Consider the following 144,179-nt stretch of genomic DNA (forward strand, 5'->3'; position numbering starts at 1 on the left):
ATCTGTAGTGTAACCTGACTGCTCTATGCCGATGGCAGAGAGGTCTCCCATCGACATAATTAATCCACCCCCATGAGTGACGGTAGCTATGTTGGCAGGAGAAGATCTTCCACTGACATAGTGCTGTCCACACTGGTGCTTATGTCAGTGTAACTTATGTCACTTGGGGGGGTGATTTATTCACACCCCTGAGCAATATAAGTTATGCCAGCAGACAGCCCCCCAACCTGAAGCAAATACTCACCAGCAACCACATACCACACAACAGAACCACTAACCCAGGAACCTATCCTTGCAACAAAGCCCATTGCCAACTGTGTCCACATATCTATTCAGGGGACACCATCATAGGACCTAATCACATCAGCCACACTATCAGAGGCTCGTTCACCTGCGCATCTACCAGTGTGATATATGCCATCATGTGCCAGCAATGCCCCTCTGCCATGTACATTGGCCAAACTGGACAGTCTCTACGTAAAAGAATAAATGGACACAAATCAGACGTCAAGAATTATAACATTCAAAAATCAGTCGGAGAACACTTCAATCTCTTTGGTCACTCGATTACAGACCTAAAAGTGGCAATTCTTCAACAAAAAAACTTCAAAAACAGACTCCAAGGAGAGACTGCTGAATTGGAATTAATTTGCAAACTGGATACAATGAACTTAGGCTTGAATAAAGACTGGGAGTGGGTACACAAAGTAAAATTATTTCCCCATGTTTATTTTTCCTCCCTACTGTTCCTCACATGTTTTTGTCAACTGTTGGAAATGGCCCACCTTGATTATCACTACAAAAGGTTTTTTTCTCTCCTGCTGGTAATAGCTCACCTTACCTGATCACTCGCCTTTCAGTGTGTATGGTAACACCCATTGTTTCATGTTCTCTGTGTATATAAAATCTCCCTACTGTATTTTCCACTGAATGCATCCGATAAAGTGAGCTGTAGCTCACGAAAGCTTATGCTCAAATAAATTTGTTAGTCTCTAAGGTGACACAAGTACTCCTGTTCTTTTTGTGGACACAGACTAACATGGTTGCTACTCTGAAATAAATGGTAGTGTAGACATAGCTTAAGTGTTCTGTCAAGGCCTCCCTCAGCTGTATAGCTCCACAGTGAGTCCTAACAGCCCTTGTGTCTGGCTGTTCAAACTCAGCAGACAGCCGCTCCACCTTTGCCCTTCACTCCTGTGGCAACTTTTCCCCCTTTCCCTCACAAATATCATGCAGGACACAGCAGGCAGGTATAACCTTTGGGATGTTTTTCTCACTGAGATCCAATCTTATGAGTAAACAACGCCATTCTATCTATCAAAACCACATTCAACTGTCATTCTGCACTTGCTGAGCTTGTGGTTGAGTCTTTCCTTGCTGCTGTTGAAATGGCTGGTATATGGCTTCATGAGCAAAGAGAGTAAGGGGTAGGCCAGGTCTACAAGGATCACTACTGACATTTCAACATCACCAATGGTAATTCATGGTTGTGAAAGAAAGTCCCTGCTTGCAGCTTTTTGAACGGTCCTGTGTTCTTAAAGATGCAAGCATCATGAACCTTCCCTAACCAGCCAACAGTGATTTGGTGAAGCATGCCTGGTGATCCACCAAGGCTTGCATAACCATAGTAAAGTAATCCTTTCTATTGATATTCTCTGGAGCACGATGGGCTGGTGGCAAAACAGGGATACCTATTGGTGCCATCTATCACCCCACTGCACTTCAGGAACCCTACTGGTGCAAATCCATCACGATATCCTGCACATTGCTGAATGTGACAGTCCATGAGTAATGGCCCTGAACACTTGCATGACAATGGCCCCCATGGTGGATTTTCCAATTCCCCTATGATTTCCCACTGACTTGCAACAACCCAGTGTTGCAAGGTTCCATAGTGTGATTGCCAGTTGCTTCTCCCCGTCAGTGCAGCTCTCATTCTGTTGTTCCTGCACAGGAGGGAGGGGGTGGCCTTTAGCATCCAAAAGTTCTGCAGCCACTGCTCATCATCCCAAACCTGGATTACAATGCCATCCCACCAATCCATGCTCATTTCTTGGGCCCAGAAGAGGTGCTCCACCATCTGCAGCTGCTCCATGAACACTACCAACAACCTTGAATTGGTTTTTCACTATGTCCCACACAAATCCGTCCTCCATGATGATGTGGTTCTTTTTGCATCTCTGCAAAAACTGGAGAAGCTGTGCTTGCAATGCCCATTACAACAATGCAGAGCTGTGCAGGTTCCATACTTCTATCAGAGATGGTGGACAGTGAGGAGGGCTGTGTGGTTTTATGGGATTTTTTAAAAAGGTGCTAAAATGATAGGATATGGTGATATTAGGGGATGGAGAAAGTTGCATGCTGGAACTTGACCCCTTGCTCCCAGTCACTCCTGTGTGACTTGTTTCTGCCCAGTCATGCATTACCAACCCCTCCAACCCCACTTTTCCCCAAAAAAGACAGTATGCTGAGCAGTGGAGAGTTGCACACTGCGATGCCTACCCATGGTGCACTATACTGTACATCGACACAAGCATTTTTGATAAGTACACGCAGCACTGATGCAAGGAGCCAAGTATTCATGTGCACAAGTGATATACTAACTGCAGCAGCTTTATGCCAATGTAACTTGTGGCAGCCAAAATGTAGATATGGCCTGAGTGGGGAAAAGATATGAAAAGTAGATTTACTATCAGAATTCAGGAGGCAGCAAGTTCATTTACATGACATTTTATCCCTCCAGGCAACTCCATAACCTACTGCTGCAGAGCTGGGGGTTTTGTGTTTTGCCATCTGCAGCAAAGCATCTTTTCTGCGGAATAGCGGGATCATCTAGCTTCCCTGGTCTGTGCATCTCAGAAGACTCTCGATGGATTTTGGCTCGAATGGGCCCTAAAAGACTAGAAAAGCTACTTCCGTAGTAAAGAAAAAAACCAATCAGATCTAATCTCAGTTCCACAGTGCTCACTACCTCCAACTAAAACCACCTCAGACATTTCACCTTCAACAAAGTGTGTATCTCAAAGAGCTGCTTTGCAGAGGGTTTTTTTTTTTTCTCTACTCAAAAAAAAAATGAAGTGCACTGAAATAGCATCTCTACTTTACATAGCTATTAGGGCTGATTCTCTGCTCAAGGATAAAGTGCTCTGGGGAGATTTCATAGGAGTGACCTAAGGAAGGGAGGGGAGAATTAAAAGGAGACAAAATGCATGCAAAATACTTGGGACTAAAACCTAAAGTTCCTCTTTTTATTTCTGCCTGTTGAGCAAAAAAGGTATGAGCCACATCACCCCGACACATTGAGGTGCCTTCAGAAGAACGACAGGGGACCAGGAATATTTGTGAGCCTGAATTTGATAAGTTCAAAGGGGAAGCACGAGAAGCCCCCGACAGCACGACTCAGCCATGCCTCTGCCTGTGCTACTACAGCTACACTGCTATTTGTACTCGTGCTAGCTCTAATTGAGTTACCACAAATACGTGCACACGAGCAAGGGAATCGCACCCCCCTAGACATGGCCAAAGAGGAATCAGGTCCGACCTATCTGCTCAGAGCAAAAACAGCTGAAGGCCAATAATATGAGCTAATTCTTGATTAAAGAGACAAGGTGGGTGAGAATATCTTTTACTGGAGCAACGTCAACAATAAAAGATATCACCTACTTTGTCTCTCTAATGTCCTGGGACTGACAACTACAACTACGCTTAATTCCTGCTGACAGAATTGGAATATCACAATTTACCTGGACAATTGAACAGTGGGTGCAGTTTAAAATGTCAAAATTTTGTGAGCAGTAAGATATTACCAGTACTAGTGGTATTCCTGTTCCACACAAAGGGAATACCTGCTCAAACTAGGCAGGAAAGGGTTATTCTGTTACACATTGTTGCCTAAATATTTTAGCTCTGCACTGTGATGTAATCCTATCAATACAAAGGCCAGCACTGTTCAGTCAGTGCTGAAGTCAGCACTGTGCCTGAGTGGGTGATGAAGCCTAGCTTCTTTCCTAAAGGGATTTTTTAGTGTCTACATCAGGAACAAAGCAGCTGGGTGCAGTCTCCTAGCCAGAGCAGCATATGGGGGAACATGAGAGAGAGAAAACAGAAATAAATAGAGATACAAAATCCCACTCTCCACTCCTCAGGCTTCATATCCCTGTCTCCTTGCCTAGCCAGTCTTAGTCTCTCCCTCCAGCTCACTGTCCAAGTCCCACTTTTCCCCCTCCCAGTCTTTGACTCTCCCCAGACTCACTCACAGGTCAGTCTTTGCTCAGCCAGTCCCAGGTCCCCACTCCCAGCTCCCCATCACATCTCTCTTTCCCCTCCCTGAGCACTGGATCCCAGTTCTAGTGTCCTCCCGGCATTCATTATCCAATCTCAGGCTCTCTCCAATGCTGGCTCTTTGCTCCACTGTCCTTTCTCCCTTTTTCCTTGTACCAGGCTCTTTGGCCAGCCAGTGCCGGTTCTCCCTCAGCACTCCAGCTCTTTGTCAGAGTTGTTGTTCCCTCCCCACAGCCCCTGACTACTTCCTAGTCCCAATCTCCTTTTCCCAGTTCCTCAGACTCTCCCCTTTTCCCAGTTCCTCAGCTGATCTCAGTGTTCCCCACCTCAGCTAACTTGCTCCCAATCTCCACCCCATTTCCCTCACCAACTCTCAGTCCCAGCCTCCTTGCCCAACCAATCCCAGCCTCCCCTTACCATGTTGGCCCCTATTGCCAGTATCCTTGCCCAATAAATCCAGCCTCCACACCACCAACCACCGGCTTCCAGTTCCTGCCGCTACTCCCTTCCAGTCTCAGTCTCCTTTCCCAGCCAGTGACAGTCACAGTTTCTCCCTCTCCAGTCCTAATCTCACCAGATTCCTTGTCACACTCTACTCCTTTCCCTCCCTCTAGTTCAGCCTTTGTCCACTCTGAATTTGAATAGGACAACTTCCTCTTGTATGCTGCATAGGTGCCAGCAAGGGGGTCATTGAGAGCACAAAAAAGACAGGCTCCCTTCTCTCAGCTCTGGTACCTGGCCCCATCCCAGGCCAGAGCAGCTGGAGGAACCATTACATGGAAAGTGCTCCTGAGCACCCATAGCCCTGGGCTGGAGCATGCTCAGTCACTGTGTGGGGATGACACATATGCAGTGCTTGAAGCTGTGAGAGGCTGTAGTGTGCTCAGTGAGAATGAAATCTTTGGAGAATTTAGTTGCTAAAATTAAAGGTGTTGAAAATGTGTGACCTGCTATTTTTCAAACACTTGACCAAATTTGGGCAGATTCATGTGGATGGTAATTGGTAAAAGCCATTTCCTTGACACAAAGGCCATCCTCCTGCCAAATTTCAACTCTTTGCTCCAGAGCAAGGGTGAAGCAGAGCTGTTCAAAGAAAAGATCACCAGAATTGTTTACCATGGGCAAAAAAACAATATATTTTTCCCTAGCCTTATTTGTGGTAATGGCTGAGTGGTTTTTGGATGAAATTTTCCAAATAAATTCAGGCTGAGGCAGACCATGGAAAACTTCAGCCAAAATGGTTAATGTGGCAAAGTTACAAGCAACTGAAAATGGGGTCTTGTAACAGGAAGTGTAAGGCAAACTTAATAAATAGTGCTACCAGCTCCACCTATCATAGGATAAAAGATGGGTAATGAATGAGTGCATTGTGCTAGGAATGAGTATAATTCACAAACCTGAGATTACCATCTTCTCTTTTTCTCCCAGAGTAGCCCCCAAGGTTATTTCTTCCTTTTTCCAGCTGCATCCTTCCGGTATTGCTTAGTCTTACTCAGGAGGGAAGTGGATGGAGCCACGGATATGCTGAGCCAGATGACTTGTCTTCTATCTGCCAGACAATGTACTGAAGGAGTGGAGGAGAAGCTACAACAGTTATAATGACCTGCCAATGAAAGAAGTCGGTTTTCTGCCTACCCAGAGCCCAAGAGTCTTAGGTGATAGATACCACAGTGACAGGTACCGTTAGAAATACACCAAAACAACCCCCCAAAACAGATAGTAGCTGGAAGCATAGCCCCTATGGCTTGGCAGGGGGCATGCATTTAAAACAAACCTCTCTCTCTGACTTGACATGCTGCATAGCCTTAAGGCATGAAATTTATCAGGGAGGGTGGACCGCTTTAGAAATTGCAGAAGCTTGAAGACCAAATCCTGACCTTTCCCATTAGGCAGCAGTAAAAGCTGCTTTAGCACTTCTATTTCATTTATGCTGTCTGCTTGGACCAGACCAATCCTGAGGACATTCAGGTTGTGTGGGAAAGTGGGGGTGAATTTACTCACTTTCACCTGGAGGTGCAGTAATTTCTGCAGAGAAGATATAGAGCAAGGAGAGAAGAGGGGACCAAAATGTATCTCTACATTTTACACACACACACACACACACACACACACACACACACACACATTTATACCTTGGTAAGAGTGCAGCTGGCTTTGAAGAATCATGGGGGATTATGCCCTTCTCCATCTTCCAATCTCCAAGGTGCAGTGATTCTTCTCTATAATGCACACCAACATGCTCCTGATGACATCTCATTCTGGAACTTTTGAGTGGGCCTGGCTTCTTCTGTCAAAAAACCCCTTCTGTTTTCAAAATCGGCTTAGATTTATCCAGAATCCCCCACTGATTCTTTGAAGGAAGGAACATGCTGCACTGTGGAGCTAAAGAAGCACTGAGCACTAATAGGACCGCCATGACAACATCCTCAAGTGTTCAGGGAGCACAGCATTATCGACTCCATCCCAGGGCACAGATCAAAGGGTGCCAACCATTGAGCAGCTTTGTGGCTGAACCTCAGGGGGTATTTCTCTCATGATATACTCATGCTTCTCTGGCCACATGGCTCTACTAGACTATTTAGCTCCATCTGGGCTCTGGATGCTCCTGGACCAGGATTTGTTCCTGAGTCTCGAAGTGAAAGTTGCTTAGACTCAATGGTGAGAATGACTATGTGAACACCTGGGAACAGCACACATGCCCCAGGCACAATTTTCAAACATTCATAATTTATTTCCATATTGAATTTCTTTACATGAGGTTAAGCAGGAATTCCTCATGCAAAACTGCATGTGTGCCATGATCCAAGTCTTAAAATAAAGCCACTTTGAGGTGCCCAAAACGGAACTAATTAAAACTGGAAGCTGTGTACATACACAGAGTTAAGAATACATCCATCATAAGAAATTGGAGTAATAAATTTGATCCCTAATTACCTTTATTTAACGTTCAGTATAAATGTGAATTACTAAACCTCAAGTGATCTGTCTGGCAGAGAATTTTTTAAAAGTTTATGCTTTCTTGGATTATATCATCACGGGAGTTACGTGGGAAACAGTAATTGCCACACTGGATTTGACCCATGATCCATCTAGTCCAGTATTCTATCTCCAACAGTTAAGAGTAAGACAGAACTTTAATTTTAACCCCCTGTTGTCAATTGCCTGTATCATTCTCAGAAAATTACCTTTGGGGCTGAAATTTCTCATGCTTTGTCTCAGGCCAGGAAGTGATCTATAAAAATCTGTTCTGCCACTTTTGTGTTATTCATGCACAACTAAAACTAATGTTAGTATTCAGGTGGGTTACATGTGCATGTCCAGGAGGGAATTTGTTAGTACAATATATCTGCTATACTCTATGTATTTCACTGACTTTATTTTTATGTCATAAGAAATCAGGTAAAGTCAATGATTCACTGACTCTAAATGACAAAAAAACCAACAACAATTAAATGATCCCATTTATCTTGGAAAAAAAAAGTCAAAAGCACAGAAAGAATTTTGGTCAAATCTGATGTTATAAAACATGTTGTAATTTATTTAATATCATGTTCTCCTACTCTGTAGTTATATATTTCTGAAAAAATAATATGCAAACAGATTATTGCATAACACATCTTTTCCAAATTAGCCCCAAAATATTTACTAAATTAATATTTTAACACAATAAGAAAGGTGTTTTCATATTTAATGTTAATTTTCCAGAGAGTTTTATCACATAAGATATTCTGTGGAAAGCAGCACCTATTTTACTTCTTTGTAAGCCATTATGAAGATCATACACAAGCCTCTCAGACAAAACAACACGAGTGACAGAAACGCAAGCTGAATAAAGAACCTCACTGGGTGTGTTCTAGCAAAGTGAATATTTCACCTGGCCATGTATGTGGGATATTTTGCATAATGATCTACAGACCCTCTAGGATTCATCTATTACAGCATAGATATATACTGCTGAGATACAGAGAAGTGGTATTTAGCATTATGTCTATGCTTGGTTAGGGCTCACTGTCTATGTGAAATGAGAATAAAATAATATTAAAATGAAAATAATTATTAAACAGAAAATATTGCATTATGCAAACAATGAAAATACTGTATTTTAGTTTTGAGACAGTTCAAGCACATACAGCATATACATAATAAAGCATAGTTTTTTTTTTAATTCCCCCCATCACTTAAAGAAGCAGTCATGAAAAGGTTGTATACTGGTTTAAAACTCAACAACCAACTAGTGCATTCTTCCTGCTCTTTTAAAGACACACATAATAGGAAATGGATACATTACACTGCTGTAGTTTACAATATATATTTCAAATTTACAAAAATACAGAAAAACAAGATTTCTTGCACTCAGATACTGAGCATTAACCCTTTGAGTACTAATTCCCACCTGCAACACTGCAGAACACATTTGTCTGACTTATGCACTTTTATAACATTGCAACAATTATAATTGTCACCTATATGTACACTGTTAGGAAATGTTTTCCTATATAATTTAAAAAAAAAGAGTAGGGACTAATAAACTGCAGCTAACAGACAAATGATGGGTTGAGGCATGTTAGTATTTCTGCAAAATATACATTGTAAATTGATGCTCCATCAAGGGGCTGTTATTATTTGTTCTGTGCTCTATAGCAATGTATCAGTTACCCAAGCCTGTGTTAGGATATGACAGACTTGTTCATATGGCCATACAACATTGTGCTTTGTCTTTTTATTTATGAAACCACTTCTCTCCTTTCATTGCAGACATTTTTCTTCCAGCTATATGTTTCTATTCACATTATATAACTCATTCTTACTTTGCAGCCTTCTTATTTTAAAAAGGAGTTTCATTTCACATAAGGATAATTATAATTCAGATCTGTCCTGTGAGTTGACGCTTTGTGTACAGACGTTCATGGACAAAGAATTTCTTGCCAAAAGCCTTGTTAACAGAGAATGTTACTGACCCTAAAATGCCCTATGGTTGAGCGGAATTAATGAACACAAGTAACTGCTTTTGAAGGTCAAATTTGCATTAAAGGATAAAGACAATCTGAAATTTGCTGGGAGGGAAAGTGGCTTTCACATAAGATGTGAAATTAATAAATTAGTATCTGGAAAGTTATGTTTCTGGAAAATGATTAAATGTTCACTTTCCTGACAACTCTGGACTACATTGTTCATATGATTAAATAGACAATATAGTATATACAGTCTCTCTGAAGTAGAGTAAGCTATTTTTAAGAAAATGACAGTAGTCCTCAAAGAGTTAATGATAAAACTGCTCTACCTAAACAGATTTTGAAAGGTTACTGTGAAACAGCTTACAGATTTGTTCAAAAGGCATACTTTACAAAGAAGTGTAAAACTTGTTGAGACAATTGCTATTACACTGCACAGCGTCACATACAATGAGTAGTGCATGCTCTGTAAAGACATTAGAGTGGACCCTTATCAAAGCTATCATATAACCTTATACAAAGGATTGTGCCACTTAAACTAGTGCTTTAGTGATTTTTTGTAGATTCATAATGCTCTAGATTAAATACCAACAGGGTTTCCACAGCCTTTTACAATACTTGTTTTTACATATGTAACACTAGAACACAGCAAATGGTATATCCTGACATATGTCATGCAAAACACAACCAATACAGCACCATAGATGTAACAGACATTACCTAGTACTTCTCTCCAACAAGAAAAGAGGCATAACAGAGACTGTACATTACATGATTTTACAGGCCATATGCTACAGAAGATCTTTAGAGGCAGTATCACTTTGTAGGGCTAAAAAGCTGTATCAATAATTTATTAAAATCCTGCTCCTCATTTCTATTATTGTAACTTCTGATTAAAATCCATGGCACAGTAATAATATTTTGCTACAAAAATAAATAGGTAAAAGATGTGGATATGTATATAAAAGAGTCTGAAGTTACCTTAGAATTAAAAAAAAAACCCAAAATAATGAATTAAAAGTGATGTATTTCTAAAGAAATACAGTTCTTTGTTACAAAAGGATATTGCCTCTTATATTCAGTTTTCTAGACTTCAGTTTCAAATTCTCTCCCAGAACAATTTTCTAACATTCTTTTAAAAATAACTTCACTTTTAAAACACTGCCACTACTTCTCTCTTTTAGTCGCTCATTCAGAAAACAGAAATAAAGGTGTAAAACCTGTACAATTTGCTGATGTGCTACACAAATGTAATCTTATTCAGTTTAGAATAAAAACAAAACTGAAGATGATCTGAGTTGAAAAAAGACAATATAGTGGCCCATGAACTACACAGTAGTTTCATTCTTCCAAGGACCAGTTTTGATATTTCCTGTACTATCTGAACTGTATATCATGGCTTCATGCACATTTCCCTTGAGAATTCCATTGTGATTAGTTGTATTAAATGGCAATGATTGTGTCCGTGGATGCATCTCAAAATGAGCTGTATGGTGCACAGTGTCACTTTCTGGGATTTTAGCACAACTGTATATTACAGTACTCGCATCGCTACTTTCAGGCTGGTTGATAGTAGGATATGCATCACTTTTCGCACAGCAAGCCCGTCTGTGCCCTGACTGACTATCATGCGTGCTGTGTGGACTGTCTGTATGTGAACTGTGGATGCTACCATCAATGCTCGAAGGAATGTGATAGGCATATTCTCTTTCTCCTGCAGATCTATGTCGACTGAAGTAACGTGGTTTAGTTCTGCTTTTCAGACATCTGTGAATGTGCATGTTGGGCCTGAAAGTTCCCTCGTTATGCACATGTATATGAGCTTCATCATCCAAAAGTTGATCACAGTGCATTTTTGCACAACATGGTGTAACTGGTGAAAGGCAGTTAACATGGTTTTGAACAGCTTGTAGATTAGTAAGCTTGCAGTGATTAGCAGGTGGATGATTAAAAACAGCTGATTTGTTAGGACATGGTGACTCTTGAAGACAAGGTGCATGAACCTGCGTGTCCCCATTGACATTAACCTTTGGGCGGACATTAACTTGTACAGAATATGTGCTTCTTCTAGATGGGCAACAGGACCACCAGCAATGCCATACATCATCTCGCTTTGCACAGTGATGGATGAGGATGAAAAGCCCTAAGGTCACACAAAATGCTCCATAGAGGCAGCTAAATATCATATCCAAGAAATGTCCTTGAGATACAGCAAGCGCTCCAAAGGTCCAAGTGGCAGTAAACAAGAACAAAGTGAATGCCGCAGCTCGAAGCTGAGCCTTAAACGAGTGCTCATTTTCCAACAAAGAAGAAGAAATCATGGAGCATGTTGTCTGGGAAACTGACCCAGTGTCCGTAATATGACTACGACCCACTTCAGTACTTGCCAACCTCTGCTGATCTTCTGTCCTTTCTCTTAATTCATACTTGCGTTCTGGATGACGCTTCAATTGCACGTATGTGCAGAGAAAGTAAACACAGGTGACTAGCACAATGAATGCTACTGGCCCATAAAATGCACCAAGGCTAGGTTCCCAAGCCATCCAACAACTGCAAACAAACAAACAAAAAAGTGAAAGTCAAATTAATTTTTAAACCCAAATTTGACATAATGGACAATAACTTCTCATATGTACAATACATTGGTTTTCCCTTAACAGCATGATATCCCCTTGATGTGTATGGAGAGCTCCCATTAATGTCAAGGAAACTATTAAATGTTAGCAATGGGAGGGAGAGAATATGATAATTAAGGTTCATTATTCTGAGTCATCACCCTCAGTCCCATTAAACACATATTTAGACTGAGATACTTTGGACTGAGGCTGTAGAGCAGACTCATTAATTGCTCTCTAAGCGGTCTCGGTGCCACTGCAGGGGACAGAACATCACACCCAGGAGGTGCGTGTGTTACACTAAGACTCTCGGCCTCACCTTGCTTTCTGACCTCCAGTCTCCAAAAGCAGTCTGACTGACCCTGACTCTGTCCTCCTGATTCCCACCTGCTAACTGCCTCTGATATCCAGTCTCTGACTCCAGCCTGCCTCTGACTCTTACGTATTGATCCCAGCTCTAGCAATTATTCTGATTCCTGCTCACTGACTACCACTTTGTGGCTGTCCTTGACTTGCGGACACCAGCTCAGTTGTGACCAAAAGGCCAGACCACTTATGCCCCCGGTCCTTTACACTGGGGTCATGAGGCAGCAGGAGTTACTTCAACCCTAGTGCTGTAGTCATTCAAGTAGTGTGGAGAAAAGATAACAAGACGGTGTTCCTTTTCTATTTATTTCAAACAAAACAGCAACACATGCTAGCTGCGGGGTGTTGGGGAAAGGAAGAAGTCCCTTTCTGTTCCCCAATATGATTGCTATTTGGGATAACCTTCTCTCCCAGATGACACTCTTCTATTTCTCTTTGACTGAGTCCCATTTCTGAAACAAGAAATCTCTTAAACCTGCACCAACTCTTTTACAGTCTCTCCTGAGGCCCATTGACATTTAAACCAGGGAGGAGCCCACCATGAGCAAATGATCACTTCCACAGAAACGCAGATGTTGAGATGGATGAGTGGTATAAGCAAGAAAGACCATATGTGGAATATGTTTGTTAGAGACAAGCTCAAAGTAACAGTCTAATGAAAAAATGAGGGCATGCAGGCTTAGAGGGTTTGGTCATGTAAACCACAGTCCTGACAACTACATAGGTAAGAGAGTCCAGCAGATCAAGATTGAAGGAAAAAGCCAGAGAGGCTGACCCAAGAAAAAGTGGTGGGATGTTATAAAAGAAGACATTATTATGTGGTATGATAGGGGATACGGCATTAAACAGAGCACTTTGGAAGGAGAGGATTCAGAGTGGACCCAATTTGATGCAAGGAAGAAGAACAAGAAGGGCCCACTCTCCTGCTGGGAGGTAGACAAGGTTCATTGCCTTCCCAAAGTCATTCTCCAGAGTTCACTATCTACATATGGCATTCAGAGTGATAGGTAACTTAGGCCACGTCTACACTACCCGCCAGATCGGCGGGTAACGATCAATCTATCGGGGATCGATTTATCGCGTCTAGTGAAGATGCGATAAATCGATACCCGATTGCTCTGCCGTTGACTCCGGAACTCTACCACAGCGAGAGGTGGAAGCAGAGTCAATGGGAGAGCGGCAGCCGTCGATCCTGCACCGCAAGGACGCAAAGTAAGTGATTCTAAGTCGATCTAAGATACGTCGACTTCAGCTACGCTATTCTCGTAGCTGAAGTTGCGTACCTTAGATCAATCCCCCCCCCCCACAGCGTAGGCCAGGCCTTAGACTATTTGACGTGGGCTCCATAACACAGAAAATGTTATGCATGTCAACAATGAGCCCTTAGGGAAAAGAAAGTGGCATGGAAGAGGCATGATACTTTATTTACAGTACTTATTCACAGTCCACTAATATAAAATAGGGTTAGTCATTTATAACCAGAGGTGTATATGATTCTTTACAAGGAGAACAGAAGTCCCCAATTTTGGATGTGGTCCATCTAATACAATGGTTCTGAAACTTTTCCATGCCAGGACTCCCTCTCACCACACTCTCATGTAGCCAGAATCCCCTCGACCATTTAGTAATATGAGTGGTCATACTCTCTGGGTTCAGAACCCCCGCATCTAACAAAATTCAGCCCTGGTGTGTTTTGGTCAGCTTTAGTAGCATTTACATTTGATTATTACATTTACATTTTTGATTCTGGACTCTGATCTTTAAGAAATGCACACAAGTTATTTTTTATTTCATAAGCACAAGAGGGTTTAAGTATTATGCCCTTCTGGCAAAAGACCAAGGTGATTTTACTCCCAGGGTCATAAGAAAACAGGTTAACTCCTACTTTTCATTTGATAAGTGTGAAGCACTGATATATGTGCATACATTAAATAAACTCCAATGTTGCACATTTGATGCAAAGTGAAAACCAGAATATTCCCCAGTAGAACATTGTCTCAGGATGTTGTTGGTTCACGTGGAATCTCATCAGGATCACTTCAAAAATCAGTTCCTCAGTTCCATAAAAAACATGTTGAAGTTACTGCATCTACATTTTGATGTGTTAATATTATTAAAAATGAATCAGGCATATAACCCACTGTGCTGCTGTTCAATTTGTTTCAGAGTAACAGCCGTGTTAGTCTGTATTCGCAAAAAGAAAAGGAGTACTTGTGGCACCTTAGAGACTAACCAATTTATTTGAGCATGAGCTTTCGTGAGCTACAGCTCACTTCATCGGATGCATACCTTTCCTAGACAATTTTATAACCATCCTTCACCTGCTTTCCGTTTTCTGTACAGATTGTGATATCTGGTATTGATTGTCTATGATTAAAGTGATTAAAGTAGTACAACCTCTCTAATTGTGCCGAAATAAAAAATGTCTCACAGATTTATGAAGATAAATAATCAAGTCTTTAATATATTGTTGATTATAAATTATTGTCTAATTGTACATGTTTAAATAAATATGTTTTGAATATATGACAGGCATGGTCTGAGTAGGTACCAGTCTAAGCAGATAAAGTTGCCTAGTTTAGTAGTTGTCTACTAATTTACTGTCAGGTTTTACAATTTCATTCTCTCTGAAAATGATTTTGAAAGGTCAAATATTTAATTATTATACCTTTCACTTTGTTTCCAGACAACTCTATTTCTACTCATTCCATGGCTGCTTTGAGATGTGTCAAGATGCATTTTCAAAGCACCGTAGCATTAATTGAAACTGAATCCCTTCCAAGAATCCGTATACCTGTATTGACAGAATGGACTGAAAGTTCCATTAAAGCACTGATCACTGGCATGATGAATCATCTCCGTGCAATCAGTGTCAATTGTTATTCTAAACCACTTCCTGTTCAGCTCTTCTGGAAAAAGCCTGTTGGTGGCCTCCTTTGGCACTCCCCACCCCCAGGCAACAAGAGCAAATAATGTAGCTAAGGTGCCTGAAGCACCAACACGTAACAGCTGTACAGCCACCTTGGTCAGACTGGGTACTAGAAGGTTGGGTCATAACTGCAAGACAATATTGCTGGGATGTTTCTGGGTTGCTGAAAACCCAAGAATGTTTTTTTAAGGGAAAAAATATAATTTTTTAAAAAAATAATTTTGTTGAAATTACATTAACAATTTCTTCACTTACGAAGAATAGTCTTTCTCTCCTTTTAAGGTTGGGGGCTAAAAGTGTCAATAGCGCCCCTTAAAAAATACTATGCATTAGGTATTTTGTAGCAGTCATAATGAAACTAAGCAAAATGTGGAGGGACAACATCTGGGCACCAAATACGTGCATGCAAGTGGGGGTTTCTGGTCAGCTCAGTGAAGTGTGGTACTTATTCCTCTTATACCAGCTGGTGTACATGGGGGTGTCCCTTCATCATTGCCCCCTTTTGGGTTTCTCTGATGAGAGTCAGACAGTGAGCATTGTGACTGTTCATTGCACAAGTGGGCAAGAAGTAGGGAAGGTCATGTTGAGCTGTCTCTCCCCACCCTGTGCAAACCCAAGCAGAGCCCGTTATAGTCTGGTTGCACTGGTTTGAATAGGAGAATACATGGTAAATCAAACAGTAGTTAGAGGCATAATCAAGATTTTGTTGTTTCTGATTGGCTAGTGTGGTCCTTTTTATACAATACATGCAACAATACATGATTATAGTGAATGTAGAAACAACAGGTCTGATTCTCTTCTCATTTACGCTGGTGTAAATCAAATGTAACTCCATTGATATCAGTGAAATCAAACTGGTATAAAACCGTTGGTAAGTGAGCCAAGCATCAGACCGCAAAGTAAGACAATGATTTTTCACAGCCATTATTCCATGCAGGCAAATATGGAATTTTATCTTAAAGTTTTATGTTTCTGTCCCTTATGAAGGCAGTAACATTTATCAGCATCTGACAGAGACATATTACTTATTTCTGAGAGTATTTTATTACAATGCTATATACTTACTATGGGGCATTGCCTTCAATTCCATAATTATTGATGTTGGTCGCTGCTGTAATCCCACATATAATAAAAGGAACACCTCCACTAATTAGATAAAATCTGTCAAGAGATAACAATTGATATTTTAATTTTCTTGGTTTGCAATTGCTAGAATTTTTTTAAACAGTTTTTCTTTCTTGATGTTTTGTAAAAAGATAACAATGCACAATATAGCCTGAAACATTAAATATCAGAGACATAAGATCAGAAAATCAAGAAAATAAAATAGTTTTGAAAACCCTGAAAGCCCAGTATGAAGCAATAGCAGAGGGCTAATGTTTGCATTGATCCATTTCAGAATTTCCTCACAATCTCTTGACTTGTAGTTTCAATATGTATAATTACACTCCAAAAAGAACCTCAGTAATGAGAGAAAACAATGAGGAGTCCTTGTGGCACCTTAGAGACTAACAAATTCATTAGGGCATAAGCTTTTGTGGGTTAAAACCCACTTAAAACAGGGATGCCTTGCTAACTGTGATGAGGGCCCTTCCCGCTAAGGTCTGGAAATCAAGATGATAAAACCTCTTTCTGCCTACTGCTCCTCACCAGTGAAGGGTGGTGGGACAGCACTCTAACAATTTAATGCCCTAATCCTGCATCTGTATCCATGTGGGCAAACCTCTGAACCCTTGATCCCGACCTCACAAAAATCTAACAAAATATACATTTTAATAACTTTCTATTGTAACTTGTATGCAAAGAACGGAACACATAATTTCACAGCCATTTAACTGGTTAAACACCACTTTACTTGGATCCAAATTAATTCCAATAAGAGGAATACATACTAATACTATCCTAGTTAAGCCACAGTCATTACCATTCACTATAATTAGGCTAAATCAGATTCCTAGGAGATGTCTTTGAAGCAGCCATCCTGTTTTATGATGTTCAAATTCAGCAGAGTGTACTGTAATATTATTTTACATTTGCATAGCACCTTCCCTCCAAAGCAAACAGCAAATTATGCATATAATGCAGCACTGAACTGCTGTGACCTCTGAGACAGAGAGCAGCAGCCAACTGGTGCACAGGAGACTGCAGAATAGTTATGGTGGAAAGGAATTTTGTTCAGTGGCCCAAGGAGAAAACTCAAATTTTACTAAAAGAAAAGGAGCACTTGTGGCACCTCAGAGACTAACAAATTTATTTGAGCATAAGCTTTCGTGAGCTACAGCTCGCTTCATCGGATGCATCTGATGAAGTGAGCTGTAGCTCACGAAAGCTTATGCTCAAATAAATTTGTTAGTCTCTAAGGAGCCACAAGTAGTCCTTTTCTTTTTATGAATACAGACTAACATGGCTGCTACTCTGAAACCTGTCAAATTTTACAGACAGTGTTAGGCTCTTTAATATCCACGCAGAGAACTTTAGTTTGTAGAGTGTTGTTTGAAAAATCCATGCAGTAAGCTCTAGTGAACTCACTTTATCTACCTTTAGGATGAAGGGCTGAGATAACCCTGCTGAGCTTTGAACCTGTGGCTGCACGGACACTACACATTTCAAACCAGAGAACCAAGCCCCTCCTGCAGACCCTGTAAGCTCTGTTGTCGCTCTCTGTGTACATCCTCTCTCATCTCCTATTTAAACCAGCTTTTCTCTCCGCTGAAACAATTCCTTTCTCTTCTATCACCTCTCAACTATGGAAGGCGGTAGAGTTAAATTATAGGAAAGGATATTTTTTCTTCCCCACCCAGTACTTTCTGCTCCTCCAAACAAAAGGGGAACCTCTTACTTATACAACACATTATTGTGTGAGGTTCTGATCTGAGATTAGAATTTGGTCCCTATATTTTCCAAAGCCCTGTTCAAACATTACATAATCTCACAGTTATTGTAAGATAGAGCTTGGGCAGATCGGCGAAACAGAGGTAGAGTGAGTGGAAGTGACTGCCCCAAGATCACTCAGAAGGCTAATCAGAATCAGGGTTTTAATCCAGATTCTTTTGGTTCCCAGACCCAAAGTTAGAGGTCACTTTATAAACAGAAAGATCACACAGCAAAGCTTATAGCACACTTTTTCCTAGGGTTCCAAGCTATAAAAAAAAAGCAAAGAAACCTACCAGAAAATTACCTCACATATGCCTGAAAAATCTTTCAGCTTTTATACCTTAAGCACATTTCCTTCAAACTTGGTTTAACTAGATCTCAATGAGTGCTACAGAATAAGCAAAGTCCAGACAAAATCCATTCAGCCATTGCTACTTTATGATTATGCAATCATTTTGTGATCTGGGCAGATAGGACAAACATAATGTAATTAATTTATCTTTTTTACATACACAATTCAAAACTGGATGAATGAAGTTCTCAGAAATGTTTTAAAAAATTGCTCTGGGTAGAGACAAAGCATGAAAAATTTCAGACCAATTTGTCTGAGAAAATTATAAGAAACACAAAAATAAGAATGTACAGATCTATATAGGAAATCACATTTCAATCTTAAGTATAGTAGTCACAAAAATTTCACAATATTACATTCTATAATCTCGCTTTCTATCTAGATACACATTTCTTCTACATTGAATATATACTCACACACATTGTATATCCTTTAACCTTATAAACACTTCTATTGTACATCTTTGAACACTATAAAATATTAATCTATTTTAGGTTTTCAAAAGAAATATATCATGTCAATATCACACAGGGCACTGTGCTGTGTGCTGGTAATTTTCAGATGCCCTGGAAGCAGTTACCTATACAATGAAATGAGGCAATGTCCAGCAGAAATGTCTATCCTGTCGCATTGCTAAAAGTAGGAAAATACATTCTAGAAGTGACATAGGGTGAAGTCAAATGCTTTCAATGCATCCAACGTGCACTGTACTGATATCCATCACAGCACAGTGCCTGCCCTGTCTCATTGCTAATTTTTTTTAAAAAAATCACAGGCTAGAAATGATACTATGTACAAATGATTCTTCAACTATAGTATCAGGCCTCCTCAGGAATAGGAAATAACTCCCCAGAAAATATACGGCTGAGAAATGGAACTGGGTAGCAGATGGATGGCACAAAGCAAAATGAAGACAAAATATGGAGAAATGGGAGTTAAAGTATAAGAACTAGGTTATACGCACTTTGGAGCAGGATTCTTGTTTATCTGTATAGAGACCATAACACTTGGGTGCTGTAAATATTATATTAATGAACAAACAGTAAGTATCTGAAGATTGAAAAAAGAGGAAGAGGCATTGTTCAGGATGGTCCAGAGGAATATAACTAGTAGTTTAGGAAATTTAGACCATTTTTAATGTGGTCTATGAAATATTAGGAGAGTCTGCCAAGAGAAGAAATGGATGAAGGGTCATTATTTGAGTAATTTAAAATGACTGGACAAAGCACTGGAGGAAATAGTGCTGGGGACAATTTGTTAGGAGACTGGACTGTGTGACATAATAGTTTTTTTTCAATCACTAGTAATTATGCAATATTTTATTATTAAAGGGAGAAAAATTATAAATGCAAGTAATTTCTAAGAAGCAGCCAAGAACAGAATTCACAATGCAAAAGAAAGAAAAACCACAATAATGAATAAAAAAGTGAGGAAAAGGTTGATAACAATTAGTAACACTTAGTACTTATAGAGCACCTTTCATCTCAGGAAATTAAAGTGCTTTATAATATTAATTGATTTAACCTTACAAACCCCCGTGTGGTCGATAAGTATTATTAACCTTGTCATACCGATGAGAAAACTAGCAAAGAGAGATAATGTGGTTTGTCCAAGGTCACACAGAAAGTCTCTCTCAGAACCAGACCTCTTGATTCCCAGTCCTGTGATTTAAACACAAGACTATCTTTCCACCCTGTTAGAGTAAAATGAAGGGAATGGGTCACAATATGCCACCCAGGAAAGAGTTTCCACATCAAGGAGTTTACAAGAAATGGGATTTGCCTCCCCTTGGAGTGAACAAGGGCATCACCCTTCATTAAACTCAGACATCTCCTGGATCTTAAAAGCAGGACTGAGGATTCACAAGGAGGGCTGGGTGGCTCTGTGCTACTCCTGGGGCTTGTTGATGCCCGGGTGTCCCTGCTCATATCTGGCAATTACTCTCTAAAAGCGTTTGACAGCAGGTAGATGGAACCTGTGTGAGTTAAGCCTGACAGTGTTAATCCTAGCTTCCACTTATATTTTCTTCTTGGATTGCCAGGGAATGTCACAAGCATCAGCTTTTCCCCACCCAAATCAGTGGAGCCCAAATATTCAGAATTTTGTCCGGGGCGGTGGAGGGGGTGGGAGTGTGTTCCTCTGAGATCAAAGCATGGAGAGTACTGATCAGGTTCAGCTCCTCTCCCTGCAGCATATTTTCTGCTATTTCAACAGATTTTTAATTACTTTCATCTATACAGCAGGAAAAATCAGGGGCAATATTCTTGCCCAATGACACACACACACACAATCCAGTACAGCACCCAGTTTTGTGGTGTGAACTGCAATTATTCCCCATAAACAAACACACGTCTCTCCATCTCATTCTCGTCTCTTGTTTACTTTCCTATTTTTTTATACCATCAATCTTTTTTCATTCTCTTCTTTACAGTTTCCCTTAGCATTTGTATACTCCCCTAAACTTACCTTATCTCCCTCTAGGTACATATGGGTTTCAGAGCTTGGCTCTGTGTCCTTTGGCTTTTCAGTTTCTAATGACCATCTCCATCTTTGCATACAAGTCACTCAATTTTTTACGGTCCAGTTCTATTTGTGCTTCACTCTCTTTAACTAAGCCTGGCCTAAGCCAGTTTGCACAAAAGGTTTACAGCCAAACCAGTGCCTCCACTTTGAATTTTTATTTCTCCTTTGTTTTACTAACTCTACTTTTTATTTACTGTGTAAACACTGACTCATCACCAGATCTATCTGAAGTGTCTGATCTATGGAATAGATGATGCCATAACAGCTTAGCATTATTTAAAAATGGACAGAGACATGGGCTAACTGTTAAGAGATGGATACATGACATCGGCTTGCCTACACCTCAAACAACAGGTGAAGGTGCTTGCCGTTCAGATCGTGACCTTGTTGGATGCATACAAACTCAGCAGTTGTATCAGCTGCAGGAATGCAGACTGCTAGCTAGAAATAATGCTTCTCATGATTGGGCACTCATTTAACATCTGCATACATTTATTTACTTGAATCATACACCCCTTCCATTTGAAGGAGCACCTATCCTTTGCTCCAGGGGAGACACACACACAAGTTATAAAAATAGACAAATCCTCTAACACCTTTTGTCCAATAATGCATATATATAATAACCCATCAGCTGAAAACATATGTGAGGTCTTTTCAATCTCCCATCAGACTTCCCAGTCCTTTGCAGACAGGGAAAATAAATGACCCTTGCAACGTATCCTGCAGTTTGATAAAGGCCAATTGCAGATCTATATGAACCCATGAAAGTCCTGGTTCCATATCTGTGGCCTGGTGAAGATGGAGTTGTGCAGCTGATTAGGAGTTATTTTTCTTATCTTTCCCATTCCCATTCATAAGCGCTCTCTCTGCCTCCACAGGAAAACATCCAGTAATATCAGAGATCAGAGCTAGTTTCACCAACTAGCGTGGCTATTTCGTAACTCATGCAAGTTAAAGCTGATAACGTATGCTATCAGCAGTGAAACACACTCGAAGGTAGTAAGATAGAAAAGCCATGCTAGTGGGTGAAACCAGCTCTGATATCCAGGGCCGGCTCTAGGTTTGTTACCGCCCCAAGCAAAAAATTTGCCGCCCCATGCTCAGGTGGGGCTGGGGCTCGCAGGCGGTGCTGGAAGCGGAGGGAGTGATGTCTCCTTCTCCCAGCGCCTGCAGGGGCTTTACCCCCTCCCCCGCCCAGCCACGCAGAGAAGCCCCGATATAAGGGGTGGCATAAGGCCGCGCAGCAGCCAGTGCGCAGATGAGGCAGCACAACCCCAGCTCCCCGGCAGGACTCGTCCTCTCCTCGTAGCAGCTGGGCCCTGGCAGCTCAGCATCCCGGGGCTGGGGCTTCCCCTTCCCGCTATGGCTGGGGGCGTGGCGCCCTCGCCCTGTCTAAGTGGCGCAGCTCCGAGACCACAACTGCCCCCCAAAAAGGGTGGCCAGAATGCCGCCCCAAGCACATGCTTGCTTTGCTGGTGCCTAGAGCCGGTCCTGCTGATATCATTGTGGTGTAGGCTAATGTGTGGGGTTTGGAGTGGGAATGATGCATGTGCACATGCACACAGGAAATGGCTTCACACACACACACAGAGACAGGAAATGGCTTGAGACTCAAAGAAAACTACAGAGAAGAAATAAGGGTTTTACAGCTAACAACTGATTTTGACACACTGTTTATTTATGTAATATTTTAGAATTGTTTTACAGGGAATTTAATCCAGGGGCAATTCCACACACAAAGGCAATTGCCAAGCAATGTCTTCAGCAGTCCCTGAGGAATGCTTTTTAGTATTTGCACATTGTTGTTAGCACTGGGCCACGTCCTTGCCATCAGTCTGAGTCAGGGCCTGAAAAAACACCAGGCACAGAAACGATAAAAACGCCCACACTCCTGTTTCGGAATACACACACTGCACATATTTTGAAGTCATTTTTATATGCACTTAGAGCTATAGATAGGCACATTTTAGGAATATAAAAACAACAGTGAAACACTGATGTCTTCCTTCCTTTCACTCTCTCCACCCTCCAAAAATGTGTATCTTTGTGAAGAGTGACAGGATGGGTGAGGTCATACCTTTTATCGGAACAACTTCAGAGAAAAAAATGTTGAAAACACCTGTTCTAAGGGACCATTCAAGGTAGAGTGGCACTTAACACATCTGCAGCCATAGGCCAAAAAAGAGGGGGTTAGTGGGTTACAGATTGTTGTAATAAGCCAGAAATTAGTGTCTCTGTTCAGTCTATGATTTTTAGTGTCCAGCAGAATTATGAATTTAAGTTCCCAGACGTGTCTTTTGAAAGGGTAGTGCAAGTTTCCTTCCCCTGTTTTTTCAATCCTTGTCCCCTGTAATCATTTTCCATCTGCACTTTGTGGTTCATCACTCCTGGTTAAGGTGGTGGGCCTTTAGTTCTGAGCAACCGTATGGCTGCCTGTCCCAGTATCTGCAATAGATATATACCTTCTGATTTCTACATCAAATGAGGCAGGTCTCCTACAAACAACCTCCTCCTTCAGTACAAATCCCTCACCCCTATTCCTGAATCACCTATTAACTTGAATGGTTAAAGTCTAGCAAAGTTATAAGCAACTGAAAATAGTTATAAGCAACAGGAAGGATGAGGCAACATTAACTACAGATTAGCTCTGCCTATCATACCTATCTTTATGGCAGGAAAGGGGTTAACTCAGGGCCCATTACAGTACAGATAGAAACCTAAGGCATATAAAAGCTAAGGGAAAGGTTATACAAGGATAAGAAGTTGTCTCTCCTCCAAAATTGAGGCAAGAAGAAAGTGGAAAACTGAAAACTGATATTGAGAGTCATCAGATTTTGGTGTGTGACAAAGCCACACACTTTTGCTTCACTGTCATTGAGAATCATCCAAACTACACTCAGTTATAAAGGAACAAGTGCTAGGTGAATATTTTAGCTTAATATATACAGATTCTTTAGGTATTCATTTCACTTCAAAAATACATTTTTCTTTCCAGTACTGATAAGCCAGAGTTGCGTCAGCTTGCTGGAAAAATTTTAGTATTCATTTGAATGAGGCTCCTAAATGACAGAAGTTATACTGCTGTTAGGTAATAAAATGCTGTAAAATAATTGATTAGAATGTTCCGAGGTTTCAAAATCCTTGAGGGAAAAAAAAGAAGCTAATACCCCTAAGCTTGTCCGAGTTTTCTGAGTAAACCTACCACCTATATTCTGTTCTATCAAGCTAGCAAGATTTCTGTGCTGACAAGTTCTTTTTTATATTTTCAAACAGAATAAACAACATTTTACCGCCACAACATTTTTAATGACAATAGTATTTCACAACTGCAGACCAAAGATATGGAGAACAGAATGAATCTAAACTGCAGAGCATTAGGTTCACTCTTGCCAGTGCAGGGAGGCATAATTTCAAATGCATCTCCCTACACTAGTTTGGGGAATTCACTTTAGGGAGTGCACCTTTAGCTTCTGCCATTGGCCCTCCCAGTGTAAGTGGCCTGATGTGGTGAATCCACACATACCCAGCCTCCCTGTTTAAGCTCCGTGCCGCATAGAGGGTCTGCTATGGCTTTTTGCAGGTGGAAAGGAATTTATAGGCACCTAATATAGCAGTAAACTGCCGTTGTCTCAATAGCTTTTCTATTGTCAGTGCTCCACAGCAGAGTTTGAGCCAGCAGAGGGAATCAGGCCCAGAAAATTTGTTCACAAGAATAGCATTAAATGAATAACTCCAAACATCTTAAAGAAAATAAAAATCGGGAGGAAAAGATATAGAAGAAGTTGCACTTGCACATAAGGGACTCAATTACTTCTTGGAGACAGTGAAACTGCACTGCCCCAGAAGGGTGCCAGGAGGTTCCTTTCCTGGAGCTTCCAGGAATGCAGAGGCTTTCTTGCTACTAGGGCCCTTTGTGGGGGTAAGACTTACATGCTACAATCCCATAGTGAAAGTCAGCTTTGTTGGCCCGTGCACAGGGAGGGCAAAGTCATAGCCCTGCCTCTTCCCCAGCCCCTTACGGGCTCTATGAGTCCCCACACTGCCCAAAACACAAAGGCTAAAGCAGATCCTAAGAATGAGGACTGCAACCTATTTGGTCCTTATAGGGACCATGTAAGTGGGGAAAGCTCTCCTCATGTAAGGGTCAGGCAGAATCTGGCCCAGAATGAGGGTAGCAACTGTAGAGATTTCCACTCACGCTTAATGAATAATAACTAAGTAGCAAAAATGAGTAAAGAACTAGTCATGCTGAAATAATCAAATAAAATATTTCTACAGCCTATTTGTGATCTGTAAAATAAAAGGAAAGTAAATGCACAAAAATCATATCTTTTTAAGCAAAGGAAAAAAATAAAGGAATGCAAAATGAGGATTCAAATTACAGAGAAAAAATGATTGTGTTAATCCTTTGAGAAGAATTATATAATGTAAATAAATACCTTTTTCTCCCAAAATATTCACATTTGATCCTTACCCCACCCTATCCACATGCATTTTCACTGTCATTTTCTCCTGAGGAATCATAAAAAGCTTGTCAATACCGTTTAAAATGTTAATTTCTAGTAGTAAAATGGCTGATACTCTTGTCGTAAGCAATTCATTGCTTCCTCCTTCTTCCGGGCATTTGACTACATCAGTGTAGAGCTGTTATCTAAAATTCTATTGCAGCTCCAGCCTGCTGAATCAAATACAACTGCATTACCAAGCATCACAGAATACACCTTTCGAAAGTCAATTACCATCAAGATGTCCTTCTGCCTTTCAGTGAGGAGAAAAGAATCATTAACCTATCAACCCTCATCTAGGCAACAAATTCTGATAAGTGCCTATTTATGACAATGCCATTTTATATCATACAAAGCTGAATGGAAAATAAAGCATACACAGATAATAATAATAAGTTCTATGACCTTATATTCTGCTATATTTAATACATGGTTCACATTATATTAGTATCCATGTTTTATAGCTGTCAGTAGAATCAGCTTGCATTTTAAATAGACAATATAGATTTATTTGGTTCTGCTCAATGTAAATTGCATTAAGTCTGCCAAAGGAACCAAATCAAACTATCACCAAAGGGAAATGCATTGTACTTTTGATCAAGTATGCAAGCCCTTGTCAGTGGTTCCCAGTTTGTGTTCCCCTACAACTGAAATATGAAATAGTAGTTTTTAAAAGTAATTTTCTGTAATCCTTTATGTCACCGGGGGACCTTCAGTGTAGTTCCCTGATTAGTACTAAAGTTTATCTCCCATGCTTCAGAGCTATTGGTTTATTTTGGCCATTAAATAACATTTAGTTTATTTGGCAGAATTCTCTCTCCTGTAGGAATTCTCTTATTTAAAATGGAATAGTCAGGCTAATGATTTGTAATCTATGCACACATCTTAAAACATCTTTCCCCACTTGTATAAGAAGCAGCATTTTTACAACTCTCTCTGCAGTATTTTATTCACTGTTGGAGATTTTTCCTTACAATATGAAAGATGGCACCATAGATTTAACCTATTGTATTAAAAATAAATATCCTGACAATAATTACACCATGAGTTATACCACAAACTTAAGACTCCATTATTTGAATCATGGATTTCAAAGAAAATGTGTGGAACTGTTCATTTTCCATGACAAAAATGTAAAGTCTCTGAGAAACAAACAAAATGTAACTTTCTGCCACTTTTCTCTTACTACACATGCATAGAGGGAAGCTGGAGAGACCTGGAAGTGACTGAGCAAGCAATCTAATTGAGTTACAGACTTTACTGATGGAGCCAGATGGTCTATTCTTAGGCTCCCTCAGTGGAGCCTATAAATTAGAACTCTGAAAATGGCAGAGGAAGAATGGAAGACAACACACAGGATGCTCAGGAGATAGGAGACCCGCTTCTATGCTATTCCCTTCTCCGAAGTTCATGAGTCTTCTTTTCCCTCCTCTCTTACTGCAATCAATAGTCTACCCTGAAGGGCAGGCTCCTTGTTCCAGCAGCCAGAGAGAATTAAATCACTGATGAGAAGTGGGAGAGTGGAAAATATCTCAAATAATTCAGAAAAAGGAGACCTGACTTTCCATCCTCACCTGCTATCAGTGTTCCAACTCTCAAAATTTGATTGCAAGTCTTGCGACATTTAATGTTTTTCTTAACCCCAGTTCTTGAAGTCAGATGATTATGTGAGAATCTCAGTGTTCATTAAAAAATTAAAAGTTTTCAACACTCCTGGTTGTGGAGAAAAGCTGGAAAATGGGAACCCTAGTGGCTCAAAAACTAGAAGACAAATCAAAGGAACCTCAAATTTAGTATTTTTAAATCTCATGATTTTGGGGCAAAGTCATGATTCCGAGTAGCAATACTGCCTATCGGAAAAATACTATTAGGCAAGTACCAGCTCCAACAAGCTGAGAAGCACCTTGGAAATTATTTTTATCTTTTTCAGGTACCAAAACATTTTTAGCACCTTATGAAGCCTTGTTTGATTGATACTGGCCAATAAAACAATGTAAATTAGGAAATTTAATGTTGCCCAAAGAAACTTGCCATTTTCTCCATAAAAAATGGGCCATTTAAAATGAAAACAAAAAACTACAATCCTACACATACTGTATGTAAAATCAGCTGAAATGCATCAGCTGGCTTCCTTTGAATAATGGTCAACAAATGGTAAATATTATGGAGATTAAGCTGTCACAACTATTTTAAAATGATCTGCTCTCTGACCATAATGTAAAATATTTTTGAGCTATCCGGCACTATATATTCCTATTTTCCAACCAAGCTGTATATTATGAAGTCAAATTTAAAATGAAATGGTATATTTTGTCACTTTTACTGGATTTGTTGTGCATATCATAAGCATATCTATGAATGAAGGCTTTTTTATACACCAGACAAAATAGATGATTATATTATATGTGCATGTATATGGAGATACTTCCAGAAGGTTAAAACATACCTACTATTTCTGTGGGCATAATTCACAAAATACTAAGAAACAAATCTTTAAAATATTCCTAAAGCATAGTTGCTACATCATCAAAATGAAACACAGTTAGTATGTCATGCTACTGCATCTTTTTTCTACAATTATGTTCTAATCACAATTTACTCTTTCCTCCCATCTATTTAGGTATTCAGATGTATTTTCAACTTCATGAATCTAAAAATCTAATCATTCACAGCTACAGCAAGATGTATCCTCAGGCCAAGTGAGAGAACAGCACTGTTTAAGACAGGAAGTAAACCAAACAAATAAAAATATCATCATTGTATTGAGTCTAGTTGGTCTAATTGAGAAATTCAGTCACAAACCCAGAAGGCAATTCAAAATTGAAGAGCCTTTATAGAAATGCTCCATGGATATCATCAAAACCCCAGCTGTTGAAGCTTACTAGCTGTCAGCTTCTGTCATGGACAAAGTCAGCCTGCACTTTACAGAACAGATGAAACATTCTCCTGAAAAGAGTGGCTGAATATGTGAAAGAAATAAGAGATGATAAATTCTTCTAAAGTCCACCATACAGAAAGCTATCTCGACGCCTATCACTTTAGGTTGCCTATCACTTCCCATTCTAAATATATTTCCAGTCTGTTGGAAGGGCTCTAATGCTTCTATGGTTAGCAGTAGGAACTTGAAATTTGGCAGGGGGTAGTCTTGGGGATGCGAGGATCAAAAAAGTGCCCACTTGAAACACCGAGGACATGATTTTCAGAGGTGCTGAGCACTAAAAACTCCAGATGAAGTCAGTAAGAAGCACCTCTGAAAAATAAGGTCCCAGCTGCCTCAACTTGGCCACCTAATCATTGAGGCACTCAAAATTAGTGAAAAATTTGGTCTAAATAACTTGCCGAAGGCCACATGATGCCATAGAAAATAATTACTCTTGTCAAGGTATCTTTAGACTCAAATGTGGAAATGTGCCATATTTCATCAGTTTTATTTCCCCCTTCTCGTTTCTACTCTCCATTTTAATCTGTCCACTAATATTGGCTGAGCAAACATCTGAAGCTCAGGACTGAAATAAGAGAACAGAGTATCTTGTTTGAGGAATTTCCTTACAGTATATGAAGGCTGGAAGTTCAAAAATCTTTGATGGAACAATTCTCTGTAAGAAAATGCAATTTCCTCTAACCATTTCATGAGGACATGTTAATTTAAACAAAATTTTTGATGGGAAAGTCAAAATGCTTTCTTTAGACTTTCTTGTTTCATTTCAATAATGTTTAAATATTTCATTCAAATAATGTTAAAACCATTCATTTTGTATCAACTTCTATATAACATTGATTTTATTATATTATACACACCTTGCATTTAATATACAGTACATATTTTTTTCTAATATAGTGTTTTGATATTATTGGAACAAAATGTTTAGAGTTTCTGAATTGAAATTTTTCAAAATTTCTGTACCACAGGACATTTTGAAATTCCAACCTTTTGGTTTGATTTGGAAAAAACAAACTTTGAAATGTCAAAGTCTTCTGTGGAACAGAAATTCCATTTTCTAACCAGCCCTAATTGGAAGATACGGAGATATCTGAAGTGGGAGGTCCAGATATGAAATGCTACTTGTGACTAGATATATAAAGCTTTCAGAGTAGCAGCTGTGTTAATCTGTATCCGCAAAAAGAAAAGGAGGACTTGTGGCACCTTAGAGACTAACAAATTTATTTGAGCATAAGCTTTTGTGAGCTACAGCTCACTTCATCAGAGGCATTCAGTGGAAAATACAGTGGGGAGATTTATATACACAGAGAACATGAAACAATGGGTGTTACCATACACACTGTAACAAGAGTGATCAGGCAAGGTAAGCTATTACCAGCAGGAGAGCGGGGAGGGCGGGGGGACCTTTTGTAGTGATAATCAAGGTGAGCCATTTCCAGCAGTTGACAAGAACATCTGAGGAACTGTGGGGGTTGTGGGAGGGGGAATAAATATGGGGAAATAGTTTTACTTTGTGTAATGACCCTTCCACTCCCAGTCTTTATTCAAGTCTAAGTTAATTGTATCCGGTTTGCAAATTAATTCCAATTCAGCAGTGTCTCCTTGGAGTCTGTTTTTGAAGAGTTTTTGTTGAAGAATTGCCACTTTTAGGTCTGTAATTGAAGAGATTGAAGTGTTCTCCGACTGATTTTTGAATGTTATAATTCTTGACGTCTGATTTGTGTCCATTTATTCTTTTATGTAGAGACTGTCCAGTTTGGCCAATGTACATGGAAGAGGGGCATTGCTGGCACATGATGGCATATATCACATTGGTAGATGCACAGGTGAACGAGCCTCTGATAGTGTGGCTGATGTGATTAGGCCCTATGATGGTGTCCCTGAATGGATATGTGGGCACAGTTGGCAACAGGCTTTGTTGAAAGGATAGGTTCCTGGGTTAGTGGTTCTGTTGTGTGGTGTGTGGTTGTTGGTGAGTATTTGCTTCAGGTTGGGGGGCTGTCTGTAGGCAAGGACTGGCCTGTCTCCCAAGATCTGTGAGAGTGATGGGTCGTCATTCAGGATAGGTTGTAGATCCTTGATGATGAGTTGGAGAGGTTTTAGTTGGGGGCTGAAGGTGATGGCTAGTGGTGTTCTGTTATTTTCTTTTTTGGGCCTGTCCTGTAGTAGGTAACTTCTGGGTACTCTTCTGGCTCTGTCAATCTGTTTCTTCACTTCAGCAGGTGGGTACTGTAGTTGTAAGAACGCTTGATAGAGATCTTGTAGGTGTTTGTCTCTGTCTCAGGGGTTGGAGCAAATGTGGTTGTATCGTAGAGCTTGGCTGTAGACGATGCATCGTGTGGTGTGGTCTGGATGAAAGCTGGAGGCATGTAGGTAGGCCTAGCGGTCAGTAGGCTTCTGGTATAGGGTGGTGTTTATGTGACCATCGCTTATTAGCACTGTAGTGTCAGGAAGTGGATCTCTTGTGTGGACTGGTCCAGGCTGAGGTTGATGGTGGGATGGAAATTGTTGAAATCATGGTGGAATTCTTTTCCATGGGTTCAGATGATGAAGATGTCATCAGTGTAGCGCAAGTAGAGTAGGGGCATTAGGGGACAAGCGCTGAGGAAGTGTTGTTCTAAGTCAGCCATAAAAATGTTGGCATACTGTGGGGCCATGTGGGTACCCATAGCAGTGCCGCTGATTTGAAGGTATACATTATCCCCAAATGTGAAGTAGTTATGGGTGAGGACAAAGTCACAAAGTTCAGCCACCAGGTTTGCTGTGACATTATCGGGGATACTGTTCCTGATGGCTTGTAGTCCATCTTTGTGTGGAATGTTAGTGTAGAGGGCTTCTACATCCATAGTGGCCAGGAAGATCACCGATGGATTGTAGTTTCCTCAGGAAGTCAGTGGTGTCTCGAAGATAGCTGGGAGTGCTGGTAGAGTAGGGCTTGAGGAGGAAGATCAGCGGCACTGGTATGGGTACCCGCATGGCCTCACAGTATGCCAACATTTTTATGGCTGACTTAGAACAACGCTTCCTCAGCTCTCGTCCCCTAACGCCCCTACTCTACTTGCGCTATATTGACAACATCTTCATCATCTGGACCCATGGAAAAGAAGCCCTTGAGGAATTCCACCATGATTTCAACAATTTTCATCCCACCATCAACCTCAGCCTGGTCCAGTCCACACAAGAGATCCACTTCCTGGACACTACAGTGCTAATAAACAATGGTCACATGAACACCACCCTATACCGGAAACTTACTGAGGGCTATTCCTACCTACATGCCTCCAGCTTTCACCCTGACCACACCACACGATCCATCGTCTACAGCCAAGCTCTGCGATACAACCACATTTGCTCCAACCCCTCAGACAGAGACAAACACCTACAAGATCTCTATCAAGCATTCTTACAACTACAATACCCACCTGCGGAAGTGAAGAAACAGATTGATAGAGCCAGAAGAGTTCCCAGAAGTCACCTACTACAGGACAGGCCCAACAAAGAAAATAACAGAACGCCACTAGCTGTCATCTTCAGCCCCCAACTAAAACCCCTCCAATGCATTATTAAGGATCTACAACCTATTCTGAAGGATGACCCATCACTCTCACAAATCTTGGGAGACAGGCCAGTCCTTGCCTACAGACAGCCCCCCAACCTGAAGCAAATACTCACCAGCAACTACATACCACACAACAGAACCACTAACCCAGGAACCTATCCTTGCAACAAAGCCCGCTGCCAACTGTGCCCACATATCTATTCAGGGGACACCATCACAGGGCCTAATAACATCAGCCACACTATCAGATGCTCATTCATCTGCACATCCACCAATGTGATATATGCCATCATGTGCCAGGAATGCCCCTCTGCCATGTACATTGGTCAAACTGGACAGTCTCTACGTAAAAGAATAAATGGACACAAATCAGATGTCAAGAATTATAACATTCATAAACCAGTCGGAGAACACTTCAATCTCTCTGGTCACGCGATTACAGACATGAAAGTTGCAATTCTTCAACAAAAAAACTTCAAATCCAGACTCCAGCGAGAAACTGTTGAATTGGAATTCATTTGCAAATTGGATACAATTAACTTAGGCTTGAATAGAGACTGGGAGTGGCTAAGTCATTATGCAAGGTAACCTATTTCCCCTTGTTTTTTCCTAACCCCACCCCTCCTCAGACGTTCTTGTTAAACCCTGGATTTGTGCTGGAAATGGCCCACCTTGATTATCATACACATTGTAAGGAGAGTGGTCACTTTAGATAAGCTATTACCAGCAGGAGAGTGGGTTTGTGTGTGTGGGGGGGGAGGGAGGGTGAGAAAACCTGGATTTGTGCTGGAAATGGCCCAACTTGATTATCATACACATTATAAGGAGAGTGATCACATTAGATAAGCTATTGCCAGCAGGAGAGTGGGGTGGGGGGAGGTATTTTTTCATGCTTTGTGTGTATAAAAGATCTTCTACACTTTCCACAGTATGCATCCGATGAAGTGAGCTGTAGCTCACTAAAGCTTATGCTCAAATAAATTGGTTAGTCTCTAAGGTGCCACAAGTACTCCTTTTCTTTTTGCGAATACAGACTAACACGGCTGTTACTCTGAAATCTGGTGGCTACAGACTCACAGTGCAATCCCACAGTAGGTTCAGTACAATGTATCACCTTACCAGCCTAGTTCTCTTTAGTTTTATTGCAAAATGATTTATTTCCTTCGCGGTGGGTACATATGCACATATTGTGTTAATTGTACTCTATTACACTGCTTCACAATGACAATAACTGATAGCATTGGGAGATAACTTGCATTTTGTTGACAGGTTTCACAGCCATGTTAGTCTGTATTCGCAAAAAGAAAAGGAGTACTTGTGGCACCTTAGAGACTAACCAATTTATTTGAGCATAAGCTTTCGTGAGCATCCGATGAAGTGAGCTGTAGCTCACGAAAGCTTATGCTCATATAAATTGGTTAGTCTCTAAGGTGCCACAAGTACTCCTTTTCATTTTGTTGACAGTCAGTGGCTTTGTTTCAAACTGAACAGGCAACATCGTGTATTATAGCAAGCAGCTATATACTCTCTGATATCTAAATTTATGTGGTCACCATCAAAAAGTGGTGTTTTCCAATGATTACCTCACTAAAATTACCAAAGTCTTCCTCTACTCTTACAATAAGAGATATCTACATGGTAACATTTGGCAAAAGGTGACTTTTTAAATGGTGACCACTGTAATGCACTTCCCATATTATTATATACCAAGTGATAATTTAAACAGAACCACAAGGGCTACAGACTTAAATCATTTGGTGCTATAAACTTTATTATATGATTTTATTAGTTGTTAGGTGATGACAGAGGCATTGGTGCTGCTGTATTAGACACAAAGTTAAAGATTGCCCCTGCTTACAGGCTAAAAGACAAACCAGCTAGGCTGAGTTCACTCAGAAATCCAGAAAGTGTGTTGCTTAACTTTTCTTTATTCCTTTTATTTATGAACTCATAATTTATAGGTATGTAGGAGAAGTGAGTTTTATATCTTTCTTCCATATTCTGGCTTAGGTTTTTTTCATATCTTTCTTGTTTGATTCTTGTTATCCTTTAAATCATGCCAGTTATCCCTCCTTATCACCTGTTCTCTGTTCAATGCAGAGAGAAAGTCTCTTTAGTACTATTCTTATTGTACTTTTATATGACAATGTAAATTGGAACTACATACTATTCAGGGCACTGATGTATTTGACATAACAAGTTCAGATAAATATACAGTGGTGTCTCATGTAGAAGCTATATATTAATCTATCACTGTACAAAACTGAAAGAGATCTTATATTACACCAGGTGGATCACAGACCTATAAAACATATCTGGCCAGATTCTTTTCCACACTCCTACCCATTGCAATGATCTGATAGTACAAGGGGTATGGAAAGCCACTGAATCCCCCCGGGAAGGGATTCTCTGAGTATGGGGGAATCTGTACCGGGCATACATCTGGAAGCAGATCTATAACACCTGACATGAAACTATGAGCATAGAGGTCAGGTCAGGGCTACGGGGGGCTGGCAAAACTCTAGTTCTTCTATGGTGTAATGGCCCCCAGGGACTATAGCCAGACAGGGCACTTTGAGGAGCCCCCAGCGTTCATTAAAGTATTCCTGGGCTGGTGTTGAATTGTTCTCAGATGTGAGAAACCACAACCAACTTCTTTGAGACTCATCCCTTCATCCCAGAAGATAATGCACGCAGCTGAGTATGTCGCCCACAGCCTGTATGCTTCTTGCACTAAAGGAAATGTTTAATCTAAAGCCTATTTTTATCTGTGCTGTCTACAGAACCTCTCTGTTATAATACAGACATGAATGTAGAACTGTTACTCATGCTGATGAATACATACTGTGACTCATGCAAGTAGTCCCACTGACTTCAATCAAGCCCTATATAAGTGTAGTCTAGACTCACACAATTCAGTACTACAGACATGCATTGTTCATCACTGGGAACTCATTCATACTGTGAAGAACATTCGCGAGGTTTCATCTGTTCAATTTTCATGAAGAAAAACTAACTCTTCTAAGTTTGTTTTCATGGATAAAGTCTCTCTTATTATTGGCCGTCCAATTTCACATCTTACAATTTATCACCCTAAAAAGATAACTATAGATAACCAGCGACTCAAACCCTTACCCAGCTGCTAACTATTGAATACAATAAAATAGTACATCTGAAGCATGAAAACATGATGGAAACCACGCTCCCTGGTGACTTCTGACTTTTGGCTCCTTCTTAGAGATCTCTCTCTTTCATTTCTGCTTTCTCTAGCAGGCACAGTTCAATCTGCTAATAAAGAGACAGCATCAAAGCATGCTCTTTTAAAGTTATACACAAAGGATACATATTAGGGATTATAATGCTATTAAGTCACAGAGAAACTGTAATCAAGTAATGATTTGAATCCTCAAAACCAAGGAGATTTAGAGTTAATGGCAAAAATTCAGGTTGACATTTCATCCTTAGCTCACCCTACTGAAAAGTAAAAAAGCAAAGGTACAATGGCAGGAGTGTCAGCCCAAATTTTTAGCTTTAATGTTGAATTCTTTTGCTATTGTCAGTTTAAGGTGGATACCTAAATGGAGCTACGTGAAAACTTTCACATATACAATTAAATTCATGCATTCCTGCTCTCTGTTGTTTTTAAAAAACTGACACACACGAACGCACAAATCTATTTTTGGTGGCTCCTGTCCCAGATTTTTAACCAGAAGCTAAAACAAAACTTTTCCATCATCTATAAAAAGTCAAAGGGTAAATTACAGAAAGTCACAAGCTTTTGAAGGACGAATCTTATTTTCCCCACCCCCAGCATTCAGACCAACAATGATGAAAGACTTCAGAAAGAAAAAAGAGAGGAGGGAAAGAATACGGCTATTTTGATGTGTTGTGGTTTTGTTGTTGGTTTTCTTTTTGTTTTTGTTTTTTTTGGAGACACACACATCAGGTTAGAAAGAAAAATTGGCTAAATTGCCTAAAAATGTTGAGCTAAACATCCAGACCATAGGAAATTTGCGAGGAGAGGAATGAACAACTAGCATTGCGATCATCAACAAAGCTGCCAGTCTCAAAGTGCACATTTCTGCTCAGTTTCCTGTTCATTAGTCTGCTTAGTTTATAATCAAATGAATTTATTTTGGCCAGGGCTCATGATCTTTTTGCATTCACTTTTCTTCCTGAGATTGACTTTTACTGGCATAAACGCTCAGAGAAAGCAAATTTCGAAGTGACATGCACGCACACACGCTTGTGGAAAATAAATTTTGCTTGCACAGGCATTTGTGCTGGAAGTGCCTGCACACTCCATCCACTCAGGGAGCAGAAGCAACACCCTGTGACCTGTTTGACTGTCATGACCAACATATAAAGCAATATCAAATATTCAGAGGACTTTCCACAATCAATTCATAAGTTAAAACAGTTGTGAATTTTTGTTTTTTTAAATTATGAAATAATTTAGGGCAACAGATAAACCTGAGGAAATTGTAATCTTCTCCTGGATATTCTGGGAGCAGAAACAGAAGCTATATTTATTAGATAAATTATTAATTGAGAATTATATACTCCATTCTAGTGCCGATATACAACAAGTGCAGCTACAGATCGAGGCACCTCAGAAGAGAGGACTGTGCTATACACCTATAACTTCCTACACTTTCAATGTCTTTCAGAATAAACAACAGAGCCTCTGTAGGTAAACTTATGCAGCACTTTAGCATACCCAGTTTTGCAGGCACTGTTGAAAAAAATCACAGGTACTAGCACAAATTATCTTGTGGAACTACTGTTGCACAATACATCCATTTACAATCAGATGACTGGATCGGGATCTCATCGGGATCTCAAAAGGAAAAGAAATGGGCCAATCTCCACTCAGATGCACTGGTATAAATCTGGAGAAACTCCACTGATAGTGGCCCAATAAGTACGGCATTTCCCACCTAAAAAAGGAAGGACCCAGTAGGGGCATAAATTGTATACTGGACGTTGACCAGTATTGTTGGAGCATATGAGATATGTTAAATTGGTAGACTACTTGTATTGCAAACTATTTTAAACCGTGCTGCTGATACTAATAAGTACAGGAATATGCAGGTAGTTACTTTTATTTATTGGCACTAATAAAGGGGAAAAGATATGTGGATGAAATACTTCCCTGGGTTACACATGTGCAGCTGCCAATGATTTCAGTTAGGGGTGTGCATGTATCTGTCTGTCTGACTGACTGACTGTCTGACTCACAGCAGAACTTGGCCTAAATTTTTGGTTTGTATTGTAGAGCTCTACAGCAGTGTGGTACCTGAACAAAAATACCTGGAGGACTAGCAGCCAGCTTCTACTAGACTCACAACAAATATGCCTTCTGAACACTGCAGGCATATTTGGAACACATTAGTTTCAAAGTCTCCTCTGTCCGAGTTGGCTTACATAATAAAAGACTATAGGTTCCTACCAGCTCCATAAAGCTGTAGGAATCTAGCAGGAAAAAAAGGCTTTTGAAAATGAGAACACGGTTAACAAAAATGCTTATTTTTAGATTCCTTATCCCATATTAATTTACTTTTCAGAGAACATTTTTTGGTTTATTTAAAAATGCCCACGGCCCTTCAATATTTTCTGTCTGTGAGGGACTTGCCATCTCCTTGTTTTATTTCTGTCCTCCTTTCCCTCATTCTCTGACTGCAAGACCTTCCTCCTTCTGCCTGCCTCTAACACCTCTACCTGCCCACTGGCCCCTGTTACAAGCAGTCATTTGAGGGCTGAGATGAAGAGAACCTTATTTCAACAGCCTGAGGGGACAGCTCCTAAGACCAGTGGTGAGAGGCCCACACAGGCTCTTAAGGACCCAACTGCCCACCTCTTTCTCAAGGAAACCTCTATTCTTGTAATTGGACTGTTTTTCTTGGGGAAGGGATCCTTTGGATCCCCTTTCTCTTAACTATCACTATGTCTACGTTTGGAGCTGGTGGTGTCATTCCCAGCTTGAGCGGACATACTTGTGCTAGTGTAATGCTGACGGACCCCGGTCATCAGTGGGCGGGATTGAACCGGGAACCTCTGGAGCTTAGTGCATGAGCCTCTATCGCATGAGCTAAAAGCCAACTGCCTCTTAGCTAAGGCTGTAGAGCAGACTCTGTCGAAGTGGTCTCGGTGCCACTAGATGGGACAGAACATCACAGCCAGAAGGTGTGTGGGTTACACTAGACCTAAGCAAGCTAGGGTGCTATAAATAGCAATATAGCCACATTAGCATGGGCAGTGGCCAGTGACAGCACAGTCTAGCTGCCCTGAGTATGTATGCACAGGGTGCAGGTGGGTTTGTAGTTGGGGCAGATAGCTCATGCGTTCTCTGAACACTTCCCATGGTACTGGGGCTATTTGTAATGTACTAGATCAATGAGCACCAGTGTGAGTTTGTCTGCATAAGCTGGGAATCACAGCCCCAGCTCCAAGTGTAGATGTAACCTCTACATTGAGACTAGGTCTTTTAGCTTTCTTTTCCCTCCTATCCTCCACTATGCTCTCAATGGCCTGGTCTGCAGACTCCTCTCTCCCTCACCCCAACCTGCAGGGCCCAGTTCAGGTGAACCTGCTCCAGCAGAGGTCCAGTCTTTCAACCTGCTCCCTATCTGCCTGTTCTAAGTAGGTGAGCCAGACAAGAGTGCTGGTAAGAAAATGGTCTATTTCTTGGCCCCAGTTACCAGGTATAGACCAGAGTTCCAGAAGGTCATAAACAGAGGGTCAGTATTCACTGACTCGCATGGCCCACTAAAAGACTGAAACTAGGAGTTAGCCCCCCCCCCCCAAAAGCATGACTGTCTCCAAAATCATGAGATATTTAAAAAAATAATGTATTTTTGGTTCTTGTTTTCCTTTCGGTTTCTGTGCCTTTAGCATACATACTGGTCATATTTTCATGCTTTTCTCCTGAGCCATGAGGGCTAGAAACTTTTGTTTTTAAACAGAAATTGAAGTTCTCATTTAATCACATGGCTCCAGTGGCTGGGGCTTTAAGGAAGACACAAAATATCATGACACTCATGACAAAATGGCGAGAGTTGGCAGCACTACACTCCTGCTTTCTCTTTCCATTTCCCCTTTTCTGCCACGAAAATTCCTCTTACCTGATTGAAGAGGGTCCCTGCAGCCTAGGACCTAGCCCACAAACAAGGCATTAGCTAATGCATATAGGGTATATTCACGCACTTATAAATACACCATATTAATAGGTATTATGCACATGGTATTAATGTAATATATATGTGTGTTGGGTTGGATAACAGTGCTAAATTGTACTCTATTTATTCTTGCTCACTTATGCTAAGGGACATATATCCCATGATGCCCTGGGACAAGTATAGCTCAGCACTTGGTTTAAGAAAATACAAAAGATGGCAAAACTAGATCGACGACTGTTATGAAACAAAGGTACAATGTAGCATAAGACAATACGGTAAGATTTTTGAATATTTTGTGCTAGGGAGTATCTTCATGCCCCTTAACATCTGGAATTTAATATTCAAACAAAAGATGGTAAAGTATAGGGAGGCACCAAAGGCAAAGCTGGCACAAAGTTGGTTAATTAAACTTACACATTAAGTGACATGATCAGTGTACTGCAACTTGTAAAGAGCCTTCCTATAAAAGATGGCTAGTTTAAAGTGGCATCTGGGAAGCACATCTTCTGTGAAGATGAACTAAACATGCTGCATGAATTCACCTCCTGGGAAGGACTGGTGATGTATTATCCCCTTCTTTCCTGTACTGTGTTGGATTGTCTTCAGACAATAAATTTGGCTGAGCTTGGTTATTTGGTCTCCCAAACATTCTTAACATCAAATGACACATACAGTGAATTAGTTGACTATACTCTTTTGTCAATAAAGGGGATGATTTATTATCTCAATTATTAGTGAATGTAGGGAGCTTTGATATCAAGCACTATCTAAATGTTAATCATAGTCATAATCTCTTGCCTTGATTTCTGCACCCCCCTAAATCCCCTCCCTGTTCCCCCTTATGTTACTGCAGCTAACATTTTCTACCTCTTCTGTATTCCATTAGCATCATCCCATCCTCAAATCCCTTCAACCTTCCTCTCATTTACTGCATTATATTGTCATTACTACCTTTGAGGATGTGGACAGTTCTCCCCTTGACCACATCAACCTTTGTTTCCATCTGCACTCTGTCTCAAGCCCAAAGCCTTCTTGGTTCTCTCTCTCTCCAGCATTCTTTGCCCACTCCGTTTTCTGCCTTTTTACACACTGGCCCTACACTTGAAACAGCTTCTTTTTTCTGTGCCAAACTTCCTTCTCCCCATGTGCCTCTTCAAGCCCATTTTTTTCACTGGCTCTTTCATTTGCCCTCATTCCTAGCCCTTCGGTCCTCTGCATTGTGCCTGTCCCAATTGCAGTGTATGTTCCTCCAGATAGGGAACTTGCCTAAATGTGTTTGTAAAGTGCAATGTACTCCCATAGCATTGTATAATAAATGTGGTAAGTAAAATCAATGTGAGATTACAGCTGAGAAATTCAAAAAACTAATTCCATCATGTTGCACAAGACGTATAAGTTAAGATGTATAATGTATGGTACACAACAGTATAAAAATTAAAACGTTAATGTAAACATTTAAAAGCACATAGTAGTATTTTCCTATGTACAACATCATGGAATTAATGTTAAGAACACAAGAACTGCCATATTGGGTCAGGCCCATCTACTCCAGTATCCTGTATGAGACAGTGGCGTGTATCAGCTGCTTCTGAGGAAGGCGTAAAAAACAATGCTGTAGTCAGTTATGGAGTAATCTTCCCCCAGCTTTCCCCTTAACACCCAGTGGTCAGTGGTTGGCTTATGCGCTGAAGCATGAGGGTTTATATCCTTTCAGCACTTATGTTTTAATATTTACTATTATAAGTCTGGATATTGCATAAGAAATCTTCATTTGTCAAGGCCAGTGTTGCATTAACTTTAGTTATAGCATTTAGTTTTCCTATTTTTTTTGAAGTTAAAAGAAAAATGAATATAAATGCAAAAAGCAAACTAAAATGCTTTAGATGTAAAGCGCTTGAGGTAAATATGCACTAAAAGCAGTCTTAAATGCTGAGTCACCTTACACTTTAAGGCCTTAAGCACCTCGCTATCTAAAGGTGGTTTTGTTGCTTACAGCTTTAATGGTTTAAGGGCAATATAAAATGATTTGGTGCCTGCCCAGCATTTTAAATGGATTTACCTTTAGGGTGTCATGAAAATCAAATTAAAATACTCTACCATAGCTTTGTGCATATTCCAACTTTAAGCATTCATACCTCTAAAACTACAGGTGAAATTTTATTTCAGATGTCTTCACATTTGGTGTCAAGGCTGATTCCGCACTCTGGCACTTTGAGTGCAGAAGGTGGGGGCCCGCAAGGATTCTAAAAATTACTAATGGTCACTCCAGGCTGGTATTAAACTCCCAAGGTTACAGCTTTTCTCTGACCTTGGATGGGTAGATGCTGCCACCACCCAAGTGCAAAAAAACCCTTTTGGGAACCCAGGAAGGTGCACTTGGGAATTCCTTCCTGTGGGCTACCCTCAAGCCCTTTCACCCCCCCCCCCATCCGGGGAAGGGCTGAGAAAGAAAAACAAAGGAAATCAGCTGTTGCCACAAGCTAATTAAACATGTGCACAAACCTCTTAGGACACAAAAACCCAATTCTGTTCTTAAAAAAGGTAAATTTTATTAAAAACAGAAAGAAAATACATCTGGAACGTAGGCTATCGCTAGATTTCAAAAGAGCAAATATAATAATTCAGCACCAAGAATCGTTTTCTTGAGGTCCAGCTTAATGGTTACAAACAAAACAAAAGCATTTGGGGGTTACCACGGAGGAGTCCACAAGCCATAAAGAAATAAAAGAGATAAACCTAATCACATCTTCCTAGACATTTCCTGATCTACTTACATATCTGGGGTTTCAAATGAGTAGTTTCTAGGTATAATCTGATGATTTTTCATACCTGGCTCAAAATTTTTTACAGCACAGTTCCAGCCCTGTCCCTGCTCTCCGAGAGAACAGCAGACGGACAGACAAAGGGGAAGTTTTTCCCCAATTTTAAAAAGTTCTAGTCTTCCCATTGACTCTTTTGGTGAGGTGCCCACTCCCTTTGTTTTACCTACAGGTAAAGCAAGTAGAGAACAGCTACTAACAGGGATTTTATAGCTAACTGGCTGGCTGGAGGTCCATAAAAGAGAGCTACCCCCACTTCATTTGTCACATCAGGATTCTTCAATGAAGATTATAAAAAAAGACAGGTTTGCTAGCTTCGACCACTTACAATGTACAAGCACAAAAATGCCATCTGGAACATATGGGGACAAGTGTATTTTTACAAACTCCCATAACTCAAAAACAATTGAGCTAATTTAATTCAAACCTTTTCCCCCAAACACCAAAACCAGCCAGCCAAATACACACACTTTTGGCTGGAGATTAAGCATGGAAAATTCCAGCCCCAAGTGAATTTGTCAGAGGAGGTTATGAGCAACCAAATAAAAGGATGTTAAAATGGAAGATAGATTTCAACCTTAAGCATAGTATTTGCTTCCTGCCAATACAGACGTGAATACAATAGCACTTACAACAGTAACCACCACACACTGCATTGTGTAATTAATAATCATGAAGTCCTGTAATCTTCTCTGGTACTATAGGCGAGTTATACTTTGGTTTGAATGCATTACAGGACACCAATGTGTAGCTATCTCATGATCATTCACCTCCTCTGTGTGTTTACTTGTTCTTTAATTTTTAATTGCATTTACTATTTGTGAAATGTCCTGAACTGACAGCATTTACAGACTGAAATGCTCTATTTACTCCGTTCTCAATGCAGATTATCACATGGGAAACTGCTCCATAAACCGCACAACATTATCTCACCAACCTGCTCAATCCTTTTTTGGAGGGAGGACCTTCACAGACTGCAAGGTAGCCAAAGTCTTCTGCCCATTTCAACTTTGGTCTCCTGGCAGAGACTGCCAAAAAGAGGCCAGTTAGTGCCAACTGTGATGTGACACCTGCCCACGTGGGATTGATCTAAAACTTCCAACTCATTTGAACTGGCAACAGATGATGAAGCAAATAAACATTTTACATGCTAGTTGTCCTCTGTACTCCTATTCACCTTGGGCCACATCCTCCGGGCTGCAAACTGCCTTAGCTGAGCAGCTGAGGATATTCCCCACACTGGGAAATCCCTGAGTTGAGTAGAGTTGGCACAACTGTTTCTACATCATCCTCTCTCAGTCCCCTCATTAAAGGGGGCATGGCTGGTGGCAGGTGTGGCCAAGGGAAGGGGGCAATATTCAGCTGGTGTAAATACCTCTTGGGGGGTTACTACCAGCTGGCACAAGTTAGAACAGCCCTAAGACAACCCTTACTTGTGCTGGAAACTGAACCAGCCTCTGATGGCATAAAACCACCTTTGTTCCTCCAACCTTCCTTGGGTTCTCAGCAGACTCCACCTGGACATATCCAGAAAACTGGGACATTTAAGTACTGTAGCACCTTACAGACAAGCATAGTATTATACAGAAATTGTGTATTAAACTGTGCCACCTAGGGAGCTGTACTATTTGCAATGGTCCACTGGCCATATTAAAAGATACTGATGTTACTCCAGGTTATACTATCTATAGCCACACATACTGTAGCCATACACATATACAACGAGGGCACAGCATCAGAGTATTTTCTTTCCAGTGTATATTTCCTGATAATAGTACTATTTTCTTTTCATGATAAAGCCAAGCAAAATATTTTGAAATGTAACAGCATATTTAAATAAATTATTGAAAAGGAAATTGCACACACACACACACACACACACACACACACACACACACGAGATAACTACTTTTGATTGACAATGTCTTGTTAAGATAACCCCTTGTTCCATATACTGCATTCTATACAATAATTTCTCTTGGTATCTTATAACTCCTTGAATCCACAAGCGCTTAACAAATTAACTGTAATGCACGATCAAAATGCTATAGCCTTTCTGTACATTTATGTTATGCTGTCATAAACATATAATGCTTGTACAGTATTGCAATTCATAGAATTATAGAATATCAAGGTTGGAAGGGACCTCAGGAGGTCATCTAGTCCAACCCCCTGCTCAAAGCATGACCAATCCCCAACTAAATCATCCCAGCCAGGGCTTTGTCAAACCTGACCTTAAAAACCTCACAGGAAAGAAATTCTACCACTTCCCTAGGTAACCCATTCCAGTGTTTCACCACCCTCTTAGTGAAAAGTTTTTCCTAATATCCAACCTAAACCTTCCCCGCTGCAACTTGAGACCATTACTCCTTGTGTAATCATCAATTATGATTGATTACTGAATTACATATCGTTAATTGTTGGCTAACTGCGTTCCAAGTTTCTGAAATGTTGCAGCGTGGCAATTACATATTATACTTAGTTCCTTGAATCACATCTTGCCACACTAATTCTTTAATCACTTCACTGTTTAGCCCCTCCTCCCCTGCACACATACCCTTACACATACACACAGTTGAAAAGTTCTAATTGGACGATATATTGGAAAATTCTAACTCCATTATTCACAGCATACCAGCTATGGAGTTGTACCATCTTCTGCCACATATTGACAGTTTTCATAAGCAATCATTTTTATCCTATATTTTATTTAAATAAGCCAATAAATTATTTTTCTAATTTCCTTAATAAATGGTAGCTGTACTAATCATCGGCAATGAATGTCAAAATGGTCTTTTCTGTAACTGTAGTGAATATTATTCCCTATAGAGACGAATGGTTGATCACGTATGTCACAAATCTTTGTTTTTATTATGGCAGTATCCTCAATATAAACATATGAAATGTATTCTTATGTGTTTGTCCTTACCACTCTTTGCATAATCAAGTCTCTACCTATGCAACACTGCATTCATCACAGAAAATATCTAGAGTCTCCAAATCTGACAGGATTTTCTGCAAAGCCCCTGCTGAAGTTTGAATATATTATCTTCAAGGATTTTCAGAACTTGCAAAGTTTCCAATTACCCCTTTACATTTTGCCTGGAGCAGCACATTAAAGTTGTAATTTTATCTATCTTACTCTATCCTCTACAATTACATATATGACTAGAACAGAGTCTGGAAACTGTAGAGAGATGTGCCAGGATTACAAGAATTCTGAATTTCTAGGAAATATGTAGATGTGTATTTGTGATAAAAGCACGAAAACATCCACTCAAATCGTAGTATTCCAGAGCAGCAGTTTGTAGTTACGAGTCTATCCAACCTGATAAAATCACAGCAGAAATCCCACTGAACCTATGTCATTTTGGAAGCATGAATTCAACTAACAACTGTTCTAAACCATGATGATAGCTTTAATAGTTTCCATGTTACAAGCACCCTAAGCCTAACCTTTAATCTTTTTCTTAGTAAAATGACTATGTATCACCCATATGTTGCCTCATTTTTTCCTCTTCTAAAAAGTTTGTACAGATGCACTGCATGCTTTCAGAATTTGGGAGATTTTAAAGCATACCCTCCTTCAAGTCATCTGCATTCCCAACTGATAGCTCAAAGAAGGTGTCCAGGAGATATACATACTTGGCAAAGCAGTTAAGTGTCTTATTTACAAGTAAGGAATTTACCTACATAACTTTCTCTTTGAAGTACCTGTAAACCATCTGTATAGATCTGTAGTAAGTAGTTTATTCACTGTTCTTCTAATACAGAGGACAAACCTCATTGTAGATCCAAATTACGAATCATCTCATAAAGATATGGTATTAGACCACCTTTTATTATTGCACATTATATACATCATAAATACTGAATCTGAAACTATTACTGAAAGGCATATTTTTGCTGAATATATTTATATCTGATAAACAAAAACAAAATACCTAAGTGAATTCAAATATAGTATCCTGGCACAGATTTTCTTCTTCAGTTTATATTACTTGTTGTTAGCTACTGTAATTCATATTTCAATATATAATGGATTAGTAACAAAAAAACCTTTCTTGTAAAGTACTGTATCTTCTATGATACATTTTCATCTACTGTGCTTTAGCCAGTGCAAAAATTTAAAAGACCATATTGTATTTCAGCAATCTGGCAAGGACTTTGTTGGCAAACATATTAAGCTTCAAGCCAAAAGCTATACGGGCTACCGAAATGTAGAGAATGTGTCTGAAAGTAGCTATTATGCATTTTGTCCCCTGAGAGGCTTCTGGTATTCAAGCAATGTGGAAGCCTGGGAAAATACATGAGAATTGCTAACATTTCCATTGTTCAATAATGAATTAACCCAATTACAGCGCAATTGGAAAATGATCTAAAAATATACATTACAATTACTGGAGAAAAAGAGACAAGTTTCTAGTATTAACTTCTTCTTAAGATTTTCCACAGCTAACATGAGAAACATACTTATACTGTGGCATTAGTTATATTCCTTGCTTTTCTACTGTACCAAACTTGGGTGGCAGAGACTAACTCTACCAATGCTAGAATTCGCATTAATGGTCCAAACTATGTTGTCCTCTAAATAAAAGAGTGTACTTGGCTAGGACATGTGGTCAGGCAAAAGTCATGCAGGAATAACGTACCAGTAAGCCTAGAAATTGGGAAAAAAAGTTTTCCCCCCAACTAGACATCAACACAAAAGTGTATATAATGTATATACGAAAATTGTGAATATTTTATTGTATTCCGCTGTATTCCTATGTACAGTGCTTAGCATAAATAGGCTGTTACATGGAACCTCAGTACACACAATAAATAATAATTATTAGTGTCAATGTATTTTTTAATATGCCATCACCTAGAACCTAGGTATCCCAGATTTTTCACTGGGAGAAAAAATCATTGGGCTAATCCACCATTACTATGACTAGGAGAAAGCTTATTCAAAGAGACTCATCTTTCCATTTAAACATAAAGGTGGTGAGACTCCAGCTCATCCTCACTTCTTGTGGAAGAGAGTTCCGCAGCCAAGGGTCCTACAGGGGGAGCGCCCTGACTATGGCTCCTGAGCATTTTGCTCTGAGCTTTGTTAGTTGTAGCATTCCCTATTACCTGCAATATCCATGAGTTATAGAATCATAGGACTGGAAGGGACCTCGAAAGGTCATTTGGTCCAGTCCCCTGCACTCATGGCAGGACTAAGTATTATCTAGACCATCCCTGACAGGTGTTTGTCTAACCTGCTCTTAAAAATCTCCAATGATGGAGATTCCACAACCTCCCTAGGCAACTTATTCCAGTGCTTAGTCACCCTGACAATTAGGATGCTTTTCCTAATATCCAACCTTACCCTCCCTTGCTGCAATTTAGGCCCATTGCTTCTTGTCCTATCCTCAGAGGTTAAGAACAATAATTTTTCTCCCTCCTCCTATGTACTTGAAAACTGTTATGTCCCCTCTCAGTCTTCACTTTTCAAAACTAAACAAACCCAATTTTTTCAATCTTCCCTCATAGGACATGTTTTCTAGATTTTTAATCATGTTTGTTGCTCTTCTCTGGATTTTCTCCAGTTTGCCTACATCTTTCCTGAAATGTGGTGCCCAGAACTGGACACAACACTGCAGTTGAGGCCTAATCAGCACGGAGTAAAGCGGAAGAATTACTTCTCGTGCCTTACTTACAACACTCCTCCTAATACATCCCAGAATGATGTTAGCTTTTTTTGAAACAGTGTTACACTGTTGACTCATATTTAGTTTGTGGTCCACTATGACCCCCAGATCCTTTTCTGCAGTACTCCTTCCTAGGCAGTCATTTCCACTTTGTATGTGTGCAAGTGATTGTTCCTTCCTAAGTGGAGTACTTTGCATTTGTCCTTCTTGAATTTCATCCTACTTACTTCATACCATTTCTCTAGTTTGTCCAGATCATTTTGAATTATAATCCTATCCTCCAAAGCACTTGCAACACTGTCCAGCTTGGTATCGTCTGCAAAACTTTATAAGTGTACTCTCTATGCCATTATCTAAATCATTGATGAAGATATTGAATAGAACTAATCCTTGTGGCACTCCACTCGTTATGCCCTTCCAGCATGACTGTGAACCACTGATAACTACTCTCTGGGAATGGTTTTCCAACCAGTTATGCACCCACCTTATAGTAGCTCCATCTAGGTTGCATTTCCCTAGTTTGTTTATGAGAAGGTCATGCAAGACAGTATCAAAAGCCAAGATATACCACATCTACCATTTCCCCCCTTCCACAAGGCTAGTTACTAGTTACCCTGTCACAGAAAGCTATCAGGTTGGTTTGACACAATTTGTTCTTGACAAATCCATGCTGACTGTTACTTATCGCTTTATCTTCTAGATGTTTGCAAACTGATTCCTTAATTATTTGCTACATTATCTTTCCAGATACAGAAGTTAAGCTGACTGGTCTGTAATTCCCTGGATTGTCTTTATTTCCCTTTTATAGGTTTGCACTATATTTGCCCTTTTCCAGTCCTCTGGAATCTCTCCCATCTTTCATGACTTTTCAAAGATAATTGCTAATGGCTCAGATATCTCTTCAGTCAGGTCCTTGAGAATTCTAGTATGCAGTTCATCAGGCCCTTGTGACTTCATAGAATCATAGATTTTAAGGTCAGAAGGCACTATTATGATCATCTAATCTGACCTGCTGCAAAACGCAGGCCACAGAATCTCACCCACCTACTTCTGTAACAACCCCTAACTTATGTCTGAGCGATTGAAGTCCTCAAATCGTGGTTTAAAGACTTCAAGGTGTAGAGAATCCTCCAGCAAGTGACCCGTGCCCCACGCTGCAGAGGAAGATGAAAAACCCCCATGGCTTCTGACAATCTGCCCTGGAGAAAAATTCCTTCTCAACCCCAAATATGGTGATCAGCTAAACGCTGAGTATGTGGGCAAGACTCACCAGCCAGACACCCAGGAAAGAATTCTTTGTAGTAACTCGGATCCCACCTTATCTAACATCCCATCACAGGCCATTGGGCATACCTATCGCTAATAGTAGAAGATCAATTAATTGCCACAGTTAGGCAATCCCATCATATCATCCCTTCCATAAACTTATCAAGCTTAGTCTTGAAGCCAGATATGTCTTCCCTTGGAAGGCTGTTCCAGAACTTTACTCCTCTGAAGGTTAGAAACCTTCGTCTAATTTCAAGTCTAAACTTCCTGACGGCCAGTTTATATCCATTTGTTCTTGTGTCCACATTGGCACTGAGCTTAAATAATTCTTCTCACACTGTGGTATTTATCCCCCTGATATATTTATAGATAGCAATCGTATCTCCTCTCAGCCTTCTTTTGGTTAGGCTAAACAAGCCAAGCTCTTTGGGTCTCCTTTCATAAAACAGGTTTTCCATTCCTGAGATCATCCTAGGAGCCCTTCCCTGTACCAGTTTGAATTCATCCTTAACTTGAAGACATTTAATTTGTCTAAGTAATTTTTAACTTGTTCTCCCCCTATTTTAGCCTCTAATCCTACCTCATTTTCACTGGCATTCACTATGTTAGACGTCCAATCACCCCCAACCTTTTTTGGTGAAAACCGAAACAAAAATCATTAAGCAACCGCTGCGATTTCCACATTTTCTGTTATTGTTTCACCACCCTCATTGAGTAATGGGCCTACCCTGTCCTTGCTCTTCCTCCTGTTTCTAATGTATTTGTGGAATATTTTTGTTACCCTTTATGTCTCTAGCTAGTTTGATCTTGTTTTGTGCCTTGGCCTTTCTAGTTTTGTCCCTACATACTTGTGTTATTTGTTTATATTCATCCTTTGTAACTTGACCTAGTTTCCACTTTTTGTATGACTCTTTTTTTTTATTTTTAGATCCTTGAAGATCTCCTGGTTAAGCCAGGTGCTCCCTTATCATGTTTCCCATCTTTCCTAAGCAATGGGATAGTTTGCTGTTGTGCTCTTAATAATGTTTCTTTGAAAAACTGCCAACTGTCTTCAATTGTTTTTCCCCTTAGACTTGATTTCCATGGGATCTTACCTTCCCATGTAGGTAAGTTGTAGAGGGCTGGGAAGGGAAAGGCAGACAGTCTTTGGGATAACCAGTCAAGGCTTTATAAATGAGGACTGGTATGGTCACTGTACGATGAAAGTGGCTTCCATAAAGGAAGATAAGAGAAAATAACATTTAAGAACACAGAAGAAAGAGGAAAACAATAGGCAGTAACTGATGCTTATCTGGTGACCCCTCTCCCTCCTTTTACACTGGGCGACATAAATTCATAAGATCCATTTCTAACGAAAAATGCACTAGAGCTTAACTGCATACATTTCAGAGCCACTGGTGCCAAGGGGCTAGTACAGTCTGTGTCTGTCAGGGTGTGAATTATGCCACTTCATATGATTTCACCTGAAGATGGCAGGACTAAAGATGTGAACATGGCCGAGAAGAGGATGTGACTCATTTGGAGTCCACACATCTACGAAAGGATCCAAAATGCAAAGTCCAGACATTTACTAGAGGATCTATCACCCTTGGCCAAAATTCATCCCAAAATAACTTCATTACATTGATTGGTATTACATTAGGGATAACTTTGCACCCATGAGCTATACACTGCTATGGGAAATTTCCTAGACCCTGAGATTAGTGAGATCTCTTGCTAAAGGAACTTGCAACTTCAAGTATATTAGATATATTCAATATACTAGATATACTGGTAAATGATGATTATTGTGCCTCAGAGAAATAATTATAAGACTCTTGAAAAGTTAAAGGAGCACTTTTTATGCTTATACATGCTTTGACTCAGTTACCAGAATTCTAAACATTTAATGCCTTCCTTAGAGTCCAGAAAAATTGCACAGATGTGTTTTTATGATGTAGCTTAAACATACTGCAAGCGGCCAAACTCAGGAGTGCCACAGGGTGGTATAAGGCAATTATATGTAAGTCAATGTAAAACACCATGTAAACAGATGTAATTAACACAGTAAAGGGTGAAACAGGAAGGGGGTAGAAGGAAAAGAACAAAAGAGGGTTTAATAAGGTAAAAATAAATGAGGCGCGTGCACCATTAAGCATAATTAGATTCAGGCTCATCCTGCTTTATCCCATAACCACTTCTTAGCTGCTTTTCGTTACTTCCTCCCCAACTCCACCGAATTATACCCATTCACAACAATTCACCGGTCTGCAACTTACACAATATTTACCTCACCTCCCAGTTTGGCCTTTTTTAAAAAAACAACCACAACCTTGGTTGGTAATCCTTGCTGATAAACTAGGATCTAGGACAACAGCCAGATCAGGGAAGGTGCCTTCAGTATTCATAATTTGCAGTGAGTGGAGGGTTGATCTATAAGAAGGATGTGGTTTGCTAGTCATAAGGGTGGACCCTTAGGGCACCCAGCCCTGATATATGTGCCCTAAATGACCCACAATCTCTGCAGTGAGGTAATTACTATTGCACATTGTTCAAACTGAACAAAAAAAGACTATTGAATAAGCAAATAAACCAATAGAACAAAAGTTGCAGCCAATTTGACTTCCATCCAGTCTCTCTGGGTAGTCACAACCTGGTGAATGCATTAACATATAGCTGTAAAACTTTAAACCCACTTGCGCCAGTGACTTAAATATTGTGCTTGTCAGTATTCGAGCCATGCCTCCATTGCTTCATATGATGCACACTGAAACAAGCAGGGCTAAATCTATGGGACCAGAAGTTAAGTAAAGGACCTGACCCCCCCATGGCATCATTTAGAGCCCTGTGAAAAGAATTGAGATGCAAGGCCAGAGGTTTAGTGAAGGACTTGTTACCAGATGTCTAAGAGTGATGGGGGAGTTTTTCTAAAGTTTGACACTTAGCAAGACTTCTCTCACTGCAAAAGGTAAATGCAGTAGACAAGTTTAAGTGCTAGATGTATATAGCTGGATACCAATGACTGACTTTAGGGTACCTGAGAGAACTAAAGATAACATTATATCCTCGAAAGGATTAAAGGAGCACTGATGCATATTAATGTATTTCATAAGTATGGGTTCTGGAAAAGAGTATCTGTAATTTAGTGATTTGATTAGAAATTAAGTAGGTTTTGTGGTTGATTTGCTTCAGAGTGATAGTGATATGATGTGGAAAGCCTTTTTGCCTCCTCTTTTAGATGAAACTGAAGAATCCAATGGAATTTATGTAGGAACATAAAATCTAAAGTTATACTGAAACTTTTAGTGAGCTTTCAGATTAGCTTTTCTCTTTGTGATCAATCCTATTTTCTAATTAATTATATGATTTCTGATAGTCTATTCCATGTCAGCCAATATTGTGTGTGTGTAAATATGTATGTGTATATATATACACACATACACACACACACACACACACACACACACAGAGTATAGGAACCCATTCTTATGTATGAAAGTTTGAGTGACAACTGGAATTAAAATTGCCTAAACATTTCCATTCTAGCCCACTGTTTTCAATCATTCATAGTATTCACTCAACTTTGATTTCTGAGTTGAAATTTTCCAGGCTTGCACTGTGCCCAAAGGTGATTTTTTAAATGAAAAGTTTATGTTAAATGGTTTAGTCATTTTTTGGAAAGTGAAAATATGAACATTTCCCCATTAATTGTTCTTAAATTATAAATACACACTTATTTTTAAATTAGTGCCAAAGAAAATTTAAATTTGTGCTCACTGAGAAGTGAGCACACTGAGAAGTGCTTCTGAGTGTTCTGGTGAAAACTGATGTAATTTGGGTGCGTTACAACCTTCAGAAAATTGCACATGTACATTTTTAATGACAATAATGCTAACCTTGATGTGAGGTTTAGCAAAGGAAGGATATATTGGCCATTCATAAAGAGCTATATACTGTAAAGTGCTCTGTAGGAATGCAGTGTCTGAAGCAGCGACCCCTAGATGCCTTATTGCATTCAGTGGGCATCTTGGAAGATGTATATTTTGCACACTGCATAATGAACTAGACAAAGCTCCATGGTCTCATTCATTGAACAATTTGGGCCTGCTTAGCAAGTAGGGCTGTATTTGATGACAAGCAGCAATGGGACTATTTATGTGAGCTAGGGTTTGCAAGGTTAGTCCCCTGCCAGGCATCCAGCGAATGAGGGAGAGGGGAGGAAACCAGGAGATCTGTTTGTCTTGCAAACAATTCCCAAGCTTTTCCAGAGGGAGGGGGAGGGCGGCGCTCTGGCCCTATTAATTAATTAATTAATTAATTTGTTCAAATTTTTAAAATTCAACTATAGGTGCCCATCCTAGGTGCTCTAGGTACCTACCCAATCAATTAAAATACACACCATTAACAGAAGGACTGCCACTAAACATACATACTGAGCCCACACCCTCCCCAGCAATCTTAAAAAAAGAAGTAAAGAGATAGGCTTTGTAGTGTGTTCAAAAGGTTTACAAATCTGAAGAGAAAATAATAAATATGTTTGAGAGGAAAATAAAGCTAACAAAAAAATTGAATGAACTAATTTAATTAATAATACAAAATTATTTACTTGCACTCTGCGATGGACTAGTGCCCGAAGAAAAAACAGATAAGCTAATTCTCAGTTTTGCTATGTGATATGCTGCCCCTGTTGATTGTTGAAGGGAGTGGCTTTCACACCTTACTTCGCAAAATGATTCCCAAGGCCACGCTGTTATATGTACAGAAACATTAAAACATAAGCTAGTGGGACAATACAACTTGGATCTTGAAAGAATTAAAAACAAATTGGCATCTGTGCCTTATGTTGTCCATGAATTGTCTTCCTTTTTGGAAGGCAACCTGGGTGTTATCTGTCACTGGACTGATCCAATTAACCTAACAAGAGAATCAGCAGTCCTAGGTTTCTGATGCTTCGCTGGAACACATTCATGCAACAAGATTGCTTCTCTACTGACTGAGATCCACTAACAGTTTGATCTGGACTCAATACAAATAACGGATGTACTCACAGACAATGGCAACAATTTTGTTAAAGCCTTCAGTATGTTTTCAGATGCTGGAGAATAATGCTGGAAAGCAGGAGAAAGAGGATGCGGGTAAAGAAATGGAGGATGATGCTGGTAAGGAAGTGGACTCACCAGATTCTGATATATGTAGCCCGGTGAGTACTGATGAAGTTTTGACAAGCAATACTGCTGACTGTTAGTGTATATTGTACTTGCCACCAAACAGGACCTATTTTTCATACACACTCAACATGGTAGCAACTACTGATGCTTCTAGGGCTCTCGCCAAAAACTCCTCATACAAGTGTGTTTTTTAGAAGTGTGGCAGGTAAGTGCTCTGCACTACACACCAAAGTTCAAAGATTGCTGAGACAGTGAATGACACACTTTGAAAAACAATTCCCAAACCTATTTCTGTGTGCTGGAATTCAGAATTCGATTGCTTTCCACACATTTATGACATGAGTAATAGGATTTAAATTGTGATGCAGCATCTCCAGCTGCCAAAATTCTCCAACTCAGAGCTGGAATTCTTGGTGAGTAGTTGGACATGATGTCCCCAATTTCCACTACACTTGACAAACTACAGGGGGAGGAGAACAAAGTCTTTCTATGGTGTGGTTCTGCCTATTGGGTTTGTGCTAAAATCCAGACTTTACATGTTTTCTCCAAAATGCAGTTCTTGCTTGGTAGATAATTTGAAGGAGGGACTTAGAAAATGGTTCAGGCATATTTTGACCTTTGATGTAGTGGTGAATAACAAAAGTACTAAGTCATTTGTTGTTATTCCTGTGTCATACCTATTTCTTAAGTTGCATTAGCTGCAGAATCAGGATAAGAGAATAAACAAAGAGGAACTTTAAAAAAAAAGATCTGGTTTGTTGTGACACCTTATTGAAGCCTGTAGATCAAGTTACTTCATCTAAAGCTGCCACTAATTTTGATGGCTTTGGTGATTAGAGGGGCATCTGACTCTGACTCTGACTTAAGAATTCTTGGGATGCAATTCCTCAATGATCCATTGCATGAACTGGATCAACTGGACCAATGATCTATTGCATGAACTGGATCAACAGTTGTTATGCTTTTTATCAAATTTAATATCAAAGAGCCAAGCTCTGCTCCTGGGGCAAGAGTATCCAGTTATACTGGACGACTCCTTTTGCCAAGAAGGAACTGTCTTCAGGATATGTTTGAGATTATGTTGTTATTGAAGAAAAATGCCCACGTCATGGAATGATTGCTGTACATAATATGTACATATGTACATGCTGTATGTAATATTGTAATGTATGTAATATTCTTATTAATAAATTTATTAAGGAAAATAAATTTATACATTTATTTACATTTAGAGATTTTTTCGTTGTTATTCCATGCTTATTTGCATATATGAATAAAATTTAATTGTTGCTCTTTTTCTTTCTCTTCCATTATGTACTATATTATTTAGGCCGTAGTCCATATATTGACCAAATAATTGCAGGGAATACAGGAGTTGAAAGTACTTGAAAGTATACTTGTACTTATAAACACATAAATACTATTTCCATGGAATATTTACATTTGTATTTATAAGTGCTTCTGTAATACTATTCTTAGTTGCTTAAACTTAAGCTCTTTTTATTAGTTCTTACAGGAACACTGTAAGCAGGGCCAGGGTAGAATAATGAAACAGAAAATTCACAAAGGCTGAATGGAACATAATCACCTTTGCTTGGCACATTTTTACTGCAGAGGTTCTATTTTAATCTAAAATGACACAAATTTAGCAATAGTCTCCAGCTACACAATCCTTCTATACATTTATAAATATGTCTGCCATATCAGGATAATTATACAGGTTAACACCCATATTTCCAGATACACTAACCCAGTCTATAGTAGTCTAATATTATTCTTCTCATCCACAATGTAATAATTCTAACAGAGCTGTTTAATGATCAATTTTTCCCCCACTCCTCCTACGTCTCTCTAAAATGTATTGTGCAGTGTTCAAATTAAACTGGTCAGTCCCAAGGACCACACTTGAAGCCCATGTATGCACCATGTGCACAACCTGATCCTATCCATGCCTGACAGTGGGATGATGCCAAGTTTCAAAGCCCAGAACCAACCACTAGAAGAGGACAAAGAGTTGGTGTTTCGTCTGCCAGCTGAGTACTCCTCATATTTCAGGACAGTGATGGGCACTTTACAAATGCCATACATAGACAGAATAGATTGATATAGTTCCATTTACTCTGAAGCACATCACAAACTATGTTTATATAAACACATGTACAGCAATGACTTCATTTTTGCAGTGTTAATGGTTAGAATTTAATGGCACAAAATTCAGTGAGGCATTCATTAATTCATGTCTTGTAAGCATTCTAAAACATTAATCTGAAGGGCAGTTTGGAAAATGCCAGAATGTTAAGAGTTAATGAGTTTCTTTCACTAAATAGTTATGGGCTTATATTTAATCATTGAACTACGCAGAGAAGAAGTCACTACACTCAAAATAATGTTGCCAAGGAGGAGTGAGTTTCAGCAAAAATGTACAAGTTTAATAAGCATATCCTTTAGGTTCCTAAAGCATTCTGGTTTCGGTCACTGTACCTGTACATGACAAGAAAAAAGTCTATAGATGGCCAGCATTTCTTTCGGCAACCGAACACCCATAGCATCAGTCAAGAAGCAGACAAAATATGTGCTTTTTAAAAAAAACAACCCTACAAGGAAATACATCAGATACTATTTGTCATTTACTTTAATTCTTTAAAATTATTAAATGCTATAGTGCTAAAGCAGAAACCTTTTTGCAAGTGGTATTTTAACAAAGAATAGAATGAAAAAGAAGTTATAAAATTCAAGTTACAATAAAAGCAATAAAATGATATTGCAAAATCTCAAAGACTCATCTACTGCAAAACTGACAAGAGAAAAACTTGATAAAAACCACAACAGGTCTACTCTGATTTTTACATTGTTGAATTTAATAAACATATCTTTCTGGGTCAAATGTATATTTATGAGTCAATTTTTTTAAAATGGCACAATTAGGCTGAAAATATATACCTGTAATTGTGCACACAATTAGTATAAAACTGCATGCCCAAATGGTAAAATGTACATGCAAGTGGCAAGATAGACTCTTGATTATTTGTACACATAAATTCAGTAATTGTATGTGTAACCTCAAATGTCTTTTCACATACAGAGGTCGATTCTCCATTTTGAAAATTTGGCCCTTTGGTATTTATTCAATATTTTCCACTATTTCAACTGCTTTAAAAGGTGAATCAAGCCCTTTTAAACACGCATTAGGTTTTTTAAAATTTCTTGGTAAATATTTGGTAAATGCTGTTCTACTGAGTTATTTTTTAATTTCCTGCAGTAGAATCCTCCAGTGAATCACAACAGATATTCTTGTCTCCTATAGAAAAACTACATTAAGAAGGTGTAAAAACATCCATATGCAAACTGGGAAGCCAGTCAACTCTACACATTCATTTTCAGGAAAGAAAAGTTTGTAGAAGAGCAGCAAACTGTGCAGTTTATGTGATATGCACTCATAGACATTTTTGAAAGAAGCAGAGATACCAGCCAAAATAGACCTATAAACCTGAATTACTGATAGCAATTTACCTCCTAGTTTTTTTAATTGCCTTTGCAGGTCATATTATTTACATTTTACAAATGACAGCCCTTATATGTAGCAGTAAAAAGGCCTCAACTCAGCCTCTCTTACGTGAGCACAATTATTTATGGGTGCCAAAATTGAGGTAATTTGTTTGCTTTTACAAAAAATCAGTCCTGAAAAAATTTCATTATCCTTTACTTATGTGAAAATATTTCATACACACAAAGCAGCCAATGTCAGCTTTCAGGTCCAAAAAATTAACATTAAAACCTATTTCTTATTAATATAGTAACAATTTAAGCAGTACCAAATGGATGTTATGGAAATATTTTGGATACATGATACAGAATATTTTAGATATTAACTTTATTGAAAATAACCAAATTAAAATGACCATGAAATTATCTTTGTCTTTCCAAAAGAACAACAATTACTAATTCTGAGTTTGGGCATTCTCTGAATTAAAGGATTTTTTAATTTTCCACATAACATGCCCATTTTCTACTTGAAATAGATCCTTCACTATTTTGAAACTAGTACTAGCTATTATGGAATCACACCATACATTTCAGTGGTTGAATCTCTAGGACATATAATGCTCTGAGTGAGAAAACTAATTGTAGAATAAATTTAGTTAGCTATTAAACAATTATTTACATGTGCTCTTACAGCTAAAAGTAGGTCTATCGTTTCTGTTACAAAGTTTAAAATACCTACAATTTATTTTCACTGTCTGAGGAACTCTATACAATTGACAGAACAAGGGCTCTAATTAGAGTAATCTTTTCTGTAACCTGATTGTCTGTTGTTTTCTTCCAGCTCTAACAGGATTTGAATTTGAAGAACATACAATACACTGGGTCTGTGTAACCTGAAACAATTTTCTTCGTTAATAACCTCACTGCAGTACTTGAAAATCAACAATTATTCATTTTGCCATGAGCAAATAACTGAATGACTGAAATTCACATCTGTGAAGAATAGTATAGTAAATCACAGATTAGCACTCACTCTCAACAAAAACATTTCCTTTTGCTTATACCTAACACAAAGCCAACCTTCAGTGTGAGTCTTCTCCTTTCCACCAGACAAATTTTATGTAAGTGTTAATCAATTTCGTCTTTGGAAAGAAAATATTTTAAAAAGCAGAGAACTAATGACGGTAATAAAGATTTCATTCAATGGGGTCTGGGTTATAAAACAAATCTTTTTACAGAACATGTGCACAATGCATATTTCTATATAATGTTAACAGTCTGGCTCATGTTCACACAGCATGGCCTATCAAGGCCATACAACAGATTTTATGTTCTCAGTAAAAAATGCTGTTCTAGACATTTTTGTACAGAATTTACTATTTTGGACTGAGTTCTCTTGAAATTATGCCCCCTTGGTGAGAATTCTTTTGAAATTACAGCTGCTGTAAATTCAGAAGAATTCTTTCCAGATGGCCTCCTCTACTGAGCATCTTGACAATCTCTCAAGTAGTGACGGATCATCTCTGGTGTGGGGTGAGGTGGGTGGTGGGAGGACTGGCATAAGATCTCTATGGAATGAAGAAGAGCATGAGTAAGATTTGTGGGCATAAGGGGAAAGTGAAGGCCATTATGGGCCAGTTTCTGATCACTGAATAGTACCTTACTCCACAAGTGGGCCATGGTATTTGGCTCAATAGGAAATCAACAGGATCCATTGGGGAGGTAGGTGCTATCTGGCATAAATAAGGGAATCAGAATCTAGCTGTATATAACTTCTATATATTTCAGTGTTTTGAGTGGAATTAGCCATAACCACTGCTGCAAAGTGGCAGATTTTTCCACATATTTAACAGACATTTCTGTAGTACTCTGAGGGATTCAGGTTTTCAGTGGTCTTACCTATAGTTTTCACAACTGAAGATGACAGCAAATAATGCAACAGACTATTTAAAGAGTTAGAATTGTTAACAAATCTTAGGCACTCAGATAAAAAAAATCAACCTTTAATGTTATTAGTCCATACCTGAGCAATGGCTGTTTTGGATAAGAAGCTTGGTCGCTATTTTGGCATGGCTGAGCTTTTTTTGTGACTTGCTTATAAATATTCCTTGCAGTTACTCCGATCCATAGCATAGTGGAGAGGGTGGAATAATGCAATACTATGCCAACCTAAAACAAGAGGGTAATAGTTACAGAAATCGGCAAATGGCCAGTAAAACAAAAATACTTTGTAACATAAGCCTATTGTACAAATGTACAAGTAAACCAGAATAATTTTATTTTAAATGAACTGAATTTGTGATTACCTTAACAACATTTTTGCATCTCTCTGGTTACTTCTAATCAGTGCAAGAGAATTAAAATGATTTAAAAAGCAGGTGGCATCTCTTACTTAAACTAATGTTTAAATTATAATTGCTAATATCTGAGACACCCAGTAAGGTGTTATGAAATCAGAACACATAAAATGTGTTTTCTGAGAGCATCATTAGTGGCTACTCACTGAATGTGCAAATTTAAGCTTATGGAAGATTAGCTTGATTCTTAACGTTTTGTTAGCAAGGAACCTGCCACTACTTTGCTAATTATGCTGCATATAATGCAAATTTCAAGTCTGAGGTCAATGAAAAGGCAAACGTTTTGTCTGAATTTGTACTATCAGCATTAATTTTAGTAAGTTTTGTGGAAGCGGTATATCTTTTCCCTCTCAGCTAGGTACAGCCATGTATGACCTGATGAAATGACCTATTAGTAGGTTGGGATAGGATCCTAGCATCTCAGGCATGCTAAGAAAAAATATTTTTGGTGTCTTTAAAACTGGCCATTTTAGCTACACCATAGCCAAAAGTAGATGAAGAAGTTTTGCATCTTTTAAAACAGTACTTAGTACAGAAATAAAAGAAAAAGGAAGTACAAACCTAAAAGTGTGGCTGTCCTGATCTTTCCAATAAAGTGCTGTGTGTATCATTAAAAGTAAAACAAAAACACCAACGCTAAGATGCTAACATGTTTACTCTGCTAGTAACTGTTATTCATTACTATGGAAATAGTAATTGGAATTTTATCCAATCTACAATGCTTTATTATATTAGCTAAGTCTCCATCTGATTATATAAAATGAGGTTACTTTTGAAGCAATAACCTGACATTTTGCTGTGACAAGTAAAATATTGCTGTAATTGGAAAGCCCATACATTTCTAAGGAATACAGAGAATTACTGAATAAAGCTAACACAAACCTATTATAATGATTTATCTAAACTAGAGTTCCATTTTTGCTTAAGTTGAAACAAAATAATTGATAGAAAGAAAAAACATGAATTTTGTTTAGGTTTAATAATACATCGTAATATTTATATAAATACACAGCAAATATTAATCAAGGCAAAGGCAGTTGGAATTCTTTTCTTTTCCTGGGCTTGTCTGACACATTAGACAGGGGAGAGTATGGACTTCATAGTGGCTGTCACTTGAGGTGAGAGAAGCAGAAATAAGAGAATGAGACATCTATGCACCATCAGCTGGCAGATGTTGCCAATTCAGTGGCTAGTACTGTTTATTTCATGTGCAGCTCACAGAAGAGTTTTGCAGGGACACAGTGAGAACTAGTATGAATCCAAGGGGGGCGGGAATGAGAAGAAAGAATCAGAAAAATATGAAGGACTAAATTGATAACATTGTTCTAGTTATTTCAGTGTAGGGCTGAGGCTGTGTATTGTATGGTTACTCAGAAAATATATCTAGAAAATATATATTAACAAATGCACGCACATGAGGGATGAGTCTGGTGTCAGTATATACAAATGTGTGAAGTTCAGACAACATATGGGATGATAAAATTCCATTCCCTATTGATGTACCAACAGATATGGCCAGCAATATAAATTAATGTGGATCCTAATAAAATAGTACAATCAAATAGCAACCGTTTCACTGCACTATCAAAGAAGCAACAGAATTGAGGCCAGAATAGAATTTCTGTGTCATACCCTACCCACATGACTTTTCTTTATACAATGCCCAACTTTCAGAGATTAGTCCCCTTCAGTAACATCAGATAAAACATGCTGACAAGGAAGAGAGACCATACATATTATTAGCTGTTGTGCAACCTCTTAAATACTAAGCCTATTAAAAAATCTATTGGTATTTCCTGCCTTTAATAGAGGAGAACATGTTTTCAGGCCCTGAATGGCTAGTAAATTTGAAGGATGATGGTGGCTCCAGACTTATTATTTAGCCAGACATATATGCAGGAATTCATAAAATATGCTCAGTGCAGATTGGGTGAATGCATTCGGCTTCTATATTCAAGTCAGAGGGCAACAGTGCCTTTTTTCTTCATAGATTCTAAAGCCAGAAGGTACTATTGTCATAATCTAGCCTGATTGCCTGTTTGTGCCTTACTTCACTCCATAAACACTGGATTAGAGGACAGATTTTTCTGATGTTAAATATGTATTCAATAGAACAGACGTGTTTGTTACACCTCATTTTGGAATATGTCAAGTGTTTGTAAGGGTACCCTCACTCAAATCCAGATTCAGGATATGGGAGTTCAAATGTATGTGGTGGGTATTGAAAGTCCTAATGGGTTACTTGTTTAAGGTGCTGAGTGGGGTTTGGGTTTATTTGTGTATATTGTGTTACTGGATTTGGGCCTAGAGCACATGGACAGATGCTATATAAAAATCCAAATAAACAAATAGATTAAAAATTAAGTAGTTTAAACACGATGTGGATGTGGTGCTCAGGTTCATCATTGTGTACAGATGATGTACACACTTGCATGATGGGCCCTGTTTCCAGTATGGAGAAAAGGATAAAGATTGAGGATACTAGATCTACACAAAACAGAGGGGGAGGGGGAGGGAGACTTTCCTTATAACCTTCAGACTAATGCTTAGAGCACTCACCCAGGATGTGGGAGATCGCGGGTTCAAGTCCCCACTCTGACTGATAAGGAGAAGGGATTTGAAGAGAAGATCTGTCACCTCTCAGGTGAGTGCTCTAACCACTGAACTATGGGATATACTGATGTGGGTCTCTCTCTGTCTTTTCTGCTGAAATTGTTCCATGTCAATTAAATAATTGAATAATTAAATATTAATTGGGCCAGAGAAAGAGTGAGAATGACGCTATAGCAGGGGTAGACAACCTATAGCACACGTGCCAAAGGCGGCACGCGAGCTGATTTTCAGTGGCACTCACACTGCCCGGGTCCGGGGGGCTCTGCATTTTAATTTAATTTTAAATGAAGCTTCTTAACCATTTTAAAAACCTTATTTACTTTACATACACCAATAGTTTAGTTATATACTATAGACTTATAGAAAGAGACCTTCTAAAAACATTTAAATGTATTACTGGCACGTGAAACCTTAAATTAGAGTGAATAAATGAAGACTTGGCACACCACTTCTGAAAGGTTGCCAACCCCTGCTCTATAGCTAGGACACGCCCCTGAGAAACAGATCACTGGCAGAGATAGGCGCTTCCCTGTTGCCTGGACTTAGGCACATATCTCTGAGGGGGGGTAGGGTTTAGGACATACCCATCTCATCCGATGATCCGCATCTCTCACTGGCTGTTTTAGGAACAAGACTGTGACCCACAAAGCCTGAGTTAGGCACCTAGGTTCCCTATACAATGAGTGGATTGCCTGCCTGTCTCTCCCCACTCATTGTATAGGAAACCTAGGTGCCTAACTCAGGCTTTGTGGATCGCAGTCTTGTTCCTATGATTTTCTAGGTACTTAAAAGTTATGCATAATGTTGCAATGCTTAAGTCCATTTCTAGATCAGAGTCAGAGAGACATGCTCAAGATCACACAGCAAGACTGGGGTAGATTAGAGTGCTGAATTCAGGTCTCCCAAGTCCCAGGCCAGCACTCTAATCAGTGGACCATCCTTCCTCTCTTTACAAATGACAAATAATGAGCATCTAATAGGTAGCAAAATGAGGTAAACCATTTGAAGGGATTTTTGTGTCTGAAAGGAATTTTTAGATGTTTGGATTTCAGATTAAAATAAATACTGTACCACAGAGGGAAGTAATTGTTTTTCTTTAGTTCAACTACTTGACATTCAAGGATATAATAAGATGAATTAGTGGCCTAGTGCAGAAAACAGCCCTTGTTCATACCATTAACTCTTTCTCCCTAAACTGGGATCATTGTAAGACACTTAATTCTGGGGTAGAGCAATGGTTAAACTCAAATATTCTGCAAAGACATCTGCTAATGAGGTAGAGCCTTAAGGAAATTCACTTTATTATTTCACTTAGGTGAAAGAGTTGTAATGAGGTTTTGTCATGTGCAAAAGAAAGTGCTGGGGGTGTGGAGCTGAGTATGGTGAGAAAGCTAGGAGAAGATTCACTCCACAACACTCAGAGCAGTGACTCCAGGTTTATTCCATCAGAAAAGGCTGCATTTGGAATTTTCCACCAAGCATTGCACTATAAAACAACAATGCAGACTTTCCTCTGTCCTTTCCTTTGTTCCTGGGCTGCATTTATGTTGCATTTGTAAAGCAGGGAGAGACACTGAAGGTACTGTAACCATATCCCCAATGGAATATATGTTAACTAGTTTTAATGCTTCTTTGAGATAAATCATTTGAAACTGCCATCTTTACAAAATGTGTGATTAACAAGCAATGTTATGGTAACATCCTCTTCAGATACATCCTATCGGAAAGAAGATCAGATAGTTCTGTACCAGTGTTCTTTTCTTTCTGCCCAGGTCCAGTTGTGCTTGCAAGAATTTAAAAAAAGGATCAGCCAATCCTCATTCCTGCTTACACAGTCCTGAGGGACACCTGAACCAAATATGGCTATTTGAAAAGGTTCTGCCCTGGACTGACTGATCTTGACGATGGCTGCACTCATTGTGTGCACCCACTCCACAGGGCCTCGTGTGGAGCTGCTTGAGTGGCCATTGGGTATCATCATATAAATGAGCTCCCAGACACCCTGAGAAGCCATATGCAGGTCTCCCTTCTTTCCAGTACTGGCCTCTTACAGGTTACGTCAATGCTGCTGCAGCAATAATACCCAGAGAGCTGTCAGAAGAGGAGACAGGTACCAGGACTGAGGGCTCTGTATGATTTTTTTACAGGTGTATGTTGGCAGGCAAGGAGGTTAGGAAGGGTGGTGGTGGTGAAACAATGGCTGCGAATGGACAGTATGTTCAGCCTGTGGTATCAGCTAAAATATCCCCTTCATGGGTTGTTCAGTCCATTCGATCCCCCCTGCTGTCAATCAGCTCCTCTCAGGGAATCAGAGAAGCTGTATGCACGCTCAGTGAGCTCTGTGTCATCCCTGGACCCTTGGTGAAGTACGGTGCTAACACTCTCCATAGACGGGCATGGTCTTATGTGGATGAGTGAACCTAATGCAGGTGCCTTGGGGGCATGTGTGTGGGGTCTCAGGATCTGTTTCGATTTCTCTAGCTGCACAGTGTGACTACACTTTACAATGACTCAGGATTTGGCCTAATACCATGAGAGGAAATAACTACCATATGCACTGCATTTTATTAAAAAATTCCTGTAGCTTATCATAGAATCATAGGACTGGAAGGGACCTCGAGAGGTCATTTAGTCCAGTCCCCAGCCCTCATGTTATTATTACTCATAACAGAATTATTAATAACTCACTTAACAAACTCTATTTTTCATTATCATTTTTACTGTGCAATCTGCAAGGTAAATAACCAAGCAAAAATTGTAACAACAGATGGTCATTTGTGACCATGTAATTACATGGCCATGGCTGTCCTATAAACTTTCAATCTACAGATAAAAAAAAAATGTAAATGATGTTTAGATTTGTGAGAATTTAGAGATTAATTACCATGCAACTGGCTAGATATTAAGAGAGATTTATCTCAGAATAATGAAATAGACAAAAATGTCGTAAAAATAATGTCACGTAAGGCATATTTTACAACTTAGTGTTTATTGCACTAGAGAAGCTTATAATATTTATAGGTGCTGTCTGTTGAAAGTCATACAAATGTAAATGTTCAACTTTCAGAACAGGTTACAGAAAATTAGAAACAGAATTCCTAAAATTGGTTATGGGAGCTGTACTATATAAATTCCTGTACTCATATTAAAAAATCTAATTATATAAAATGTAAAGGACATGCTTCATTCAAACAGTGTTAGAATTTCAAGTTGTGAAGAACAGGATAATTCTAGCATGGAACTATTGTCTTGTGGTTAGAACAAGAGAACATGAGTCAGGATTCCTGGGTTCTCCTTGTGACCTTGTAATGCGACTTTCACTTAACCTCTCTATACCTTGGTTTATCCACCTGTGCAATGGATATAGTAGTAACAAACTCACTTGAGTGTTTTGATGTTATTTCTGTTCATAAAGGGCTCTGACATCTTCCAATGAAAGTATTATGTAAGTAGAAAGTATTACTTCAGCAATAACAGTCTTGCAAATCCTCATTGGTATATTACACAGATCCTAAATATTTTATCACCATTTTTAGCTGGATTATATTTAAGAACTTCATAATACATTAAGCACTAACTGTATTAACTATGGGCCAAATACTGCCTTTATTTACAATCACACAGTGACATTGAATCCATTATAAAAATGGGGAGAATTTTGTGTCTTATTTGCTTTCCTCAGACAGGAATAATTCAAAGTAAGATGTGTAACTTGCTGTCTATTCCTTCCCTGGGTCACTATTCTAACTGAGAGATTGCATCTCAATTAAAATTTTACTTTAGAAATAAATTCTATCAGCAAATACAGAGGGGCATTTTACATGCTGCTATTTTTAGTAAGGCTGCTGAGCAATCATGAGTGCTTAGAAGAACAATTGCAACACTTTTTGATTCTTCTTGTTAGTAACAGAAATATTATAATGCATGAATGAAGAAATAATTTTTTAATTAAAAGAGTGGGCAAAGAATAATTTATAAATTAGCTAAAAAAAGGCAAGCAGACAAGTTGGGTCACTGTTCTCAAGTAAGATTTATTACTGGTGATGTTTTTTTATCCTCTTGTCTGCTAAAACCCCATGAAGCTCTGCTCACTTTTAAATTAAATGTGAGAACAGAACTTCTAATATATTAGTACTGTGGCTAGACTGTGCAGACTCAGTTCCATCATGAGTAATGGAAAGAGATCAGCCACACATTTGTTTTCAATGGGCTGGGTTTCAAGACTATAGCCTGTTTAAGTAAAGGAGAATACACATCTCATATTAGAGGTCTCAGTGCTAATACCATTAGATAAAAGCTGAGTGTTGCATTCACAGATATTTTTGCTTCATGAAATTCTTTAGCAAAGGTCAGCAACAATATCATTCATGAGAACAGGGGCATCTGTTCTAAAGAATTCCAGAAAAAATTATTAAAAATACAAAGCTGGACTTTAACTGGTCCTTGCGAGGTTTTGCTGAGAGGGGAGGACTGAAGCAGCCTTCTTTCCTTCCTCTCCTGCCAAAGGACCAATCACAATCTCATTCCCTGTATCCAGGAGAGCACAGAGACTGCGCCCTCTGTGAGATTCCAGGGATGTACCTCCCCATATAAGATGTTTCACAGGAGGAGGAGGTGGGGATTGTGCAGCTTGCACAACACCCATGCCTGCATACCAGGAAACTCAGTGAGGCTCCCTAACATACAAGCCCTTTTCTGGGGACAGGGTGGTATAAGCATTGCCTCCAAAGCCTGCGCTGCACTTAAAATACATTGTTATGTTATAAACATTAAGTTGCTAAAATATATTCAGTGATTACACAGTGGGCATAAAGGGCCTACATTACAAAGCTGAAACAGGTAGGTTAGTATGATATTCTCATGGTAAGCAACCACAAGAGTAATAATTCTAACTTTGCCCCCCCTCTAATCTGAAGATCTCAAAGGGCATTACAAACATGAATAAACCATATCCCCCAACACTCCTGTAAAAAACAGAAATAGTATTAACTCCATTTTGCTTTTGGATAGGGAAATTGAGGCACAGAGAAGTTAATATATTTGCCCAAGTTCACACAGCAACTCAGTGGCACAGATGGAAATACAATACAGAGTTCCTGATTGCCACTACTTCACATTAGCCCCAATCTTCATAGTGATGACTAATTCTGGTACATATGTCTGATAAAATATAGAATCTTTGATAAGAAAGAATATCATCAGTATTAAGTCAACATGTATAATTTCAGGGGCTTTTTTTTTTTTTAAATAAGAATAAGGTAACAAAGGTACTTACAGCTTGACATATAATTGGATATTTTATGCGATTGATTCCACCAGCAAAGACAGCAAAAGTAAGAGCAGTATGGAAACAGAAGTTGAGAAGCATGTGCCATCCTTTTCTACTGATTCGGATTGTGCTGTTTAAAATTAACATATTTTTTCAATTCACATCTTTATTGTAAAAAATCTTCGAATGCGTTCTTATATTTTTGGAAAAAATATATTTGACATATAGATTTCAAACTCTCAGATTCTTGACTACTAGACTACTTGCAGCATAGCGAGTCTGTTTTAAAGTCCATTGAAGTCAATGGGAGGTTTTTAAAATTTTTTTTACTGACTTCAGTGGGCTTTTAAACAGGCCCAGAATGAAATAATACATGTATTTAAAAGGCTTTCTGCCAGATGTCAAATATGCAGTAGTCTAACGATGACAACTCTGAAGGATTATGTATAAGTTGAAGATCAAAATTCATTACATTAAATACATTCTTAATTAATGTTTATCAGCTTATACAGTAAAATACATTCCTGCTCTTTTAAATAGTTAATGACTTTTAACTACTGTCTACACACACACAAACACACACACACACACACACACACACTTAAAAATCTCATTCATATAAATGAAATCACAACATTTCTAAAACCAAACAGATTTAAAAGCAAGAAAACACCTTTCTGATAAGATGATATTTATCAAACCCTTTGTATAAGGTTGTTCTCTGATTCTAATACAATTAGTGTATCTTTCCAAGGGGCTGTTGTGGAACTGGAAGCGAGCATCCAGTAGTTTGATATCAAAGGTGGCCTTATATCACAGAGCTTTATATCGCAGTATCAAATTATAAAGAATATAAGAAATTTTAGGAACAATATAAGACCATCTCTAGACACACATCTGCTTCTTTTTAGGGGAAGCTACAGCTTGGGAACAAGCCCATCATAATATTTTATGGGTTTCTAGTTTTCTAGTCCTTAAATTTTGTTTGTGTGTGAAACCAATATTTGAATGGATATTTTTTTCCAAATGGAGTCAAGAAGGACACATTTCCATAAGTTACTGATTAGAAGAGCTTGTTTTGGTTTGTGTTGTCACATGTAGAAAGATTAATTATGAATGTTTTTGAGGGCAAAGTTCAATTTCCATTTTCTCTCACAGAGCTTAGTACAGTGGTTCTCAAACTATTGTACTGGTGACCCCTTTCACATAGCAAGCCCCTGAGTGCAACTCCCCACCCCTCAATAAATTAAAAACACTTGTTTATATGTTTAACACCACTATAAATGCTGGAGGCAAAGCAGGGTTTGGGGTGGAGACTGACAGCTAGCGACCACCCATGTAATAACCTCATAAGCCCCTGAGGGGTCTCAACCCCCAGTTTGAGAACCCCTGCCTTAGTATAAACAAAACAGATTATTTGACTTTGTATATATTTTTACTTATGAAACACCATATTCCATTCTTTTTTTTACTACATTATACTGTAAATTTTAGTATCCATCAGTAACTAAACCATTTAAGCATTTTATCTTTGTGCAAAGAAAAGATAGATAATGAATGTGTGTTTGCTTCTGTATTGAATTCTTACCTGTGATGCACAATGTAAGTGATAATGGATGCAAACAGGCACAATAACATGACTGCAGTACATGCATATACCACAGGGTGCAGGAACTCCCCTGGGTACTGGGGAAAGGAGAGCACTGTCTTCAAATCCTGCCAAGGAAGGAAGGAAAATAAAATTAGCATTTTAAGGGGTGAGAACCTAAGACTTCACTGCAATACTCCCATCATTCCCAATTAACCCCCTCTAGATTTTCACATGCTGCATTTTGGAATAGAAAAATAAGATGATGAATTTATCTGCATAAAGTTCATGAATTTACAATTGCAACAAACTGCTCTCCACGATTCTGCATATACTTCTCAGGGGGAAATTAACTTTCTTCCACAGGCAAGGCTGCCCTGATTAAAAAAATATATTCCAGAAAGAAAAATGTGCAAAATTCCACAGCAAACGGATATCAGTAATGTCTGTTCTATCTGACACCATAAACTTCATGCATCTATGATACTGAGTACACAATACCTATTTACCAGGAACAGTATTCTACTTCCAACATACTCATTTCTTCTTAAGGAAACAGAAACATGACAAGGGACCCAAGATAGCTAACTGTTGTTAAGATACTACAGGAGTCTGATCCTCATTTGCTATAAAGCAGCATAAATCCACGTGGGCCAACAGATTGGAGTAGAATGTCTTTCCATAAAATGCCACCTTTGATGCACACATGCATAGCTTCTGTTGATGTCAGTTAAACAGCAGCTGCACAATTACATCTAAGGCAAAACCTAGGTGCAAGAGTTCTTTTTAGGGAAGCTGGAGGTGTTGCCACAGTTATTCATGGAAACAGCACGTCAGTGAGAAGACTGACAAAGGACATACTTCGGTGGACTCAACCATATCAGATTCCTATACCAACCGGTTGGATGCTCATCCTGGTTATGCCTGGCATAAGGTCCCAAATACAACTGAGACTATTGAAGATAACAGGAGAATAAGAAAAACATAAGACCAAGGGTAAACACGGCTAGGTCAGTGGAAGAATTCCTCCATGGGGGAGGCTCCTACGTTTGGTCTGGCAGTTTTCTAGGTCTAGAGCCCTATCCTTCTATACTTATTTAAAATATAAATCCCATTTACAGTGCACTTGTTACTTTAAATTAATTCTTAATATAGAAAGAATTTTAAAAAAACGTGATTGGCTAAGAATTGTGCACACAGTTAGTTTGTGCTAGAACATACTTAATATTAACTTATTATTCTCCTTCAAAACTATCCTTAAAACTCTCCTTTGCTGTGAGGCCTACAAAATTTTGATCAGCGCTAGGCTGCTGGTGTGCTGAGACCATAGACTAGCATGTTAACCAATATTGTTACATTGTTTTCTTGTACTCCCCTGTCTTTCTATATCTGTTGGTTTCTTCTTGTTTTATACTCAGACTGTAAGCTCTCTGGGGCAGGAACAGTTTTTTTGTTCTGTGTTTTGTTTTTTGTTGACTGGGGCTCCTAGTGCTACAATAATATATCCAATTCAAAATAATAATAAAATAACAACAACAGCAACAACATCCTATTCTCCAACACGCCCATTTGTATCATCCACCTGTTATGGCTTATCTTTTAGATTGTAAGCTCTTTCAAGCAGGGACTATCATTCACTACAAACATACAGTGCCTAGCAAAATGGCACTTGGGTGTGTGACAGACCTCTATGCTACTACTATAATACACATATAATAAAATTAGACTGCTTTGCTGAAAAAGATAAAATAGTATCAGCTTCTAGCTCTCACTAATGTGGTCACATTTATGGTAAATAAATACCAAAACTATGGTCAGAATTTTGTTTTGAGGCCCTTTACATTTCCAGAAATGTATATAATAGCTACCATACCTGATACAATAATAGTAATACAATTATTTAAACAAGTAATAAGAGAAGAAAGCACTTTTCTGACATTTCTGTAACCTATTATTGAAAAACAAATTATAAAAAGCTAACAGAGTTGAAAACAGAAATAAAAAAACTGTCAGTGTACTGCATTGAGATATATATAGTATACCAAACTTAAAAGAGTTTAACTGACATGGCATCATTTCACATATTAAAGAGCTAGCCTTTAATCATGTGCAATAGGTGTAGATGCAGGATTCTACCAATCCTCTTACACTTGAGTGTTTACATGAAAGCAAATGCTATATGTCTTGCAGGAATATGGCTATTTTTGTCCCCAGAAGAGTCATGAACAATCAGCCTTTTAAACCTATTTCCAAGTTTAATCTTTCTCTTTTCTGATCTTGTACATCAAGTCTGTTAAAGAGTGAAATTCTAAAGAAAAATAGCTTAATAATAATTACCGCTGTAGAATATCTTTTTTTAGAGTTCTGAACACTGAAAACTGATTTCACTACAGATAAATGATAAATGTATCTAGTCTGCTTTTTAATGATAATTAAAGCTTATTGATCTGTCAACCGCCCCTGAGTGATCTTCTGAGAGAGACAGCATGAGAAGATAAAGTTAATTTTTTTTCATGCCTTATGCAGAGTAGTATAATTGTACACTACATTGAAATAAGGCTGTTTTGATTTTATTTCCTGGAGCGGATTCAAAGAACGATAATATTAAAAACTGGCAGGAAATATCTAAGGGAAAAAAGGATATGCATTGGACCATTTTGACATTCTAAAGAAACCATCATCTAGAATTATACGGCCTGTAAAATGCTGCCGTAATCAGAAATCTCCATTCACTCCCTCTAATAGTAAAGGTGTCAAGCTCACTTATCATAGGTATAAATGGCTGCACCATATGGAAGGCAATAGACAATCAGGCCCATAGAAACTAGAGATGGAAAAGACTTATTACAGCATCTAATTCATCTAATCACTACAGAATTTTTTTAAAAAAAGTTTCACCACAAACAGGGTTTTCACCACTTTCCCTTTGGAACCCAAACAAAAATAAATTGTCTAAAGCAGATAAATCTGTAAAGATGGCTTAGTGGGTGATATAAAAGTATAAAGAAGTGTTGATAAATTATATAACGATAGTCCAGAGATATCCAACAGCAAACATTGAGAAAGGAGGGGGAGAAGTTATTTTGCTCTAGAAACCAGGTAGACACAACACTGTCTGTGCTCGTTCACTAAAATACATGGAGTTAACAAACAAGATCGTGCACTTTAGAAGAGGTAAATTTTTGTAATCCTGGTATTTATATTGGTAAATTCTGAATTTATTTTTTTGTAGGATTCAAAGTCAGATAAATACTGTGAGAGTATCCTCCCTTATAATATTATGACACTTCTGGCAAATGAAATTCAATGTTGATAAATGCAAAGTAATGCACATTGGAAAACATAACCCTAACTATACATATAAAAAGATGACGTCTAAATTAGCTGTTACCACTTCAGAAAGAGATCACAGAATCACAGATCTTGGACTCATTGTGAATAGTTCTCTGAAAACATCCACTCGCTGTGCAGTGGCAATCAAAGAAGCTAACAGAATGTTAGGAAACATTAGGAAAGCGATAGCTAATAAGACAGAAATATCATATTGTCTCTATATAAATCCATGGTATGCCCACATCTTGAATACTGCGTGCAGATCTGGTTGTCCCATCTTAAAAAAGATATGTTGGAATTGGAAAAGGTACAGAAAAGGGCAACAAAAATGATTATGGGTATGGAACAGCTGCCATATGAGGAGAGATTAGTAAGACTGGGACTTTTCAGCTAGGAAAAGAGATGACTAACGGAGATATGACAGAGGTCTGTAAAATCATGACTGGTGTGGAGAAAGTAAATAAGGACGTGTTATTTACTTCTTCTCATAACACAAGAACTAAGGGTCACCAAATGAAATTAATAGGCAGCAGGTTTAAAACAAACAAAAGGAAGTATTTCTTCACACAACGCACAGTCAACCTGTGGAACTCTTTGCCAGAGGATGTTGTGAAGGCCAAGAGTCTAACAGGGTTCAAAAAAGAGCAAGATAGGTTCATGGAGGATAGGTCCATCAATGGCTATTAGCCAGGGTGGGCAGGAATGCCAAACCATGCTCTGAAGTGTCCCTAGCCTCTGTTTGCCAGATTCTGGGAATGGGCGACAGGGGCTGGATCACTTGATGATTATCTGTTCTCTTCATTCCCTCTGAAGCATCTGGCATTGGCCACTGTCAGAAGAAATGATACTGGGCTAGATAGACAATTGGTCTGACCCAGTATGGCTGTTCTTATGTTCTTCTTATCCTGGCCAGAATCAGGACAGGCAAAGGGTGTATGGAAAACTCTGCCAGTTTCCCCCAAAAGAGAGTTCATGGTTGTTCCAAGGTTTATGTTGAGCAAAGATTCAGATTGGTTCTATTGTTGTGAATTGGCCTGGCCATCCCTAGTTATCAGGTACCAAATAGATGTCCCTGACTACGCCACTCTCCTGATCAAAGGAGAATTATTGACATTCATACCAAGAAAATTAACAATCATTTAAATTATTTTTAAAAACTAGAGTGATACAACAAGTCCTGTTTTACTGTGATAAAATATAGGAAACGATAATTTCAGACTTCTCATTTGTTTGGCAAAAATTCATTAAAAAGAAGAAGGAATTCTAACAGCATTTATTAATCAATTTTCTCTTCATTTAGAAGCATACTGTTTAGGAAAATTGGGGAATTTCACTTCTATTTATTTACTAAATGTGTGGAAATTATTATCGACAAAATCAATCTGATAGGGAAAGGAATGCATTGTACACAATTACAATAACATTCATCCCTATTAAATTGTGAGTGTGTTTTAAGAAAAAAGAAATAAAGAAAAACAAAGGAAAATAAATGACAAAGATTTAATCACAGATTTGAGAAGTTCTCACTTTATCTCATTAAGAGTTACAGTTCTCTGAGCTCTGTGCTATGATTGCAGGAAACTATACTACCTGAAAAAAATAAATGCTGTTCTTGCAGAAATTAAAATATTAATATAACATTCATTTCATAAGTGATGCACTCATATTTGTCTATACCTATTAAAAGCTTCTGCTTGTTACAAAACAAACTTTGGTAATTAGGTATACTAAGGCTTTAGAATATATACATTTATAATGCTACAATAAATCAGAACAGTTTGCTTTATATAGGTGCATTTTTATCTTTATCTGAAGATCTAAAAGTGCTTTGCATAGAGTAAATAATAAAGCCTCACAACATCTCAGTGAGAAACTAAGTATTACTATACCACTTTTATACACAGATAAACTGAGGAAGGGAGAAGTTAAGGTGACTTAACCAAACTCATGCAGCAAATCAATGGCTGACACAGGAATAAAACTCAAGGATACTGTCTCACAGTCTTCAGTTCTAACCACTAGCCCACACTTTTCAGCAACTGATCAGGGGAAAATATTGGTATGCAAAAATCTTGATGTTATGCTTTCACTTCTAGCCACTTGCCCAAGCAAAAACAGTGTGAGGTGAAGGTACATTATTCTCACTTGTATCTCCCAATTCAAAGCACTGAAACTTTCAAATTTATATCACTTGAACAACATCACGGAGAGAAAAACAGCTAAACATAAATACCTACAGAAACATTAGTCGTAGCTATTAATTATTACGGAGAAAAATCTCAAATTATATTTACTAAACGAAAACCATATTAAACAATTTTTCTGAAGAAGGCTTCCACTAAAGCTAGATTTTAACACTGTGTGGTCATAGACGGCAGCAACTCTAGAGAAATAACTCAAAGGTTCCTCTTTTAATATTCCAAAAAGTCTCCCTGTCAAATACATAATAGCTATGATGAATCTGAACGTGTGCCGTGCTAGCAGTACAATGCACAGCTGGATTAATTTAGGCATTTACTTCATCTTGTTCCACAGCAGGGTATACATTATCCTGATAGTGATGTAAACCTTCAGGATCACTGCAGCTTTATTGCTTCACTTCAGTTTAGTTGTATTACTTCAATTCACTGATATTGGCCCACACCATAAGAGTGCTTTATTATTGGATGGTACAGTTGGTTTAAAAAAAATATCCTATACCAGTACATGGCATCCCATTCTACTGAGTCACAAATAACATGCTACCTATTTTTAATTTACTGTTAGGTAAAATACATTAGGTACTCAGCTGATCTGGTTAGCTGAAGCTATGCAGTTTATTACTATAACTTAGTCGATCATTAGAATAATGCTTCACTATTCTGATATGAACAAAACACCTTAGAAACTCTTAATCTAAATCAAACTCAACAAATATCTCATTTTATGCCCCCAAATGCCACATTAACAAATAAGGCACTAACATTTACAACTACTAATGCACTTTATTTTGCTGCTAAAGTTTTCCATTGGTTCTTCCAGAAGATCTTGGAAGGCATGTCTGGATAAACGTTGCAAAAAACATTATTGCTTTTCTTAACAGTGATTGAGAAACACAGAACAGGTGCCATATTACATTATTTAGAGCTGTACCAACTACTAAGGCAAAGTAGGATGTGAAAGATTTTATTTTGATGATGTTTTGCACAGATCAAAAAGGAGATCCGCATATAGGGAAAGAAAAGATGGAGTAATGAAACAATATAAAAAAGCCTAAATCAAAGTAACAAATTAAACATAAAAGTCCAAGAAAACCCACCATGTTACACTTTACCAAATGATATAAACATGAAATAAATTTGATATAAATGTCTAAAATAAAAATAAATTAGTCAATCTTTAAAGTAGTATATGATTTTTGTAAACAAAAAAAGCAAATGAGTTGTTTGTGAGTAAATAATTAGTAGCTAATTATTAACTAAGCAAACTTTAAGTATGATAACTTGAACTGAAACAGTTCTAGACAGAGACAGCCATTTTGGGTGTGGTACCTGCAAAGTCAACAGGTGTTTTCTTTAAAATTTTTAGAAAAACCTCTTCAGAGCAAAATTATGTTTGCTACTTAGAAAAAAACACAAATGTCCAGAAAAAATAAGTCCATACTAGCTATATAAGGGTGAGACATGTTTGACACCATCTGATCTTCAGCAACAGGATGCTAAATTCGGAGCCATTCAGGTATGTGTGAAAAAATGATCAAATAACTCTGAGGGAAATCAGTTCTTATAAAGTAGATGATAATTCCGCATTTAACTACTCATTGTCACAGCTTCGTGCAATGATTGGCTGCCATCTATGCTCCATCTGACAGCAGCAGATTGGTATTCTCTGCACACGTCTTCTCAGTTCCTGTCGTCTATGTTTGCTGTCCTTTACAAATACACACAATGCATTATTTACTTAACTATAAACCTATCAAAAACATTCACAAGCAGTACCAAACATGTACAAATGCACCAGCATTTAGGAAAAATTCAATATTAGGCAAATACCAGTGACTAATCTATTTACAACCGGCTCACAATGACCCCTTTTAATGATGTAAAAGATTGTCAACAACATGTTCTTCAATCAGCAACCTTACATTTTTTTTGTTTGCTTTTCTCTTTCTCAACCAAGAAGCCATTTATTATTGCATACGTGTGCCTTTTCTTTCATTAAGGTAACTTTCTGTTAGGCATGGTAGTTAAATAACTGCAGTGTGAACTGCAAGTGTGACTGAGAACAGACCAAAGCAGCCTGATTATGTTAGCATTGCACAGAAATATCTTTCTTCATGAACAGCAATTTAGCAAAAAGAATATTATCATCAGTATACACACTAAAGCTCCCAAAACACCAGCAAGGACAAAAAAGTGCTTGTTTTAAAGGGCATGAGATGTTATTCATTTCCATTTATTAAATGATTCAACATTGCGGTATGCCTGAAACTAATTAGTATGATCAACACAGTGTGAGGCAGGAACAAAAGCAGATGAGCTTTCTGAGATATATTGATGTAAAAGCATAAATGAGTATACATTTAAAAAACCTTCTCCTGTAATTTGTAACCTTCACATACTGATCATTCTTTGATAGAACTTTCATCTGACAAGATTGACTTAAATGTCATTTACGATTGGGCCTCTCTCTAGATATTAGGCTGAGACGACCACCAGGTTTATTCACTTACTAGCAGTTAAATAATTTACTTTTCTTTAAGGTTGTATTGTATAAAACATCATGAGAAATGAAACCTCAGTTACTGGCAAGCAAGGATGGTACATGTACATATTAGAGGAATACATCTGTGTATATATCTATATATATATTTATAGATATACTTGCTAAGTCATATACTCACCATTAGCACTGCAAAGTTACTGAAGTGTGTACTCTGAATGGTGGTAATATTGCCTACAGAGCTAATTATGTGGCACCCTTCTCCACACCAGCCTCCATGTCCATCTAGAAGGTCAAAATCCCAAAAGGCTGCAATGGGGTCTATACCCCGTGCAAAGTGTCTCAAACCTATAGTAAGAGGCGTGGTGAGGTTTCCAAAACTGCATCCATCTGCAAAAGCAACAAACTGAATCAGAGAAATAGACTGGAAAATCCTTTACTGCTGAATGCTGTATATTTACAGATTCAAAAATGTACTGAACTATGGAAAACCAAGCAATAGCCACATATTCCTGTCTGTGTGAATTAAAAGCAAATACAGAAAAGTTTACTACAGTTTAAATTAATCTTAATGACTATTTCAGCCTGTTGAGGTGTCCGATTGATCTGATCATCCTTAATAAAGCTGGATTTGTTGTGTGAGTCTTAAATTAAGACACGTTATACTATTCACTCATGTAACTGAAAAAAGAGCTGTCCCTTAGTGTGATTAATAGCTAAGGCAATTTTGCACTTTTAAAGTTACATTAAAACATTGTTTTAAAAGCAAATGGAAATGTGAATACTATTCAGAATAAACTAAACTATTAAAATTGCCTGGGTGACTAATTAACATAATTAGTCACAGTTCTATAAGATTCATCACACTGAGACAAAAGCCTTTAGCAACACCTGTTTTAGGTCCTTCATACCAAAAACTATTCTGGTGAATATTAAGATACATGCAACAGGGCATTAACCCCCCCCTCCACCCCATCTTAATATTTATCTGAATCCAGAGTGATGGTCTTGCAATTTTCCTTGTATACAGTAAAACAAGGTTCTTTTCTATTTCACCTTGGTTTGAGATATAAGCTTCTGTCACAGCAACATAAAAAAAATGTAAAACCTAATTTGCCTTCTGTTCCTACAATAATTACACTTCTCTTGTGGACCAGTTAATTTGAATAAAACCATATACATATGAATAAATACAAACACTTGTGTTAAGAAACAGAGAGACCCCAGGCTCTCAGCATACTGTATACTCTGCTGCTCCATTCTGTATATAATCAAGTACACCGTAGCTTTCAGATTAAAAGAAATAATGAATAAGACTCCTCACCTATTTTAGCAAAGACAGCTGGTGTGGTAACTGTCCTACGTTTCCCGTCATCTGCAAGATTTGATGAGTTTCCCGTGCTAGGAAAGAGTTTTCCATTCCGAAAGACAATAAACTGTAGCTTGCAAGTGGAGTTATCAACAGATTGCAAGGCTGAAGACTGAGAGAAGACAGACTGTGGCAAATGAACTGAAGCTACTGCTACAGCATTCTGTACAATGAGAGGAAAAAAGAAAAATTTAAAATGCAAATCACAACAGGGTTGCTTTCAGTATGTTTTAAACTCCTGTACAAGAAATGTATGCTGCCTCCCTTTTCCAACAGACTAGAAGCAACCAAAGAAGCAGGAGCGGTAACCATGGGAATAGGATTGGTACAGCGCATATTAAAAGGGAAAACGTTTTGATTGAATGTGTGAGCCTATATGGTCAAGCTCCCTGCTGCAGAGGTGCAAATGGTTCTTACCATGCCTGCTAGAGGGTCCATCAACACTGCAGATCTGATTTAAAGAGACAACCTCTACCAGGTTTTCTCCTTCACTTAAAACAGAATTAGACAATTTATATGAAAATATTTCTCTGAAAGGGTACTTAAAGAGTACGGGTATAATTTTATTAATACAAAAATTACATCAGTGGAGAACGCTAAACAGAAACAATGCAGTGTAGTAAATATATTATATGGGTAGTATTTAATTCTTGCTTCACATAAAGAAAATTATTCATCCAACTCCGTTTTTTAGTAAATCTAGCATTATAAATATCTCAAAGTACCAATGTACCAGAAGAAAGCAAGGTTAGTATGAAGTGAATACAAAGACTGTCGGATCACGATAATGGCTTTGACTTGTGAATGTGTTATACACCATTATGTAAGTAGAGATGTCACTTACAAAATGCGTATAAACACACCAGAATGAATGGTAGGCTGATTTTTCTCATCATTCATTCCTCTTCCTCCTGCTCTAGAGGGAACCTTATCAGTAAGCACTGAGATAGGTACAAGAAAAAACAAAAGGGGAACAGAGTGCAAATAAACAGGACAAGAGATTGGCCTGAGTCTATTTATGTGAAAAGTCTATTTATTTAAAAACAAACAAATTGAAAAATGTTCTGAGTAATTTACATTCCCCCAAAGGCAAAGTACAGCTTCTGTGCACACAATTTGCATAGATTATCACACAATTTACTTATAGCACATGTGCAGTACCTCTTTGAAAATTAAAAAAGAATCATCTTCCCAATCATGCAGACAAACATGACATTAATATATGTATATGTGCTGGGAAGGATACATGTGTGATAGATACATAATGCTACTCAGGTGAGTGAGCAGAAAGGCTACAATAATGTAACAGAGGCTTCTTGTGACATCATAGGTATGAGAGCAAAGCTTGGGCGGCCTCTAATGTCATCGGAACTCTTAGATGAGTGGGTATAGGCTTATTCACAATTCTCCTCTGTTGCAGTGCACATTCTGGAAGTGTATCAAGATTTTAACATGACAAAAGTGCTTACAAATTACATAAAAGTCCTTCTGGACTGGATGGCATTTTCTTATCTGGAAGATGCCATTTGTTAGATAAAGACATTTAGGAAAAACAGAACAAAAAACAACACGAGAGAGTCTTTTAGATATTTTTAACCTCACCATTAGATTTTAAAACAGCTGAGCAAGTAGTGACATGAGCGGTAACTGGAACTGTGACATTATCGGTAACTCAGTCCATCATCATGCACTCAACTTCAGATAATGTTTATATTGCAGTCCCATTGATTATAAAGCTGTAAAATTTCTGATTATTCCCTCATGCTTTTAAAAAAAAGTCATATTTCACTGTTATGATATCATACAGTAGCTGTGAAAATATGAACCTCTGATGACATCACCTTAGCCACAAATCAGTTTTCAACAACTAGAAGTAAGGATTTTTACTAGGTCCATTCATCAAATTTCAGCGAGTACCTATTGAGGACTTTTCTAGGGTCACATATGAGCATGAGCGAGGTTATAATTTATTTATATTGTTCTTTTATTATTATTACTGTGTGCTGGAAGCAACAAAAGCACTAAATTACACAAATTATTTAGTATATAAAAAGGAGAAAGCTAGCAGCTCTTGAATAAGATTATGATAATGAGACTGACTCCTAAAAGCATTGGGATAAATAATAATGTACCTTGACAAAATAGCTTGACAAAAGCAGCGGTGAATAAGCTGGATGAACACAAGGGTTTTTATAGAGTATTTACTGAGATAGAAAACTATTAAGCCAGTGTGATTCTTAAGCTCTTCCATACTGTGACTTCATGTTACAGAGAGAAAAAAAAGTTATGGATCCCCCTTTCCCAAATAGGTATAAAGGAAAGTGGTAATAATGTCCTTCAGCTTTGAGAAGCCATGAACTAAGCCAATCAGACTTGGAATGCTGTCCATGTATTACAAATGATTTGTGGAAATACCTACACGTGGCTGAGGAAGTCTGATGTGCATAACACTACAGATTAGTGAGTCAATCAGATAATAAAAAAGACTAATAATATTGTTGTATGCAGCATAATTGTAGCAGTGTTGGTCTCAGGATATTTAATATCTTTTATTGGACCAACTTCTATTGGTGAGAGAGACACCCACACCTTGTCTCTGTAGGATTAATTACAGACAACTGAAATTTTTTCTCCATTAGTAGAGCTGACAAAATAATCTGTAACAAGACACTTCATTGCTGAATTTTGTCTCTTTTTCTCTTTACAAAAATTGCCTACAAACAGATAGCAATTTTCAAAAATATAACAATTATTTTGAAATTATCTACCAACAAATCTCTGAATTATTCTTGATCTGTACTTCATTCATGAGCATGTCACTTTGAGCATTTAATATTTCAAATTAAAGTTGTTTTGAGTGGATATACGGGGCATGTGGGTTTTTTGTTTTGTTTCCTGATTGGAGATGTGTAAATCCAAAGAGCAAATACTCATGATTATGCATTCAAAATTTGCTTTCCATGGATATTCTGCAATGATAGATTAAAACTGGTTGTTTCAGCACACATTCCTGCCAATAAACTCATCTGCTAGAATATTCATAGAACACACACACATTGGGAGTGCCTACACATTCACATTGCTGTTTAAAAATACGAACAAATATTTGTGAACAATTTTTACATCTTAGCCACATGAGAAATTTTTGTTCAACAGCATTACTCACATGGGGAAGGTACACTGTAGACTAGAATTCTCTCTCTTCTGCAACAGAAGAAGCAGCAGGGTCTTGTGGATAAAGCACTGGCCTAGTTGAAGGACTTGGCCTCTAGTCTTGGCTCTACCGTTAGCCTTCTGCGTAAGAGCAGGCAAGTTATGTCACCTCTCTCCCTCAGTTTCCCCACTGGCAGAATGCAATAATGATATTCACTTTCCTTTATAAGACATTTTGAGAGCTATAGCTAAAGAGCATTGTAGAAAAACAGTTTTATTATTATTGATAATATTAATATTACATCTGGGGAGACTTATGACTGAATGAATCAAGTGCCAATTGCTGTACTATATGTAAAATTGTTATTATGGTTTAAATTAAGACATTTCCCCTGTTACAAATTTTATTTGATCACTATAGTATGAAACTGCCTATGTGTGGCACTTTACGAAATTCAGCTAACAGCATTATGAGAAGGAGCTCCATGGTTATGACAGCAATTATAACACTACCCTAAAAATGCCATCTGGTGTCTAGCAAGGGAACTGCAGTGTTACAATGATGTGAAGATTCAGAAATGACACCTGGCATGTGCTCAGGGAAAGGCAGGAAAAGCTGCCAGCTTGTGCAGTTTATTTAACCATTAGGATTTACGCACTTGGTGGGGTTTTGGAAAATAACCATGTAGGTAATCCAGTCATGACAGCAGGGTTGTTTGCATTCCATTTCTCACGACTGTATTTAGACTAGACACACCCTTCAAAAGGGGAAATACTAGAGCGATTGGAACTAGTTCAACACAATGTTTTTTCCAGTGGAAACACTGATTGGTTGAAATCAAAATGTTCCATGGGAATGTGTCAACTTCAATGAAATTCTGATGGAACCCTGCCTGCCTGGAATGTTACAAAACCCACCTGGTTTCTTGCCAGCTTACCTGCCTGGCTCCTCAGCAGACCACCAGAGGAGCTGAGAGCCTGCAAGCCCTGGCTCACAGCTTTTCAAAATCCAGGGCTCCTAGATTTCCTGGCTTTTGCATAGCCTGTCAGGTGGACTGTCCGGGAGCCAAGGCTCCCAGCCTCCTCATCAGCCTAGAAGCCCTGTGAGCCCCAGCTCCCTAAGCTGCTTGGCTCCTTCACTGGCATGCTGCTGGGACTCCCGGGAGCCTCAGAAACATTTAAATAAGGATGAAACAAAATACCATTTTGACTTTTTCTAAACAAAATTTCAGAATTCCCATTTTGTGGAAAATTTTGACATTTCAATTTTGTTTTATCTAAGAATTTTATTTTGGAATTTCCCACAGAATGGGAATTCCAGTTACCAGCCAACTCCAGAAAACTCTAAAAAGGGACATAAGAATCCAAGAGAACAATACTGAAATTAACAAGTTTGTCTGCAGTGTTGTAGCCGTCTTGGTCTCAGGATATTAGAGACACAAGGTGGGCGAGGTAATATCTTTTATTGGATCAACTTCTGTTGGTGAAAGAGCCAAGCTTTTGAACTACACAGAGTTCTTCTTCATACATCACCCACTTTACCTATCAAAAGTTTAAAATTTCTCATACCATAAAGTGAATGATCCTCAAAATCTATTGAGAGCTACTGAATCTTGACATTTTTTGTAGCTCATGCATGTGTGACTCTTATTAAAAATGTTTAAGGGAAAAACTGAAAGATTTAAAGTGAATTTCTTCCCCCAGGCAATTTTACTCTGGCCTGGAGCACACTTCCTCATAATTGATGGTAGCATTCACGAGGAGTTTTTAAGAGTTTAGAGAAGACATTGCTTCAGGTACCTTTGTGATATGGTAACCCTCTTCCTAGTTGCCCTCTACTTTCATGACCTTTACTTCTTTAAAGAGGCCTGCTCCTGTTTTCAGCATTCCTTGCTGATTGTCCTGCTCTAGCTAAATGAAATTGGAACGTTGTAAGTTATCAGAGGTTTGTTATTAATGTATTTACCTGCTTGCCCTGTGCTGGAGTGACATTCATTGGATGATCAGGTACACAAATTCTTCTTCTAGTGCTGTCCTTGCTTTTACCATTAGGATATTGCGCTGCAAGAATATGAGGGTCTTGTTCCATTGTAGCTGGAGTGATACATCAGCTGTAGTGAGTCATGACACAACAGAAGCCCTTCCCTCCGGCTGCATATATCTTGTAAGGAGTGCAGTGAATGAGGCCAGGGCTGTCACACACTATTTTTCAAATATTACAATGTAATATCATAGAATATTTTCTGCAACCTTGGTAATTGCAGCTTGTATGGTGAGGAGTGATTGAGGCGGAAACCTGCAAGAGCCATTGTCTTCTTCATTATGGATCTTGTATATAAATGGATTTCATGGAGCCCTGTTTGTGCTGTAAACACAGAGTAGTACACAGCACTAGAAGAAGAAAAACACATATCTGGGGATCTATTTTATGGTATTATATTACACTACTTGAGAAACAGCATGTGCTCATATAGTTACAAATTATGTGACAGATAATTCAAACACACAAAAGGAAAGATATAAGTGAAACCGTAACTTTTGCATTTCCCGATTTTCAGTGCTTCAATTTTGCTTGATTTAAATTATTCTTCAAGTAATTGGGAATCCACCACATCCCTAGATGAGCTGTTCCAATTGTTAATTTTCCTAATTTAAAAATGTGCACCTGAATATGAGGTCGGAAGAAAATAATCTCTGGCAAAAATGAAACAAATGTAGCCACCTCAATTCACAATCTGAAAAAGAAGCTGGCAAGGAAATAGAGAAAGTAGGTGCAGTGCTTCCAAACATTAAAAATTTGATGACTGACTAATGGATTGGGATGCATTAAGGATATAATACATCATTCTGATAGAGATCTGAGTGTGCCGCCAAAAATACATGCACCACATAAAGTTGCATTAGCAGTCAGAGAGCAAGTAAAAACTGAACTTGACTGGACGGTAATATCAGGTGTTATTGAACAAATACAGACACCAACGGACTGAGCTAATTGCATGGTCCCCACAAAAAAATCAAACACAGGATTTATAAACAAATAGAGAATATCCAAAAGACGAAGACAAGGACCTAAAACGAGACTTCTGCTGCACACAAATTGCTGAGAAGGTCATATCAAGACTTCAAAATAAAAGAGTATTTTCAGTTTGAGATGCATGCCAAGGGTTTAGGCAGACTGACTTGATACAAAAAGTGCAAAACTCTGTACTTTCAATTCCCCTTGTCGATAGATATTGGGGTTGTCTCAGCACATGTGACAGATTGAGGTATCACATTCCAGATCCTTGTGGTTCTAGATTGGGCAAAAGTAAATTTTGAGTTGCTGATTTGGGGCAAAAATAATTAACGAACAATGAGAACCTTTGTAATGTTCTTCAACATACCAATTAAAGGAACTTTAAATCAAACAGAAGTAAATGACAATTTGAATAGAATGTAGTTAGTTATAAACTTGGTGACAAAGTTTGACAGAACCTAAAAAAAGTAGAGCTAATTGTACAAATAGAAAGACCCCCAAGCAAGGAAACTTTACAGAGTCATAGCCAAGAAAATTATTTCGTGATTTGTCACAGTCAAATCCTCCACTTAGAATGCTGCTTGAACACAAGTGCAGAATGGTACAGAAATGATTGGCAATAAAATAAACCTTAATTTTTTGTCAAATTATGACAAATATAAAATATAAAATGACAAATATAAAATGACAAATATAATGACAAATGACAAATATATGACAAAAATAAAATGACCTAACCCTACAACTGGTCAGACAGTGAGAAAAAGCTGGGTACCTCCAAGAATAAATATTTATTGAGACTATAGAGATGTAATTACTGTATATGACAGGATTATTGTGCGCTACAGATATTATGTAATAATACTGCATATCATGAGGTTGGAAATACTAAACATAATGCACATCCACCTATGTACCGAGAAATGTAAGACTAGAGTCCAAGAAGTCCCATTCTGGCCAGACATGGATATGCCATAGGGTATAGTGAAAGTGGAATCTACAGTAAAGAAATACAGGAAACGCTATGCAAAACAAAACAAAACAAAAAAAAAAAAACCCTGAAACCACATAGGATTCCAGATCGCTTTTGTTTCAGTGCTGGTGCAAATGTATTTGAATTTAAAAACAAAGAAAGAAAGAAATTATATATTTATATATATATAGACAACTACTATATGTGTTGTACAATACACCACATAGCAATGTAAACCAGCTTTTCTTCCATGTGATTCTAGAGAAGTTGCTAACAAATAATGGCACATTTCTCTTTGGTATATTACCTCAAACACACCAAATCACATCCTTTTTATGCAGTCAAACATGTTAGCAGAAAAGTCAGTATGAAGAGAAAAGAACTTTATTTTAAAAAACACTGGTGGATTCAAATGATCCATACTTAGACTACAACAACCCCAATGCTGTATTAGAATCACCATTTTCAGAGGTGCTGAATCAACTGAAGTCCACTGAAAATACAGGTGCTCAGTACTTTTGAAAATCAGGGCACTTATTTAGGTGTTTGAATATGGATTTAGGAGTCTAACTTCAGGTATCCAATTCTGAAAATTTCAATTTAAATGCATAAAAATTAGAACAGCTACAGACATGTTTTAAACCTCAGAGTTAAACAACTTTTTATCTCATTACTAAGTACCATGAAGAACCAAGAGACCATCCACCCCTCCACTAAGAAGCACAAGCTTCCAGCTACTCTGAAGTGTGTGACAGTCTGGGCCATTCCACAAAATATCAATATTCAATGCAAATGACCTAGCTAACTACTAGCCCATGCTCAGCCAAATATTCCTGATGCTAAATCACAGAAAACGTGGAAGCAAGCAAATTCCAACAAAGCTAATCTTCTGCCAGTGTTGTAGATTTGTCTTACCCATTTAGGCTAAGACTGGGACATAGCATGGACACAGTACTGGCAGCACATCTCAGTCACTTGTCCTTTGTTCATGGTAGCCATGGATAGAGCACAAACTGCTATACTTACACTGCTGGATCTGTCTGCAGCCTTCCATGTGTGACTGATGCACATATAAGTAGAAAGAACAGGAGGACTTGTGGCACCTTAGAGACAAACAAATTAATTTGAGCATAAGCTTTCGTGGGCTACAGCCCACTTCATCAGATGCGTAGAATGGAACATATAGTAAGAAGCTTATGCTCAAATAAATGTGTTAGTCTCTAAGGTGCCACAAGTACTCCTGTTCTTTTTGCGGATACAGACTAACGCGGCTGCTACTCTGAAACATTTAAGTAGGGTTCTATGTACTCTGTGACCATGGTATTTTCTATAAACCCCACCACTCACATCATAGAATTGTGCTCCAGAATTTTTCATTGTTTGAAAAGTTCTTCCACCATGATGACTGCAAAGAAAATGTAATGTAAACTGAGTATTTCTACATTGTCTTGAAGTGTGGGCATCAGAACTGGACAAATATTTTAGTACTGGTATTACCCATTCGGTGTGCAGAAGAAAGACCACTTCTTTGTCTCTACTTGATATTCCCCGTTTTATACATCCAAGCATCACATTAGCCCTTTTTGCACAGCAGAGAGCTCATGTTGAGGTGATGATCTATAATGATCCAATAATCCTTCTCTGAGTCACTGCTTTCCAAAACAGTCTCCCTTCCCATAGGTATAGTGTTCATTCTTTGTTCCCAGATATATTACCTTGTATTTGGTTGTAATGTTGGACTGTGACTATTTAACCAGGTGGTTCATATCACTCTGTAACAGTAACCTGTCCTCCTTATTTACTACTGCAGCAATTTGTGTGGTCATATGGAATCTTTACCAGCAAAGATTTCATATCATCTAGGTTTCAGAGTAGCAGCCATGTTTGTCTGTATTCGCAAAAAGAAAAGGAGTACTTGTGGCACCTTAGAGACTAACCAATTTATTTGAGCATAAGCTTTCGTGAGCTACAGCTCACATCATCTAGATTGTTGATAAAACCATTTAATAACACTGAACAAAAGAATTGATCCCTGAAGAAGCCCTCTAGAAAAGGTCCCATTCATTGGTACCTCCTCATTAACAACTACATATTGAGATCTGTCAGTGAGCCAGTTTTTAATCCATCTAATATATGTCCTGTTAATTCCATATAATGCAAGATTTTAAATCAAGATGCCATGTTGTACTAAATCAATTTCAACAAGCTAATATGCTTATCCTGCAACCCCATATCACCTCTGGCACCTCCTGACACCAAAACATCTGGCTCGCCAAAAACTTCTCTGAATCAGTTATGTGTTGACAATACAAAACTCTGAAGCATATTGAAACCTGAAAATGTGTGAACAACATTATGTCAATTTAAATATAAAAATAAATAGGACAGGGCTACTCTACTGACTGTATTATTCACTTTCATATTTAATTTAAATACAAACTTTAATTTTAATGAATCTGCCACAGAACTTTCAATTTGCCCCATCAGAACACTGTGAAGAAAAGGGACCTTGTTGCAAAATGTAGGTACAGCTTGATGCAGAGTCTCCAGAGGAATATATACAAGATTTAGCAGGATTAAACGGTACGTTCCAAGTGGATAGATCTCTTAGAGCTATGATAAGCAATCACTCATTGCTGCTAAGATCCGAGAGATGGGATGCCTCCTGAGGACACTGGAGAATACGTGCCTCCATCTGTTCCTTGTTTCCCCACATGCTGGAGGATAAAATGAACCATTGTGGTATTGCCACAAGATGACAAAAATCAGACAGCTCATGTTGGGGGAGTTGTATCATATTCATAGTGCTCCTTTGTTTGGCTAGCCATCTAACAGTAAGACAGTCTAAACACTAGCGCAGTTCTGAAGCCCAGTAATTGTTATTTATTTTAAAATAAATCTGAAAATTCATCAGAATAAATGCACACAACCTTTCCAGAAGTGTAGGATTAGGACCCCCAGAACTCTGGTTTGCTTGGGAATTTGCCTCCTTTTATTCATTATTAATGGTGAGTATGTGTGCAATCCCATGTGCCTGTCCTGAGAGGGGATGTTGCAAAGGAGAAGGGGGACAGTTGGGGAAGTTGGGAGGACTTGCGCATTGCAGGAAAGGAGAGATCTGTCAGTCGGGGTAAAGAGGTATCCAAAATGAAATATTTTTAAAAATTGAAATCTGTAAAGGGAAAGGTCTGTAGTTTGGATTATTACTTGTGCTCTCAAAACTAGTTTACCCATCCCAAGTTGTAAATCCAGCATAGCCTTATTGTGCTTGTCACAATGCAGTGGCCCACTTACCGAGTGGAGTTTCACTGAGAATGCATGTCACAGGTATTCTGGAGCTGTGCTGGCTGCTTATGAGTTTCTAAGTGGAATTGAAGGTGCTGTTTTTGATCTTTTAAAGGTCTGGGACATAGTAACCTGAGACAACATAATATGCCCATTATCATTTGCCTCTGCAGAGATGTTCTCACTGGAGCTCCCTTTTCATAATGGAAGGTAGCAGCTGGCAGTGTGTGTTCCAGAAAGCTCCATCGGATCTAGAATCCGTTTCCCCCTTGCCCCTTGCAGTCTGTTAAACTCTGGGAATGATACATTTTGTCCCAGACATGTTGGGTGAAGGCTGCCTGAGGTGTGGGGATGTATGTCTATTTTATAGGGAATGTTATTTGCCATCTAAGGCATGTTGAGAGTGAAGATTTTATGGTGGAATGAGGAGACAATTTATTATTATGATATTGATGGGACTGTAATGTTAATTGATACAAGGGCACTCAGAGGATAGACGGGCATCTGTTGAATTCTTGGATTTTTTTTTTTTATAAATCAAAATAAAGAAACAGACAAGTAAATAAATATCATCAGTGGAGCTATCTGGATGGCTCATTCAGCTACATTCCATGTTTTGCAGGTCTAGCATCATGGGACGTCAGAGATAAGAATCACAATTAGACCCAATAGCCACTCAGCCAATAGCCTCTGTGACTCATCATCCACAACGTTGAATTATGGATGAGCACTGCCAGTTTTGATCAAGGACTCATGTGAATTCCAGCTCCAGTATATTAACAGATATTCCTTTTTTGCACATGAATATATGTGATTTCCATTTACAACTAGTTAAACCCTGTCAATACACATGCCTCATGAGCTTTTAGTTTTTATTTTCTACGCGGGTTCATAGCTTACTGACACAGACGCAGAAGATTCTCAGTAAAACCAGGAGAAGTACTTTTTATCAACCTTGACATCTTATTACTCCCACCACCTAAAAATAATAAAGTGACACCCAAAGGTTTTACAGCATTAGGATCAAAATATTTGAGTTAAAAGAGGATGCTTATGATATGTACAAGAAAAAAATATTTAAGACTGAGACTGTATTGCAAATTGTATTTGCATTTGGGTAGTAAGCAGAATATACATGAAGGCACCAGTCAAACTTTTACTGAAGTCTCACACTTAGATACATTTTACATATTTCTGCTTACTGAATCTGATGCAAACAGATTCAACCATTAGGTGACATATAAGGCCCTACTTGAACTGCAGGGTGATTGTCAAAAAATTGCAGCTAAGTTGAGGACAAGGCATGGAAAATTGAGGGAAAGGAATAATGGACCTTATTATTTCCAGTAATAAAGTCCATTATTACATTTCCATGATTTTCCTCTGTCAGCTGCTCGGGTTTCAGAGCAGGGGCCCACACTGTTGGCTGCCCAGAAGTGACAACGCGGATCCAGGGCTGAGAGTGGCCACCGGGGCTCACAGCAGGGGATCCCACTCTCAGCCCTGAAATGGCCCAGGCTCCCACTGTCAAAATTGCAGTGGAAGACTAATATAGCAAAATCTTTAACTTTTGCAATATTACAAGTTACAAGGGACCTTAGTGATGTAATAATTTAAATGACTGAATATTACAGCTCTTTAAGCATATTAGTTATTAAGATTCTAAACTTCACAGAACTGTTTTCACACTTTAACTAGATAAATATAAGTTCATCAAGGAACATGAATGGGAATGCAATGCAAAACAAAATTCATAGAGCTCTCTTATGAAGTTTGTCATTAAAATGTTGAGACTGAAAAATATAAAGAACATACAGTGTACTGAAGTCTTGGTATTACATGATTTTTAGCATTCTTAGTTATTTCACGTGGATAACAGGGTGTTGATTACTGAAGTGCAATACTGATATTACTAGTCAATGGCTATTGAGAAATTGCTACTTTTTGTTTAAGGAAAAACATAAAAAACTCATTTAATGCAGTCAATGACAGCAATTCCAGTTATCTTTGTTTTTTTCTGGAAGTGGGTTGGGAAGTTCCATACCATAAAAACTCCACCCATCATTCTTCATATTTTAAATTTGATTTTGAACAATTCACAGACAGTATTAAATCAGTATTCCCCAAGCTGCACGCACTGCTACAGAAGGGTGTGAGATTATCAAAGGCTGTGAAGGCACTTCAGCTCTCTCTTCATGTGGTAAGAAGGGGATATGTAAAGGAAGAAGCAGTGAGGCTAATGTTAAGGTTTGCCTCTATTCTAAGAGCCATATGTAGACCCACCCCCATCTTTTGCTGTACTCCAAGAAACAACAACCCTACCACTCTCACACTACTAAGGGGCACAATCATCCCCAAGGTGGGGGGGAGGTGTCACATATTATTATTTTCCCTGTTCTTGTCCCTCCCCCCTGAACCAATACCGTCTCCCTGTCCCCAAGATAGACAGAAATCAGTCTCTCTTTTCTGAATTCCCAAAGGTGACGAATAGCAGTCTCCTCTCTGGATCTCAGTTAACACAGCTGATCTGATAGTTTCTAGAATGCAACTTGAAGGAATAAGTAATAGAGAGAATTGCCCTTTGGTCCAAAGGTTTCATTAGCTTGTTAATGAAATTCAAAGGTCACAAAGGTGGTGATTCTTATACTGGAAGATAGATGGAGACCAAATCCTTAAAAAATGTCTTCACATTTGGGTGAACAAAAAAGAGAAGACCATTGGACTGTGGGTTATATGTTGGTATAATTGATGAGTGGACTTTAATAGTGGCAAGAGCTAGATTTGACTTTTCAGAGAAAACATGCTGTCCAAGACGTTGGTAATGGAGGAAGATAGAGACTGTGTTCTTGCTGTATGCCCATATTGTAAACCACCTTTATTTCACAGCATGTGTCTTTTTGTACTACTCTCATGAAATTCTTTGGAAGAGCCAGTGGATCTACTGTGAACACTAAGGGGGAAATTCTGACCTTATTGAAGGCAACAGGAGTTTTGTAATTGGTTCATTAGGGCCAGGATTTCACCATAAAAGCCCAAGGGCTTGTCTATACTACCGCTTAAGTCCATGTAACTTATATCGCTCAGGGATGTGAAAAAGACATCCCCTTGAGCAACAAAAGCGACCTAACTGCTGTCTACTGCAGTGCTGTGTCAGCCGGAGACGCTCTCCTGCTAACTTCTGCCTCTCGCAGAGGTGCAGTAATTATGCTGATGGGAGAACACTCTCCCATCAGCATACAGCATCTTCACCAGACATGCTACAGCACTTCCAATGTAGACCTGCCGTAAGTCTAGCAGAATGCCATGCTAAAGGTCTACATGAACTGGACACGGGGCTGAGTGAAGGACCTAGCTTTGGGCCTGGGAAAAGAGACATGGAGATGCTATACTGGTAAGTGATGCAGAGGTTCCAAGGCTATGACTACAGGTTCCAGTTACTAGCACTGTTGAGCCCAGGTTGGAAGTATAAGGATGATCTGAGCCTTGTCCTTACTTTAGCTTTCTGAAGACTTGAGGGTGATGTGGTAGAGAAGAGGATGCTTAGCTGTGCACCAGTTCATAAGATCTAGGGATGAATTTAGGGGCAAGTGACCCAGGCGACCGCCTGGAGTGCTGGGCTTGGACGGTGCCGAGCTCAGGGTGCTATTCTGGTTGTTAGTGACAAAAGGGAAAATAGAATGTTTGAAGTAAAATGTTTCAGGTTTTCTGTATGTGGATTCATTTTTCACTAAAATCCTACAATGTTCTGGAACTTTGTAGAATACCAAGGAACCTTCCAGACTTTCTGAGAACTACATTTTCCTTGAACCTCCTAGAATGTTGTTAGCCATGCCCTCATATGTGTATAACGGGTCAGGCATCACCCTAAGACTGCAGAACATAGACTTTTGCTTTCCCTAATACTGTCTGTTTTCCCCTGTAGAAAATACAAGATTCCCCCAAAGAATCCTTCAGGAGCTCAGTATAGGAAGTGAAAAGCTCAATTGCAATCTGGTTTGCAGCGAGGGGCAAATTTGATGGGAAAATATCTGGAACAGAACAACATAGAATGGACTTTAGGTAGTAGTGATCGTCCCAGTGCAGAAGAAATTGAAGAGCGAAGCATAAATGATGGAAGTCCTATTACTAAGGAATTCGCAGATTTACCTGATGCACAGTTCAATTTCTTGATGCTAGTACATTTCAGTTATTCTTAAAATTCAAAAGTTTCTATAAGCTTAGAGGAAACAATTTTTTATTTGCTTATATATGGCATGAATAAATACAGATAAATAAAAGGGATAAATAAGGCATGTAAATCGTGCATCAGAGTCATTAAATGGGCTACAAATGCAATAAAAAAGAAGATATTCAAAAGTTTAACAAATGGCGGGGGGGTGGGGGAGCACCAAAGACACTCCTCAGCTGGGGCACCATTCGGTCTTGGGCTGGCCCTGATAAGATCAGTGTTCTTTAATAAATTCAGGTCAGAACCTTATTAACTTTTGAACAATGTAAAGGACACTTAGTATTGTCCTACAAGACAAACACATACTTGGGGGTCCCCATTGTTAGAATCAGCCTTTAGTGACACTTGTGTTGATCTTGTTGTTTCAGGTCCTTTGTAAAGAAATTATCTTTGCCTGCCAAATTTAGAATCACAGGGATGGCTGGATGAATAAACTACTGCCAGAACCATGTGAACAGTGAGGAGCAAACCCTTCATGTGGTAGTACATTCTGACTGTGCCATATGTCAGAATCTATGGTGTCAGACTCTTGATTCAAAGAAGAGAGACATTCCAAGCCACAAAATCTCTCATAGGTCAAGCTCGTTCATTTAAATTCTGGATTATCTGATCATAAACTGTTAGTCAGTCTAGGTTAACTTCCTAGGTCAACTAGGCTGGATGCACAAGCATTGATGGAAATGATTGACAAAATGGAAGCCACTCCTCACCCTGAATCAGTCTAGCTAAGGTTTTTCTAAGACTCTAACCACAGAGGTATCTAAACATCAAAGAACATTTGCTATCACTACCAACAAAGGCAATGACAAAAATCCTGAGGCAACATATGCAAGGTCTTAATGTTGCTTTTCTCATGCTCTGTTGCCACTTCACAAAGTGCTTTCAATTGACAGTATTTCTGGGGAAAAACAAAAGACATCTTGTATAAAATTTCCAAAAGTGCCTAAATGATTTAGGATCCTAAATGACTTTTTTTGAAAATGGGACTTATGTTTCTACATCATAACAGTTCTATTGCAAATTTTACCCCATTATTTTTGCAAAAATAAAAGTATAATGGCAAAGTGGCATTTTATTTTGCAGAAGTGGATTGTGAAAAATAGTAAATTTCCAACTGAGACAAAATCTTGAACATTTACCATTTTGCTCATATACCATTAAAAGCTGGTGACATTTCATCCTGGGTCAAATTTGAAAATAATCACAGACATAATCAGTTTTCACCACAAATACTCATCATGTGAAAACTGATAGCTTAAAGTGAGGAGAGAGTAGCTAGATATTTGAGGGACAGCATGGGAAGGAAGATTGTGAAACAGCAGCTCCTGCCACAAACTTGTTATATGGCCTTGTGTGAATCCCAACCTCTCTTCCCCACTTTCTAGATCTATAAAAAGGGAAGAAGAAGAATATTGTGTAATCTTCCTCTTCATTCTTGTGGGTGGTAGATTGACTTGTGAGTGATAATAAAAGGTTAAGTCACTACAGTATTCCAGAAGTGGATGGAAAGAGCTTTTCTTCTAGTTTTTTCTCTTGCTTATGAATTCATATAAGTTTTCACATACTAATGCTGCAGGGCCCTTATCCTTCAGAGAAAAGCATTAATAAAAAATAGCAGTTTATATACCATGCAGTACTTATTTTTGAATCTTGTATATTAGGAGCAAATTTGCAATTTAATCAGAAAAAAAAGAATTGTTTTACATTATTATATATAAGCATTTGCTATAACTTGAATATTTTTGGTCCTCTCATCTTGCTCTACTGATTTTCTAATTCCTTTCAGTAAAGGTCAAATTTTCTGGCAAAAGTATATTTAATGTGTTCACAAATTTGTACCAAAGGCCTTTAGACTAAAGGGCTTCATTTTACCAGTCAGACACATCAACATTGTGTATAATTCAGATTTACTCAAGGGCTTCTACTGCTAAATCTGACTAATCTTTAATTTTTTTTTAAAAGGCAGCATTTTGTCATCCTTACTGAATCACTCCCAGTCTCCCATTAAATTTATATACCTTTTTCTATTAATATTCTATCACAATACCGTAATATGTTCACATTTACCCTATGTGTTACTTCCTCTTCTAGAGTCTCTAACTTTACTTTAAACATTAGTGTCCTAAAAGAATGGGAGTGCTTTGGTAAGTTTGGCACATGCATTTTTGCATTCTCACTACTCTTACAAGATGTTGGTATGAGGACCTGAGTGGAGGAATCAATTATTTAAGAGCCAAGAGCTGAGAAAGCATGCTAGAGAGGGGAAAAAAATCAGTAAAGAAAAAAATGGGTCTCTGATGCCAACTGAAGGGCTAACACTGCGTACAAAATTAATAACTTGCATTATTAGCTGAAAGACAGTAGATTTGAGAAAGTTTGGCAGAGTCCTAAATTGCCTACTTCAGCAACTGGTCTTGGAAACTAAGATGAACTTAAAACTTGGAAACACCTAAGGTGATCACAAAATGCTCCTGACAAGGGCACAGAGTAAATTAATGACTAAACTCCTATTACTTTCTTCCTTTCTGGCTCTGCAAGTCTCCAGAATAGCCTAGCAGGAAAAAATAATAGCTGTGATGATGACTGTTGTGGTTAGATGAAACTAGACTAGACTAGGATCGCAAGGAAACCAGTCAATTTTGACACAGCTTCTAAAAAAACAACTTTAGAAGTGTGGTGTTGCACTTCCATGCAACATATAGCATCTGTAAAGCAAATAAAGACAATGCCTTTCCTACAGTCTGCATTAAATAAATGGTTTGATTTTGATGAAATGAAATATCATAGATTGAGATCTCCTTCCCCTCCAGATGTAAAAACAAAAACTGAACACAATAAAAACTGATTGAGCTCTTTATGCTCCTCTGCTAGTCAAAATGATGATGCTACTACATTCTTCCTATAGTACATACTACAAATACATTGACAAACAAACACAAGACTAATTAAATTATAAATATCGTACATCTCATCTCTGCATTTTACAACCATGTTAGGGCTCTTGAAAGAACCTTATTCAACACTCATTTTCTGGATTAGCTTGGGTACTCTTTAACTGGTTAGATTTTCAATGAAAATGTTCATTAACAATAAACCAAAATGATGTGCTCTGGGGTATCTGTTTTTTTTCTTTTCTCTTTTGTACCTTGACATGGAAAATGCAAGATACTTGTACTTGCTAAGCAATGGTCTATTCAGCACCATTGTGTTGGCATTACTCACCAAGTGGAATTAAAAACTGCACTACAGTTACCATGACAACCAGCTGTCTCCCACATACAGCATCAGTTTGAATTTTTGCAGACCATTTCTAAAAAAGATTTAAGTCAACAAATTCAGTCTTACCCTGAGGTAAAACCCTGGTTTAAGGACAAATAAATAAAATTACTAAACTGAAAATATTTAAGATCAATACACGTTTATCCCTTTCATATGACTTTGGTCTTCAAATATCAGCAGTGACTTTTGTCAGAAATTAAAGGTAAACAGAAATCTCCCTGTTCAAACTATAGCTGAGGGCCAGTGAAATTCTTGACCCAATATCTATCCAAGATTATTTAATGTGGTAAAGCTACAAGAAATTCTTGATATATTGTGCCCTCAGAAATATTAAGCTTTTCCATTTAGCATTGTTTTTGCAAATCAGTCACATAATAAATGAAATAAAATATAGCAACCCCAATGTTTACAACTGCATTTCAAGTCCTGAGGTTCTTGAAACAATGGAACTATAAAGTTAGGTATTATGAATCTTTTGTGTTTCAACAAATCTGCAAATTAGCCACTGAACTGAGGAGTAGGGCTTGCATAACCAAATAAATAATTTAGGGCAAGCCAGACAGAAAAGACAGCACTGTTCTCAATGGTCTAATATATTATACACTAATATTTATCATCATCTGATTATGTTTTAAAACATTATACACCCTTTCCTCCAAGCAGGGGTATTTCATTATGTATTCAGGGAAAACACTCCTACTAAATCTAAATTTTCTTTTTAAGCTACCTTTTTAAAAAATGAAAGAAATTCAGAGATTAAGAACACACATAAATAATGTTTACTTATATCCCAACAAAATCAGACAATACACAATTCAGACTTGCACTCCCCTGGAAAAGTGGGACACTGTGACATGCAATTATGAAACAAAACAGTAAAACACCAGAAGCTAAGCATGACTTTAGCTTTAAATCTTCTTGCTGTTGATTTGTATGATAATTGCATTTAAACAGCATCAAAGTTTTGTTCTGATTAACAAAGGGCAAAATAAAAGGAAAAGATCTTTCACAGAAGGACATCAAATATATATTATATTCACATAGCATGTGAAAGAAAGAGCTATTTTTTCTCCATCCCCAACTTGTTTTCAGGTAAGAGTGTGCATGTGTGCAAGAGAGAGAGAGGGAACAAACAATAATGTAAACAACCACTCTTCTGACCAGAATTTTTGGATAAATAAATTATTGATCTCAAACATAAATCTGTAATCTCAAAGTATCTGGAAAACATACATTAATTAATCATACTTATTATTATAAAACATTTATATTGCACTATATATTTCCATTTTGCTTTACAGAACATTAAAGACACATTCCCTGCCTTGAAGAGCTTGCTAACCTAGTAAGGCCTGGATGGACAAAAGGAGTTAGGCATTGTGATGCTGAGTATCACAATGCCTAACTTTTAGGTGCCTAGAAAAATCACTGTGATTGACAAAGCCTGAGTTAGGCAGCTAGACTCCAACAAAATGACTGGGAAAAGACATTTCCCTTTGAATATGATTCACAAAAGCCACTAGATTAGGCATTGAGCCGCCTAAGCTAGCCAGTGGGTGATGTCAGCTAGAGGGATGTGTGCTACCCCACTCATGCAGATAGGTGCCCAAGTTCAAACTGCAGGGAGGAACCTAGCTCCATTGGTGATTCTGAGCCGTGAACCTTCTTCTCGAGTTAAAAGAAAAGGAGTACTTGTGGCACCTTAGAGACTAACCAATTTATTTGAGCATGAGCTTTCGTGAGCTACAGCTCACTTCATCGGATGCATACCGTGGAAACTGCGGCAGACTTTATATACACACACACACAGAGAATATGAAACAATACCTCCTCCCACCCCACTGTCCTGCTGGTAATAGCTTATCTAAAGTGATCATCAAGTTGGGCCATTTCCAGCACATTTGTTGGAGTTGGGGAGAGAGGAGAGCGGAGAAGAAGGAGGAGGAGGAGGAGCTCCCTCATAAGTTTTAGCCCAGTAGTCAGGGTACTCACCTGGGATGTGGAAGACCTCTGGTTTAAATACCCCCTTCACCTGAGGGGAAGAAGGGTTTTGAATGGGGATCTGCCACCTCTAAAATGATTGCTCTAGCCACTGAGCTATGGGGGCCAGTCCCCCAGTCTCTCCGGTGGAAGCTGATGCACTCTGGATAAATAACTAAGGTGTCACTTGGGACAAAGGGAGAGAGTGAGAGAGCACAAGCATAAGAATGACTCTGTAGCTCAGTGGTTAGAGCTCACTCAGGCGGTAGAAGAACCAGTATCCAGTCCCCCTGTCCCCTCCACTCCAGTGACACTCATTATTTACTCAGAGTGCAAAGGCTTCAAAAGGAGAGACTGAGGGACACCCACATCAGAATATCTATAACCCAATGATTTGAGCACTCACCTGAGGGGTGGCAGATCCCTGTTGAAATCTCGTCTCTCCTCAGGTGGATGGGGACTTGAACCGAGGGTCTCCGACATCCCAGGTGAGCACCCTGACCACTGGGCTAAAAGTTCTGAGAGAGCTGCCTCTCCTCTCTAACACCCTATCCCAGTGAACTCACCTGAGGGACCAGTCTGGTAGGCATGCTCAGAAGATGCCTATTGGATCGGACCCTGCACATGACTCAGGCAGTCAAACACCTATCTTGCCCTGGTTGTGAATCTCCCTGAGGCTTTGGTGGGAGATAGGCATGCAGATGCCTAGAGGGAGGCTGCAGAATGCATGCTGAGAAGCAGAAACACAGGCATTTAGGAAACTTCTACTACAAAAACTTAGATGCCCAATGAGTTTAGGTAGCTACAGGATTCAGCAGGCATCTTGTGCATCGCATTGATCCTGAAACAGGAACATAGGCACCTAATTCCTTTTGTGCATCCAGGCCTAAACAACAAGAAGGCAACAGATTCATTCAGACGAGGAAGTGTCTCTTGGGTAGACTATTAACAGATCTTGGCCTCCATTTCCTGAGAGGTAAAATCGTAAGAATAGTATTCCCTATGCTTGCAAGGCCTCTCAAATCTTTATATATAGTTTTATTGTTCTGTCAATTGAAAAACTCCCATTTTATAGCTGGATAAACCGAGACATAGAAAGGTTGCAACACACCCACAGGAACACGTCAGAGGGAACTCAACTGCTCTCTGTTCTTAAGGTTCAAAGGTGTTTGTGTACATGTGCACAGTAAGTATGAGATTTTACTGTGTCTCTTTGAAATCTACCTGTCTGCACTCTTATTCATTTTGATAGCCTCTGATATTCACCAAATTGCCCCAAACAGCTGGGTTGTGGGTGCTTAAAAAAAAACAAACCTCAGACAAAGAGACCACCTGCCCAAACCATCAACCCTGACAAAGGGCCAGCTCATCTCCTACTCCTGGAAGTGAAGTATCAAGGAAGAAAATCTTTGCAAGGATCCCCTTGTATCAATTCACCCACATCATCTCTTTGGAGAGGTAGCTAAAGAGAACTGCAGAAGGCCAGCACCATCCACAGAGAAGCCCTGTTACTCTACATTGGCTCTAGCCCGCAACACCCCTATTGCCTTGTGTTCCTGGCAGCATGATAATACTGGAGCCACACGACAAGGTATTCCCCCAGAGTGCTGCTGGCTTTGGGACCCCAGGGCAAAAAATGTAGTACAGCCTGACCAAGCTCCACATGGCCAAAATGAGGGACAAAGGGGGGGGAATCGATCTAAGTTACGCAACTGAAGTCGACATACTTAGATCAACTTACCATGGTGTCTTCACCACGGTGAGTTGACTGCTGCCACTCCCCCGTCGACTCCGCCTGTGTCTCTCGCGGCGGTGGAGTACAGGAGTCTACGGGAGAGCGCTCAAGGATCGATTTATCGCGTCTTGACTAGACACAATAAATTGATCCCCGCTGGATCGATTGCTGTCCGCCGGTAGACATACCCTTAGACTTTGTCCTCCGCAAGATTTCTACAGGATCCAGAGGACAGTGACAATATTATGTTAGCAGCTGAAGTTCACTTCCACACATAGGTGCTGGAAGTAGGGGTGCTGCCACACCCCCTGGCCTGAAGTGGTTTACAGTTGGTTCAATGGCTCTCAGGGCACCCTCTATACAAATTGGTCCAGCACCCCTGCTTCCACATGCACCCTCTTGTGCTTGGACATCAGGGACAAAAGCTACAAGTTACTCTGGTCAATATTACTCAAATCACTTTGCAGAAGGAAAAACAAACTCTGAAGAAAGGCACTGCCACAGCCAGGCTATTACATCAGCACTAGTGAGGGAGGAACAACCAAGGGAGCGAGATGGAGTAGGGGTTGATTGACATTAATAAATGACAAGGGGCCATTGTAAGAGTGCTTCAGATGCAGAAGATTGTAAACCACAGGTCTAGTGGGTTAGATGTGGACCTTTTAGTCAGGGTCTTAATCTACTCAGCTCAAGTTGTAACCATGGTTTCTGAAATGGTACTTAACACTGAGTGTCCTCTTGGTTACGTTTGCTGTTAAATCATGTTCAGTGCTGATTCAACCACACCTGCTGGTGACAACCATTGTCAACAATGAATAATTCTGATCAGGGCCGGCTCTAGGTTTGCACGTGCTTGGTTTACTGGTGCCTAGAGCCAGCCCTGATTCTGATAGTGAGGACAAAGCTTTATTACAGCTGAGATGACAACAGGCCACCGAGACAAAGCTTCCATTTTATATTCTACTTTGTTACATTTGTGCTTTGTATATGTCTGTGTTTTCACATTTTAATACAAAAAAGGGCAAATCTTGTGGAACTGGAGATCTGCAAACATTGAAGATATTGTAATACAATTGCAAAAATATTTAATTTATTATTAATATTATTAATAAATAATAAACATTTATATTGTGGTAACCCCCAGCGGCGCAATTGCAATTGGGACCCCATTGTGCTAGGAGGTGTACAAACTAAGGCCCTATTCCTGTAATGACTTATGCATGTGATTAGCTTTATCCAATGTGACTAGCCCCATTGACTTCAGTCAAGTTCAATACGTGTAAAGTTAAGCACATGCATATGTCTTTGCAGGAATAGAAAACGGACCATCCCTGCCCTAGAGGGCTTCATTTCACAGGCTTCCCAAATAAGTTTGGGAACCTTTCTGTCCCTATAATTTAAACCCATGGGATGATTCAAGTTAGAGGGAAGGCGACAATCATCCGAAGAGAAGGTCTGTTACTCTGCACTGGCTCTCGCCTGTAGCACCCTACACTGATCTGGGTTCCTGGCAGCATGGCTCCGTTGGAGTCACACTACCAGGTATTCCACCTGGCCTGCCAGTAAAAAGTGAGATGAACTCCTGTGACTAATAATAAATCACCCCCACCCCCACGCGAACCTAAAAAAACAAACAAAAAATGACTTAGGCTAGCATAGGTGGGCTATTTTTAATAGCACATACATACTTTATCTGTGTTTTCCATTAGGTTTTTTTCTCAGGTCTTCTCTATGCTCCTTTTCCCACTGATGCTTGGTAAAACCCTCCCTTTCCAAAATCAAAAGGAGTTGTAACATGGCCAGGATTTCATTCACTGTATTTGGCTTTCAATCTTCTGATCTATTTTTCATCCTTGCATTTTCTTTCTCTTGCTCCTTATTTCATCGTCTCTCCTGAGCACATCAGAAATACAACAACTTTCCAATTCAAGCTGAACTTATGAACCCTTGGTCTCTAGATGGGTTTGATATTAAAAGAAACAAGTTAGTCTATTTCAAAATAATAATGCTTGGGGTATAAAAAGAAAAATACTTTAATTCACAGCCATCTGAGTGGCGTCTGACTATTTGCATAGTTAAAAAAAATAGGTTCTGGGTCTTTTGGTTTAATTCTTGTTTTTTTGAAGAAGAAAAAATGCATTTGCCTAACTCATCTCCCACCCGCCACAAAACCTGAATAAACAGCAGGCCTCTGTATTGGCCTCATCCTGCCTGTACAGTGGCACAGACTGAGCACATACAAGTGTGTGTCTGTGGACTTCCACCTCTTCATGTGCCACATGGGATTGGAGGAAGAGGTCATGGGACATGGAGGAAGAGGTAGGATTTGACCCTATGTAAGTACTGAAAGGAAAAACCAATCCTTTATTGTGGACTGTAATAAAGTACAGAGAATACTTTTTGAAAAAAATCCTTCTTTCTTTTTGTGAGATCTTCTCCCACAGTCTGCAACCAGAGCCAATCTGCTCCTGGCTCTTACTTGCAGATGAAAGTGGTTAATTTCCCAAAAACCATGCAAATAACATTGCATTGTCATTTACACCTGTGCAAGATGGGTGATGGGCACCTGTGCCGCTACTAAAGCAGAGTTCTCTCATTGAAACATTGTATCCTGCATTTAGGAGGGATGACAAAGATCCCAAATCAGAGAGACAAAGACATTATTCATGCAGGAAACTTAAAAGGGTGCAGGACTCATTTCTGTAGCATCAATAATTATTTCCATAACCTGTTTCATGATTCTGTATTTCTACTGTAAATGCTTTTCTATAATAAAAGTGCTGAGGACACCCATTTTGTGTGGAACCAATGTGCATTTGGCACTAAAATAAGAGACGTCCCTTAAAAAGGTTTATTTGAGGCTATGTCTACCCTATGAGCTAAAGATGCCATTCCTCTGCTCGTATTCACATACTTGTTCTAGCTCTCAGCAATCTAGTGTAAGTTAGGGTGACCAGATGTCCTGTTTTTAAAGGGACAGTCCCATTTTTTGGGACTTTCTCTTATAGAGGCACCTATTATTGCCCACCCCCTGTCCCATTTTTTCACAGTTGCTCTCTGGTCACCCGCGTGTAAGTATCAACATCTGTGCAGCTACGGTAGCAATACAGTGGCGGCGGAGGCATAGCTTAGCTGGGCCAAATATTTACCCACCAGTTTCAGGCAAGATTTTACCCAGCACAGCTCAGCTATGTCTCTGCTGCCACTTCCATTGCTACCGCAACTACAATGCTATTTATACTTCCACTAGCTCAACCAGAGCTAGTGCAAATATACATACATACCTAGCTCATAGTATAGACATATCCTGAGAGGTATGTTCTACTTGCACCAAAAGTAGGGTTTAACATCGGCCTTTTATGAAGGTAAAGGACTATACAAAATTCAAAGCAGTGGAGAGTCTAGACCCAGAATGAACTTTGGGATAATCCTACACAGTTCCCATATTCTGGTCAAAAGCATAAAAAAAAGTCTCAGTCTATATCCAAAAATTGTTTCTGAAAGTACCTTGTGGAAAACGTGAAATGCACAAGGAGCGCTGCGATTCACAGTAGTTTGTTCTAAGTTGCAGACGTGAAAGTTGCAAATTTGGATCTTTTGAAACATTTCTGAGCTTTGTGTTCATGAAGTGAACTACCATGCTCATTTACAATGAAAAGCTTTTCGAGACAATCTTTGTCTCTTTTTGGATTTACATATCACCCAGCACATTTTGATCGAGAGTCTGTCTCACAATGCATAGATATGCTTTTGTATAAGTTACACAAGAAAGGCATGTTGCTTGATTGTCTTTATAATTAATATAATATACCTTATTATGAAGCCCTATGTAAAACAAAAATATAAAAATATTAAGATTAAGATGCAAATAACTATAAAAATCATAGACAAATAAGCTCGCAAAATAACTTTTATATTAGACAAGGCTAGGTCAGCAAAACATGTCCAATTGCCATCATCAAATTGCCAAACTTAAGGGTTTAGATTCTTTATTGCCACATAAATGTCTTTTTAAAATAAAGTGATCATGAATCTAATTTTTGCCGTGCTTTTCCTGTTGGATCCCAGGGGAAAATTCTTAACATCTGCTTCCTATTCAAAGGTGGTAAATTGAATTCAAAACTAGAAAAAGACTTTCTTCCCAAGAGTTGCATCACTAATTAAGATGTGATCAAGAAGATGATCCTTAAATAGTCCTGGCAAAGTAGTAGTTGAGAGGCATCTACATATCCTGGGACAATATCTTGAGGGTGATGGGTATTCTGATCACTGACGGGTATTTAAAAGCACTCTAACTTCTTATATGCCACCATCAAATATCAAGTCACTGATTTCTATACATAGCACTGTACAAATGTATTCTCTTCAGAGCCCTTGTTTAGCCTAGAAAGAATAATTGACAATGTGGTATATATAGCTATGTAATTGCTTTCTTTGCACTGCATTTTTAATTGTCTAGGAGTTGGCTTTCTGCAGGACTAACTACCATTTGGCAAAGATGATGTGATGCAGAATGTGACACAAGAAAGTTACTGCACTCTTTCATAGAGACATTTATTTTATTCTAATGTATTTTACCACTCTCCTCAATCTAAGAGTCTTTAAAACAAAGCATATGATTGGTTACTCATTGCATATGGAAAACATAAGAGAATTGTATATTGTTCATAGCAGAGTTTGTGTGAACAAAATTTTAAAATAATCGTATTTAACTATTTTGTAAGTCTAGGTTTGAATCACTGTGTGTCGATTACATTGGAAAGCATGGCTAGTGTAGCCAAGCTCACCCAGTGAGGGAGGAATTTGCAATCTATGCTCACCTGAAGCATCACCAGGCAACAGCTATAGCATAGGTTAAAAAAAAAAAAATCTGAAACTTGTTAGTTCCTGTAGTGGAAATTCTAAAATGGGATTTTTTTCACTAAATCTGATGTGTTTCACTTGTAATCCAATAATGGGATTTCTACCAAACTTCTCATATCTTAAACAATTTGCAAAAACAGTAGAACCTCAGAGTTACGAACACCTCGGTAATGGAGGTTGTTTGTAACTCTGAACAAAATGTTATGATTGTTGTTTCAAAAGCTTACAACTGAACGTTAAAATTACTTTTAATTTTAGCTCGGCAGGCTGGCCTGCTGGTTAGCAACCAAAAGGGGAAGTTAGGAGACTTGGGCTCTAGTTCAGCTCCAACATTCGCTCACTGAGTTACCTTAACTTTTCTGAAACCCCAGTTCATGAAGAGCATGAACTACCCTTCAAAAGTTTACAACAGCTGTGAAACTACTCTACAGAATAAAAATTCTGCATTCCCCCTTTTTTTAGTTTACATTTAATACAGTACTGTACTGTATTTGCTTTTTTTGTGTGTGTCTCCGCTGCTTCCTGATTGCGTACTTCCAGTTCCAAATGAGGTGTGTGGTTGATTGGTCAGTTCGTAACTCTGGTGTTTGTAACTCCAAGGTTCCACTGTAAAGAGAAGGCAGCAAAGCCACAGCTGAGCTAGTGAAGGAGAGGGGAAAACAATGATTGTTTCCAGCATATCATCTTTATATTCTCTAGTGAAGCTGCAGTAAGATGAATGTCTGGTTATCTGTATGAAGTAGCAGTCCAGCACTTTTCAAACCCTGTTGATCACTGAATACACTTACAATAGGGAATGGATGATTTTAATTGCCAGTATGTTAAAATACAATGCAGCAACATCCCAAATCTGTTTGCAGGGGATTTGTCAATTTTGAAAAAAGAAAAACAAACTGAGCAAAATCCCACCTCCAGAATACAAAACCCAGCTGATTTTGCTCAAATGTAATATCAGCACAGGGGGCTGGAACAAAGAGTTGGAAAACACTGAAATAATGGCAGGAGAAATCAACAGTCTATTACAGTTTTTTTAAATGCAGTCTAATCACAGGGAATAAAATAACTTATTTTCATAAAGGAAACCATAACAAAAAAATCAAGGAGCAATTCTTAGGATGGAGAATTTGATAGTAGCTCCCAAAATTATTAATGGAAGTAGTAACAGTATGTGTTCAAGTCCCCACATATTAATACTATATCTCCAACTCCTCACTCAGTGTTCTGGTAAGATAATGCCATGATTTAGGTCATTACAGGTACCACTTTTCATCTCATGTTTAAGGTAGTAATTGAGGTGCTCCTGTTTTGGAGTCTGACATAGGACCAGTAGCATCACAGAACTTAAAATCACAACAAAAAAAGAAAACAGGAAGAAATCAATATAAAAAATTAGCATTGTAAACACCAGAGACATTATAGGAGCCAATGCTGTTTGTGAGCAGTTGTAATCTGTGACTGAAGGCTATCAAAGCCTAACCCTCAGCACAACATATATTTTATCCACACTAAAGCTTCTGATGAGCACATATTATTGCTTGCAATTTCATATTACTTTTCTTTACTTGGAGCACTTGCCAGAGGATAAACTTAGAAAAATAAAAGAAATCTAGGAAGACTAACAAAGGCAGTAGCACAAAAAAAGCATTTAGTCCTGGATCGCTGTGGACACATTTTTATTAGTGACAGGTAATGTGAAATGAAGCATAAACTGAAATCAAACCCATCTTTAAGGTTACACTAAATTGAACTGACAAGAACACTACATGGAAGGGGGGGAAAGAAATGGATTGCTACGTAGTACTTTGATCTTCACAAATGAGAGTGCACAGTGCTTAAATATAAAACCAGAAGAGGTGGAATTCAAGGTAGAGGAGAGATGGAAAACAAGAGGAGGTGTAAACTTTAACCTGGAACTTCCACTCCCCAAGTCCAGATAGATGCCAGTCTTTGTTGGTAAAGGGGATTGAGGGAGAAAAGGATGGTGAAGAAGGAGAAATAACAGAAGTGGGTTACTGATATTTAACAGTGCTGTCAATATGTACTCTGTCCTATATTTAGCTACAGCATAAGACCATAAAAGAAACAAAGAATAGAGGAAAATCAAGTGGTAGCCTAGGCAGACATGTATGAGTTTACTCTGAGGCTGGGTTCGATTCCTGAGATTACAAATGCAGTTAAAGAGTAACATTGCTAAAAACAGCTAACGGATACTCTCTCAGGGCATTTTAGAAGACTATAGACAATGTCAATCAAAGGAAACATTTTTCTGTGTGGTTTATTGAATCTAGCAGCTCAAAAACAGGCCTCACAGATTGCTGTCTTGAAATGAGAAAAGAAAATTAAAATAGCAAGACAGGAAAATCAACAAGTTATGTTCAAACTTAATATTCCAGTACATATCTGCAAACATTCCCCACCAAAGCCAATTTCCAGGCCTCCTATAAGGCCATCTGCAGAAACCAATATGAGGAGTGGTGTTCTTTAGCAAGTCAGAACTGCAGGCATTTGCAGCTCGAGGTGGGCAGTTGAAACAGGTGTTGGATGAAATGAGTGCTGGTAGAGTGAAGTTGGTTTGGAAGTTATTTTAGATCAGATTCATTAGAATCTCTGACCTTGGTACTGATTTCCTTATTCCAGATTCACAATGGTGTAACTTCATTGAGTTACGCCTAATTTATACCAACACAAACAAGGCAGAATCAGTCATTTGTCTCAGCAGAAAAAACAACTAGTTTATATAATTGGTAATGGAAAATAAAGCTAATTTCAGTCTTACCAACAGTACCTCTCTTAGCAGGACACTTTGCATTTGTTTCTGCAGTCTGCGTCCTCTTGAGCCTCTCCTGCAGGCAGAGGCACTAGAGAGATTTGTAGTGTGCTGCTGTCTCAGTACTATTCCTAGTACAACCATACAACAAAAAACACCTGAACATGGCATGTTTGTAGACAATCTATGTCTGCAGAGACTTGGACTATCCTTTTTATCTAGAGGTGGGCACTTCATCTCAGGATATAAATACTTTAACAGAAATATCTTGGAATCTTTCAGTGCTGGAGACCAGCTGTAGATAAACTGCGTACTTCATTACAAGTGCTACAGGCTAGTGTGCTTTAAAAGCACATAATTAAATATTTTTAACTAAAGGGTTTGGTTTTGTGTTTTTATTTTAATCTAATAAACATGGCACACAAGAATTATTTTGAATTGTGAAGCATTACTTCATCCCCAGTAATGTAATGGCAGTAATCCATATGACTTGTCTGAAGACGCAAAAACAGAAAGGAGTTTTGTCGTCTGACTTTCAGATTGGATCGAATCAATGAAAGAGCAAGTCAGGAATGTTTATTTTCTCCTGACCAATTTAACCTCTTCTCAGATAGCTACAAAGAGAAATGCTGGATGAGATTTCAATTCCACTCACAGGAAGGAAACAACATTTTTGTTGTGCAGATAATCAAATAAGATATTTATAAGACTTGGCTGACAACCAATTATTCCAGTCCAAGCTTTGTGTTTCAGATAAACAAATAAGTACATAATGAACAGCATGTTCCTAAGAAAAGTGCGTAATTGTCTAAGGTGGAGGGATGTGAACAGTAAAAATTAGTCTGAAAATGGATATTCTTGCATTCATCAATTTAAGTATCGACAGCAGTAATAATCCTATGTATCATCTTTGTCCTTTTCTTATATGGGTTCCAATACAAGGGAATGTTCAACAGATTTGTTTCCAGTCTATGCCCTTACTTATGCTGAATATTACCTTACTACTCATAATGTAAAGTCCTTAACTGTCAGTAAAGATGTCAGAATTTGGCCCTATGTTCAAATGCACAATCAGTCACTATTATCTCATGTAGTTCATAGCCTGCTTCTGCTATTCACATGATAAGAAATACGGTTGTGATTACTTCTTTAACATCCCCACCACAATGTAGGATGCTACTATTTCAGTGCAACCCATGGACCTATCTCCATATTCTGTTATCTTACAGAGATCATCATCAAATAAATGTGCTGCAGGGAATGATGGAATATAGCCAAACTGAAGCTGAAATTGCTAGGCCATAGCCACAGATTGAAAAAAGATTGAGCAGCAATAGCAAGTGTACACATAAGTATGTCCCAGCTCTAAAAAGCCTTATACCCAAATGTGTAGGCAAAATAACAGCAAATCTTCTAAGATGCAGAGAGTATTTTTAAATTGATTACAAGTTTAATGAAGTGTCTGTTTAAGAGGATATAATACTCTGCTGTTCAAAGTGAGAATCTCCGAAGAGTAAATATTCCATCCTTGACTTTGTTTTTCAGATATGATGAGAGACAAGCAGATACTCCAATTCATTTAACTTATGAAAGCAGGACATATATAAAAGGAACATTGGGAGTGAAAACAGGCAGAATGCTGCTAGAGATTACTTATGGGGGCAGGATAAGGAAAACTCTTACAGCACTGGCAAAGATACTAAATAGGGTTACTTTGTCAAAGAGGGTCAAATATATCAAGTGAAAAATGAACTGCATTAAAACATTTAAGTAAATGTTCATAATCTAGGCATTAGAGGAAGAACTACTTAACACTTCTCATTTACCCCTCTCAACGCACTTAGTGATCTCGTTTTTCAAATATGAAATGTGAAAGCATGACAGACATAACTGCAAAATTATAACCGCCCGTCTATTCAACTTCATACCTTGAATTACTCAAATGTATTAGTATTCTTAAGCCATTTATATTTTTTTTTTTACAAAAAGGAAAGGAAAATGTCATAGCAAAATACTACTTTATGAAAGCTGTGGGCCTCATTTACAGTAGTATAGAGGACCCATAATTGCAAATGAGGTCACTGGGTGCCGCAGGTACGCAGCACCTCTGAAAAGCAGGCCTATATCTATACTTCACCAAAAAAGAACTTTGGGAAAATATCAAGATCATGTGGTTAAGCGCTCAGTAGTAAAGAAATAAACAAACAACCTTAATTATGCCTTGTAATAAATATACATTATGATGCTGTCTTTAATTATATACTATTTCTCAAATTATACAGTGTCATACCATTTTTTTACACTCAAATAGCTATGTGAAGAATATTTTTATCTTCTTTCATTATTTTCTACTTAAACTAACTTTCATAATAATCCTTCTAAATGTATTGATGTAAACATTTCATAATCTCAGTAATTCTATGATGTTTCTTTCAGTAATTTTGTGTACCCTTTCTTTTCCATCAGCCCTACAGACCTGTTTAGAAACAATTCAGAGAATAAAACTGTTGGCTATGAAGCTAATTTAGCTACATATATACAGCATGGGATTCCCAGCCTGCAATTTGGGGGATGAGATTGTTAGCTATGAAATCCTGCCCTGTTGCAATTTAGCCATAAAATAGCTAATACTAGTCAAGAATCTTTCTGGAATAAATGTCAAAGGAATGTATGGTCCTGTGTATACAAGGCATGCGCAGGGTATCCTTTGCAATAACTGGGTTTCCTGTTTAAAAATGTATCATAGGCTTTAGTTAGATTATACAATTGGATTTCTGCCAAGTTTCAGAAACAGGTAACTCAGGAAAAGTTGCACAGTGTAATTTTGGATTTGGCGGTATAACATTTGTCCTTTTCATTGGGTATGAGGGAGAGTTCATTTCACATGCATATTGCTAACACTAATTATCACTTAGTTGCATATACCCTGTGGAAATAAATTTCTCCAACAAATGCACAAATTTAAAATGAGAAAATGTGTATCACCAGTAAATGTTTGCTCTAGTGAGGCTGATAAACTGCATCCAAACACTGAACACTCAAGCTACAATGGGGCAGATCCCCTGTTGGTGTAAACTGTCATAGTTCCATTGATGTCTGTGGAGCCATGACAATTTATACCAGGTACTGCCCCGGTGTTTCTCTTCTGCTTTTGACCAAAAAGGTTATGGAAACATTTTAATCCTCCAGACAAACTTTCTATTTCCATAATAACTTCTCAAGGGCTTCTTATCCTAAATGAGCGAGGGCCTGCTCTTGCTCCCAATGAATTAACAAACTCCCATTGATTTCAGTAGAAGCAGAATAGACCCTGGGTGACAAAGCAACTTCCTCCCTGGTGCAAATGGCCTGTGTAAATCTCAGCTCTATTTAATCCCTCAGCACCAAATGACCAATTTTGTCATCTTCATTTGGACAAAACAATCACTAAAACTTTTGCAAAGGGGCTCATCCGTGCAAGAAAAATGAGTCTACTTACTGGACTGCAGACTGGGAACTTGCTGCTTTATTTAACTGCATCACAACAGAGTTGGAGGTGGGACTGACTAAATAGGAAGTAATGCAAGGATAGAGCGTGGCGCCAACCTGTAATACTCTAAGTAACCCAGCTAACCCCTTGATGTCCACTTACTACAGTAGAAGTTTTGCCTGAATAAGGACTACAGGCATCATCCCAGTGATGCAAAGGGGTTTACACAGGTAAGTTTACCCTTCAGATTTTATGTACATTTGCAAATCTCACTGTGATTTTACCTTCATTCAGACACCCTCTTTATCATATTGAATACCTGCATAAGTGTCTGCTATGCTTGACCTTGCATTGTACTTTGGTCTGCAATGTCATTAAACTCATTCATTTCAGTTTATGAATGAACCATCAGGAATCTCTCTAGTATTACATAGGTTATAGTCTTCCTTAACTCCATAAAACACTCAGAAGAATCTGAACTTAAGTGAAAAGTTCAAGAATGCAATTTTTAATTCTTTCTTAAAATCTCTGGTCCAGAAAACAAAATATGATTAAAATATTTATCAACTATTTGGTAACAGACCAATTCAAAGGGCAAAATTCTGCTCCCAGAGTTAGACATTGTTTCACTCTGGTATTCTGCTCTCTCGATACACACAGATCAAGGGACTGTCATCCATGTCATGAAAGCACAATACTGGAATTGAAAATCACTGTGTGAATCTGAGAGCAGAATTTTGCTGATGCTTTGATGGAGTATTTAATCAGTTACATGGAAGGAGTATGTGACAGGAGATAAAAAGAGAGAGATCATCTCTATGGAAACAACTATGGTCTACTTCAGCAGTAAGGGATATCACAAGAATGAACTATTCTAATGTTACAAGAAAGTCCAGTAATGGAGAAAATGTGATTTGAAACTACTGCCTGCATGGCCAAAATTATATAGAATTACATAAAATGATTCACATAAATTGCATAGAAGATTTTACCAGCAATTACCACTAATGAAGTGATCAAAGATGAAGTGGTTCTGTTGTGCTATAGCAGAAACATGAGGTCCCTGAAGTTCCTGTCACTATTTCATCTGTTTAAATGAGCATAAGTAAAATACCGTGATAGCTGTTTTGGAAGATGGCTTAATCTTCAATCTCATTTAATACAATAGTAGTCACTGATGGACTTCAGTCTTACAAAATAAAAGAAATGACCTCTTAACATGCAGTTCTACCTTGTAAAAATATCTGTGTAAAAATGGCATGGTCTTACTCAACAGATCTGCTCCCTGATGTATACTCTGAGATATATTTGCTTACTTCAGTGACAGCACAACATTTTTACTGATTTTTATTCTTAACCCAGATCTAATAGTTAAGGCAGAGTGAACTAGAGTCCGTTCTTCCTTGTGCATCATCAACAGAATTGTTCACCGTGTCTAATCAGTCACACCTGCACAAATCCATTGAAGGCACAAGTGTCAGTAATGGCCTAATTTGCTAGCTGCAAAATTTCAAAACTTTCAGTGTAAAATGGCAGATTTCTGTGGAAAACTTCCCCCACTTTTCAACCATTTTTGACAACTGGTGATGATGCTCTAGAAGGAAGGACCATAGCGTTTAGTATGATTACTAAATATTGGTACAGCACCAAAACATGCAAAAAGCACCTTAGAGAACAGATATTTAGGTTGGTCCCTGTGCCAAAGGGCTTACAGTCTAAGGAAGACCTAACATATATGAGAACTAGGGCAAGCAAGAAGAAATGGGTCAGGACAGGATAAGTTCAAAAGATCATGCAGAGAGGTGCTAATATATTTCACGTGAACAGGTTTTATTTTCTTCCCGGTCACCTAAAGTCCTTATTTTGTAAGTTTAATTGGTTCACTTCTAACAGGCTTTGTGTGAGGGATCGCAGCCCTCAAAGCGAGTCCTGCAGGTCCCCAGATGGTGCTCAAGACCACAGCTGCCACTCAGCAGCTCACCTAACCCCCTGGAGAAGGAGGCCAATGAAGCTCTAGCTTACAAAGGACTCCACCCAACAGAGCTCCTGACTGGGGGAGACATCCTGCCCTACCAATTGCCTGACTCCTACTTAAACCAGAAAGAGACACAGAAAATTGAGCAACTAGGTGAATCCATGACTGGCTGTTATTATGCACCCCACCTACTTGCCTGACTCCTGAGCCCTGCCTGGTCCCTGTTCCTGCTTTCCTGCCTTGCTCCCGGTCCCTGCTGATCTGGCTCTGACTCTTGGCTTGGCATCTGGCTCTGGTTCCAGGCTTCTGACTCTAACCATTAGGCCTGACCGCCCATGCCCTGGTCTCTATTCTTTGCAGCAGTCAGGAGAGGAGCTGATTAGAATGTGGACAAATAGCATAACTCTCAAACTGAGGCTAAATTTGCAGGACTGAGTTTTAGAAAAAAATTGTTTTACTTGTGAAATGAGCAAATCTAATAGGCAAAAATCACTAAAAGGCAAATATGGAACTTTACAATGGAGCCTGTTAGGATAAAGATATTCAGGCCTGTCTGCAAGGGCCTGTAATTTAAGAATTTAGGTGTATTCTTATCACTTGGCTAGTTCTAGAGGCATAAAAGAAAGAATCAAAATCACTGTCTGCTGGTGTAAGGGCCTTCTCTTACTGTGACAGTCTGAGGCCCTGTTCTTAGGCTAAGGCCGTTGGCTAAGCAGCAGAGGCAGCCATAAGCTAGGAAGCGAACAGTCACATCCTCACATTCCAAACTAGTCACATTGAAATAAGGTGATATTGGGCTGTTAGGCACTATCAGGACAGGATTGTATGCCTATCACCTCCAGAGAAAGGGAAGTGCCTAGAAAATGTAAAAGGAAACTTAGTTTGATAGCATCCTGTCTGGCAAGAATTCACTTATCAATAGCTGGGATGTGAAATCCTCACTTCTGTATTGTTTTGTCATTATAGTTCCCACTTTGCTATTGTTTGTCTGTATAATCTCTGCCTGGTTCTGTGATTGTTCCTGTCTGCTGTATAATTAATTTTGCTGGGTGTAAACTAATTAAGGTGGTGGGATGTAATTGGTTACATAATCATGTTACAATATGTTAGGATTGGTTAGTTAAATTTCAGGAAAATGATTGGTTAAGGTATAGCTAAGCAGAACTCAAGTTTTACTATATAATCTGTAGTCAATGAGGAAGTGAGGCGGTGTGGGTGGGAGGGGGTGGGTGTGGGTGCGGGTGCGTGGGGGAGATGGGAACAGGGAATGGGGGTAAGGAAGTTGGAATCATGTTTGGCTAAGGGTAGGAATGGGAACAGGGACACAGGTGTAAGGCTCTGTGGTGTCAGAGCTGGGAAGGAGGATACTAAGGAAGGAAACTGGAATCATGCTTGCTGGAAGTTCACCCCAATAAACATTGAATTGTTTGCACCTTTGGACTTCGGGTATTGTTGCTCTCTGTTCATGCGAGAAGGACCAGGGAAGTAAGTGGGTGAAGGAATAAGCCCCCTAACAGAGCCTCACAATTTTTAGAATAGAACTTCACTTTAAACATCTTGGCCACAGTTAACTGGCTGTTGTTGTAAGTCTTTGACATTTATTATATAATTTCAGTAAGTAAGGTACTGTGATTGGGGAGGCTCATATTAAGCCTTTTAAAAACATTTACAACTTTGGGAGAAAATGATCTCTTGGGCTAAAATTTCTAAAGTTACTTTTGTCTCTTAAATATGTATTTATTAAGTCTAGTAACATTCTATTTTGATAATTTTTACTAAACCAAGTACAGAAGACAATGACTGAAATGCTGGTCCCATTGGGGTCAATAGAAGTTTTACCATTAACTTCACTGGGGACAGCATTTCACCCAGTGTGTTTTTCATTTTTTAAGAATATCCACATGTGCCTTTCTTGAACATGGGTGTGACAGACTGACACTATCCTGCAATATTTTGAATGAATTTTATTGAATTAAGTTTACCATCTTTGGGATTCATTGTATGAAAAAAGCAATTGCGTATGTGTGATTGCAGAATTGTACGTATGCACCTTCTCTAGGAGACTGACTAATGCAATCTCTGGAATGTATTAGGAACTTCAAAGGACTTTTTGGAACAATATCTGTGAATTGAATTTCATAGGAAATGTCTATGAAATGCAAAAGACCTACTTCAATCTGCTCTTTTGAAGCTATGTCCTGGGGAGAAAAACCCACGGTTTATTAATTACCTGATCCTGGAAACTAGTTCAAACACCCCTGACCTGCATAAAGGATGGACTAACATGTTATGAATGTGTTTGTTCTGAGCTGAAGCTGTGACGAACTTGTAACTACATGGAATCCCCTTGAATGCTTCTGACATGGTCCATGTAGGATTAGGTGAACTCTGGTAAATTTATTAGCATGCATGTTGGTTCTTTTATTGTTTTTAATATGTTTTCTCTGTAGTGGTTTTTATCTTAAGAATAAAGTAGAAAGAACTATATGGTACTTATACTGTTTCAATCACTCTTATTAACCTCTCAACAGGAAGCAACCAGGTGTGCTTGGGTAACCTGTCCCTGCTGGGAACAACACAGCGAAGGCAGGAAACTGCAGCCTGGACATACCCCACATGGAAGGAAGTGAGACATAGGTTTCCACCAAAGAAAGGCAATAATTAGGGAGCTGGAAGTCTGTGAATGGGTGCTTTGCTGGGCCACTGAGGGGAAATCGAGGTTCATTTGCCCTGAACTGTGACACAGGGATTCAAAACCAGCTACTCAAAATTTCAACTTTTCCATAGACCTAGTCAATGAGAACACGTGCTGTTGACATAATTTAGTATAGAAGTATTTGGAGTTCACACAGTTTGTTAAACCATTTTCTCTGAAGGTGTTTGAAAGAAATAAATCTCTTGATGGTCACAGATTATGGTGATGTTGATATTCCCAAAGAGAGGTTTCTGCTTTAAGTCTATCCATCACTTGAGACATAATTGAATGTTTATTGGTTTTAGGCGAGATACAGATGAAAAGCCAGAGGATTTTGTAGCAATTAAAATAAGCTGAACCAGCCCTCTGATAAAATTTATCTTTTAATACAGCTGAAAAATATATCTTCTGCTTTCTGACAGAGCTTCCAGTGATTCTCTTCCAAAAATTGATAAGGAATATATTTGTTTATTTTGTATGAACATGGTATTAAGTTCCTTTAATGCCCAAAAGAATATGAAAAGAAAGTGGAGGATAAATCAAATTCAAAACATTAATCTGATCTTCTTCCCATCGGAGAAATATGGTTATTTAATCAGAAATTGGAATATATGTTCCAAAATTAATAGTAGAAACCTTTTAAAAAAGACAGATGTTTTCTGTTACATATATGTAGAGGTTATGCTGATTCAGAGCAACAAAGTCTTTCTGAGGCAGGGATAGACTGGAGAGTTCGGAGACCCAGGCCAGACTATTACCTATTTTTGGTTAGCAGAAAAAAATCATTTAATGGCATGTTAGGTAAATTCTTCCAGGTACATGGCATTTAAGATATAGAAGTTTAATAGAACGAGGCACCCTTTCTTAACACATTTTATAAGCCTGTTTACAATATTATGCAAGATTGCTGCCGTAGGATAAGTGGAATTAATAAACTATGATGCCTTATATCTGTCTCTGTTTTTATCTGCCTTTGACTCTGCTTTCAGGGAAAGACTGTATGCTCCGGAACAGAAAGTGCAGTGTTGGGCAGTGGTTATGTCAATTTGGTTTGGTTTTACATTGTTAACTTTGAACAATTACTCCCAGTAAGAGCATTCATGGTAATTCAGCCAAATGGAAAATGCTGCATTTGTGTCATACAGACAACATTACATTTGCTGAATTATGATGTTTTCAAAAATTTTATTAAAAAGAGAATTAAAAAAGGCAGGTGAATTTGGTTGATCTGATTACCTAATGTCAGTCCTGAGCTTTGACTTTTACAAAGCAAAATTCAGAGGTCAGAATTTCACTGGTTTCAAGTGGTGAATTTTTGCTATATTATATTCACTAGTCTGACCTAGAGAACCTCAACCTTATTTCACAATCAGATAAATCTTGAGAGGGGATGAGAACCTAAAACATCCCTTGGATTTAGGGTCACCGTCAGGATTTGGCACAATATAGATGGTGTTTCTTAATAGCAAGTGTGATTTGTCAAGTATATTGTTGCTACAGATCTAAACTCTGGCACTCACTCACTTATTGCTGTATGGAAAGCAAACCACTGGGGGTAACACTTATGACCCCTCATAGAACTGAACATTCTTTCAGACTCAGGGATATTAGAAAGACTGTGGATCCAACACAATCAGTTCCCAACCACTAACTCATTCATTCAAAGATCCAACATAGCTTTCGGAAGAAGTGGAGAACCTGCAGAAGCAATATACATAAAGAACTGGTTTCTTTGAGTTAACCTTTCTTTCTCTTTCAAAAATTGAATCGGCAGAACACCACTCTGTGAGATTAATAAGCAGTATGACCTCCTAGGAGAAATAGGGCTAAAGATTACTAATTGAATAAAGAATGTAGGAAAGGCTTCCTTGAGAAGCACGGGCTCTGATGAACCAGTCGTTCAAGTTCAAGCAACGGGAGGTGGACATACAAGAGCAAAAGGCCCCCCATAACCACTATTTTCCAGAAGATTCAGACCCAGTGGTGCTATGGGTGAATGCATTCCGGAATTGGAATCTGCAGAGACAATTGTCAAAGGAGAATAAGATAATCATAACAATACACCCCTTTGTGAGACACACATTCTTTCAATTCACACCTCCTTACATTGAAGAGCATATAACTTTCAGCCTCATGCTTAACTTCACACTAGGTTAAACTAATGCAAAACAATTCATGCCCAATCATATCTCACTATCTGAACATAACAATCTCAAGTAACAGAATTCATATAAGACAGAAAAGAACAGGCCAAATCCATCTTTGGAGTAACCTCATGAACTTCAGCTGGGCTACTCTGGGGACAAATTTAGCATAAATATAGCATGAAAAAGGCTCTGATGTGACGAATACTGATCTCACAAAAGAATGCTACCACACAAATATTAAATGCATTAGACAGTGGTTATCCTTAAAAACTTGTCAGTTGCCTTTGAGAATAGGATTACCTCCTTATTTGGAACATTCTAATTGTCGCATCTAGTAAATATAGGAAAGTTTAGGTAGGACTGCAAATTCTGAGATAAAGTTATTTAATTAAGGCAAGATTGTCAAGTTTTTAAGAAGGGCCCTGTAGATTTAATTTATTTCACTCACTCACTACTTTAACTGCTATTAACACATTGTTTTGCCCAATTTCATGGTGTACTTAATTATTTTAAGAAATGAATGTAACAAGTATTTAACATTAATATGAAATCCCTCAACACAAGAAAATTAGTGATAAATAATACAAATGCTTTCCATTTCTATAGCCGAATATCTTAAAGTGCTATATAAATATTTAATATAGTTTCACAAGGGAGTTAAGAATTATTATGCCTTAATTTTACAGAATGCAGAACTGAGGCATGGAGAGGTTAAATGATTTGCTCACAGTCACACAGCAAGTCTGTGTTACAGCCAGGAATAAATCCCAGAACTCCTAAATCCCAGTCCACAAGATCATCCTCCCTTCTTATTCCTAGTTAAAGCATCACAGCTCCTTTATCTCAGTTCTACTGTTTCCAAGCATCATAGTCTGATTACTCGTTGTGATTTAATCCAGTGCAAGACCTAAACTTGCACACAATGGGCCAAATTCTGCACTCAGACATACAGGTAATGCATTAAAGATAAGTACTAGCATCAGCCATCTGAAAACTGGAGATACCATTTCCTCCAGTTTCTTTTCCAATCCACCACACAGACAAACAGCAGTAGGGACCTGTGTGTCAGCTATTTTCACTCTGCCGTATCTCCCCACACAACCCACCATGGGAGAGACCAAAAGCAGCAGCAACAAAGAGAGACTTAGAGCAAGCTTCTTCATGTATTTGTTGGTTTTTACTTCTGCTCCTGACCTCTCTAGGTCTAGTCTACACGTAAAACTTAGGTCAACCTGGCTATCTCGCTCAAGAGTGTGAAAAAATCACACCCCTGAGACACATAATTAAGCTGACCTAAACCCCAGAATAGACACTGCTAGGTCAAAGAAAGAATTTTTTTTTTATCAACCTAGCTATCCCCTCTCAAGGGGTTGGATTAACTAGAGAGATGGAAAACCCCCTTCCATCACTGTAGCAAGTGTCTACACGATGGCACTACAGTGCCACAGCTACAGTGCCGTAACTGTGTTGATGTAGTATGTGTAATGTAGACATACCCTTAGTCTCAGCACATAGTTCTTCCTAGAGCAGGTCACACTGGCAGAGTGGAGTAGCTAGATGGATGGGCCTCCCTGCTCCCACTCCGCTCTCTTTTACTTTGTTCTGATGCTAGACCTGCTGGAATCGGATGAATGCTATAAATATCCTTATAAGTTTTTTTTTGGCGGGACCAGCCAATCAGACACAGGAAGAAAACACAAACAAATTAGAACATAAATGACAGATAAGATGACAATCACTGGAGATGGGAGAGATGTGGGCACTGAGATCTCCTTGTCTAAAGATATTTTAACAATTACTAAAGGCACTTCTGGAAGGAAACTGAATGATTCATTTGATGCTAAAATAGATGATGCTGTTGACTTTGAAACACTGGCTAAAGTTACAGTTAGGATTTAGGAGGCCGAGTTTTGCATTGTGATCATAGAAAGGCAGCTGGAAAAGGCTAATTCTGCTAGATGTTGGAAAGGCTGTGGACAGTAACTATGTGCACACATGGTGAAGTTGTACTGTTGCACACGTGGCGAAACTGTTCTGTTGTTAAAACATTCTGGACAGCTGTTCATTCCAAGATCACCATACTGTTACAAGTTGACTTGCCATTGGACCCTGCACCATTTCTATTAGGTCGATGGACTTTTAAAATGTCGAGTGTAGTCTGCTGAATATTAACAAACCACCTTATTCAGTCAGCACTGTACAAAAAAGTCTCAGATAGCTTTCATATGATCATATTTAGCCAGACATCAAGAGGCTGGATGATTATGAATTTGCATGGAATCTGCTCAATTCCAGAACTTTGTGAGGCTCTAGTCCATTGTCTCTCATTCTTTCCTCACTCTGCTCACTTCTTGTTACCTAACTGCGGCTTCAACACGCTTGCCAACAGTGTTATACGAGAGAATAGTTGTGCATTCGAAAAGCACATAAGAAAGAGAGGAGTGTCTCAGCCATTCAGAATATCAACAATATTTGATATATGTTAGAGACTTTACTTGCCATACTTTTCACATTAATCTATTTTATGTTACATTTCCCCAAAGAGGCTTTAACTGGGTTAAAAACCAAATGTGTTAAAGATAATCTGAATGAAATTCTAGTATGAAAATTTCCATTTGGACTGAAAAATTATCTCAGTGCATTTGGAAATGACCAAGGGCTTGATCCTGCACTCTGGCCCTAATCCAGCAAAGCTCAAAACTTTAAGCACTTGAGCAGTTTCATTGAAATCATTGAGTGGCCAGTGACATGGATTTGTGACCTCAACGTAAATGACACAGCATACTAGAGAGCAGGATGCCCGCTCCTACAGAGAACTCATACTACTTACTCTAACTCCTCTAAATAGAAAAGAAGTTTGTGGGGAATGGGAGGAGTGGGGATATTCAAAACCTTTATAAAATTAGGTGTGGTGGTCTTAATTCACAGAAAGAGTTAAGGAGCACAGAAGTCTAGAAAGTGCTTTATCTATAGTGTAGTTCCAAAGGTCGAACAAACTTATTCTCACAAATTCCATATACAGCATAACATACTGTTAGTACTGGGCCATTTTTTAAGTACTTGACTGTCTCCATATTTATGTCCAGAGTTTATTTGCTTAATTACTGCTCCACAATCATTCAACAGTTAAGTAAGTATGGTTTCATAATAAATAGTAGTAGTAAATATATTATGCAGTCAGCTAGGGGGCATGCTGTACATATACAAGATAATCCAACTCATAGGTTTGCATTCTTGAATTTCACATTTTGTGCAGTGAACCTTTGAAAAACTGTATAAAAACGTAAACTAATACAAACATTTGGAATATTCTTATTTGATAAGCCCAAGCAACTTTTAATTAACAATATTGTTAAAAGGTTGTGTGATTCTTAGGAAACCCTTCAAAGCAGGTTATCACAGATTAATTTTATCATAATAATCCACATGCAATATTCAGTTTTTCACCATTCCAAGAACACATTTCAATTTCAGGAAGATTAAATAAAATGTCATATCAACCCTAGGATTCCTCTGCTTAGTTTACTTTATTTTGAGACTGTTCCTTTGTGACTTTACAAAACAAACATTTACACTCAAAAAGACACTAGTGGAAAGACCAACCATCGATATAACCCAATAAGTTGTTTAAGGTGGGTACATGGACAATGCCCAGCTTTTCTGTTCATTAAAAACATAAGAACAACAGCATTTTTGTTAGGCCTGCATAGAAATGTGAAGAATTTTGTATTTGGATAACCATTTAGGACCAAATCCTGGATGGCTGTGCAAAAATCATGTAATCATGTACTTCATGCAGTGCAGACTGAAGCAAAGCAAATCCTTCTCCCAGGGTGTGGAGCATCAGAGCAGATGCTCTTCAGCCATTACTACAGTCCATAGGCAGTGGGAGCCACAGCTGCTATGAACTACTCTAAGCAGGAATTTGGGACAGTAGATCGATGTAGTCACAGACCCAATGACCATGCCCCCATCTCAATAACTACTCCTTACTGCCCAAAAACAAAAAACCCAGAACCAAAGAAACACCACAGAGAATTGCTCTGTAGGGAGCAAGGAGTGCAGAGTTCTCTGTATGGCCATTCTGCAAATTAGAATTCCCCAAACTTTAAAAAAACCTATTTTTTATATTCATGGTATTAATGCTTTTAAAGACTTTTTCTGAACTCTTTGTTTATTCATGAGCATGTCTTCCTAAGACTAACTGTGCACTCCCTGCATTTTCAGTTCTTATCTTGTCAAAATCATTAATTGAATCTTTGATTAGAAAGTTGGATTTGATTGGACATCACATTGGGGCCATTCTTCCCATGCATTAAAATCAAAGCTATTCTTTAAAGGATTTCTATCTAGTTACTGACAGGAGGTTCTGGAACAAAAGGACAGCCTTTCTTTTCTATTGTTTAATTTTGCTGATGAACCAATATTTTCCTCTTGGCTCTTGTGACATTATGTCTTACTTCAGTGAATTTCACTCAGTATTTAATTGCAATAGAGGCAAATTTGTTTTTTTCTTGCAAATAATAGATCAGTAAAGGAGAATCCCTAATTATTTGCAATATTTATATAAATATATAAAATGTTGTGCTGGAAATGTGTATTTGTATATTATTCAATTACTTTTCACATGAAGAACAGTGGTCATCCTTGTCAATTGGCTTAGATCATAGGTTTTTAAACTGTAGTCGGTGAGAAAGACTGTCCATCACAAAAAAGATGTAGTTAATAATTAGTTCTGAAAAAAATAAACGTAATGGAACCCCACCAATTCCCAGCTCAAGCATTACCTGAGAAGGCGAAGAATTGAGTCAATTCACATATCTTGTCAGTAACATGCATGCCAACGAGGATATCCAGAAGGAAATAATGTCACGCATTGGCAAAGAGGCAGCTGTATTCACCAGCTTAAACAAGATTTAGTCATCAAAAAAATCTACAATTAAAAAGACCAAACTACAAATTTTAAGTCAAATGTTATTTCCATCTTAACCCCGGGACAGAAAACCACCAGAAGTACAGACAAACATGTCAATACCTTTGAAAAATGCTAGGTATTAAATGCGATAAATTTATAAGATATGATAAGATTTTGTCAGAGAGCTCAACTATTCCATCTCTCTAAAGTTATTCAGAAAAGAAGATAACATAGCTCCCAGATATTTCTAAGGATGAAGCCAGAGAATCTGCCATAGCAAGCATGCCATTGGGCAACTGGATGAACAGGCAAAAGGATCTAACCCAAAGAATCCCTCCATGGAACACTGCTTAGAAAGGGAAAATATATGGCACTTAACAACATAGAGGACACGCAAAGAGCATCTCAGGATACACAGAGATGGCACAGCCTTGTTCATGCCAATGGCTCTCAACCTTTCCAAACTACTATACCCCTTTCAGGAGTCTGATTTGTCTTGCATACCTCACAAGTTACATCTCACTTAAAAGCGACTTGCTTACAAAATCAGACATAAAAATATAAAAGTGTCACAGCACACTATTACTGAAAAATTGCTTACTTTCTCATTTATACCATATAATTATGAAATAAATCAATTGGAATATAAATATTGTACTTACATTTCAGTGTATAGGATATAGAGCAGTATAAACAAGTCAGTGTCTGTAGGAAATTTTAGTTTGTACTGACTTTGCTAGTGCTTTTTATGTAGCCTATTATAAAACTAAGCAAATATCTAGATGAGTTGATGTACCCCCTGGAAGATCACTGCATACTCCCAGAGGTACGAGTATCAGTGGTTGAGAACCACTGCACTATGTGACATCTGATGGCACAGGAAGGATTCCAATTCAGAGTGCCTCATGGATGCTGCGTGGTCACTAGGGTCGGTCGAAATTTTGCTGTCAAAACAGTTTGCTGACTGAAATGGTTTGTAGATGAAACAAAAGTTTATGTGGAAAGTACCTGCTTTCCTTCAAAACTTATCATTATTTTAACCACAAAATTGAAAACCTATTTTTTGTATCCAAAACTTGAACATGTTCAGGTTTTGTGTTTTTGACTAAAAAAAATATTTCTGTGAAAATAAACCTTTCTGACCAGCTCTAGTGACCACAGATGAAAGCAGAGATGTCTGTGTGATTTCAAATAGGACAGGAAGTATATCCATGAAATAGCTTTTTTACAAAAATGTGATCTACCCGCTGAGAAAGTTTGAGGACCTTTGCAGTAAACTAAATAATTTTACCTCACTGTTTGCAGTATTCCCCTAAGCATCCTTTATATTAAGTACAGGGAATACTGAGAAAATCTTTGTATTACTTTAAGGTAAAATTAACAAGTTTTAAAGGCTATGTCAGACAAACATGTCTGTGTTTAAGAGAACTGTTGAGATTAATATTGTAGCATTAAAGTACAGCGAGGTGACTAAGTGAAACAGGACTGAGCAGTTTGAACCCACTCGTTGTACAGTCTTTTTTATTATAGTGAGATACAGAATGAAAGTCATACAATCTGCAACCTCTTTTCCCATAATTCATGAATGCAAAGGAAGTCTTTGCATATAATGCACAGAGGTCATTATCACATTTGAATTGTGCTTTGTTAGCAGTTAGCACTGTACGTGATACTTCAGGTCTGGGAAATTTCATTTTGATAACTGGAAATGATATCAGGTTCCCAAAATCAACCTTTACACATTTCAGTTGAATGATTGCTGGCATTACATTAAAATAATGAATACACAATTGTGAAGCTGTCAGAGTGTCTCCTTTTTCAATATTGTTTGGAGAAGATTCATGAGATAACAGCAAGTGAGAATATAGGATCTGCTGGTACAATATGCCCAGTTCCTAGTTACCTCTTCAGAGCAAGAGTTTTATATATTGGTAAGCAGGACAGTTATTCTTCTTGACTACAGAAGACCATTTCCAATGTACTGTAAGTCAACACAAACTACTTATAGTCTACCAGAGTAAAAGGCAATATTTTGAAGTTGCTTGAAAAATGAATATGTCCAAAAGCTCTAAAATATGTTTGATCCATTTCTAAGAAAAACAGGGTGTTTTATTATATGTTGAAGCAAACATCTGATCCAAAACATTTCACATTTTAAAAAGCCAAGTTAAAGAAAGAAAAGTTCTTCCATTTAAAAAAGTGACAATTATAAAAGCTGAAGTAGAGGACTGTTTAAATGACTAATTCAAGATAAACACAACAAGTAGAGCTAATTTGGTCTTTTCCTTGTCATTTGTCTTCTCTAGAGCTAAATACTGATACAAATGAAAAATAGAAATCACAAAATATTTGCTTCTGAAAGCACTTTCTGTATTTCATACATCTTAATTTAGAGCATGTCACTCTGAGATATCCACTATACAGAATTAACAACTAGCTTCACAAAAACACTACACAAATAAAACCTACCAATCCAAGTACCAGACATAGCAAGAACTCACCATAGCCACTGTGCTAGAATGTGCCTCTGTGGTCACACATTACACATTATTGTAATAATCTTTGTACAAGGTATGCTTTGTGAAGTATGATTTGAAAACTCAGTAACTTGCTGATCAGTAATGCCATGGTAAAATGTATGTAGTAACATTATGTGTAAAATTATGAACATAACCTAAAATCATGACTGAAGTGTGTTTCCCAGATAAGTCTGGGAAGTGGCTAAACCAGTTTCTCAAAGACAAAGGACAATGTAACACCCCAGCCAGCTGTCAACAAAGCTGATGGGCCCTCACTTATCAAGTGACTATTCTTTGGCAAGAAAGCAGGAAGGGACAAAGAGATCTGCATGTTATCATAGAAACGGTCCTGCACCAGACCCTGTCTCTTGATTCTGAACTGGAAATACATTTCAAAGAGGGACAGAAACTATAAAAAGAAGGGGCAAACACCTCAAGATACCCCCCTCTCTCTTCCTGACCATCTCATTCTCTGCATCTGAGATGATAAAGGAAACAGCGGTTGGAAACTGGGTGAGGGGTCCTGACCTGAAAATTTGGTCAGTAATGCTGTTGGATGCATGTGGCAAGAAGCTTTGCTACAAATCTAATATAGTCTGTTAAGATAGGCACTAGAAAGCGTTTTTATCTTTATTTTCTTGTAACCATTTCTGACTCTTATGCCTCATTCCTTGTACTCACTTAAAATCTCTATTTTTGAAGTCAATAAACTTATTTTATTGTTTTATCTAATCCAGTGTCTTTAAGTTAAAGTGTCTGGACAACTTTATTCAAGGTAACAAAGCTAGCGTATATTATTCCCTTATAGGAATAATGGATTTAATATATTTGTACTGTCCAGACAAGGGCTGGGCATTGCAGGATATACATTTCTGGGGGAGAAATCTGGGACTCAGAGTGCACTGGGGTCACCCTGCAGAAGTAACCGAGGCTGGTAAAAGCCAGAGTGTAACCCAAGTGTGGCTGGCAGGTTGCAGTTGCACACAGACACTCAGGGTATGGCTTGCACACTGTAGGGCTATTTGTGAGTAACCAAGGTGGGAATACTGCAGCAAGCCATTATAAAGCACCCAAGGTAGCAGGGCAGGGGGTCATACAGCCCCTCACTGGTTTAGATTGCACACCAGTATGGTCACAATCACCAGCAAACCACAGTGAAGAACCAGAGAATCAAATTACTAATTCCAGCTTTCACCTATAAAATGCCACAATGGCAAATAAATTATTCAGAAATTAAGAAGCTATTTAGCAATTCAGTTGTAAATAATGAATTAAAGTAAAACATGAACACTACTGCAGTTATCATGCTGCTTTAACATATTTAACCTCCAGGATGGAATTCTGCATAAAAGAAAGAGATTGTGCCATTTGAAAGCAAAATTATTTCTGCAATTACGGAACTCAGAATATACACTATAAATGAATACCTACTGTATATTTGGGATTGGGATTAAGTTTCATTTCAACTCTATACTGCCTCTGGTGTCATTAAGTTTTTTTTTTTAAATATCATATATATATTTTTGGTAAGTGCTCACCTTCAAGAGTTCAGTAGAAATGAAAATATATTTTCCTTATTGTCTGTCTTAAGAAATGAAACTATTGAAAGTTCTCCTCTGTGGCATACCACACAAGATGATCAACAGCACGATAGCATTAGCTCCTTGGATGCAACATCTCTGTCATGTGCATGTCCATTTATTTCAGGGCATTGACACTGATGTATCAGGTCACACAGTGTGTGGCAAGTCCAATGGGATATTTTTGATATTAGTCCAACACATTTTGACAGCATTTTTACTATGCAGCAGTGAAAGTACTAGTAATTTCCACTAGTAATGGAATGGCTTTCACAAATCTCTCAAGATTCTGCCATTGCAGTTTTCTCATTTTCTAATTTATTGACACACAAAAGTTCAGTGCAGATATGGCATCTGTTTTCCACTGAAGTCCAGCTTTTTGCACAGTTCCAGCTGGGTTAACTGAGGCAAAAGAAAGTTAAATGATTTGCCTAAGGTCACACATTGAGCGAGTGGCTTACATGAGATTAGAAACCACTTTTCTCCAAAGTCCCAATTCTGTCTTGTACACGGAACACTAGAATTCTTTAATAACAAATTGTTTTGAGGTACTCTACGCTTAGTCAAAACTGTACAATTCCAATGCTGCTGCAGCTTACAGATTTACAGGTAAGGACTTGTGTCCTTTCTCTCTTCTCAAACCACCTCTGGAAGGTGCTCAGATACCATGGCGAGGGGTATAAGAGTGAGTAGAATTTACAATCTCCATTTTCCAGAGCCTCTATTGAGTTTAAGAAATGCATGCACAGTAAACCATGGCATAGGACTTTGGAGTGATTATTTGCTCCACAACTTTATTTTCAGTTTTAAAGAGCAAAACAACAGGCCTGAATAGCTACATGTGCTTTTATTAAATTTATTTGACTAAATGTTGACATTGATGTTTTTAAAAGCAGCATAATTTTGGAAGCAATTTGTCCAGTAATCTAGTTACTTTTGATATAATTAAAACAATATGAATCAAATAAGCAGTGTACCTGCTGTTTAAAATTTGGCTATAGCCCACTGCACACTACATTTTTCACACAGCATGTAAACAAAAACTCTACAGATACCAGTAAATTCAAACACAGTAAATAAATGTTTTATTTAAAATAATCCCCCAGTTAAATCAGAAGTCTAATATCTCCTCTTGCGGTGTCTCTAAATCCCAATAAGATAATGGGGAGCCATACACATGAAGCAGTATATCCAATATACATTATAGATTAAAAAATCTTTTTTTAGACAGGATATATATTTTTCTCAGTGTAAATATTACTGGATATTTTTAAAGGTGCCTTAGAGTAATCAATAATGTCTTTTCTGTATAGCTGACTGTTAAATAAACAGTCCCTGCGCACAGCCAGTCATATTCCATTAAAAGAAGACAGTAAACCTTACCTACAGGGTTTTTGTTCAAATCAACATTTTTAACACGTTGGAAGAGTGAGTAGAACCACCAGGACTGGAAGAACTCTGAAGAAGATCTGTCTGTGGCCAGAGTACCACTTAGTCACTTTGCTAACTTGCCAGGAAACTAAAGGGTATGTTACAAGATTTTTCTCTGCATCTACAAGTAATGTTTATGTTGTTTTTTCCTTCCCTTAAAAATATTTCAACAAAGGGCCATTACTCCAAGTAAAGTGCAGCAGTCCTGCACAGTTCTGCATGAACTATTCTCAGGAGCAAATTTACATAGCCAAGGATGATCTATTTTAATAGAATATGCATACATATATATATATATATTATATACATATATTTCGATACAAAGAAACTTAATTGAAGTGAAGTTGAGGTTGCAGGCTCTGCTTTTCCACAAAAACCTAACCACTAGACTCCTTGGATTCTTAAAGGTCCCACAAACATGCTGTCCATAGGGTAGGATGGCTGTGGAACCCCCAGTAATCCTTCTAATACTTGAAAAGACTTTGGGGCTTTTAACAAACTTTATAATGGGTGCAAAGGGGTTGATACACTCTGAGAGGGGCATTAGTTATATTTTGTCCTTAGGTAGATTGTAAGCAGTTCAAACCATGCCTGCTTACATAGTAGTACACTGCCTAGCACAATGTGGCCCTGCTGCTGAATCAGGCACTTGGGTGCTACTGTAATATAAATACACATATCATATTAAGGAAGCATATATATTGTGATTGCATCTACGCAGACTGTCAAGTCAAATGTGTTAATAGCTGAGGGAAGAGCACTGTGCAAGTCCATGAGGAATACAAACAGCTCTTGCCAAAGAATGCAGCTTGCAATATGTGGCCCTTATCTTCTAACGAGCCACAGCAGCAAAGTGGGGAGTCACGAGGGTCCCACTTATAGTCACTAGAAGCACACCTGATCAGTCCACAGCATGGCAGTTAATCACATGCCTGTGCCCATATCTCCTCACTCCTAATCCATCTCTCTGAGACTGGCCCTAGTATTCCAAAAAACTCCCATTTAAACCACAAAATCAACTTGTTAAAGAAATGTCTCCTGTGATATCCCAACAACATGAAGACCACTCAAGTGTAAATTCAAACAAGACGAAACCGTATTCCAGGGATCTTCTAGGCTTCTCTTCCTCATTACCCCCCACTGGGACCTCTCCTCTCCCTCCTCCTGGCTCCACTTCCTGGTTTCTTAAAAGAGCCATGCCTCATAAGCAGCCATTCCCAAATACAACATCTGCTCCTCTGGATTTCCTTCCCAGGCTGCAACTGCCTCAGGCCTAGAACTTTCAAGCTTTAGTTATGGTCCAGTAACTTTTAGGTCTCTAGACCTAAAAGTGTCACATCATTAAAGTTTGATATTGTACATCCACCCTGCAAGGCACAAGGGGTTTTTTTTTTTCAGGTGTTTGCAGAGGCGAAGTTCTCTAGCTTCCTGAGTCTGAAGCAGGAACAAGTAGTAAATGGAGCAATGCGTGATGATGTGAGCCTCTCCGAGACAATACAGAAAATGTTGGTGCTCATCACTTACAGAGAAGGAGCACAGGCATGAAGCACAACTTTTGAAGCTGGCTTGCCAGGGCTTTGTCCTCAGGTGAACTCCACAAGGGGAAGAACTCCACAACGGGAAGAAATCCAACTGTGGGAGACCTAACTAACAACTGGAACTATATACAATTGACAAAAAGTATGTACAAATGGCAGAAAACGGACTAGTCAGTTCATAACTCTGGTGTTTGTAACTCTGAGGTTCTACTGTAGTTCCTTTGCATAATCTCCTTGAAAAGGATGTGAGGTGTGAATAGGGATGAAGCATACAAGAACAACTTTAATGAGATAAAACATTCAATTTCCACCAGTCCTTTTGATAAAAAAAAATCCTATTCTGTCATTAAGATAGAGGGCAGTGAGTGGGTGGGTGAGGTTCTCTGGCCAACAATGTGCAGGAGGTCAGACTAGATGATCATGATTAAGATTGTGTCATTGTTATTTTTAGTAAAAGTCATGGAAAGGTTACAGGCAATAAACAAAAATGTCCTCCCAGCCACTGGTGTGGGGACCACTCCCGCCCCAGCCCCAGCCACTGACAGCTCCTGCCCTGGCCCCTGACAGTTGTGACCATGGCCCTGGTCCTGCTCTGGCCCCAGCTGCTGACAGCTCTGGCCCTGGCACCAGCTGCTGATGGCTCTTGTCCTAGCCATTGCGGGGGAGGGGGGAGGGGAACAGGGGGACAGCTCCAGCTTCTGCTGCTGATCAGTCCCGGCTGCAGGCACAGTGGTGGGGGCTGAAGCCAAAGAAGCCCCAGAGGTCCATTAAAGCCTTGGAATCCATGACCAAATCATATCCTTAATCAGGATGGTCCCTTCCGACCTTAAAGTCTGTGAGTTTACAAGTAAGACACTTCAGAACCTGCCTTTGGGGTAGGAGATTTTTCTTAAGATCTGATCACAAACCTCTTTCAGCTTTATTCACTGCATGAGGTTCTGGATGAACACCACCAAGAATTGCCAAATGGGCCACCAAACTACTGGACTTTGTTTTCCAGACAGTTTATCTTCCAGGTTCCAAGAACACCACTGCAGATTGTCTGTCTCGCTTGCCATACCTTATCATGAAGGTGCAATACAGAAATAGGATAATAAGAGATTACTATTTCACAAATCACAGTTTCAGAGTTGGCAACACCCATGAGAGAAGACAAGGAACTTAAGGACATGGAGACTTACACAGTCAACGGAGGGCCTTACAATATGACCAAACCAGAACACTTGCAACCATATAGACACACATCACATGAGCTGTCCCTTGCAAATGAATGGCTCTTAAGAACTGACCATCTTATTGTGCCTACATTTCTGAGAGAATGGCTGATCCACCTGGCACGTGAAGGACATCTGGGGGTGAGTTTAATTAAAAGTTGACTGCAACAAGACTTTTAATGGCCAGAGATGGACAAGAAGGTTGAGGAAATAATCAAGAATTACATGGCTTGTGCTGCTAGTGATAAATCAAAAGAAAACCTTTAGCATTCCTCTCACCATCTGAATATCAACGGTCCATGGAAGAAACTGGCTTTCAACCTAATGGGACCATTTGAAGATCAGCCTGCTATGTAAAGGTTTGGAATAGAAGTGATAGACTATAATTCCATGTGGCCGGAAGTTACAGTCACTGGAAAGGTTACCACTGAAATAGTGATAAGGTCTTTGCTTGAGAAGGCTTTCCCAAGAAATTGGTAAGTGAGAATGGAATGCAATTGTCCTTTACAAGAAATGAAACACCACCTCAGTAACAGTGATATCAAGCACAAAACGGTGTCTCTATGCCATCTGAGAGCTAATGGTCTAGTCGAGAGAATGAACAGACTAGTGAAAGAAAGTTTGCAACTTAACAGTTTGCAAGCAAGACCATGGAATGATGCTTTATGTGAAACACTGTTTGGTTACAGGACCACTCCACACTCAATGGGAGTATCACCCTTTGAACTGTTCAGAGGAACCTTTTAGTGTTATATACATTTTAAACCAGATCCTTGGCACCATTAGGTTGTTTTTTTACTGTTCCAGCAACATAAATCAGCCTTAGTGTTATTTTTATTGGCAACTGGAGGAGTCTCCCTACACCCCCCATGTGGTCCTACTGACAACCCGATCTTGGCTCCAACATTCAGTACTTCAAGATGGCATGTCTTTACAGAATGTTCTTGAAGTTCAGGGGTACTAGAGGAGGGTACAGCCTACAAATGGAATAACAGAGGCTGCCTTGAAGAAGTAGCTTCCATTTGCAGCCCTACCAGTGCCCATAGCACATGCATATGGCATGACACAAGGCCTGAAGGGGGAAATGATGTATGACAACTCTTTTGAGAATGCAGCTCTCAGGCTGTTCTCTCAGTGGTGCCTGGTGTGCATGACATGCACATCTCACAGCTGTGAGAGCCTGGCACATATGTGGTTCATGGCCATGATTACAATGTGTGGGCTATAATTATGCAGGTGGAGATGCTACATGGTCACATCACTTCTCACAAAACAAGCACAAACACAGTGAAGAAACCATGGGGACGGATTTAAATCAGTTGAATAACTCTGAATTTGTAAAAAGAAAAGGAGTACTTGTGGCACCTTAGAGACTAACCAATTCATTTGAGCATAAGCTTTCGTGAGCTACAGCTCACTTCATTGGATGCGTACTGTGGAAAGTACAGAAGACGTTTTTATACACACAAACCATGAAAAAATGGGTGATTATCACTACAAAAGGTTTTCTCCCCCCATCCCACTCTCCTGCTGGTAATAGCTTATGTAAAGTGATCACTCTCCTTACAATGGGTATGATAATCAAGGTAGGCCATTCCAGCGCAAATCCAGGTTTCCCCCCCCCCAAAAAAAACCCTACTCTCCTGTTGGTAATAGCTTATCTAAAGTGATCACTAAGGAGAGTGATCACTTTAGATAAGCTATTACCAACAGGAGAGTGTTTGTTTTGGGGGGGGGTGTTGGGGGGGAAGAAAACCTGGATTTGTGGGTTTTTGGGGGGGGTGTTGGGGGGGAGAAAACCTGGATTTGTGCTGGAAATGGCCCACCTTGATTATCATACACATTGTAAGGAGAGTGATCACTTTAGATAAGCTATTACCAACAGGAGAGTGTTATTTTTGGGAGGGGGGAGGGAGAAAACCTGGATTTGTGCTGGAAATGGCCCACCTTGATTATCATACCCATTGTAAGGAGAGTGATCACTTTACATAAGCTATTACCAGCAGGAGAGTGGGGTGGGGGGAGAGAAAACCTTTTGTAGTGATAATCACCCATTTTTTCATGGCTTGTGTGTATAAAAACGTCTTCTGTACTTTCCACAGTATGCATCCGACGAAGTGAGCTGTAGCTCACGAAAGCTTATGCTCAAGTAAATTGGTTAGTCTCTAAGGTGCCACAAGTACTCCTTTTCTTTTTGCAAATACAGACTAACACGGCTGTTACTCTGAAATCTGAATTTGTGCTGCTGTAGCTGAGATCAGAATATGGCCATAAAGTGTGAGGGCAGTTAAAATGTTTCTTTTAACTTTTCACTGATATTTCCTGTTAAAGGTAAAGGGGCTACCTGCTCAAACTAGTAATATCTTATATACAGGTACAAAGATCAAAGAAAATGTTTTACCTATATCTACTCTCTCTCTCTCTCTCTCTCTGTGGTACAGGTAGGTATGAGTGAAAACTTTTGACTTTCCCAATTCATTCTTTTGGAAACTGAACTAGTTTAAATCTTCAGTAAGGTGATCATTATAGTATATATTTAAGATCTGAACTAGTCGTACACCAGAGTGAAGGTTGAGCTTATTAGATTCTCTTCAGCGCACATCAATTATACCCACCATTGAAGGTGATGTAAGTATGATTCCAGCTAATTAAGTCTGTACTATTAAGATGGAGTGCTTAATAAGGCTTAGCATGGGAAATCAAGTTAACTGTCAATCTCCTTTGTGATAATATGTTTCACTTCTAAACAGTCAGCATAGCTGTGATTTGCAATGTTGCCAACTTCCAATGCATTTGGGTGCTTTTTGTACAGGTTTTAAATAAATAATAATAATAATAATTAGGATAGAAGCTCTTGGGGTGGCCCAATGTGTGTCTTTTTTGTTAACATCTTTATTGGTATTGTTACGAAATATTCTCTAAAATCCAATAGGGAAAACACTTGTTTTGTATTCTACTGAGTCTAAATCTTTCTCTGTGTTTTGTTATCCATAAGAAGGAAAGCCAGAATAGTATACTGGAAATAGAACTACTTTATCAGACCTCACTGAGTGATGTTACCCATTTAATGACTACATGGTCTTGTAAGAACCACATGAAGCCAAAACTTTTCAAAACAAATGTGAGAAGTTTTGTCTCCCATTTTCTACTCACTATCAAATCACAGTCCTCACAGATACACATACAAATCACAAGTCCTCACAAATACACATGACTAATATTAAGCCTGTTAAACAGTAGGTTGATGCAGTATAGAGATCTCTACAGCAATTTTCCGGTATCATTCAATCCTTAAGTATAAAGATGCCAGGGTATAATGGATACTGATGTTTACTTAATTTGGTAATAAAGCAACAAACACATAATGTGCAATAGCAATAGATTACCTTAGACTAGAAATAGTTTACCTTAGGTAGGTCTGAATGTCATTACATTGTTCCACTCTTATCATGGGTCCTATTTAAATTGAATTTTATAGTCTTTGACACTGACTTCACTGGGAGTAGGATCTGAGTCGACAGGCCAGTCCCTGCTTACAGACAGCCCCCCAACCTAAAGCAAATACTCACCAGCAACCACATACCACACAACAGAACCCCTAACCCAGGAACCTATCCTTGCAACAAAGCCCGTTGCCAACTGTGTCCACATATCTATTCGGGGGACACCATCATAGGGCCTAATCACATCAGCCACACCATCAGAGACTTGTTCACCTGCACATCTACCAATGTGATATATGCCATCATGTGCCAGCAATGCCCCTCTGCCATGTACATTGGTCAGACTGGAGAGTCTCTACGTAAAAGCATAAATGGACACAAATCAGACGTCAAGAATTATAACATTCAAAAACCAGTTGGAGAACACTTCAATCTCTTTGGTCACTCGATTACAGACCTAAAAGTGGCAATACTTCAACAAAAAAACTTCAGAAACAGACTCCAAGGAGAGACTGCTGAATTGGAATTAATTTGCAAACTGGATACAATTAACTTAGGCTTGAATAGAGCCTGGGAGTGGATGGGTCATTACACAAAGTAAAACTATTTCCCCATGTTTATTCCCCTTCCCACACCCCCCACTGTTCCTCAGACGTTCTTGTCAACTGCTGGAAATGGCCCACCTTGATTATCACTACAAAAGGTTTCCCACCCCCCACCCCGCCCGCTCTCCTGCTGGTAATAGCTCACCGTAAGTGATCACTCTCATTATAGTGTGTATGGTAACACGTATTGTTTCATGTTCTCTATGTATATAAATCTCCCCACTGTATTTTCCACTGAATGCATCCGATGAAGTGAGCTGTAGCTCACGAAAGCTTATGCTCAAATAAATTTGTTGGTCTCTAAGGTGCCACAAGTATTCCTTTTCTTTCTGCGAATACAGACTAACACGGCTGCTACTCTGAAATCTGACAAATCAGTGAGCAAAAAAAGGCACCTCCTTTAGCACTGCACAGCCAATACAGCAGAGAGAGAGAGAGAGAGCATGAATTAGATTCTGTTCCTTCCTTGGGATGCATCAGGAGAGGTATTTCCAGTAGGGATAAGGAGGTTTTAGTACCGTTGTACAAGGCACTGGTGAGACCTCACCTGGAATACTGTGTGCAGTTCTGGTCTCCCATGTTTAAGAAGGATGAATTCAAACTGGAACAGGTACAGAGAAGGGCTACTAGGATGATCTGAGGAATGGAAAACTTGTCTTATGAAAGGAGACTCAAGGAGCTTGGCTTGTTTAGCCTAACTAAAAGAAGGTTGAGGGGAGATATGATTGCTCTCTATAAATAGATCAGAGGGATAAATACCAGAGAGAGAGAAGAATTATTTAAGCTCAATACCAATGTGGACACAAGAACAAATGGATATAAACTGGCCACCAGGAAGTTTAGACTTGAAATTAGACGAAGGTTTCTAACCATCAGAGGAGTGAAGTTTTGGAATAGCCTTCCAAGAGAAGCAGTGGGGGCAAAAGACCTATCTGGCTTTAAGATTAAACTTGATAAGTTTATGGAGGAGATGGTATGATGGGTTAACATGGTTTTGGTAATTAAATATTCATGGTAAATAGGCCCAATGGCCTGTGATGGGATATTAGATGGGGTGGGATCTGAGTTACCCAGGAAAGAATTTTCTGTAGTATCTGGCTGGTGAATCTTGCCCATATGCTCAGGGTTTAGCTGATCGCCATATTTGGGTCGGGAAAGAATTTTCCTCCAGGGCAGACTGGAAGAGGCCCCGGAGGTTTCTCGCCTTCCTCTGTAGCATGGGGCATGGGTCACTTGCTGGAGGATTCTCTGTTCCTTGAAGTTTTTAAACCACAATTTGAGGACTTCAATAGTTCAGACATAGGTGAGAGGTTTTTCACAGGAGTGGGTGGGTGAAATTCTGTGGCCTGCGTTGCGCAGGAGGTCAGACTAGATGATCATAATGGTCCCTTCTGACCTTAGTATCTATGTAAATCAACAGAATTGTTTATTAAGGTCCAAGAAATTACACCTGAAGAAACACCCAATGAAGGCTATTTGAAGGCAATGGGCTTTTACAAATATACGAGAGGGCCCAATTTGGCCTCAAGAACGACACTTTAAGTGACCATTGAGGGGACCAACAAAATTTGGTTCTTTTGACACACACAATCTTCTAATAGAGGAAAGAAGAATTATTCTATGCCTAGTTTTGCTTTCTTACACTGGTTTAAAGTTTGGAGTAACTCACTGAAGTTCTACTTGTATGAAACACGTAAGAGAAAGAAGAATAAAATGCAACATGGTTAGGAATTCTTTGAGGGAATCTCTTAGAAGGGGTTAAATAAGAAGTGTCTTTTGTAAAGATACTACTGTGATTTAAATCCTTAAGGATGCATCCTTAGCTGGGGTAAAATGGTGAGCCCCATTGAAGTCTGTGGTGCTCTACTGATTTACACCAACTGAGAATTTGATACTAGTAATCTCCACTTTAACAACATCATCAACACACAGTGAATTGCATGTGCATATTCATTTCTTTACTGAAAATGTCTTTATCATAAATCCCTTACATCCAGTGATCTTGAGGTTCTTTATGCATTTTTGTGAAGATTTTGTACACTTGCAGCCCCTCTATTAAATATTTTTTCAGTAACTTCTTACTGACAACATAGGATCCAGCATTGTCTTATTTATCCTGTGATTAACACAAATGTTTTAGTATTATTCTAACTTATGTTTAATATGAACTAATAATTATACCCTTCAAACATAAATGTACTGTTACGAAGGCATCCTGTTTAAAATACAAAGAATGCAAAACCCTTCTATCAAGCTTTAGATGACAAATTAACATTCAACACTTGTCACAAACAGAGTGACTAATTATGCCCGGGAAGGCACAACAGAGATAACAGGTGTCTGCGATAAGGTCACACAGAGGGCTTTATATTCAACTTGAATGAGAAAGTGATTGTTGTAACAGTCTGCATAGCAACACCCAGCCACAAGCAGCATGTGTATTTTGAAAATTGCTAATGCTTCTAAACATGGGGAAAAATCTTCATTTGATAGCATCAAGACTATCTTTGAGTTTCTGATTAGGATGCATACATAAAAATAAATGAATACAAATATTCCCAAACAGAATCAGTCAAGCAATATTAAAACACTCTACATTATTTAGTTTTGGTATTCCTTTAGGCACTCACCACTTACTACTGGTCACATGAAAGCTGACGCTCAAAAGGATACATGGGGACAATTTCCTGGTGCAAGTGCTGGAGGAACCAACTAAGGGTAGAACTCTTCTTGACCTGCTGCTCACAAACCGGGAAGAATTAGTAGGGGAAGCAAAAGTGGATGGGAACCTGGGAGGCAGTGACCATGAGATGGCAGAGTTCAGGATCCTGACACAGGGAAGAAAGGAGAGCAGCAGAATACGGACCCTGGACTTCAGAAAAGTAGACTTTGACTCCCTCAGGGAACTGATGGGCAGGATCCCCTGCGAGAATAACATGAGGGGGAAAGGAGTCCAGGAGAGCTGGCTGTATTTTAAAGAATCCTTATTGAGGTTACAGGGACAAACCATCCTGATGTGTAGAAGGAATAGTAAATATGGCAGGCGACCAGCTTGGCTTAACAGTGAAATCCTTGCTGATCTTAAACACAAAAAAGAAGCTTACAAGAAATGGAAGATTGGACAAATGACCAGGGAAGAGTACGAAAATATTGCTCGGGCATGCAGGAGTGAAATCAGGAAGGCCAAACCACACCTGGAGTTGCAGCTAGCAAGAGATGTTAAGAGTAACAAGAAGGGTTTCTTCAGGTATGTTAGCAACAAGAAGAAAGTCAAGGAAAGTGTGGGCCCCTTACTGAATGAAGGAGGCAACCTAGTGACAGAGGATGTGGAAAAAGCTAATGTACTCAATGCTTTTTTTGCCTCTGTCTTCACGAACAAGGTCAGCTCCCAGACTACTGCACTGGGCAGCATAGCATGGGGAGGAGGTGACCAGCCCTCTGTGGAGAAAGAAATGGTTCGGGACAATTTAGAAAAGCTAGACGAGCACAAGTCCATGGGGCCGGATGCATTGCATCCGAGAGTGCTAAAGGAGTTGGCAGATGTGATTGCAGAGCCATTGGCCATTATGTTTGAAAACTCATGGTGATCGGGGGAAGTCCCAGATGACTGGAAAAAGGCTAATGTAGTGCCCATCTTTAAAAAAGGGAAGGAGGAGGATCCTGGGAACTACAGGTGAGTCAGCCTCACCTCAGTCCCTGGAAAAATCATGGAGCATGTCCTCAAGGAATCAATTCTGAAGCACTTAGAGGAAAGTGATCAGGAACAGTCAGCATGGATTCACCAAGGGCAAATCATGCCTGACTAATCTAATTGCCTTCTATGACGAGATAATTGGCTCTGTGGATGAGGGGAAAGCAGTGGACGTGTTGTTTCTTGACTTTAGCAAAGCTTTTGACACGGTCTCCCACAGTACTCTTGCCAGCAAGTTAAAGAAGTATGGGCTGGATGAATGGACTATAAGGTGGATAGAAAGTTGGCTAGATTGTCAGGCTTAACGGGTACTGATCAATGGCTTCATGTCTAGTTGGCAGCCGGTATCAAGTGGAGTACCTCAAGGGTTGGTTCTCGGGCTGGTTTTGTTCAATAAATTCATAAATGATCTGGAGGATGGCGTGGATTGCACCCTCAGCAAGTTTGCAGATGACACTAAACTGGGAGGAGAGGTAGATAGGCTGGAGGGTAGGGGTAGGATACAGCGGGACCTAGACAAATTAGAGGATTGGGCCAAAAGAAATCTGATGAGGTTCAACAAGGACAAGTGCAGAGTCCTGCACTTAGGACGGAAGAATCCCATGCACCGCTACAGACTAGGGACCGAATGGCTAGGCAGCAGTTCTGCAGAAAAGGACCAATGGGTTACAGTGGACGAGAAGCTGTATATGAGTCAACAGTGTGCCCTTGTTGCCAAGAAGGCCAATGGCATTTTGGGATGTATAAGTAGGGGCATTGCCAGCAGATCGAGGGACGTGATCGTTCCCCTCTATTCAACATTGGTGAGGCCTCATCTGGAGTACTGTGTCCAGTTTTGGGCCCCACACTACAAGAAGGATGTGGAAAAATTGGAAAGAGTTCAGCGGAGGGCAAGAAAAATGATTAGGGGACTGGAATACATGACTTATGAGGAGAGGCTGAGGGAACTGGGATTGTTTAGTCTGCAGAAGAGAAGAATGAGGGGGGATTTGATAGCTGCTTTCAACTACCTGAAAGGGGGTTCCAAAGAGGATGGCTCTAGACTGTTCTCAGCGGTAGCAGATGACAGAACAAGGAGTAATGGTCTCAAGTTGCAGTGGGGGAGGTTTAGGTTGGATATTAGGAAAAGCTTTTTCACTAGGAGGGTGGTGAAACACTGGAATGCATTACCTAGGGAGGTGGTGGAATCTCCTTCCTTAGAAGTTTTTAAGGTCAGGCTTGACAAAGCCCTGGCTGGGATGATTTAGTTGGGGATTGGTCCTGCTTTGAGCAGGGGGTTGGACTAGATGGCCTCCTGAGGTCCCTTCCAACCCTGATATTCTATGATTCTATGATATCCTGTAAGTTTTTTATTCTTCTGGTCAGAAAGTGCTAATGATATAAAAATAGTAACAGTAACAATACTGTATTATTTAAAAACTGAGATGGTCTTTGGTTTTGCTACTAAAGATGGACTGGAGAGGTATTTAAGTTGCCCAGGAACCATTAGCAATTATCTCCAAGAACTCATGGAAGACAGGTGAGGTCTCAGAGGACTGGAGAAGAGCAAACATAGAACCTATCTTTAAAAACAGGAACAAAGAGGACCAGGGGAATTATAGATCAATTAGCCTAACTTTGAGATCTGGAAAGATAATTGAACAAATTATTAAATTAAATTATTATTAAATTATTAATAATTACATTAAATAATTAAACTATTAATTAAATCATTATTAAATTATTAAAATATCATTACAGAATCCATTAATAAGCACCTAGAGGATTTGCATCAGTTTTGATAAAGAATTAGGTTGTAGCTCTATGATTTTCTCCTTTGCATGGATTTCATTTTAAATCAGCCTCAGTCTAAGGGTATATCTACACTGCAATGAAAACCCATGGCTGGCCTATGCCAGCCAATGAAGGCTCACGAGGCTGTGGCTGTGGAGCTGTTTCACTGCAGTGTAGACTTCCAGGCCTGAGCCCAGAAGTCTACAGAGCAATGAAACTGCCCCACAGCCTGAGCCCAAGTCAGCTGGCACAGAAACAGTTCAATAAGCTGAAGGACCAGATGGTCTCAGCCTTTGGGGAATTCTCTACAGCTAAAGAGGAAGTTCTGCTTCTTCTAGGCAAGACAGATAACTTGGGAAAGGGAATTGAACAGTGAAAATGTAAAGATTATTTAGATTTCAAAGAGCTCTGAAGACTGATTTCTGATGAAAAACTAGAGAAGATATGGCCTCAGGGAGAAAACAAATAGCAGTTTTCCTGATGACGCTTTTCTAAGAGTTTTTGGACACTAACAGATTAAAAAGGAAAAGGTTTTGACACCACTGTGTCACATCTTAGTACATGGAAATTAAAGTTATCTTTCTATCTATGTACTGCTTAATAAACACTTAATTGTCAGAACAGAAATCAATCCCACATCAGCTGAAAAAGCAGACAGTTTTCCCCTTTTTGTCTGGATTTATTTCTTACAATCATTTGACAAATAACTTACAAAAGTGATTAATGACTACAGTGTCATGTTAGAAGGCTGAAACTTTTAAAGATTCAAATTAATCAGTTCTATTACACTATTTCTTTAGTTCAGTAGCGGTGCTGATGGATGGATATATGATTAGGCTTAATTACTAAACATTTTTAAGTTTTTTGCTGGGGAATTTTGCATAACATGATTCCTTTTCCATTTACTTACCAATTTCTTTGAAAAAGCACATCAAACTTACTAGAGGGATATTGACAATGTTTTGCTTATAGATGATTCTTTCTGTTCCTAATAAATAGAGTACAACCTTCTATTTGAATTGTTAAGATTACTATAATTTAATGGAAAACTAAATTGTCCTGGAGGTAAAAGCCTATGTTGTTTGGAAAATGTGAAAGATGCCTTTATTCTTTTAAAAGAAACATATCCTTTTATAAAGTAGTAACTCAGCTGCAGCTGGAGTCATTAAACTATTTTCTCAGCTTCCTAGACTCAAAATGAGATCCTGACTATAACTACTGTGGCAAGGTGTTGAGGCTTGGGATGCATGGGTGTATCCCAGTGCACTTGTTATAGCCCTTAGCCCCTTAGAAACAGGGAGCTGTATTTGCAGGATAGATGAACAGGAGCAAGAATGTGACCTACAGGAATCTAGATACAAGGTTTCTAGCAGACAGGAAAAGAGCCAGGGTCAGAGACACCCTAGTATGGCTACACAGTAGCCAGGAATGGGTACTGAAGGGGAAGGATGTGTCCTCACAGCTGTCAGAAGCTGGGCTACCATATAGTTGGGGTATGTCCTTTTCCCTCCCAGGAAGTTGAGAAAGCCTCAGGTGGGTAGTACCACATATTCTGAGCTTATTTGCTCTTGGTTTGGAACTAGTACTTGTGTTCTGTAAAATTGTGCAAGCAAAGGCAGTGATAGGATATTTTAAAGTACAAGTTATTTAAGTTGGCACTTCTACTCATGTCACCCTACAATTTTCCAATCAGTTTAACCAGAACTAGGTGAACTTATTGACAGTGAATTTTTTGAACCAAGTGAGAACAAAGACTAAGAATGTTCTGTGGTGCTAATTCCAGTTTACCTGCAATGGTTCAGTGTATTCTCGCTATCTTGTGTGCCATATTCATAGAATCATAGAATATCAGGGTTGGAAGGGACCTTGGGAGGTCATCTAGTCCAATACCCTGCTCAAAGCAGGACCAATCCCCAACTAAATCATCCCAGCCAGGGCTTTGTCAAGCCTGATCTAAAAACTTCTAAGGAAGGAGATTCCACCACCTCCCTAGGTAACGCATTCCAGTGCTTCACCACCCTCCTAGTGAAAAGTTTTTCCTAATATCCAACCTAAACCTCCCCCACTGCAACTTGAGACCATTACTCCTCGTTCTGTCATCTGCTACCACTGAGAACAGTCTAGATCCATCCTCTTTGGAACCCCCTTTCAGGTAGTTGAAAGCAGCTATCAAATCCCGCCTCATTCTTCTCTTCCGCAGACTTAACAATCCCAGTTCCCTCAGCCTCTCCTCATAAGTCATGTGTTCCAGTCCCCTAATAATTTTTGTTGCCCTCTGCTGGACGCTTTCCAATTTTTTTACATTCTTAGCTCAACCATAACAAATGCTAGAAAACAGCTCAAAATTAATGAGACTACCAGCACTGGGAAAGGGAATAACATCTAGTCAGTGGGAGCCAGAGTAAGAAAAGTGAGAGCTGTGGAGAGGATCCACCTTGTTTCTACAGCACTCTGCAGCTCATGGTGCTTTAGAGAAGAGAGCAAGGATGGCCAACAGGGGCAGGGAGTAGAGATTTCCACCACTTTCAGCATACCTATCAATGGAGACCTGGAAAGGAGGAGCATCTTCAGGAGTCTATTCTACAGTTTGGTATTATGACCAGGAAGTGCTAAGAAGTCAAGGAATAAAATTAAATTATTGCATGCCTCACTCCACTGATGGCCTGAGGAGTGTTACAAGGGTGGCACATGATCCCAAATGGGTTCACTGGCAAGAAAAAATATCTATACTATCCTGGAAGACATTATACGTCAAAATGAAGGCACCCAACAGATAATATCAAGTCTGGATGTACAATTTGACCAGTTAACAAGTAGTGCAGATAATACTGAAATTCAAACATGGAAACAAATGAACAGGCTGGAGTTAGTCTGCAAAGGGCTTCACAACTTTTCAAACAGACACTGAAATGACTAAACAATATTAAATTGAAATAATGAAGATCTACCAAGGACAAACATTAGAATTTTGATATATCCAGTGGTCAACCAAAGGAAGTGCTGATAGAATTTGTGGAGCAGTGACCAGCCAGTATATTGTCTCCCATATTTAAAAACAAACCTATGTATACTAAAAAGGCATGTGGCAGCCCCAGTGATGTAGGAGCAGGATTTTATATTTGTACTATAAGAATTAGTGTATGATTTGATCATCCTGCCAGCCACACTTTTTGAATAGCAGAAAGGAATGACCCCCTGGGA

At 38.8% G+C, this 144,179-nt stretch overlaps 1 protein-coding gene across 1 annotated transcript; it reads right to left on the reverse strand.

Moving 5' to 3' along the window:
* Positions 1 to 10,561: 10,561 nt before the first annotated feature.
* On the reverse strand, positions 10,562 to 69,423 carry ADGRA1 (adhesion G protein-coupled receptor A1). The gene is made up of 5 exons (XM_077822229.1): positions 69,302 to 69,423; positions 67,720 to 67,843; positions 59,498 to 59,643; positions 16,209 to 16,304; positions 10,562 to 11,783 (listed from the first exon to the last, which is right to left on the reverse strand). Exons 1-5 carry the CDS (start codon positions 69,349 to 69,351, stop codon positions 10,562 to 10,564), a joined length of 1,638 nt encoding a protein of 545 aa, XP_077678355.1. The 5' UTR covers positions 69,352 to 69,423.
* Positions 69,424 to 144,179: the final 74,756 nt, after the last annotated feature.

Source organism: Eretmochelys imbricata, chromosome 7 (genome assembly GCF_965152235.1).
Source record: "Eretmochelys imbricata isolate rEreImb1 chromosome 7, rEreImb1.hap1, whole genome shotgun sequence".
NCBI classification, from domain to species: Eukaryota; Metazoa; Chordata; order Testudines; family Cheloniidae; genus Eretmochelys; species Eretmochelys imbricata.

What these genes read in the sequence shown, in the direction of transcription:
- ADGRA1 (XM_077822229.1), bottom strand. Translation starts at nt 69,351, where the DNA reads ATGTTATTGTGCCTGTTTGCATCCATTATCACTTACATTGTGCATCAC. An exon ending in ATCCAATTATATGTCAAGCT is followed by an intron (nt 59,644 to 67,719) that starts GTAAGTACCTTT and finishes CTCTTGTTTTAG; the next exon opens with GTTGGCATAGTATTGCATTA. An exon ending in CCAAAACAGCCATTGCTCAG is followed by an intron (nt 16,305 to 59,497) that starts GTATGGACTAAT and finishes ATCTCTTGACAG; the next exon opens with ATTTTATCTAATTAGTGGAG.